Source organism: Pseudonaja textilis, chromosome 2 (assembly GCF_049901715.1).
Source record: "Pseudonaja textilis isolate UNSWEBS1 chromosome 2, rPseTex1.2, whole genome shotgun sequence".
NCBI lineage: Eukaryota > Metazoa > Chordata > Lepidosauria > Squamata > Elapidae > Pseudonaja > Pseudonaja textilis.
In genome coordinates this window covers 161,222,157-161,365,299 of record NC_141991.1, presented here as the reverse complement: position 1 = coordinate 161,365,299, position 143,143 = coordinate 161,222,157, and the positions used below count along the sequence as shown (strand labels likewise).

Here is a 143,143-nt window from a genome sequence, read left to right as displayed (position 1 = left end):
AGCTCGTCCCATGGGACGCTTCTGATGGCGCGGGCGCGACTAATGCTGTGGCCGTGTCGAAGGCGGTGGCTCCGCAGTAACTCAGGAAATAGGACTTCTTCCTATGCTCCATGGCGTCGGCTAGACCGATGGCGTCAAGAAAATGGCTGAATCGATTTTTGTAGGAGTCCCATGTTTCCTCGTTTGGTTTGAATGGAGGAATGCTGTATTCGAGCTCATCGCGGAAAGGAAACTGGTTCGTCTGCTTCAAATCGCTATTTGAATTTGCGCTCTTAAAAGAACGCGGCTGGGTTGTCTCTCTGGGCTGCTTAGCTCTTTTTGAAAATTGCGCTCTTGGTGAGCGTGGGCGGCCTCGGCTGCTGTGCCTGTGGCTCGTTTCAGCGAATCAGCTCAAACAGTATCAGTTTGAATTTCGCGCTCTTTGCGGCGCGGGGCGCTGCGCTACAGCGCCTTTGGTTTCTCTCTCTGTGGCTTACAGCTCTCTGAAATAACGCGTCTGGTTAGCCTTCGACCATCCCATCCTCGTCGCCAGTGTTGTGGAGCGATGGTAAGGAAGAGGCATGAGACCAGAGCGTACAACTAACAGAGCTTAATTGCAATGAATAAAGGGTTGTCGCGTCTGCTAGCTAACTCACAGACCAGCGGGCGACAACGGGCTGGCTCTGCCCGACAGCCGGCTTATATAGCCGGCTGTCAAACGGAGCCAACCAATGGGAGCTGCTGGTGCTCCCGCTCAAATAGCGGACCTGGTTGGGAACTCCAACCAGTTCCACAGACATAACAGTATCAGAGATCCAGGAGAATGAATAGGGGTGTTCTCGTCCCATTAATTTCCCACTTTAACTTATCAATTAAAACAATGAAGACAGTTTATTTAAAAATCCAGCTCACAAGCTGGGTTGGAGTGGTTCTTAAAAAGTAAGCTCACTAGAGTCAACTAATTCCCATTATTCCAGGTTCTTGTTTACATTGGTATATGGTTGACTGGATTCTGATTTTTTTCAAAAACATAGAATTTCTATCTGGGTTTTTCAGAAGTACTTTCAATATGTATGCATATTGGGACAACTCTATCATAACGAGAATTCACCATTTCTGATAATAGTACTCTTAGCTTAATCCAGGAATGTTACACAAAACTTTATGGAGAAAGGATAGGCCTCCAGACAGTCTGCTCATATTCTCAGATTGGAAAACACGGCCATTAACAAGACTAGACATTGCAGTAGTTCAATACATCTCTGGTTTGGATAAAACTGTGGCATCTATAAACAGATACTGATAATTTGTGTTGTAGAATGTAACACAAATTGAAAAAGGGCTTGGTCTCCTCCGGGGTGGACTGTCAGTGAGAAGAGTAGCTGATATGAAAGGAGTGGCAGTAGTTTATCTGAGTATGTTCACCTAGCAGCTGTGAAATTTATACTACATGACAGCACCTGATTTCCAGTGTGCATCTTAATCTTTATATCATTTTCTAGTTAATTTTTTAGTTAAACGCAATAATTGCAGTTTGTGCAGTAAAGTTAAGGATCAATTTAACCACCGGAAATCAGTCAACTTTAAAGGGACTGCTCTAAAGTATTGCAGCAAAATTAACTAGTCATAGGACACATTTATTACAGCATAACCTGTAGAGCAATAGAACCTACCTAATCTAAATGGACAAATAAGCAGCAGCAAGATCAATCCTCAGTGATTTTCACTATATGGGGCAGGGTTCTTTACACTTTCATAGGCCAGCAAAACATATTTTTTATTTATGCTTTTAGGCTTCCTTCCTTCCTTCCTTCCTTCCTTCCTTCCTTCCTTCCTTCCTTCCTTCCTTTTGGGTAGCTCTGAAAGGAAATGTTGCAACTGTCCAACTGCAATTAAATAGTATACAGAGGAATGCAATGATGCCACACAGTGGGAAAGAGCTCTCCCAGGACAGCAAATACAGCAAGTCTAAACCACAGTCAGTGTAAGCAATGAGCTGCAATGTTAAAGTGATTGGGATATTGGGATATTGAGCAAAAGCATGGGCAAACCACCTTTAGATCCTAAGTCAGCAGTGAGTTTCATATATGCACAGGTGCCAAAAAATGGGCTGAAGAAGGCATGAGACCGTCCCCTGTATTTCGGCAGCTGATCAGCACTGAAATCTGAATAGAGTTGGCAATTGTAATCAAAGCCGCTTTTCAGCGTGGAGAGGATTGTCTTACGAGGGTTTCCCGTCATGCAGATGAACTTAACTAAAATGCTGGACATCTGCCTAGAATCAAAACTGGAAGTCAAGTGCACCTCTACAGCAGGGTTTTCAAACCTTGGCAACTTTAAGATGAGTGGACTTCAAACTCCAGAATTCTGGGAGTTGAAGTCCAGGAATCATAAAATCGCCAAGATTGGGAAACCCTGCTGTAAAGAGACATTAGAAATGGAGCTTGGGTGCATGCTCTGACTTGTACATACTGTTAGCACTTATAAATCCAAGCAAGTGGGGCTAATGGAAGCATAGCTATCCCTCATATGTACATTGTAATGTAAGCTTGTGCGTTTTTCTCTTAATTCCTTGAAGGAAGAATAGGTAGAAATTATCACAAGCAAATGGCATCATTACAATTTATACTCCTTTCCTGGGTTTGCCATAGCACTGGGATGCACATTTTGGAGCATTCCCACATGACCTCACCACTTGGTGTCAATTGTTGTGCCCCTGTTGTGTGATCCTTCAGAGAGACCTGAGCCTTCCAGGCCATGAAATTTCCACAATCGTTATGTGTTGGCAGAATCTGCATATGCTTATTCCTTGTTCTTGGGCCACTTTTTTTCTTGGAACTGAATCACTTCTTTGCTCGTTTTGAAGTGGAGACATCAGAGATAGCCAAAATACAGCCACCAGCCAATTGTAGCCCCCACCTCTTTGTGGAGGAACAGGAGGTGAGGAGCATTAAGAGGGAAGTGGACCCTAGAAAGGCTGCTGGTCCTGACGGTATCTCTGGCGGAGTGCTTAAAGACTGTGCTGCTCAGTTGGCTGGAGTCTTTACCAGGATCTTCAATCAGTCTTTATCCCAGTCCACTGTTCCATCTTGTTTGAAGGCTTTTGCCATTGTTCGCTGCCAAAGAAGTTCCCTATCAATAATCTCAATGATTACAGACCAGTGGCACTCACTCCTATCATCATGAAGTGCTTTGAGAAATTGGTCTGCTGGCACATCATTTCTGGTCTTCCACATACATTTGATAAACACCAGTTTGCATGCAGAAGAAATAGATCTACAGAGGATGCTATAGCCATCGCTCTTCACACTGCTCTGACTCATCTAGAACAGCGGGGGGATGCTTTTTGTAGATTTTAGTTCTGCATTTAACACAATTCTTCCACATAAACTAGTGTCTAAACTTCTGGACCTTGGACTTTCTTATTCAATCTGCCTTTGGATTATGGATTTCCTGTCTGGCCTCTCACAGAAGGTCAGATTAGGTAATCATACCTCTTCAGCCCTTATTCTTAACACTGGTACACCACAGGGTTGTGTGTTGAGTCCCTTACTCTATACTCTCTATGTTCATGACTGCATTCCCACTCATGCTAGTAATACTATTACTAAATTTTCAGATGATACAGCAGTGGTGGGACTCATCTCCGGGGTGGGGATGAGTCTGCCTAGAGAGATGAGGTGGATCAGTTGCTTTCATGGTGTGGAGACAATAACTTGGTCCTCAACACTAATAAGACCAAGGAGCTTATAGTGGACTATAGAAGGAACAGATCAGACATCCACCCCTTGCTTATCAATGGAGACCGAGTGGAGCAAGTGGCCAGTTTAAAGTTTCTGGGTGACCCCACCCTGACCTGGGGTGCTCACATTGCAGCACTGGTCAAAAGGGCCCAGCAGAGATTATACTACCTGAGACACTCAGAAAACAACAACTGAATGAAAAACTGTTGGTGACCTTCTACTGCTGCACCATTGAGAGCATTTTAACTTACTGCACCTCCGTATGGTTTGCCAATTGCACAGTGGCAGATAGGAAAGCACGCCAGTGGGTTAACGTCATTGCCCAGAAGATCATTGGTTGCCCTCTCCCCTCCTTGAAAGAGCTTTATAGCTCCCGCTGCCTTAAGAAAGCTCAAAACATTCTCAAAGATGCATCTCATCCTGGGAACCCTTTTTTTTAACTATTACCATCTGGCAGCCGGTACAGAATAATAAAAACAAGGACAAATAGGCTGAAAAACAGCTTCTATCCCAGGACAGCAGCTCTGTTGAATTCTATTGTGTAGTGCAATATTAATGCAATATCAGGGGTTTTCAATTCAATGTGTGGAGTATGAAGGATGTTTTATGTTTATTTTCAGTCATAATGTACACTGAAGATGGTATTTAATTTCCTTGTATGAGGTGCAATGATAAAAAAGTAAACTAAACTTTTGTAGCATATTCTCTCTGATCACCTGCACATTGGCAGGGCTTGTCCAAGAGCTCCAGGTTCGTTTTCTTAACATTTTGAGTGTTTCTGAATACTTGGACAACTGGATACAGAAATGGCTGAATGAATAGATATTTGGGAAAGGGAAGAAAATTCATAAGTTGTTCTCAAAGTCCTGTTTTCCCCCACAAACACTTGGAAGCAGGAGGCCAAATGAAACTGCATCTGCAAGAAAAAATCCTCTCTGTCACCTTTGTGCACAGAGTGAAGCCTCTTTCCGACACATTAGAAGCTGTTGGTCAAAAAAAGTAGGAGCAGCTGATCAGATTCACTGCAGAGAAGGGCCATGGTTCACAATGGGGTGAAACAGTCCATATCACAATGTTGTGACAACACGGACAGTTTAGACTTCCTACCAAATCCAAAGTGCAAAGAAGGTGGGGGGGAACTGATTCCTGAGAATTGCGTGGACACATCCATGTACTTTTCTGGCTACTTTGGACAACAATGGTTTGCCACTGCCTCATTCTGGGGTGGTTATTTAACTTCCCAGTTTTCTCTCCAATCATGCCTGCCTGATCCTATTTAGCTTTCCATCCCAGGCAAAGCCAGCCAGATCCTGTATATCCTGAGTGATCCCCTCAAGGAGGAAGCATACTTTCAAAAAGAGGGACAAAGAAAGATTGAATCTGTACATGATCTGCTGCATATGCTAATATATTGCTGCCCTTAGTCAACATTGAGAAATGCAATATAGATAGAAATATAATCACTTTCACTATAATGAAAAAGCATATGGTTATCTGCAAGATGTGCCTCCTCGTGTAGGTCTCCAACAGCTCACTTTTTATGGGTGACATCAAACAATGAAGCCCTCTCCCCTGTTTCAAGAAGGGACCATCGTCTGCATTCTAACTCTGAAGGGGGGCACAGGCAGAGGTGGTATTCAGCAGGTTCTGACCAGTTCTGGAGTACCGGTAGCGGAATTTTTGAGTAGTTCGGAGAACCGGCAAACACCACCTCTGACAACTATAAAACGTGTATACAAAATGTCTCTGACTGGCCCTGCCCCCATCCATTCTCTGCCTCCCATTGAGTCCAAGCTGATTAGCTAGGTCTCCTTTTGTTGCCCTGCACAGGAGAACGGAGCTGGAAAGCAGGTTAGTGGGATGGGGAGGGAATGGGGATTTGCAGTAACCTTCCCCCAGGAGTGGGTTGGGAATGCATATTTTGTAGTTTCCTTCCCATGGAGTGGGGTGGGAATGGAGATTTTATAGTATCCTTCCCCTGCTATGCCCACCAAGCCACGCCCACAGAACCGATAGTAAAAAAAATTGAATCCCACCACTGGGCACAGGCACTAGGAAGTGGGTAACTCCTAAGCATGGACAGTAGGAAAAAAAAAATCAGGCAATTGCCTGAAGTTTCCCCCTCTCTAAGGATTTGCTTCCAGTGGTCTTCCTCCTTCTCTCTCTCTTCCTTCCCCTCCTTCCCTTTCCTTCTCCCTCTCTCTCCCTTCCTTCGACCTTTCCTACCTTTCTACCTTCCCTCCCTCCCTCCCTTACTCTGCAGCAACAGCGGTTGTTTACCTGCTAGTCCCCCACCCCTGCCCTCACCCCTGCCTCCCTTTCTAGGAACATTGTGTTCTTTACTGCAGCTTGTAGTTATACCCTGGAGCAGAAAGTGTATTTCTTCCCATCCTCCTCTTTACAAGTGGCAGAAAAGGGCCAGGAGATTGTAATCACACCAGGCAAGACTGTTAAGCAAGATATAAGACAAAACGGTCAACAGTTAAGATCACCACCGTTCATTTACTGACCTAGCAGCAAATAAAATAGCCAGGGAAAATCTCACCTGTCATGGAACTGTTAGAGGTACAGAAATTCTACCGCTGCTATCAGTTGTGGTCAGATCTGTTTGTCCTGCCCAGGCTGATTCATGGGAATACATTTGAACATTTCATTGTTCGGTAATTTCGCAAGGACTCAATAGGACTTGGGGGGGCAGTTTATTCTGCCAAGGAGGTCTGAGCTTCTCTTTTCCCCATTCACCTAGGTCATAAGTTTGCATTTAAAACACAAGACCTGGTTTTTAAAGAAAGTCCAGGACCAAAAAAACCAAAAAATTCCTGAGACCTCAAGGCACATTTTATTTATTGTTTCATTCTGCTCCACTGCCTTTTTAAAATGGCAAGGAGTACTTCAATACTGTGAATAAAATAGATGATCAGTAAAATTTATTGCACAAATTCCTCAGTTTTAATGAAAATAAGAAGAAAAACCCAGTAGAACTGGACCTGCAAGGAAAGTGAGAGCAAAGCAATCTGAGTAACCGAGTCCAATAAAAAAGTGAAATAAATAAGAATCTACCACAGTCAATCCACAACTGCGAAGAACAATATGAACTAACAATGGGTTTTTAGTATTTGTTAAAATAATAAAGGAATTTTGTTACATATAATTGGAATATAGTTCTCATGGTCTTTGGGTTTTTTTGTCAGTGCTATGCAAACTGTTCATGACACCAGAGTTAAGAAAAGATCCAGAGAGTGCAATATGGGATTAAGCAGTGTCTCAGTCATCATGAAGTCATCATGATGTCATAATGAAGATGTGACTTCATCTAAATTGCATGGTGATTCAATGCATGTGATGTAATCATAGCTTGTACTGAACAGCTATGGGAAAGCAACTTTTTGACTTTTTACTTTGGTCTCTGCTGAAAGAAAAAAAAAGTCAGCAGCAGTCATGCTGCAACTTGGATTATTGAAATGAGAAGGATCATAAACAGTTACAGAGTCTACTTTGGGGCAAGGCAGACATTTTAAAAACAGTATATCCAAGGCTGATTTTCCCCATCTCACTTTTTGGCTTCTGTTACCATATGAAGGATATATATCCACAAATGAAGATATTACACGGCTTTTTCTTTGTCTAAAATACATATATTAATTTGTGGCTTTTGTTTGGGGTAAATCATCTGAATCACACTATAGCACACAGCACTCAAAGCTGCTGCCCATTATAATTTTACTAGGGAAAAGTCAAGCCCCACCCACTTTCCATATACAGATACTGCCTGGCTGGCCCATATTATTTCAAGGTTCCCAGCTCTTTGATATCCATCACCCGAGGCAGCTGTTTCCTGCCCAGCAGTAGAGCATATTCTCTGCCCAATTCCAGAAACATCCAGTTCACCACATTGAAAGATCTACCTCCTCAGTTTCATTATAGGTGTGAGGTCTGAAAATGGTCTGGGATTGGTTTTATATGGGCAAAGAAGACCAGCTGGTCATGATCTAACAAAGGCAGTATATAATATAGAGGACATAAAAATAGGATTCATTTCCTTTCCAAGAAACTAATTTGAGAAAGCATCTCAGACAAGCCACTCCTCTATACACACAAAGAGTGGCAGGAGCACTTGTAGAATTGCAAGACTCAGTTACTATAGCTGTTTCACTAAAAGTAGTTTTAGATCTATATGGCAATGGTTTCTTAGTCTAGTCTATCTTACAGGACTGACATTTATAGTATAAGGCAGGGTTGTCAAACTTGATTTCATTGAGGGCCGCATCAGAGTTGTGTTTGATCTCAAGGGGGCAGTGTGGGTGTGGCCAGGGTATGCATGGCCAGCTCAACGTCACTGGTGCTCTTCTGATCTCTTCAGTTTATGTTCCTTACCTACCTGCTGACAAGGGCCATTTTTTGGGGGGGGGGGGGGGGGGGGGGGGGGGGGGGGGGGGGGGGGGGGGGGGGGGGGAAGCAGAGGCCACACCAACCTGAGGCCACTTTTCTGGGCCTTGATTTGGCACCCCCATGCATAGAAGTCCTCGATGTATGTGCGGGTATGTTTTTACTCATATGCTTCTTTTCAAGTAGTCCTTGACTTAGGACCATTTAATGACAATTTGAAGTTATTATGACCTCAGAACAAATTGCTTAAGACTTATCCTCAAAGGTCCGACCATATGTACTACCGTATGGTCATGTGATCACAATTTGAGTGCTTGTCAAACAGCCTGAATTTATGATGGTTGCAGTGTCTTGCATTCACATGATTGTGACTTGTGACCTTCCCAGTCAGCTTCCAAGCAAAGCCCATTGGAAAAATTGAATTTGCTTGATGACTGTGGTGTTTTGCTTAATGATAATGGTAAAATAGTAATCAAATCAGGTCCAGTCATGTGATAATTTGCTTAATGATCCATTGTGTATCAATCAAATTTGATCTTATGGTTGTGGCTGCCATCTTGACTTTTTTGACCTTACAATGGATGCCTCTGCCAGTCTGTATATATGAGACAAGTATGTGTCTGCATATGTCAAAATTTAACTGTCAACCAATAAATTTACCTAATCATATCGACAATTATTTAAAATAATTATAAACAATGATTAAATTGATTAAATTTGCCAATTCATGCAGTAGTCATGTGGCCATACCTCTTTTTGCTGTGCAACCTCCAAAATTCCTTGAAAAGCTATTTTGACTAACAAAAATTGTGCACCCATGGCTAGAATCCAATCCATAATTATTCAAATCCAGAGGGAGGGAAGAAGGCAGATTAGGATTAATCCAGTTTAGAAATCCAGAATTTCACTCAATTATATATATATCAAATGGAGGGGGAAAAAACTCGAGTGTGACTAAAAGTTTGGAGTGTTGTGCATGGGAAGAATATATAATGTATGTCCTTGTGTACCTCATTCTGTCTGCTGTTTGATCTTTTTTTGCGCTCTTATTTTTGGTGTGGTTGTAATGAAGAAGGTTGTAATGAAGAAGTATATAACAAGCAACTTCCATGAGATTTTTTCAAAAAAGATAACTCCAAGGCAGGGTCAGGAAGCATCTGTAACTGCCAGAGTAATAAATTACTCTTTTATGAGTCAGTTTGGTGTTGAGTGGCCCTGAAACTGAATAAAATAAATAAATAATGTGGATTAAACCCAAAAGAAAACATGGCATTAGCCACATAAACACAACATAGTAAAATTCTCTTTCCACCCTTTCACGGGTAGAAATGCACCCCATCAATGTTTGGCCATTCTCCTGTATTTTATGCATTGTCCATCTTGCACCTCCCATTCATTTAGTCAGCACCCTCTATTTTCTTGCCTGGTTATGAAAGAAAAATCCTTTCACAGATTTATTTCACAGCCAGTTGCTGCCCCTAAACTCATAGAAGATAAGATACATCAGTGACCATAAGCTGGAGCTAAAGATGAGGCAGGTTTGATGCACATTTAGAAGCCTGTGAATCCAAGTACTGTTTAAAATTAGGGACTGTAGTTTAGTAACTCATAGATCTTCAGATTTAAGCAGAATGTGTTGTAGAGCAATTATCTCCTTGGTACTTTCTCTTGGTTTTACCAATTGTTACTTATCCTCATCTACTAATCAGTGAATTGAGACACTGCTGCTGCTTGCCACAGCAGCACAAAAAACTTTTCTTTCATCCCAGCCCCTTGTATGGGCGGAGAGAGCCTGGGAGGGCGAGAGCAGGACAAGTTGCAAGATTGATCTGGAAAGGAACCAGTTTAATCCCAACTATCAGGAAAAGGCAGCTGCCAGCAAACCAAGACCAGACTTCTCTGATCCGAGTGGAGAAGGAGGAGGAGGAGGAGGAGGAGGAGGAGGAGATCACCTCTCTCTTCTGGAGGAGAGACATCTCCCCTCCCCTAGATGCCCTTCACTGGAGAAGCCACCAAGACATGAGCATCATCACAAGAAAAAGGCACGAGGTTGGTCTCCGTTTACTGTAGTCCTGCAGGTACAGAGAGCACAGGGGGAGAGAGAGAGGAAAAATCTTTGGGAGGAGATCAAGGACAAGTGAGATGCACGCGAGGAGGAGGAGAGAAGGATGCCAATGATTTTCTAGTAGACTATTAAATTGTACCATCGTTTCAAAATCTATGTAGCTGAACAGGATTTCTAGGCAAATAGAGACAGAGAGAGACACAGAGAGAGAGAGAGAGAGCGTCACAACAGGTAGATCGATCAGATAGGGATTTTTGCCTTGGATCCAGACTTTAAAGGCATCCCAGAGTCAACTTTGTAAGCTCATCCTTGATGGAATGAGCCCATTGTTCCATCTTGTGAAGGAAATATTTTCTCTTTAGGGATCCTGTGCCGTGATGCTGAAGTAGCGAACTGCCAGTAGCCACCCTCTACCACCCTCTCTCGTTTCCAGAGCAAACCTTTCCTCGCTTCCATGCAATTATGGTATGTAGCACTTTCAAGAACAGAATGTCTCTTTATTCCCTCCTGCCGCTGCCACCGCCGCCACGATTCTTGTATCGCATTGTTTGTCCAGCCGCTCCTTTTGTAGCTTACCTTGTGCCTTGTATCTCCTGAGATTTAATTACTGGGTTTAAAAAAAAAGATCAGTGCTTTTTCACATGCCACGATGATGAACTGTCAACAGTCAATGCAATGATTTTTTTAAAAAAACATGGAAAAGTCATAGCAGGCTGGTTTTGATTTATTCTTAGAACAAGATAGAGATGAGACTCCAAGTGGGTGCATTAAAACTTCAATGATAGTAATAAGCGTCTTTTGAGAAGCTGATCCACAAAGGAGAGTTGGAGTGGGTAAACTTTCCTTTGCTTGATGCCCCAGTGCTTCCCACTTGTTTTGTCTTCTGCCGGGAATTCTCTCTTTTGGCTTGCATGAAAATCAAAGATGCTGCGTTTGTGTATATATCTGGGGAAGAGGTCCTAAGTGCAGCATCCAGAGAGCTGGGAGTTAAGAGGTGATGTGCCCTCTTAACATTGTCTTCTTTTCTGGACTGGGGGCCAAATGGCAGACAAAGGAGTGTTAAATGCCAGAACCCAGCCAATGGATGGGCGATGGAGAGAGAGGGAGAAAGAGAGGAAGGGAGGGAGAGAGAAGGGGGAGGGAGGGAGAGGGAGAGAAAGTGAGGGAGGGAGAGAGAGAGAGAAACATGAGGCAGGGAGCTAATAATACAGATTCATAATAAAAGTGGTGCATTGCAGAAGAACATTTTTGTCACAGCCCATTGACCAATTCTAGTGGATTAACTTTTTTCTGGAAATAGACAATAGGAGTGTCCCTTCTTTGCTAGCACTGGGCTTAAGTTAACTTTCAGCACAATAGCAAGTTTTTTAAATTACGCTTTTAAATTTTGGCAGGTGTTTTAGGGAAAACCCTCCTGTGGGTTTCTTCCTGTTAAACAAATGGACTCAGAGGAATAAAAAACCCATTTTCATTTCTGGAAATTCTGCTGTAAACTTCCACAGGTGTCAAAAGGTCATCATCAATACTATTCTACTACTGTGCTAGTATTCTACAATACTATCGTGTTAATAGCTACCTAGTAAATGGTTAATACTATCAATCCTATAGTACTGTTCAATGCTATATGAAGCTTTTTGGCTGAGATGGTCTGTAACTTTAAGAGATACATATTTTACCTCAGAACTTGGGAACAGCTATCTTTATCCTAGATATTTGGAGGCTATGTTTAGTTGGGAAGAAGACACAGACAGACAGACAGACAGCACTGATACTATATAGAATTTGCTTGCCTAGAGTGATATGTTTCAATCAGTTTAAAAGCCCTAATTCTGTGTCTATCCTAGCTTCTGGTGGAGTGTCTTTTTGCCATTTCAGTTCACTAGAAAGCTTGTCTATTTTCTCTCTCTACATCAGGAGCTTGCAATTCTGATGAACGCTTTTAAGCTCCAGCTTGAATACCGCACCATTCTTTTCATGGCAATTCACTTGAAGACAATCCAGAACCTTCAAGTCATGATGCAACTATTTGTTCTCCACACTGTTCAAGCTGTGATCCTGCTGGGACAAAGTGCTCACAAGTGTTTAATCAGCATGGACAATGATTGGAATGGAATGCCTGGCCTTTGCCAGAAGACAGTTTATTTCCCTACAGCAATATGTAACTTCCTTAGGCAGAGTTTTGTAACTGGGCAGTGATTGGGAACAGAGTACATAGAATTGCATGCATCCCAGGCTGTCATAGTGACATGCAAAAACTAGTCATTGGCTTGAGGGTGGCTATGTTGATTCCCCATCCCATCCCCTGCCATACCTTGTAAACAAAAATGGCAGGGAAATATCAATTTGCATTTGATGTAAAACTGCACCTTCAACCTGGGTATGAACATTATGTTAAGGGATGAAAAGTGGTGCTTATTTGCTCCTCCTTATTTTTTTCACAGCCTGCCTCAACTTTCATTTCAGCTCTTCTACTTATATGACTTTAAGTAGGACTAGAAATTGAATAATATATTTGACCATTATGTACCTGAAATGCCCACCTAGCAAAAATCTTGTGACAATGCCCTATATTTCAGGTTTATATCTGGCACTCTATTGATTTAGCATGTTATCAATGTCAGAGGAGAGAGAGAGAGACAAAAAAAGAAAGAGATTCAGCCCTAATGTCAGTATATTTTTAGCCAGACGGTACATCCCCAGCTTCAGACTTATTACACGTTTTATAAACTGCTTTTTAGATAAGGAACTTCACAAAGCAGTTTATAGTAATAATAGAACACAAATTGCAATAGCCAATGCAGAGATTAAATCAAAGGTTTAGTCTAAAGAATGATAAATACTTTTAAGTCTATGTAAAGAAATAACAAAGCTGGCAAGTTTTTATTTCTGATCCTCGTTTTCTTTACGAGACAACCATAAACAGATTTTAAGATTAAATGAACCAGCAATGTCTATTTTCTCACTTAATACCTATAATCCCAGATCTACACTGTTAACATATTTAATAAATAACCAAGTGCAATTTTCTGTAAATATATGGTAAGGAAGGACCATCACACCGCAAGGACAACTGGCTTTTCACTTTTCTGAGTGAATGTATTGTTTGTTATGAGCAGATGCTATGTCTTTTCTCTGAGGCCTTTATTTTGGAATTTTTTGATTGATTGACAATGGCATTTGCTGCTTGGCTGTTGCATCAGGTTTTTATTGATTATTCCATCACTTATTGATGTACGTACTACAGGACTTTGCATAAAGAGTGACAAAAGCAAAACCCAAGGCTCAAGGAGCTAAACTTTAATAAGAAAAGAGAGAAAAACAAACAGAGAAGAGGGCATAGGAGAGGACCACTCTTCTACTCACATGATTCATTCATTCATCCATTCATTTATACTGTACAATTTATCATCTCAGCAGAGTCCAGATAGTTGACAAATAATGATGAGCAGGCTCTGGTGCAAAAGACTTCAGGGAAAAAAAGAATTTTTGGCATGTCTTCCCCAGTTTGAGTCCATTTTTGGTGGATATTAATTCATATTCTGTCCTGCTGTTACTTTAAGCACTGAACAGAAGGAACAAAGTCTGCACAAAGATTCATATTTAACAATATGCAACCCATGCAGTTATTTACAGTATGGTTTGTTGGTTTATTGCACAAACTCACAAATTAGACTAATGGAAAAAACCATTAAAGTTAATCAGAGCTCATCTTGTGTTAAGCACCGAACAAAATAAATTTATTTGTACATGATAATACAAATAAAGTACATGAACTTGTTATACGTAATATCCAGCATTAATGTTAAATGACCACAAAAATCCATATTTTAGTTCAAAGATGTATGTTATAATAGACAAGCTAATGTTTAAAGTAATACTTTAATATTTTGCATAATTTTATAGATTCTGAAAAATTACATGTGATGCCTGCCAATATTATAATGATACATGGAAGAGGATTCTGGTTGCAATGTTACCTGGAAACCTAGTTGCATTGAATTTATTTGGATTTATCTTCAAGGAAGCATGCATAGTGTATGGCTGTACTCCATTCAATTACACCAAGACACAACGTCTCATTCAAAATGCCAAGTCTTTTTATCTGATATCAGGACTTTCATATATGAATGGTAAAATCAGAAGCAAAAAATTCATAGTACTGTTGAATATTTCTTTTCAGCTTTCAACTATGAAGGTTGAAAATCAGTCAGAAGGCAAGAAGGTGGAGCAGCCCAGACTGGAGGCAAAGCAACAGAATGTGAAGGTGGAAACTGAGATGGATGAAGAGAAGAAGGAAGAAAGTGAAGGCCTCATTGAATTCTTCAGTTCCTACCAGGATCTTTTCCAATTCTTTTGCAACAATACAACCATCCATGGTGCCATCCGGCTGGTTTGCTCTAAGAAGAATAAGATGAAGACTGCGTTTTGGACAGTTCTTTTTTTCCTGACTTTTGGCCTCTTGTATTGGCAGTTTGGAATCATTTATAAAGATTATTTCAGCTTTCCAGTCAACTTGAATTTGAACCTGAACTCGGATAGGCTTACCTTTCCTGCTGTCACATTATGTACTCTCAATCCTTATAGGTAAGACCGGTGGTCTTTCAGGTCTGTATGTTGTGATCTCCTGGCATGGATATTTGGGGAACTGTGACCCATTAGGGCATTTGATTTATAAAAGAGAAGCTATTGACTGTTAAAGTACACAGTTACCCTTCCCCTCAAAGCTTCAATACAGGGCTCAGAACTCAATAAGGGAGGTTGTAGCAATCAACTGCACCCAAGACAAACTTCTTTCCCTGGCCTCCTTGAACTTGTACCACACTGTGACACCCCCCTCCCCGCAAATCTTGCATATGATCTGCCCTAGGTCTCCCCCACCTCCCTAAGCCCTCCAGGGACTCCATCCTGCTTAACACCTTTATGTCTGGAATTACAACAACTGGACAGCTAGGATTGCCATGACTAAGAGATGCAGTCATGTGATCTCACATGTTATGACTGCATTACTTAACAACATCGTAAGTTGTGCACTACCTGTGTCTGTAGCATTGTAGATTTTAGTGGTGTAGAACTAAAGGATTATTTAGTAGTCTTCCTATAACAGTTTTTACATTGTTTTCACAAGGCACTGTTACTTGCTACAAAATTTCTCTGAGTAATCATTAGTGCCCAAGCAAAGCTTCAGGATTTTCAGGAGAAATTTAAATTTTAAATGAAATTGCCCTGAATATTTCTGCAGATGTTCAGATTATAGAGGTTGAATTCCTGAATTCTTCTTCAAAGGTGCGACTTATCTAGAGACATGGCTGCTACTGCAAAGTATCTTCCCAGTAATGCCAAGTATGGCATAACCATGCCCTAATAATCTTTTTTATATTTATATTCCCTGATATTCCCTTTATTTTATCCCCAGTCCATGAAAGAGACAGGCGGCAGCTTAAACTGCCCTTAGCTGCACTGGTGGCAGTAATTTGCTCCACATCCTTCCTCAAGGTGTGTGAAAACCATTAGGCTTTCTCAAAGTCATGTGATTCAGAATGACTGGGACCTGGACATCACTGAGATGGATAAGGACAACGGATGTCATGCTATCATATTTTCTTCCAACACAAGAATGAATGAATAGTATTATTACAGGGGAGACATGCTCCAAGAGTCAAGAATTCCAGAACTGATTTTAATTATGTGGTGCTTGGGCTAGAAAGCATAACAAAAATGACAAAGACTAGGTAATTATTAGGATTTAATTTAAAATTTAATTTAATTAAAGGAATTGTAAGAAAGAGAAAGATTGATTATTTTAAAAATTATTCATAATGGTAATTGATTTTTAACAAAATACTATAATGGTTGATGAGAATGGATAAAAACAGAATAATCTCAAAAATAGATGCACTTTCCTCTCTGTTCAGTACTGTAAAATAAATTATAACTGTTAGAATAGGGATTAATTTAAGCTTAAAATTATTTATTAATCAATGATTAAAGATACGTTGATGGGAATGCAACCACCAAGCCAAGGATTAGAAGAGTGGGGTGAGGTGATCAAGACTGCATGGGCACACATTGTTATTGTAGTTGTGTTTTGATTACCACAATTGCTTTTCCACCGGCCCTGCCCATTTCTGGGAGTGTAAGCCTTAACGTGTTACAGAAAGCTAAAAGTGATCCTGGACCTGAAATACCATAGTTAGATCTTCCCTGTTCTAGAAATGATACCTTCAGTCCAACAATCTTGGTAAGAATCCCAGCACAGCTGGATCCTAATTCATCTTCTGTTCACCTCTGATATACTGTATTGTTAAAAGAAAGCAAATTTCAGCCTTCCAGAGCTTGTGCCTTTGGATATGTTGAATTTTGGTAATATTTACAGAGATTTCTGGAGCTTATAGTCTCACACATCTGAAGACCAGCAACTTATTACCAATTGGACACTGTATCTCTGAAGCCAATTCTTCCATCTTTTAGGTACAGCGCTTTTCGGAAAGACATGGAAGAATTGGATCAAATGACCCGACAGACTCTTCTGGAAATGTACAAATACAATATGTCTTTGGAGCATAAATCCTCTCAGAAACGCATCTCTAGGAGCCTATACAATCACATCCAGCGCTATCCATTGCATCGACGTAAGCGTGATATACGAGCCATAGAGGACAAAAACCGTCAAATGGGCAAAAGGAATTCAAGCATTGGTTTCACCCTGGTAAGCATGACTTTAGATTCTTCTTGAACAGCTGTGCCAAGACCCCTCAATCTCCTTCATGACCAAATTCCTGAATCTGAAAAGTGTCCATAAATCAAAATCATGAATATGTTATCCTCCCATTATCTATCATGTGTGTGTGTATGTGTGTGTGTGTGTGTGTGTGTAGGAGAGAGAGGGGGGGAAACAAATGAGAACTAAGTATGTTTATCCTAATGTAGAAAAGGCTTAAGGGGGACATGATAGCAGTTTTCCAATACTTGAGGGGCTGTCTTAAATTCACTGGAGCTGTTCAGGTATTGGGGATAGGGAAAATACAACATCAACTCCTCATAATTTTTAAGGCAAAATAGCTAATACAGTCACAAAAATCTTGCTTTGGTGGTAGGGGAGAGAGAGAAGAGAGGGGAAGAGCAGCACATGATTAAGTAAAAAATTCTCACTGGATTGTTCATTTATTTACAAGTATTTTTATGCCACTCACAGAATAACAAAATTCATATTAATAATGTTGCCTCAACTAAATCCAAATTAAAACATCATCTTCATAAAGCCACAATATATACAGTAGCGCCATCCCAGATATCTATTTATCACGTCCTCTGCTCATGAATGAACACTTAAACCAACAGGTTTTCTAAATTCTAATAATGAGGGTGCTTCTTTATTTCTAAGGAGTAGCTGATTGCTCAAGATTTGTGTAGAGAATGTTGTCTCCAAGTTCACTCCTGCCTCATCCTGCAGCGGGGCAGAAACTCTTAGCAAATATGCTCTGTTGGCATGCCTCAGAGAAGCAGATATTTCCTGGAGCAAGCAACCTCATAGATACCCAGTTGGGATTTTGAGGATTCGAATTGTGAAGTGAATCTGAAAGCAAACCGGCAGCCAATGCAGTTCCTGCAGTCTAGCAGCCATGCAGAAGTGGTGTTCCTGGTGCTCTCTGAGCTTCATGGTTTGCTTGCAGATATTTCATGGCCCAATAATGGAAAATCATCATGTATGCAAATGTACCAAGCCATGGCCATCAGGATAGGAGCTGCTGCATCCCTGTACTAGCTGTAGTTCTTAATGGTCTTTGAGGGAGTCCCATATAGAACAAGTTATGGTGTCGGTTCCATTCCCAGAGGGCAGTCATTGAACTAAATAAGGCAGTCTTATCACATGTGATTAAGTTATTTGAGGGCAGTTCTATTGATTATTGAATCCAGTATATACCTGTCAGCCCTGGATCTATCTTGATTCAGATTAGGGCTGCCACAGAGAGGATGAGCAACTGTGGGAATCAGACAATAGCGAGGAGGGAGGATAGCCACAACAACATTCTTTCAAAAGAGCTCAAGGCCGAGTTGCTGGAGTTTGGAGGGGTGTGTGACAGGACTTGGCGGGAGTTCAGAATTGAGGTAGATTGGAGAATGAGACTAAAGAATCATCAATAGGGGCTGGGTGTGAGTTTTAGTGTAGAAGGGGGAAAACATGGGAATCCAGATTCGGGTTTTCCCCGGATGTGCCAATATGACTTCTCTAATAAATTCTTACTTGGACGGACTTTGTCTCTGAGTGCTGGATTTGGGATGGAGAGTTTCTTTGTAATGCTGACAACAGCATCATCACCATCATTCTTATATTACTGACATATAAGTAACAGCAACAATACAGAATATAATTTTTAAAAGACTACATGTTATTATTTTAAAAAATTAAAAGGAAGAAAAATATGTTTTATAAAAGATCCACATCATATTCTTGTATATCACTATGGGATTGATTCAGTTCTTAAGGTTGTCATTAAATCTAGACAAAATAGTAAAAAATTACTTCACCTTCTGATTTTTGAGAACATAAATAGTTTCAGAAATAGAGATTTGCTGAGTTCATTACACTGAGAGTTTTGTTGATTTGTGGATAAAAACATCATACGGACATACTGTACATCTGATTCTATAGATGGAGAAGAGGTTTTCATAGGGCCATATGGACCATCATAGGACCTTGTCCACTGATTCCTCTATAATTGGGAATGTTTTCCTATCTTGCTGAGTTCATTCTTATTCCAGAATGGATTTAATGGGATTGGTTTCTTTTTCAGTGTAACGAAGATAAGTCCGATTGTTTCCAGCAAATGTATTCTTCTGGTGTGGATGCTATACGGGAGTGGTACAGTTTTCATTACATCAACATTTTGGCAAAGTTCCCTGACACTAAGGCCCTAGAAGAATCCAACTTCACAAGTTTCATCTATGCCTGCCGATTCAACCAAGTGACATGTAACAAAGCGTGAGTTCCAACATTGTTGCTCCATAGATCAACTTAAGTCCCTACCATTCCGGTCTTAGTTCTCACCATTTCCTTTTACTTAAACTATCAACAACCCACCTTTTTATTATCAATAATTTGATTATTGGTATTGACTGATTCATACTACCATTTCAATTTATTTCAAAAAAACAAAGTGGTAGGTCTGGGTCATGAGCTTAATGGAAGGAAGTTCTGACATAACCTACGTACTGTATGTTTTTAATCACCATTTCAGTTCAACTACAAAGAGGTAGTTGGATTATAGTCTGCAGTTTAGTCTGCAGTCAAGTAAGAGATCTACCACTTCATCTGTGAAACTAAGTTTCTAAAAGAAAACTCTAAATTTCCCAAAGAAGGGAAAGTTTTCATGATACCCCAAAACTCATCTAATAGCTTTTCTTATGAGCAGGAATGGAAAACTGATCAGTAGATCTGAACACCTTTTTGGCCTCCTTCTCTGGCTGATCCCCAGAGGAATGTGACACGGCTTGGAGGACACACTAAACAAATCATGCCCTGAGCTATTTGTGGTTAGATTACTACTATTATTGATGGGAGTAGCCAGCAGATGTAGTCTATACCAACACTTCACTCATTCATCACAAAGCCTGAATTTCAATTGCTTTAGTGGTGAGTACAATGAATCTTTACACAGTCTTATGGGGCAGGATGTATGTAGAGTTCCGGAATACACAGTTCATTTCAGGCCTTCCACTGAACACATAGATATCTGAGTTTGGGCTTGGAAGTATAATTTTACTTCTTATTAATGTCTCAAATCATCATGCATATAACAGTATCCAATAAAGGTAAAGCTAGATGATCCTCAGAATAACATGTAAGAAAAAGGAATTGAATATCACTCAGTTTCCTTTGGAGCAGCTTATAAGCCTTGCAAAATAAATAAAAACTTTACTTATAATATGCTTCTTATTGGGGTAAGGAGCCATCAAAGATGCTTTAAATGTTTAAATCTGTGCTCATACCTGAGTGGTTTTCAACATGCAGGAAGGTAGTTATGGGACATTTTTCCCATGGTGCCAGATCCTAAGCTAAGAAGAGTTGCACTTGTAGGTTGAAATGTGCCCCCAAATTTTTAGCCCTTTTCACAAGCTAGGTTCTCAATCTCCAGTCTGTTAAGCATCTTATGTATTTTGTTCTAATATCATATCTACTGCCCTGACAACACAGGGAGCTCCAATGGACTTACTTCACTAAACATAAAAATATATAAAAATAGCTTCCAAGACATGCTGACGTGTACCTATTGAAGTTGTGTAGTCAATACATTATTTGAGCATAAATTTATTTATGATCCCATGCAGTTACCCAATAGATCAGATTATGTAATGATATCATATACCCACAGCAGAATAGAAATGTCATATTTGTGACATCCCTTTGAATAAAGTGTCATTTTACTTAGTTTCAAAGATTATTTTAAAGAACTACAAAAAGGGTGGAACAGATTTTAGAAGGGGAGGATAAGACATTTTATCATAATATTTGACCCATTTTCATTGCACTACCCATTTTTCCCCTTAGCATTTCCTATTCCAGGAAGGTTTTTAAAAAGGAGTCCCTGCAAATTTTATTCCACTAGTTGTTGCCAACTACAGGAGGCAGTGCTCATCTCCATTTCAAGGGCCACTGAGCCAGCACTGTTCAAGGACATTTCCACAGTCATGTAGCCAGCATGGCATCAGGAAGCACTGTTATCTTCCCACTGAAGTGGTACCTATTTATCTACTCACATTTGCATGCTTTCAAACTGCTATGTTGGCAGGAGCTGGAACAAGGAGAAAGTTCATCCTGTCACATGATGCTGGGTCTTGAACCTGGGCAGCCAGCTTTCCAGCCAACAAGCTCAGCATCTTAAGTGCTGAGTTACTATACCACCCCCATTCCAGGGAGGGGGATTGTTTTAAAAGTAATAGCTTAGAACATGGAGATTAGCATTAACAATCTGGATAAATGTTTTAGATTTGTTTCTCATCAATAACTGTCCAACAACTAGTTTCACTTTTTTATTTGCCTTTCTTTTGAAAATGCTTCTGCTTGTCTACCACTTTATATCTCTGGCTCTCTCTTTCTGTGGAGATATAGAGAGACAGGGTGGTGTGCATAAGCGTGCACAAGTTTATGTATATCATAATCAAGACCTAGAGCAACTGAGGCATGGAAAAAGATAGGATACAGATGAAATAAGAAAAATAGTTAAGATCATAAGGTTTGTGAAGCTACTAACTCTGATGAGAGTCATCCCTACAAAGGGAAGACTGAAGTAGGCAAGATTTGAAGAAGAATGGCTTCAAAAATACCTTGGAGGAATTTTTTTGGAGAGAATGGTAAAGGAGTCACAACATGTGACTCATCAAAGCCGACACAGTCCACTAGCCATGCTATTCAAGACTGATGCCAAGGGCTTATTAACCACACCCTGTCCTTTTCTCTGACTTTTCAGTGTCAAGAGAACAGCAAAACCAGGAAGTCTATTAAATCCTTAGTGGGTTCCATTTGCCATGGTGATGAAATAATGACTACGTGTTCACACTTAAAACTGGAATTAGCCACATTGGTTGGGTCTTTTGTTGGGAACAATATGGCCTTTTTTTCAGTGCAGTTGAACCTTGGCTCATTTGGAGCCAGCTGGCACCTGGACAAGCCACCATGAGTTGCAGCAGTTGTTTGCGGACTTTGTTAGTCAACCTTTCTCTGGTATTTCTTCACAATTTGTGTAGACTCCACTACCACCACCCCACAGACCTCAGCCAAGCTTACCTGCTGCTGGCACCAAGCTTCTTCCTACGTATTTAAAGCCATTGATAAATGCTAGCTGCACAGTTGATTGTACCTGATGCAGGGATCAGAAGCAATGTGAGATGACGTGAAGAAGTTCATCCATCTCATTTTAGAAGCTGATCTTCTCCAGAGAAGCCAATATATAAATCTATCAGGATTTCCCACCAAAAACCACAAGTAGTTCACACATCTTTCCTATTGTCAACTAAATAAGGTTATAGTTCATTGAATTTTTCTTTAAGAAAAAAAATATGTTGCCTGGCTTGATTTTTTTTAAAAAAGTATCTGCAATAGTCTTAACATGGAACAAAAGAGGCGTGATATGTTATTAAATCTTTCTAGTACAAAAAGAATCTCAAGGTGTAGCATGTATAGTGGTAGAATTATTTGGTTGGGTTCACACAATACATTAAACACAGATTAATAATGCATAATTGCTGTGTTCAATAACAAGTTATGCTCACAGCATGGTTTATGTAATAATCCGATTCTCACAATAAGCTGATAACTGTGTTCTCAGTTTTATTTATTTATTTTTATTTGATTTGATTTGTCAATCGCTTACAAGATACAGTTATAAGAATAAATATAGTTTTGAATACATGAGATAGATACTTATAAGAAAAATAAAAAACAATAGGACAGGACGGTAGGCACGATTGGTGCGCTTATGCATGCCCCCTACAGGCCTCTTAGGAAGGGGGTGAGGTCAATAGTAGACAGTCTAAGGTTAAAGTTTTTGGGGTTTGGGGAAGAAACCACAGAGTCAGGTAGAGTATTCCAAACATTGACCACTCTGTTGCTGAAGTCCTATTTTCTGCAGTCAAGTTTGGTGCAGTGCTCTTGTATTATTATGATTAAAGCTGAAGTATTCATTTGCAGGTAGGACATTGCAATGCATGATTTTATATACTATATTTAGATCGGACCGGAGGCAGCGTAGTTCTAGGTTTTCTAGGTCTAGAGTTTCAAGTCTGGTGGCATAAGGTATTCTGCAATGAGTAAAGGAGCGGAGAACTCTTCTTGTGAAATATTTCTGGACTTTTTCAATTGTGTTAATATCAGATACATGATATGGGTTCCAGACTGATGAGCTGTATTCAAGTATAGGTCTAGCAAAAGTTTTGTATGCTCTAGTTAGTAGTGTGATATTACCAGAGAAGAAGCTACATAGGATTAGATTAACAACTCTTAATGCCTTTTTGGCTATGTAGTTTCAGTGGGCTCTAGCACTTAAATCATTTGAGATGAGTACTCCAAGGTCCTTGACAAAGTTTGGATCCTCAACAAGGTCTTGATTATTTAGCTTGTATTTTATTTCCTGATTTTTTCTGCCAATATGTAAGACAGAGCATTTATTTGTTGAGATTTGAAGTTGCCATTTGATTGACCATTCTGATACATAGTCAAGGTCTTTTTTGAGGGTAGTAGTATTGTTTGTGGTGTTGAGTAGCTTTACATCATCAGCGAAGAGAACACAGTTGCTCTTAATATGATCACAGAGATCAATTATGTAGAGTATGAAGAGAATTGGTCCTAGAACACTGCCTTGGGGGACACCACTGTTGACAGGTACAGAATTTGATAGGACGCTCCCAATTTTGACCATTTGTTGTCTGTTTGACAGGAATGCTTCTATCCAGTTATGCAGGTGTCCAGAGATACCATAAGATTTTAGTTTTAGGAGTAGTTTGTCGTGTACCACTGAATCAAAGGCTTTACAGAAGTCTATGTAGATTGCGTCTATTGCTTTGCCCTGATCAGGTTGTGTAGTCCATATGTTTTTGCAGTGTAAGAGTTGCAGATTACAGGATAGCCTTTTTCTGAAATCAAATTGTTTATTAGAGAGTAGGTTGTTTGTCTCTAAGTGGAGGATAATGGATTGGTTAATAATTGATTCCATGACTTTACAGGTGACGCAGCATAAGGAGATTGGTCTGTGATTTTCAACTAGGCTGGAGTGTCCCTTTTTGAAGATGGGAATGACCGTGGCTTGTGATCATAGTTTTGGTAAGGAGCTGGTCCTGAAAGATTTTTCAAAGATTATGCTTAGAGGTTCGGCTATGGCAGCGGATAGCTTTTTTAAGAAGTAGGCACATATTCCATCCGGTCCAATAGACAGGGATGGTTTTAGATGGCACAGTGCTTTTTCAACAATGTCTTCTGTAAAATCAACATGTATTAGATCATTGTAGTTGTCTGTGGTTCAACTAGGAAGTACTGGGCTTGATCTATTGCTGTTTACAAATACTGAGCCAAAGAATGCGTTAAAGAGGTTTGCTTTGATGGTGTTGTCATTGCAATCTTTGCCATTAGGTCCTTTCAGGGTGGGATGGTCCTTGAGTCTTTTAGTTTGTTGTTTACAAAATTGTAGAAAGCACAGGTGGAATTTGTGCGTAGGTTTTCCTCTTGTTTAATGTGATAATTAGTACATTCAGTTTTTATCTGGTGGCATAGATTTTTGCATCGGCTTTTGAAGTTGGCAACGTGACCAGATTTGTATTTTTGCCAAAGTGATCTCTTTTTGAATCGAAGCTTCCTTATTGTTATGGGTAATCTGTTTTTCCTGGTTTGGGGAGTTGTTATCGGTACATATAGTTTGATGGCTCTTTTGATTTCTAGTAAGAATATGTTGTAATGGTCTTCAATAGTATTGCATCCAGTGAATATAAATTGCCAATCAAGGGAAGAGAGATCATTGATTATAAAATCATAGCTGCCTTTTTTGAAGTTATAATTGGGGATTTTGTCATTGTGGTGATTTTTGTGTGTATGTATGTTGAGACAAAAGTCAATCATATTGCGGTCACTGTTGGAAAAGGGTTCTTTAATTTGTATTCTGTAAATTGAATTCAAGCTATTGCAGAAGATGAGATCGAGGCAGTTGTTAAGCCTAGTATTGTTGGTTACCAGTTGTTCCAGTCTCAGATTTGTTACAGCATTATAGAAGGTTGCATGTATGGGTTCAGTTGACCATTTGTTTAGGGTCCAGTTAATGTGAGGTAGATTGAAGTCACCAAGAAAGATAAAAACCCATTTCAACCTAGCCTGTCACAACAGAGATAACAATCTTAACATTAAAAAAAGCTCTCTTAGCTGAAATTTTACATGTTGATTTTCCAACATGCAAAATTTTAAGAGAACTTTTATGTTAAAGAGAATCCCAATAAAAATACTATTCTTTTTCCTCTAAGGGCTGCAAACTCAACTATTTGAATCAGTTGTGTAGTTAGCCGCAATTTTTATTTTTGTTCTTTCAGGAACTATACACATTTTCATCACCCTATTTATGGGAACTGCTACACATTCAACGACAATAGCAGCACTTTGTGGATGTCCTCCTTGCCTGGGATGAACAATGGTGAGCAAATGCCAAAAAATGGTAATGAATGTCTGGAATGTCTTTTACAACAATAGGCGTTAAGTCCCTTGTTTGTATGCACAAATAATGCTAGAGGCCAAATAGAAAAACAAACACACACACACACACACACAGAGGGGGGGGAGGTTTAATTGCACTAAGGAGATACTGCCATTATTTCTTAAAACTACAAGGCTTTCTCTACCTACTGATCATTATGGCCAAGAGACTGTGAGTGTACATGTGTTCACACTCATGCATGTTTAAAAAAAGGAGTTTTCACTGTTATCTTTCTTTTCTAAGTGACTTATCTTTCTTACATTACATCACAGGCATCATATTGGTTTGGTGATATTTAATTTCCTTCTCAATTCAGCTGTGTTTTTCTTCTAGCTCTTGATTGTTATATTTCAAGTTCTTACGAGACTACTCTCTTCCAAATGAAAGACAGCAGACTACACGCTTCTGGTTGCAGAGCCTTAAATACCTGACACTTTCCTACCACACCACAATATTTTTAATATAAAGTTGATATTTGGGTTATTTAATGCAAAGCACCAGCCTCAAGATTTTTTTTTTTTTTACAAAAATATATACTCTTAACTTTAGTTTCAGTCTGTGTGCATTATTTCAATAGTACACAATGGCTAAACTGCAACTCTAGTGTTAGATGGTTTTATTATCTATGCTGAGAACATTTTGTAAAAAGGTGTATCCAGCAACAGAACTTTCCCTGCCAGTTTGAAGTGATGTTTGCCTATTTATATAACACAGGCCTGGCCTCTATGACTCAATTACAAAGGCACAAATTGTACCTTGACTTTACTCCAGCCAGCATTTTTTCCCCTCTTCAGGTTGTTTTACATCCATTTTAGGATTAGCAAATTCTACTCAAGAAACTTTTTTTTAAGGTCAGAACATTCAGGGATAAGGCCATTGTATTGCTACATTAGAATTTCACCTCAGAAACATATTCAAAGCTTTGGAAGGCTACTATGGCTCATCTCATTTGTTTCCAACATTGTTTGGACTCCTTCCACACAGCATCTATTGTAAATTTTATACCTCCCTCCCTTAATCACTTGATCTCTTGAGATAATCACCCTTGGTTTCTATCTCCGCAGGCCTTTCTCTCGTCGTCCGCACAGAGCAAAATGACTTCATTCCACTATTGTCTACTGCGACAGGAGCCCGAATAATGGTCCACAATCAGAATGAACCCGCCTTCATGGACGAAGGGGGTTTTAATGTGCGTCCTGGCATAGAAACATCCATCAGTATGAGAAAGGTGAGAGACTGGGAGGAAGATAAGCCTTGTGTTGAGCATGTGGGTGGAATCGCTTCTCTTCCAAAGAAATATAAGCACATGGCTAAAAAAAGAATAGGCTGTTCAATTCAGTTTTATTCAGTTCAGTTTATTAGCACTCATAGTTTACCAAAAGAAAACATGAAACATTATGGTGCTGTAAAACTAGAATCTTGTCAACGAACCATCAATTGTCATAAAAACAACCTGCCATTTTCTTATCTAGGGGTGTGTATTTGTGTGTGTGTATATGTGTTAAAAGTTTAACAAGGCACAGAACAGAAAGAACTAGCTCTATTACTGGCATATATAGTGTTCTGTGCTGTTAAACAGAAAATTTAACAGCACAGAACATTCTATGCTGGTAATGTTAAGATGTGGAGAACATTCAATTCCCAGAATTCTCCAGACAGCATTCTGGGAATTGAATTTACATAGGTTAAAGTTACGGGGTTGAGAAAAACTGATCTAGTCTTAAAAGTGTTTACTTGCTTCTATTCCACAATGGAAGAAGCAACTACAAGCCTTTTCTTCACTACTTACAAAACATAGAAATCTGTTCAGTGAAATTACAAGATGTCACAGTTCCCAATGAGTGTCCTCCCATAGTGCTTATTGATTTAAAAAAGGACCAAGGGTTTGTAAATAGTGCAATGCGTAGCTTCACACAGTATATAATTCTCCTTTCCACTTATCGTGCCATTGTTATGTCAAGGAGGCATTTTTATTTGGAATTTCACTATGGAAATTCCACTCCTATTAGCATTAGAAAAAGGAGTGGCACCAACCACAAGGACATGGATGCTGTCAGATTACACAGGGGAAGGCTCCTGGTTTAGCTTTTATGACTTAATGGGTTATAATAACAAGAATATAGGTAGTCCTCGACTTCTGACCACAATTGTGCTCAAAATTTCCACTGCTCCATTTTACCTTTCTTGCCACAGCTGTTAAGTGAATCACTGCAATTGTTAAGTTAGTAGCACAGTTGTTAAGTAAAACTGGCTTCCCCATTGACTTTGCTTGTCAGGAGGTTGCAAAAAGTGATCACATGATCCTTCCAGTGTCTGGGAGTTGAAGTCCACACATCTCAAAATTACCAAGGTTGACAAATAATGACCTGGAGTGTACCGGATGCTTTTAGAAAATCTCCAGATCAACATCATTTCTAGTTTTGAGTTTGTGTCAGGCAATACCTTCAGCCAGCAGGCAAAGAAAAGATGACACCCAGATGCAAAAAAAGAAAAAAAAATTGCATTGATTTGACAAGCTGTAAATTGACTGACAGGAAACCACCCAACGTCTTGGGGGAAGCTACAGTGACTGCACAGAAGATGGAAGTGATGTGCCAGTGAAGAACCTATTCTCATCCCGTTACACTGAGCAGGTATCTTGCCTCAACAGAACCGCTCTCATACCCAGTCTGGGCTCTACCCAGCTCTCTCTCCCTGCATTGGAATTATTCCCATCACCCAAAATTGCCCGGCATGAATGCACAGCTGAATATTCAAAGGGCTCCTTTTGCGCTTTCTAGGTCTGCATACGTTCCTGTTTCCAGGCCAGTATGGTAGAACAATGTGGCTGTGGCCATTACTTCTATCCCTTACCCCGTGGAGCAGAGTATTGTGACTCCACTAAGCATGTAGCCTGGGGTAAGTACAGAGAAAGGGAGGGAAGAATTCACTCATATCACCTCTCTGTAACCCTCCCTCCCTCAGCTCCTTTAATTGATGAGAGATTGTTCAATTAATACATGCTTCTCTATTTCCTTTTAGGCTACTGCTATTATAAACTCCAAGCTGAATTTAAAGCAGACCACCTGGGCTGCTTCACTAAATGCCGGAAACCTTGCAAGTAAGTAGGCTTCGAAACTTGTGGAGTTGCATTCCTGGGTCTGGCCAAATTCCACAATGCTTGCTTAGCAATAGAAGATAAGTCAGGGAAATGGAACAAACAGATTTTATCCTTGATACATCCATGCAGGCCGGCCTGCCAATTCTAGCTGAAAAAAGGAGCACCCAGGCAGGGAAATAAAACGAGATGATGCACCTCTGTTTAAATATTCTGATTATTTGAGCTGCAGAGCAATAAATGATGCTGGCAGGACTTCCCTCACCCATGCAAGTTCACTTTTGAATAAAGATGCCAGCTAAAGAGCTTGTCTCAAGTGTGCTGGGTGACACATCTGAAGTTTTTTTTTTTCTTTAGAGTGACAGGGTACCAGCTGTCAGCTGGATATTCACGATGGCCTTCATCTGTCTCTGAGGTAAGAAGCTGATTTTTGTTGCAGGGCAGTGTTTCTCCTAAAAGCCAGTTTTGTATAAATGCTAAATCATCAGGCTAGAAACCAGAAGACTGAATTCTAGTCCTGCCTTGGTCACAAAGCCAACTGGGTGATTTTGAACTTGTCTTACACCCAGGCAGGAGGCAACAACAAACCACTTCTGAAAAACCTTGCCAAGAAAATTGTAGAGACTCAACCAGCAGTGGTGGATTCAATATTTTTTTACTACTGGTTCTGTGAGCGTGGCTTGATTGGCATGGGGAATTAAGGGAGTTGAGGTCCATACATCTTAAAGTTGCAAGGATGAGAATTATTTTTTTTATACCGATAGTTATATGTGTTTATGCATGAGTGGTTAATAGTCCTTGAACTGTTTAAGCTGATATTGCAAATCTATCATTTCAGTCTTGGGTGTTTCACATGCTGAACCGGCAGAATAAATACAATGTCATTTCTAAGAGGTAAGAGCTCCCCCTATAGATGAAATAATATTAAAGCTGTGGGGAAAAGGTGTTAAAGGTCAAACCAATGGAGTGAAACAGCAGTGCTGAGGTAAAAAAAGATGAGGGAAATGGAGTAAAAGTACAATATATTAACTGCTTCAAGATCAGCTGGAAGTATTGGAATATAAAGTATCTATCAGTATAGTCCTGGTTATATAATTAGTTAATGGTTCAGGATGCTATGTAGTGGTGGAATTCAAAAAAAATTACTACCGGTCCTGTGGGCGTGGCTTGGTGGGCGTGGCAGGATACTGTAAAATCTCTGAACTACTCAAAATTTCTGCTACCGGTTCTCCAGAACTGGTCAGAACCTGTTGAATACCACCTCTGATGCTATGAGCTCAGAAATTAGATTAAGTAAATCTTGAATAGTGCAGCTTTTCCTAGGGACTGAACTTCAAGTGCAAAAAACTATTCAGAAGTTCATTCTTCCACAAAATATTAGTTTCTTTTAGACTACCAACCACAAACTGCTGAGTGGTTCAGAGGAAGTTAACAATCAGCAACAATCCCAGCATATGAACTGATGCTCATATTAATGACAATTGCCTGACTTATATGATTTGTGTATCACAACAGGAGTTTAAAATAAAATTAGACATCCAATAAAGTAGCTATTAAAAACTGCACTAAAACTGGTATAGATCTGAGGATTCTGCCTTGAAGATTTGGGTATTAAGACTCCTATTGCAGATCTATTTGCCTAGCAGAAAGGTTCACTAAACTAAAGGACATTTATTTTAAGCAAATCCATTTTTCAAAGATGACCTACTGAGATAAAATTCTTTCTAAATGAGGCTGGGTGGCATTAAAGTCTTAGACCAACGCGCCTTTCAAAAAAGACTGGACTCATTCCATCTCTCTTTTATTGCCAGGGATGGAATTGCCAAAGTGAATATATTTTTCAACGAGTGGAATTATAAAAGCAACGGAGAATCTCCGGCTTTCACGGTACGTCCACACATTTGATCGCATGTTTCCAGCAGCCTAAAATATCACAGAGCTACCATCTTTAAAATGTCCTTCTACCGTGTTTCACCTACAGCCTCCCACAATAGAAAGTCCCAGCATGCTTTATAGGCATAAAATCAAATTAAGCCCCCCCCCCAATTAAGCCCCTCTCCCCAAATTAAACATGCGAAATGGGGAGGAATGGCGGGGGGGCTGACCATTAGGAAGTACTTTTGTTGCATACCTGGATATGGTGCTGCCTGTATCGGGAAACCTTCCGCCACCATTGCTTTCCCTTCTCCCCATGCTGCCGGCGTTTGGCGCAGCCATGCGCAGCCAGCCAGGGCTCCTCCCTGCAACCGGAGCCCAGCGGAGACACTCGGCTTCAGGCACTCCTGTCGCTGCCTTCCCTTTGCCTTCGAAGGCAAAGCCAATTCTTTTAAAAACGATGCCCTGCTACCGGTATGATAAAGACTCTCCTGCCTGAGAGGGCAGCCCAACCCCATGTGGGGAGGCGAATCTCCCGGGGCCGCAGCGCAGGATCGGCCCACCCCGGGAAAAGCACCCAGCTGCCATCCCTGCCTGGTGCTGGGCAGAGTGCAAAGAGCTTTGCCTGGGGTGCCCAAGCGCAGCTGACCGGCAGGCCCTCCTGCCCAGCAGCGGAGTTCTCGCCAAGGCACCAAGCGCCTCCCCGCCGGATCCTCCACTCATCCCGCCAGAGCCCTGCAGGCTGGGCAGAGCTGGGAAAGTGAGCCGCAGGTGCACATTCGCCTGCCAACCGAAAGAGCCAGGCCGACCTGAGTTTGACTTCCTTCCCAAGTCCCTCAAAGCCCAAACCCGAAGGGGCCACTGGGAAAGTCTGCCCGAGGCAATGATAGCACCCACCTGTCCATAGGGAGGCGAGGCGACAGCAGCGCTGCTTCCCTGGCCAGCGGGTCTGGCAAAGAGAGCTCAAAGCCGCCCGTCCTTTCCACCCCTCGCCCAGCCCGTCCCCATCCCCACGTATCTCCAAACGCGCCAGCAACTCCAAACGCTGCAGCGGCATGGGCATTGGGCAGAGGCACTCACTTGGCTCAGCTCGGAGGACGCGGCGCAGGCCGTCGCCTTACCTCCCTGTCCACAGATGGGTGGGTGCTATAACTGCCTCAGGCAGCCTCTCCCGGTGGCCCCTTTGGGTTTGGGCTGGAGGGACTTGGGAAGAAAGCCAAGAGAGCCGGGTCGGCCTGGCTCTTTTGCTTGGCAGGCGGGTGCGCACCCATGGCTCACTTTCCTGGCTCTGCCCAGCCTGCATGGCTCTGGCAGAATGAGCGGAGGGTCCGGCAGGGAGGCGCTTGCTGCCTTGGCAAGAGCTCCACCACCGAGCAGGAGGGCCCACCTGTCAGCTGCGCTGGGTGCCCCAGGCAAAGCTCTTCACGCTCTGCCCGGCGCCAGGCAGGGATGGTGGCTGGGCGCTTCTCCCGAGGTGGGTCGATCCTGCGCTGCGGCCCCAGGAGATTTGCTTCCCCACATGGGGTTGGGCTGCCCTCTCAGGCAAGGGAGTCTTTGTCGTACCAGTAGTAGGGCATCGTTTTTAAAAGAATTGGCTTTGCCTTCGAAGGCAAAGGAAAGACAGCGACAGGAAAGCCTGAAGCCGAGTGTCTCAGCCGGGCTCCGGTTGCAAGGAGGAGCCCTGGATGGCCGCCCATGGCTGCACCAAATGCCGCGGCATTGCTCTAAACGCCGCGGTAGCACAGGGAGAAGGGAAAGCAACAGTGGCGGAAGGTCTCCCGATACAAAGTGCCCCATCAACACCGAAGTCAACATCCAAGCCGTTGCCGCCCACCTGCCCAAGGATGCAAGGTGGGGGGATTAAGTCACCCCTGAAAAGACGGCCTAGCCGTTTTTGGGGGGGGGGATCAAAAAAAATAAGGCCCAGCCTTATTTTGTGAGAAACACGGTAGTTGGTAAAATTCTAGAACTATCTTTTATAGAACCTTCTCCAGCATCTTCCTTTTAGCTATGTTTCCATTTTCAATAGACTGCATTTTCTCACTTTGGATGCTATTTGGAAGGTGATAGACAGAATGCAGTGTCAGATAATGCTAATTATTAATACTAATTAGAGCAATACTTTTAGGCACATCCTAGCCTGACAGAGCAATCTCTCTTCCACTAATCTTAGAATAATTGATGGAGAAGTTCTTAGTCTTAGTTCTTAGCCTCAATCCCTAGCAGGAAATTTTGAAATTATTTTCAACTACTGTGAAAGGTTACCCATACTAGGTTGATCAAAAAAACTATTTATTTATCCTCAGTCTACCCATTCATTTAAGCAAACATTTATAGTGAAAATTCACAAAATGTACTCTAGATTTGTATGCTCTGCAAACATTTCTCAGTAATTGACATTTGACCTCCAGTAATTTTGCTATAGGTATCAGTAATTGTAGTTGATACATAACAAAAGACAAGAATCAGAATATCATAGCAGGTGTGTACCAGTAAGCAATAAACATTTCATAGATAGTACAATGACACTGAGTAACTTTACCTTACTTTCATTCAACAAATCAAAATAGCCAAAGCTCGATAACCATTTATTTTTGAACTGTATCATTAAGCACTGGGTTAAATTTCAAAATGTAATTTCAACTTTGACAGGATTGATCCTGCTTTTGAGACAATAGCAGCATGTTTATTCTTATTTATAAACAGAGTGATTTTCCAATTCCTAGAACCAACAACAAATCCCTTAAAATCTAAGGCAAGTCCAAAGCAAAATATGCTAGTTCTTCAACCTCTATCAATATATCAGCTGGACACAGAAACAGAGATCTTTTTGAACCACTTTTAATTTTGTTTTGTTTTTTCCTTGTACAGGTGGTGACATTGCTTTCCCAGCTAGGGAACCAGTGGAGTCTTTGGTTTGGTTCATCAGTCCTTTCTGTGGTGGAACTGGCAGAGTTGATTTTAGATTTTTTGATCGTCACCTGCATCCTGGTTTTCCGCCGGCTGTACTCATATCAATCTTCAGACCTTTATACACCCAGCAACTCAAATAACTCTGTTTTCCACAACATCATTTCGGCCCACAAAACTCCACAAGAAATACCTGCTGAGACTGGGATTGCTGCACTGCCATCTTATAACACCTTAGAAACATTAGACTTACACAGAGTTTCCTTCAGAACAGAATAAAATCCAGACCGGGATGCTTTGGATATGACATTATATATTTTAATTAATGCTGACTTATAGACTCAGCACTTGGAACTAACTTGTTAGCTGGATTCTCACACCGAGAAGATAGGTCTGAATTTCTAAAAGAATTCTGAAGATACAGATCCAATGACATGAAAGCACCTTTCTGTCTCACTTTGTCCTTGGTGTCTGCAAGTCTGTATCTGTCCACCACCAAACAAAATTAAAAAGATGGATTCTGTGTATTTTTTCCCTATGTATTTTGAGAAATAAGTTTCTACAAATTGATCTTGGTTGTTGCTTTCAATTTCTTTTCTTTGAGGCCACTTACTGATCAAATTAAAGTCAAGTGGACAAAGATATCTAATCCCTTTCTTGTAGGTTAAAAACAAACACAAGTTTTTTCCCATCCCTTGAGATAGCTAGAACTCTTTGCTGATTGCAGCTAAGTATCAGCATGAAGATGTGTACTGGAAACCGAGAACAGCTAAACAGGATATTAAAGCTTGCTAGGATTAGAACCCTTATACATGGATAAACTTCCATACTATGAACAGTAAAAGATCCCTAATTCTGGGTCCATGAACTACCCAGGTACACTTCAATCAGTGCTTCTTTAAGAAAGCTATAACAAGGATTTTCATCCACTTCTCTTCCTTTTGAGTAGATCCAAACTTTGAAGACTGTATATACTTTATTATGCATTTAATATGGATGTTAAGTCTTACTCCGCTACTCATGAGACTAAATATTCAGCTTCTGTATTGTATCTCTTCAACTTCTTGTGTATCTCCCTGTGAATAACTTCAGTTAAACAAGGACCTAAATTCTTTCTCACTTCCTTTGTTCTCCTGGGACAGTATATTCTTAGTCTTGGGTTCATTCTTGAAGTGAATGGAAGGCCTTCATATTGTCACTATTTCCCATTCAGCAAATAACAAATATCCCTCCAAGAGCAAACCATGGTTATGTGAACATCAGCGTCCTTTTCTCCCTTTGAATAGTATTGTATAAAAAATCCAAGATGGGGTTAGAAGGTCAGACTTTCTAATTTATATTTTTAGAAAGCACTGTTGTTTTAATATAGGTAATTAGTCTGTATGCCAGAGGTTCTGCAGAAACCCACTTACCTAGTATATAGGATGATAACCATATGTGATATAAAGAAAATATTAATTTATGAAGATTCTACTAGCATCCCATCAATCTAGGTCCACCTTCTGTATTTCATTTCATCAACAAAAAAGGAAAGACGTGGATCTTCAGCCCTTCTAAGTTAAGAATTTTACAGAATTAGAACTTTAATCCTTCTCTCCACAAAATATTTGCTTTTGCATATTACAGCCTGTAAAAATGGAAAGTACTTTCAGCTGTGAGGATTTCCATATTGGCAGTGAAGCAAGAATCAACATCAGTGTTTGTCTCAGTGTTTCCCTCTGAATTCTTAATTCTTAAAGATTTCTTTCTGAATTCTTAAAGATTTCAATGTTCCTCGACTGCATGTGGATAGCCTAAGTAGTTCTCCCTTCCCCAAAGTGGACACTCTCTGAATGTTTACTGATATATTAGCTTAACCAGATAAAATGATCATAGCTATCATTTGCGACATATTTTTTGCACACAAAAAAAGGTTTTGTTCTGCATTTTTAGCATTAGGAATATCAAATTAAAAATAAATTTCCAAAAATGAAAGAGGAAAAATATCCTGATTTTGACTGGAAAGTATAACTGTGACCGAAACCCAGTGTACCAGTGCCTACAATCCTATAATCATTCAGGTTTCATTTAAAATGCCTTTGCTGTGTACCCTTCTGATATGTCTTTTAAAAAGTATATTATTGTAATTTGTGTTTGCTTTTCGGAATCCTCTCCATATCCGTAAGTCAAGTCAGTGGTTCTTACCCTGTGGTGCACAAATTCCCGGTGGGGGGGCCGCGATGTTGTCATAGCTTGAAGAAATGTTATGATTTAAATCTTGAGTTAAGTCTTGGTGGCCGTGGTCACAAAGGGTATTTAAAGGGGGTCCAATGTGAAGAAAAGGTTGAGAACCACCAAGTTAAGCATTTCAGCAATGACATGTCTCTCAGCACTTCTTGTACACACTGTATATGTGTACACATACACTGTCAGCAAGTTATAGCTTCCCATTCCATGAGCTACAGTTGGGAATGAAGATGAATTGTTTAATATACAATAGGACGGTTAATTTTTTCCAATACATCATTATCAAATCCAATATTCTCTCTGCATTTAAATCAGCACATGATGGAGTGTAGAGACAATATATCTGGCATGCAGAAGATGAAGTAACATAATGGGGATGGGACTTCAGGCAGTGACTGAAGGTAGATACCCTTTAAGTACATTAGAACAATCCTAATCCCGTGTGCCATATTAACAGTGCAAGACAGACAACTATTGCTCTAATTTCAGTATGCTGTAGTCTATAGACTTGCTTTGATAGCAGCTGGGCAGGATCTTAATGCAACATTTCCATATCATCTATACATAACAAAAGCAGTGCCATCTGAGAACTGTGTTTCTTTTGGTCTTATAACTCTGACTTGAACACAAATAATAAAAAGTAGAATATGAGAGTTGTGCACTCTTGTATGCATAAACTGGACACAAGTTGTTGTCAAACAGCACAAGGCCTATCGTGACAACAGCGTGCTGTCCCTTTCATCACTACTTTCTTGTGCAAGGTTAGCAAGTTCATGAATTCTTTTTACAGATGCGAGACCATCATACAACTCTTTTGCACAGTAGCTTTGTGTTTAAACAGAAGGATCCGAACAAATTCTCATGCACTCTCAACCACTGTATCCAAGAGGTTAGTTGTATACCGTTTATTTCCACACTGGAACTAATTAGGAATATTACACTGTTAGCATTTTGTTCTCTTTGACATTTATTTGTTCTGCTTGTAACAGCTATTTTGCTAAATTTCTTTATGCAAAAGAAATAGAAAATGCATTATGCCAATATAATGGGGATTAAACAGGAGAGGCAGATTAGGCAAAACCCAAAAAAGGTGGGGAAGGGATATTTGTTAAACCCTAGTCAAAGGCTGCCTTCGCTCAGGATTCTTCCAAAGATCTTGCCTTCCACTGCTCTTAACTGCAGCCAATTCTGTTAAAATTCCACAAGGGCATTTCAAGTCCAAATTAAGCACAAACGCTGCTCATCTACTCGATGTTCAGTGCAACATCCCGTTGTGCAATTGTACATATCAACTAGTTAAACCAGCACGCAGCCTGTTTTATGCAGCAATCAACAAGAATCCACATGGGTGAAGATCAAGTTTGCCAGCCCTCCTGCATCTATCTGTCTGTCTGTCTGTCTACCTATCTACCTACCTACCTACCTATATCTAGATGCCATGTTGGACACTTGTGATCCATCTCACATTGGGTTACACATATTTGGACAATATTGTTTTAGTACTCTTATTTCAGTCTACATTCTTCCGCTTTACTACCTGTAAGTAGAATGCTGTTTCCTCCAGTACTCAGACAGATGAACCCCAGTCATTTTAGTGGGTCAAAAAGTATTTGCTAGTGGAGACTGTTAACATGAGCTGGTAGTTACACATGCCAGAAGAACATTATGGCTGCATTCCTCACAAGAACATACCACACATGTGTGAGAAAGCGGCTGAAGTCCTGTGCATAGAGAAAGTAGTCCCTTGGTTTAGGCAAAGAGGGCCTAGGGAAATGGGGTACTGTTTGCCCATGCATAAAGATGGAGAAGTAGGGAGATAGAAAGGGAAGAAGCGTAACATACAACATCTATGAAAACAGACAAGAAAAGCAGAAGAAAGCAGCCTAGTGGCCTTCTCTCAAAACAATACGGCAGCAGATTAAACCAAGATCTTGTCCAGAAGAAATCAAGAAGGGGCTGTACCACCTTACTGTGCTTCCTCTCATACTGACAGCAGCATCACACCTTGTGCCCGGGCTCCTCTTCAGGTGTTGCACTTCCATCAACACAGTCCCACCGAAATAGGAAGAGAATTGTCCAGAGAAGATGGGAACTCCATTCCTGTTCTCCTCCATCATGTCCCCACAAAGGGGAAAACAAGATGGGGATTGGCAAACAGATGGACTCTGCAAATGAAATGCTGGTGCATGGCAGTGGACATGCAAAAAATCAGCACCTCTGCAGCATGCTATGGTGAAAGTAGGGTTACTCCTAGCACAGCCAGAACAAATGTTTAGGAGTGCGATAAAATTGGTCTGAGGTTAAAATAAGCCCAGTGGCCACCAGTTGATCAGTCCTGTCAGAGCATTACAGCATCTGAGCCCCTGCAACAATATTCTCTGGTCAACTACGGACACTACAACAAGGCCTCTTACCAAGTTAACCCTCATCGTTTTATCAGTTTTACCAGACTGGAATCAGGAAAACTACCATTCTTCAGCATGTTTAAACTCATATTCACCACTCTCTGTACTCCTTCCACCCTGGAGTCTGACACCTTATTCAACAGAGGAATAAATGAGCATGAGTTCACCTACACGTGTCACTGTATATTCTGACAACCATCTCCAAGGGATGACCTGAAAGTAAATGTGGTGAGAAACAGCACATCAAGAAAATATTAATGCGTTATTCCAGAATTCTTGGCATTCTGCATTGCTGTTTCCAAGTCATGAAACCGGCAAGGGTCCTCACTTTATAGCACATTGCTTTTAAAAGGAAACACTTCTAAATATACTGCAGAGGTTTCCAGGACATAGTTCCTACGCCTACTATTCACTAAGGGGCAAGCAGTACAGGGACTTTCCAATTCAGTGAAACCCTCCCGTATCTGTTAATTTAGTCAAATAAGCCACCTAGCCTTTGAGACCAAGGGGGATGGGACTTCAGGCAGTACACTAGAATGATCCTAATCCCATGTGCCATATTATTCATCTAACCTCTAATTCTGCCAGTATTGGGAATAAAGGCAGACTTGTTCATGGAGTCAAGGTTAATGAATCAAACCAGTAACTTTTCTACTAAATCCAAGTAATGAAACAGTAAAGGATGGCTGGCAGTCATCATAAGATCAGAGTTTTGGTCACCAGAGCAACAACAGGAGTTTATATTAAAATCTAAGAGAAAACTCCATCAGTTCTGGTTGCATGGCACAATACCAGTATCACTACTATAATGAGAACCAACTTTTCTTCTCTCTATTCTGGTGAAGTTTTTAATAATACTGTTTGTGGCTAAAGGAAATGCTTTCCTATAGACTCACGGGAGAAGACATCTCAGAAGACTCAAGGCTATCTCAGACTGCAAGTGAAACCCTAGGTATAATCAACAGACTCCTTCAATTCTCCACAGTTCCTCCCCTTAGGCCCACTGCCACCCTCCAAAAACGAGCTGGTCCACTCAGAGGCTGCAGCAGCTGTGAAGGAGGTCAACTCAAATCTGGTAACGGTGCGTTACAGTCTCAAATGGAAGCAAACAGAAAAAACTAACAGAAAATCGATGACAAAGCCAGAAAGGAAAGAGAACGAAGAATTGGGTCTGGAAAGGGAAATGGGGTAAGAAGGCTATATAGACTGGGTGGGGAAAGGGGGAAGGGACACATTCTCAGGAAAAAAAGTAAACTAGGAACAGAAGCAACAGAAGGAAGAGAAAGGAGAAAACAGAGGGCATGTTACACCAAGCATCCCACATTTAACAAACACGGTTGAGTATCAGGAGAAGGAAATCCCCCCCCACCCCCCACCCTCTCTGCCTGCCTCTCATGCAGCAAGTGATACATCTCATGATCTCGAAAGGCAGAACTGTTACTGATCTGTTGGTCTTCAACAGTGCTGAGACAAAAGCAGTACCATTTCCCATGCCAGAGGGAAAGCAAACATTGTTGTTTAGCCAATGTTTGTGGCTCACAAACTCAGCTACTCTGATTCCCCTTAGTACTTACGTGCAATTGCAATGACCACAATGGCACAGATCACTCCCAGCATGATCATCATCTAAAGAGAAGAATTACAATGAGCCCATAGAGAACCCTCATACAACATCTCCTTTGGCAAAATCAAGGTCTCCAACAAAGATGGACAATGGACCACTTGAAACTGTTTATTCCAAGTCCATATTCATGTTCATTGATCCAACTATCCCAGTACTCATTATTCTGTTGGGCATCAATTTCCAGGTTCCCAATTATATTTTCCCAGACATGCCAGTGTTTTCCTGGAAATATTCCAAATTGAACCTATAACTTTAAGCATGCAAAACATTGGCTCTATTTCTGATCTATGGGTCTCCATCCCCTGTTCAGGAAATACACTGTTTTATTATAACAAAGTAGGAAAATTACTTATATAAAAGACTGGAAACCCTGAACAGATTTTTGGCTGAAATGGATAAAAATGAATTGGGGATTTAAAAAGTTTGTTTATAGGAAGAAGCGAACCATGATATGTAACTTGGGGGGATGGGCAGAAATGTTTATTACTATGTAAGTGCTGAAAAGATCAGAAGTTGCTTCTTTCTTTTTTCTTTCTTCTGTTATCTTTCACTTTTCTTTTGTTCTTTTATATTTTTTCTATGTGTCCTTCTTTCCTATGGAAAGAATCTTAATGTAACATTTTCTTGCAATAAAAATATTTTTAAAAGTAGGATTGCCTCAGCAGCTATACATTCAATAAGCTGCTCACTTCTTACTCACCTTACAATTCTTCCACCAATACTTCCTCTTGAGCGCTGCTGCACTACTTTCAAATACTTGGGCACCAGCTTGGAGAGCATCTGCTCGTTCGTCTAATTCTGAGAGTTTCTGATCTCGCTCCAAAACTTTATCCACATTCACACGCATAATATCCACCACCTAAAGAAAAAGAATAATTAGCTTCCTAGCAAGAGAAAGCAGATGTCAGGCATAAACAATCAGATCCACACGTGAATAATTCAATTAGCTATTTTGTAATTCATGCCTATGACACAAGAATCTTCTCAGATTCAACTAGATAAGGTTCAATGGCATTCAAGAGAAGTCAGACCTAGCTCTCTTGTGCCTACATAGAAATTCCAGACTAATTCCCACTTGACTCCTCCCTCTGGCATGGGCAGTCTCTCACCGACAGCAGAGGATCACAAAGAACCATTTTATTCACTTACTTCTTCCACCTGTGCTTGAGTCTGTTGCAGGCGCCAATTACTGGTCATATTTGGAGGTGCACCAGGGCCCCCCCCAGCATTTTCACCTCCTTCCTGTCCCGTCCCTGGGGCATCTTGCTGAGCTGGATCAGACCTGTGGAGACAGGTCAAGTACGAGAGATTATGCAGATGCCTATGTCCAATACTCAGCCAGAAACCAGAACATTAATATATACAACTATAATTTAGCTACAGGCTTATTATCAACACACAAGAAACCCAAGCACTACAACATGGAAATGACAAAGAGAAATATATTCAAATTTTCCAAAGAACTGGGCCATTCAAATTCTTGATCTGTTCATCTTTAAAGCAAAAGGACCTTAAGAGGAAGCTGGAAGACTTAGGTCTAACATAAACAAGTATGTACTTGTATAATGATATAATTCACACTATTTTACATTGTTGTACTGTTTATTAATTGTTAATCCAGAGGATTTAGAAGTAGTGGCTTTCTAGATCTAACAAATAAATGTCAAATGCCTGATAGTAATGTAGGAAGTAGTGAAAAATAGCAGAGAATGTAAAAGAGAATGGGTTCAGTACCTATTAAATCAGGGGCTGAAGTAGCTCACATGGTAAGATGCTGGGCCTGTGCACCGCTGAGGTTGGCAGCTTGGCGGTTCGATTCCTGTGCGCGAATAAACCGCATAGGGACAAGAAAGGAGCCTCCCCCGAATGCCTACCAGTATTCAGGCATCCCGGGGATAAAGATAACACCGCCTGAAAAAATCCTTTCACAGAGGCAGGCACCCACCTCGGTGATCCCTGGCTAACATGTGTCATACGCTAAATAAAATAAATAAATAAACTATTAAATCAAAGGACGCAACTATATTTCAGATGTAGTCTTTCTCTCCCCCAAGAACAACTATTTATTTATTTAATTTATATGCCACCCATCTCACTACTAGAGCAGTTCAGGTGTTACAATTCAATTACAAGTCAGGAGATATATTGGAGCGTTGTTCTGACTCATCTGGGCTCTTGAGGATATAAAAAATTGAAGTAGAGTTCACAAGAAGCATTGTAGGCCAAATTTAATGGAAATCCAGTGCATGGCAAGTAAAGGTTCAATAGCACGGTTGTGACAACTCATTTTAGCTGCTAAATTCAAGTCATAGCAGTGTCTCCTCACCGAGAAAATGCAAGTAAGATGACACAGCCATGTTCACTCAACTCTCCCCTTACCTCAGCAACAATTTTTTTTAGAAAGGGGGGGGGATTATTTAACCCTCTCATCATCTTCTATAAGACACTATTATTTGACTCATTATCAGACACTGATTATGAAGTGTGCTGAATTCATACAATGTACTACTTGAGTAATGTTAACAGAAACAATTAGAACTTGAATGGATAAATGAAAAGCAAGTCTGCAAGCATAAAAGAACTGCTGTGTCATGAGGTAGAAACATTTACCAATAAGTAACATTGCTAGATATATTTGGCTTTACTGCAAGAGGAGGAATAGATCAAAGAAACCATCAAATAAATCAGTTTAGATAAACACCGTTGAATTTTCCAATGGGGGGGGCAGTGGGAAAAACTCATGAAGGTTACAGACTAATTAATGACCAGGTTGGCAAAAAATGCCATCAGAAGCTTCAGACAATGTTTCCGTAAGCAATCTTGCCATTATCCCACAGATGAAGACTGGAGAAATGCAATTATGGAAAAGGCAAGAAACAGAACAAAACTTCAAACTTTCTGTTCCACAAGCAAAGAAATATCTGCAGTCATTTGCACGCAAGCGCCCTGCGCATACAACAGTATTTGCTTCTCTTTTCAATGATGAATCCTCCTCCATCATCAAATTGCTCTTTCAGCAGTTATTATAAGGGGGCCAACTTGAATGCTTCTGAAATTAACCAGCTATCTTATTACCCGGGTTCACACATGCACCTCCTAGGAGAAAGCCGTACCAAGCAGAGTTTGGTCACACAAAACTCGTGCTGCGTTTTTATTTCTTCATGTAGGGACAATCGCCTGCGCTAATATACCGGTACATAAACTTTTAAGGCTTGTACGCAAGGCAAAAAAACACACAAAAAAAATGGCCTTTACGAAGATGCCTTCTAAAGTTCTGTGAAAATGCCCCTCTCCTCCATTGCCACCTATATTACCACTCAAGAAACCCGCTGGAGCCTCCGGCCACCTGATATCTCTCGCCTGAAAACTATTCAGGGGCCGGGGGGCAGGAATCGCAGCGAGGGGACGGGGAGATGGCGAAGCACCCGCTTGCCACAAGGAAAACTGCGGAGCCACCAGATGGGATGAGGCATCCGTCCCAGCTCCATCCCGCTTCGGCACCGGACTACCGAAAAAAAAAAAAAGGAGAAAGGGAGAGGAGGGGGGCGGGCGGCGATGCTGCAATGCGCAACTCGGCAAGCGCCGCAACCGTGCGGGAAAACCGGCCGCGCATCACAGGAAGGCAAGCACCGACGAGAGCGTCCGTCCCGTTGCTACTCACATGGCCGGCCTCGGCTCTAGGAGGCCTTTGTCGTCTTTTTCAGGAGAAAATGCACGAAGCAGCAGCAAGGTGGACGGCCGGCCGGTGGGAACGGACCAAGCAAGAGGGTCTCCACCGGCGGCTATCGAAAATTACTGCAGCAGGAACCTCGCCCCCGTTCCCGGGTTTTATGCAAGGGGAGGGGCGGTCCTCTCGGCCCCGCCCTGTCACGCAGCGAGCCAATGAAGGGCGCGTTCCTATCATCACATGCCCCCGATTGTTGCCGGCAAAACTCAGCCAGCAAATCCGCGTTCCCTGCCTTTAGTGCGAAGGCTTCAGCGAGCAGGGGGTTGCAGTTCGATAGGGGATCGATGTTGGCCAAATTTGCATAGTTTTATTTTTATTCATTCATTCATTCATTCATTCATTTATTTATTTTTATCAATTGCTTACAAGATAATAGGTATAAGTAAAAACTTAGTTATGAATACAGGGATACATATAAGAAAAATAAAAGAAACAATATGACAGGGACGGTAGGCACGGCGGTGCGCTTTGTGCACGCTCTCTTTCTTATTTTCTTATTCACGCTTATTGTCTCTCTTCCGAACCTCTCCGAGATCCTGGGACTGCAATTGGGAACACGCGAGCGACAGTCCCAATAACTTCAGTCAGCAGTTTGCTGCTGTTGTCATATATGCTGGTGCGCGGTTCCTAACTTTTGCTTCTTTCAGATTCTTCTCTGCGGGTGACAAAGGGCGGCCAACTGAACTGAAGCTATGACTGCGTCGTCAGCAATATATTCCTTCGGGGGCGGGGGGAAGTCATATAGAGATCCTGACGTTCTCTTCTGCTTAACTGGTGAACCCCCAGTTTTATACTGGGGGGGGGATTTTTAACCAGCAATGTGTTTAAAAGTGAGAGATACGTTTGTGAGAATGAGAGAGATCGAGCGTAATTTGAAGGGATTATATTTGCTGTAGAAATGTGTGGGGAATTTCGGTTGGAAAATCCAAATCGGCTTCTGTTTGTTTATATCGAAAATCGGAATGACAACGCTGCAGCCTTATTCTTCCAAGCGGAGCTCCACCAACTTTATTTTTATTTATTTTATTTATTTTGTCAAAAGCTTACAATACAGTAGAAATAGGAATAAACATAAGTTTAAATATAAGAAATAGGAACTAATAATTGGGGACAATAGGACAGAGACGGTAGGCACAATGGTGCACTTATGCACGTCCCTTACAGACCTCTTAGGAATGGGGTGAGGGCAATAGAGGTTACTTTGAGGGTAAAGGAGTGGGGGTTTGAGCAGGTGACAACAGAGTCAGGTAGTGAGTTCCAGACATTGACTACTCTGTTGCTGAAATCGTACTTCCTGCAATCGAGTTTGGAGTGGTTTACATTAAGTTTGTATCTGTTGTGTGCTCGTGTTGTTGTGGTTAAAGCTGAAATATTCATTAACTGGCAAGACGTTGTAACATATGATTTTATGTACCATGCTTAAGTCCAATCTTAGCTGGCATAGTTCAAGGTTGTCTAACTTCTCTTAATTCTTTCTACATTTTTATATCTTGCCTTTTTCTCAGAGACCATAGAGGTATTGTTGTTTCATGCTCAACTTGTAAACCATCCAGACCTAACCATGACTTACTATACTTTATCAGTAGAGCTGCATTAGCATTGGAGTTGCCACTTCCAGAATTGGCAGGTTGGAATTGGGAGTGGTTCGTCCTTGAAATGTTTTTAAAATAAGGTGTGTGCATACAGGCGCATCTCTGAATCGTTTTTTTGTTCCAACTCCAGGGCAAGTCTACGCAATTTTGCCAAGTTCTTTGGAAATATATTGCTACTAGATGGTGCTGGTGCTTCGCGATGACACTGTGATTGGGCTATGCAGGAGAAATCCGGTTCACAACCCGTTGGCTCAGTGGTGGTCGGTGATTGAAACACATAAAGGAATATCGCTCCTACTGCCTTGAGTCTGGAAGTAGTTCCATAGCTGGAAGGCATAGACATTTTGGTGAGGTACCACCATTTAGTACTGTAAGGAGCCCCAGACCACTCCTGAGTGAAGGAGTGGAACGTCTGCAAGTTTGAACTGAGGTAATGGAATGTGAGACAACTGGCAGTGATTGGGCTATATAGAAATCCGGTTCACAATCTGTTGGCTCAGTGGTGATCAGTGATTGAAACACATAAGGGAATATTGCTCCTGCAGTCTTGAAACCAGAAGCAGTTCCATAGGTGGAAGGCATAGACATTTTGGCAAGGTAGTTTAGTACTGTAAAGAATCCCAGACTACCCTCTGATGTGTTCTGCCATGGAGAAGATGGCTATTATATCAATACGACGTAAAGACCAAGGTTCCTCTCAAGAAGACCATATCTGCTGCTGATTTTTACAGCTACAGGATAATGGAGCATGATGGCAGAGAATGCTACCTACTGCTGTTCTGCAACCTTGTGAGGTTGGAACAGTTCTTTTCAGGTGGGGAAGGAGAGTAGAAAACCTTAGCATCAGAGCGAGTTAATTATTGTATTAAGAAATAGTAATGATCTGATGGTCATTTTGAAAAATCCTTTCTTAGCAAGCACCTAGAAGCCAAGGGGAACGTATGTGCCAAATTTCAAGTTTGTAGGCTTTATGATTCTGGAGATTTTGTGATGAGTGAGCGGTACTTGGCTTTTATATATATAGATTGCCTTTTTCCTAGGATTAAGAGAGAGTGACTGACCTAGGGTCACCTAGCTGGTTTCATGTCCAGGCTCTCAATTGCCTGATGCCTTAACTGCTACACCAAACTGGCTCTCTTAAAATATCAATTTTATTTACAACCAAGGGTCCCAAAGCAAGTAGTATCACCTAAACTTGGCATTAAAGCAGATTAACAAATATGTAGTAAATACCACTTTAAACCCCGACTCATTGATTTGTTACCAAGAACCTTCTTTTTATAGCTATAGTTAAAAGTCTACACCTTTTAGATTTACTTCTTGAGTTAATTCAATCACTACACAGTACTTATCAACTTCTTTTGTTTTTGATTTATTGGCTTAATTAAATAGATTTTCAGTACTTCTGCCCAAATCTTACCTTGTTTTAGCTATGCTACAACCATATTGTTTGAACACAAATGTTCAGTTGCAATATAGTTTCTTGGAAATCATACAAGTATAAATCTAAGTACAGGTAGCCTTTGATTTACGACCACTTGTTTAGCACTGTTCAAAGTTACAATGGCATTGAAAAAAGTGACTTATAAGCTGGTCCTTGCACTTATGACCTTTGCAGCATTCCCCCAGTCACATAATCAAAATTTAGACATTTGGCAACCAGCATCTATTTACAATGGTTGCTGTGCCCTGGGGTCACATGATCACCATTTGCAACCTTTTCACCTGACTTATGACAAGTAAAGTCAGTGGGAGAAGCAGGATTTACTTACTGATAGTGCAATTCACTTAACAACTGCAATGATTCACTTTTTGCTGTTTTAACCATGGTAAAAAAGGCTATAAAATCGGATGCAAGTTCAATAGGAAACTGGACAACATTATAAAGTATGTATTTTTGGAAACAAAGAGGTTTATCTTACTTATATTAGTAATCCTTTTAGCCAGGATACATAATTCCATGGTGCTGAGAGAAACATATAGTAGCAGCAGATTCTGCAAAGTATCAGCTAAACTGCTTTATAAGGCATCTGATCTGTTCTCTTTCAAATTAAGGCTCCAAACTGAAAGAGGAGCAGTAAATTCCCTCACTTTTTAATAATTACACAAACTTAGTCATGATTAAAATTTGTTGAACTAATTTTCTGGGACCACAGGTCACATTATACAAATATGTAACCAGTATGATGTCACCAAAAGTGATCGTGAAGTAAAAACACCCCGAGCCTGATGGAAGCCAACATCCATTTGAATATACAATATTATTCAGACAGAAATCTGAGTTCTCCCTCTTCTACCTTTGCCGTTTGGTTATGATATTTAGCTTCTATTGCTTGGATAAATTTTTTACCAAAGCCCATCTGTTCCAGCTGTAATAACATGAATCACCAATTCACATATCAAATGCCTTCTGTGTTTCTAAAAATATCAAAGCCATTTGTTTTTCAGGGTGTGCCTCATCGTATTCCAAAGTGTCCAAGATTACTCTCATATTGTCTTTGATTTGTCTCTTTGGCAGAAATCCATTTTGATCAGGGTGGATAAAATTATTCAGGTATTTTTTAAGTCTTTCTGCCAATATTGAAGCAAAAATTTTGTAATCTGCATTTAGTAAGGAAATAGGTCTGTAGTTCTCGATTTGTAATGGGTCAGCCTCCTCTTTTGGGACAAGTGTAATATAAGCTTCTGATCATGATTTAGGTATCTTCTTCTTTAACATAACTTCATTCATAACTTCTAGCAATGGAAGGTTCAATGATTCTTGTAGTGTTTTGTAGAATTCTTCCGGAAGTCCATCTGGGCCTGGTGCCTTTCCATTGTTTTGCTTCTTAAGTGCTTCATTTCAACCTCTTTAGGTATCTGGGGTAGGTTAGCATTTTGTAAGTACTGTTTAACACTTTCCTTGTCAATATTCTCATGTGTATAGTTTCCCATAGTAGTCTCGTATAATTTCCTTTTTCTCTTTACTTCCATAACAAACTTGGTCTTGATCATTTATTAATTGCAATATTTTCCTTGATTCTTTCTCCTTTCTCAGTTTATATGCCAACCATCTACCTGGTTTGTTTGCATCTTCAAAATAGTTCTGCACCTCTGATTTTCTGTGCTAGTTCTTCTTTTTCCATTAGTCCCATTTTATGCTTAATTATATCAATTTTTAACTTAATATCCTTTTTCTGTGGCATTTTCTGTAACTCTTTTTCAAGTTCTTTATACTCAACCTCTTATGTCTTAGAGGCTAGTCTTCTCTTGATATTTCTTTTCCTTGTATAATCTATTATCAAGCCTCTGGCATATGCCTTCATTGTATCCCATACATTCTGCATTGATGTGTCATCTTTTTTATTTTCTCTTTTTTAAAAAAGGCAGTTCTTTCTCCATCCTCTTTATGAAGTCTTTTTCTTTTAGTATAGTATTACCTAACATCCATCTAGATCTTCTTCTTTGTCCTTTCCATTTAATCGTCATTGGATTGTGATTTGCCCAAGTACTTGTTTCAATATTTATTTCTTGGATATTAGCTAACAATTCTGTTGACATCCATATCGTGTCAATTCTGGACCATGATAAATGTCTATTTGAATAGAAGGTGTATTGTTTAGCCTTAGCATTTCTTTCTCTCCATGTATCTTTTAAATTTATTTCATCTATCATTTTAAAAAAGGATTTAGGGAGAGTCTTTCTGTTTTGCTTTATTGTTTTCTATGCTGTATAGTCCAATTTATTGTCTACAATTCCATTAAAGTCTCCCATCATAACTATATTAGCATAGTCTAGTTCGATTACTTTCATATGTAATTTTCTATAAAATTCTTCTTGATTGTCATTCGGGGCATAGATTGCAGTCAGGAGTGTTTTCATATTATTGTCCATTATTTCCACCATTGATAATCTTCCATCGTCATCAGTATAAATCAATTTCACTGGGATAATATCTTTAATATATAAAGCCACGCCTCTTTTCTTGCTTTGAGTCAAAGAAGTAAATATTTTCCCTAATTTTGGCTGTATCAACAGTTGTTCATGTTGCTTTTTAATATGTACTTATTGTAGGCAGATTATGTCAAATTTTAATTTCTCTAATTTATGGAAAGTTTTCCTTCTTTTAACAGCTGAGTTAAGTCCGTTTATGTTAATTGTAATCAGTTTTTTCTCTTCCATTATTATATTTTATAGGTAGGTTTAGCAGCTCTCGTAGATCTTTGTTCACGTTGTTCTTTAACTTCCACCTTTCCACCTATTGCACCTTCTTCTTTTTCTGTCACTATTTGGTAGTCTTCTTGGAATTCAATCAGTGACATTTCTTTTTCTGTCTCCTCCTCTTTCCCTCCAAAATATTCTGTATAAAATAATTCAGCTTTCTCAATTGAATCAATTCTATGTCTCTGTTCTTGCCATGTGAACATTAAACCTTCTGGAATCAGCCATCTATAATTCACCTCTTTTTTAAGCAGAATTTTAGTCATAAATCGGTATTCTCTTCTCATCTCTCTCACTCTTCTGGATACTTGTTTCAGGACCACAATCTCCTTATCTTTATATTTCAATGTTTTCTCTCTTGCCACTTGCAATATTTGAGTTTTAATGGCTTTCTTTGTAAATCTGATGTGAATTTCTCTTGGTAAGCTATTTCTCATTGCATATCTTGTGAAGACTCGGTAAACCTCCTCTATTCCATCCATCATCTTCTCTTTGGTTATTTCCAAAGCTTCAGCCAAAATTTCTATCATTATCTCAGCTAGGTTTTGTCTCTTTTCTTCCTCTATGTTTTGGAATCTGAGATAAAATTCTGAACTGTCCATCTCCCATCTCAGCATCCCACTTTTATCTTGTTCAACCACAGTTAATCTGCTATCAATATCTCCAATCTTCTTATCTCTTTATCTTCTTCAATTTTGGGGAATCCTTCGTCATACTTCATCATCATTTGTTGAATGTTCTCCACCTTTTCATCAGTTTTTCCTGTTCTTTGTTCAATGTTCTCTGTTCTCTTTTCAATATTCTCTGTTCTTGTTTGTATATTTTGAATTCCTTGCATAATCATCTGCAGCGACACCTTTTCCTGTTCTTTTTCTTGCTGTAACATTGTCTGTATTGAGAGTTGTCCTCCAGATGGTGAAGAGGAAGAAGTAGAAGTTGAAGGGCCAGCTGCTGTTAGTTTCCTACTCATTTCAGACAATTCAAAATCTTCAGGTTCTTCTAGACCTTATTCCACTGGTGAAATAACCAATTGTAATTCCAAGTAAAAATACTGGGGAAAAAAGAAGCCAAATAATAGTAATGATAAAAAAAAAAAGTTTCTTCAGGTTCTTGTATACTTAAATTCAATCGATTGGTTAGATAGCAGTAAAAACTCAAAAAAGGAAGAAAAGACCATAAACAGAAAAAGGGAAAAAATGTTAAATCCTGAAAGAGGCAGAAAAATAGAAAATAAAAAAACTAAAGAAGAAAAAAAGAAGTTCTTCAGGTTCTTCAACACCTTAATCCAATTAAAAAGTCTCAGGTATAAAAAAATGTACAAAAAAAAGGAAGCCACAAAAAAAAACACCCAATATTGAGAAAAAAGAAGAGACTACTCCCTTAAAAGAAAAAAAAGAAGGAAAACATTAATACTAAAACTTTTCCTTTAAAATAAAATGCAAACGCAAAAAATAGACTTCAAAAACAAAAAGAAAGACAAAAACAAGTTCCAAAAGGCCAAAAATCCCAATAGCTATTACAAAAAGTAAACTAGTAAGGGGCGGGTTTGTTAAAGTAAGAAATAGCCCAGCTTAAAAAATATAGAAAAAGCACACTGCACCTTATTTGGTTATCCAAGGCTTTTGTTAAAATTTATAACTCTCTTCTCTAGAGCAGGGGTGTCCAACCTTTCACCTTCCCTGGGCCACATTAGAAGATGAAAATTTGGTTTGGGCCGCACATAAAATAAAATAACAGTAACGATACCTGATCATCCAAAAAAACCATAGAAAACATAGTTAACATATTAAATTTATTTGGCAGCGGGGGCAGAAGCGGCGGCGGGGGCAGCGGTGGTGGGGGCAGAAGCGGCGGCGGCGGCAACAGCAGGAGGTGGCGCTCTGACAGCGCCCACCTTTTCTGTTGCTGCTCGGCCTGGTGCTCGCCTCACCCCGCCTTGTGCCTGCCTCTCCTCCTCCTTGCTGGCTCTGGCACGAAGGTTGGGGTGGACACTGGGCCGCATTACGAGGTGACCTGGGCCGCATGCGGCCCGTGGGCCGCGGGTTGGACAAGCCTGCTCTAGAGTCTTATCATCTTATTTTTCTGTAATCTTCAACACCAGACTCCAGCTACTGATAGAAACCCAGAAGAGCACCTGCAATAATACTCTCCCATGCTCTTCCCTCTATCTTATCAAACAGGCTCAAAGTCCTTGCAAAAAAGTCTCAGATCTTTCTTAGCTTTGTCTGGTCAAGAGAAAAAAAAAAAAAGAGATAGAATATTTCCAAGCCTCTAGATGGCAGTGTTACAAAGTTTCTTCTGCTTTCACTTTCCCCCTCCTTTTCCAAACAAGATATAATAAAAATTAATTAAAAAGGGAAAAAGATATTTAAAAAAATGACTAGAAGGGAGTCTCTAGCCTAAAATATTATAAAGTCAAAAAGGAGAGAAAAAATAGGTAGAAAAAAACCCAGTCGAGTTTCAAAATATAAAATCATATATAAAAAATCCAGCAAAGAGAAAAAAAAAGTATTACTTTGACTTCCTGTTTAAAGATTGCCGCTCAGTCACTTCTGTCTAAAATTTTAGATTCTTTCTTTTCCTTAGGGTGTACTTTCAATTCTTAAAGTAAAGAAAAAATTCTCACCAAACTGACACACTTTCTCTTTCCGTTCTCTTCCGTTTCAGAGCTGTCCCAACTTCAGCAGCTTTAATGGCTGCCTCTTTGCCATTGGCAAAAAGAGCTTCTCCTGGATCTACCACGGACTTTGCGATATCCCTGGGATCGACAGGATGCGCTCTTTACATTCACCGTCTCTTCGGGATGGTTTACATCCATTTGGACCGTCCAGGAGCAAAGATATTGGCAGAGATCTCAGATCTCCGAGATCGCATGCCGTATCATCGTGACGCCAACTCCGCCCTTTGAGAACTCATATTTTCAATCCATACATCTAACATTTCAACAAAAATTTTCAGATGCCACCTCCTTTAACTGGTGAATACAAGGTGAAAATTTTACTTTTCTACCAAGAGGGTCTTGTAACCCTGTTTTGAGATGAAAAACTGCGTATTTGTTATTTGATCCCAAAGACAGAAATCCTATACATCAATCACCTTTTACAAATTATATTATTGGCATATGTTCACTTTCATAGCCAACACATATAATCAATCTTAAAACTAATACAATATTTATCTAGGCTCTAACTACACTTGAAATTATAAATTAATTACAAGCATCCTGTTTGTTTTAATAGATGAAATGAAAATAAATTACAGAAACTGCACTATTAAATACCATATCATTTTAAATACCTTGATTAAGAATTTAATAACCACAGTAAGGAAGTTAAGTTGTATTAAGCAATTATGCTTGGGCAAATCAAAGATTTGCATTCTTGGTATGTAATTTAATAATGTAATAGTAATAACAGTAATGTACAATAATAATAATAATGTAATACAAACATGTAAATTCTGAATAAAACATCTTTAGGAAAGGCTTGTTTTAGAAAGCAAGTATATAAAAAGTTTTATATTTGAATATATTATAAATACAAAATACTATGTTAAGCAATAAAACCAACCATGTTATATACCAGCGCTGGCTAACCTTTTTGGGCTCCTGTGCCAAAAATTGTATGCACGCTTGCACATGCGCACTTGCATACCAGCAGCCACAAGATAATGTGTGTGCCCCCCACACCCTCTGGGCATGCATGCACAACACCCCCCCTTACCTGCACCACGCCTCACAGCTGATTTTCGGCCGGTTTGAGGCCTTTTTCGGCCTCCCAGAGGCTTGAAAAAAGACTCTGCAGGCCGAATAATAGGCCCATTTTGTCACTTCCGGTATAACAGGAAGTGATGAAACAGGCCTATTATTTGGCCTGCAAAGCCTGCAGAGGCTTTTTTCAAGCCTCTGGGAGACTGAAAAAGGTCTCAAACCAGTCAAAAAAATCAGTTGTGAGATGCATGCATGCACAGTGAAGTAAGTTTGCTTGCAGCTCCCGTGCTGGCACAAATGGCTCTGCATGCCACCTGTGGCATGCGTGCCATAGGTTCACCATCACGGTTATATACTAACTCAGCTAATAAAGGGTGAGCCCATCACTTAATTTCAGATGCATTCCTAGACAGCCAAAAACAGTGTGAATATAACATAAAAATAATGAGAAATAACACTTTGGCACTTGAAATTCTGAGACTTCTATTGTTTTTCATACTGCAGTCAACTGTAGCCTTTTGGGAAGAATTTCAGTTTCAGATATTACCAGTGTGTGGGTATAGTCAATTTGTGGAAATCACTGACATTCTTCCCAGGCAAAATACCCTTCTGAATCTTGACGTCATACAGCAGCCCCAGCATGACTTCTCTAAGGCTGTACAAGGTCTTCAAGCACCAGATTATTTTAATAAACTCTTCTGACTAGATATATATTTATAAATTTTTCCCATTTTCATTTGAAACAGAGTTTATGTCAAGGACAAGATCTTCTCAGCAGTGAAATCACAGACATATGTTCTTTGTGATGAAAGACAAGCCGCTACTCTCTGGTTTTAGAACATTAGCTTACATGTTTCTATTCTGTGTTTAAACTGTACACACACATCAGTTTTTTTATGCTGTCTCCAAAACATATTACTTTTTTCCTACATTGATAGTTCATAATGTGGGAGTTGCCAATCTTTAAGAGTCACAGGCCTCACATTTACTTTTAAAATATTTTTGGGAAGGAACTGAAGACCATTGGAAATTAGTTGATAGTATATTGTCACTATAGTGAGTGAAGGCCAAAGTGGGAATACATTTTGTTGGAACTGGCTAAGTTTTAAAGAAGAATATGAGTGCCTTAAGCATGAGACACCCACTTTGACTCTTTTTATTTCTTCAAATCCTATGAAAAATGGATCTGATCTGATTAATCCTGCTTCTCCTAATCAGTTTCTTGGAAGAGTTCTGTTGTCATCTCTTATTCACTTTGACTCTCTTTCTACTCTCCCCACGCAGAGGTGGGATTCAGCAGGTTCTGACCAGTTCTGGAGAACCGGTAGCGGAAATTTTGAGTAGTTCGGAGAACCAGCAAATACCACCTCTGACTGGAGTTTTTACAGTATCCTTCCCCTGCCACACCCAACAAGCCACGCCCATAGAACTGGTAGTAAAAAAAAAATGAATATCACTACTGCCCCCATCCCAGAAAACTAAGCTTCCAAACAACTTTAAAACCTACCTACTATCTGCCATTCTGGTTTTCAGCACACTAGCATCTCATAACTGAAGTAGTGAAAAAAATTTTAAATAAAAAGCAGAAGAGACTGTGTGAAAAATTCGTACAAGGTACTTGTGTCATGTTGAGGACCATTTGTATTTCAATTTCACTGAAATAGACCCCCAAAATTGGAAGTCAATCTCATAAAAAGAAACAAATACTATACTAAAACTCCTAAAAATATGGGTTGTGGGCATTTTACATAAACCAATATGGAAAAAAATTAATGGTTAGATACAAAGCGGCAATACAATATAAAACGATGAAATTTATTATTTGCAATTATACGTTAACCAGGTTGGCAAATAACCATATAATGTAACTAATTCTAAAGTACATGTGAAATAAAAATTGCTTGAAAGATACTTCTAAGAAATGACATATCGGAGCACTGAAGTATTTCAATTAATTAAGTGAAAGAAAAATAACTTGAAATAGAAAATAATTCAAAAGATGGAACACAACAAGGATGATGCTGGATGGCTTCACAAAACCATCAGTTTCTGGGCATTAGAGCCACTAATAAATATTGTCCAGTAATCCACAATGTTTGGGGATAAATGTTACGGAGAACTTCTCTTAGCGATACAGTCTATAGCGATTATATCGCTTGTACAAGAATTTAATCCTCTTATTCAGATTATGGTAATCGTCAACAAACATTCGGTCACCCACCATCTTCTTTTTGCGAATGCATCTCTGCAGCTCATTTCCCCTCCATCCACGTAGCCATACTGGCCCCACAATCAGGTTTTTGGGGTGGGCCTTGAAATCCCCTAAGAAGAAGAACACAATAGATATATTTTAGAATTCTATTACTTCGATTTTGAAAAAGGAAGTTTCTTCAGTAATTCCCCCCCCTTTTTTAATCATAGAGTACTACCAACTTCAATTCAAAAGACATTCCCTTTCTAAATAAAGTAGCCATCTGAATGTTAAGCAAATAAAAATGTCTTTCTCTTCAATTTTCTTCTCAAAATCAATCACAGAACTTTTCTCAGATTAGGAACTTCCATGACAATTTCCTTCTTCCAAGATTGGGGGAAAGGGGAGAGAAAAACAGAAAGATCTATTAAATACCTGCCAGAATCACTAGAAAAGTTTGCAGGGAACTTGAGGGATGATAGACTGCATGTATCTCTCCTATACATGCTGCTATTGGAAGACAGGTTGCTGTTAGTGATAATCTACTGTAAAGTAATACTTACCCAGAATTCCAATATTATCATAGACACCAAAAAGTGCTCGTTTCTCATTCCATCGGTCAACCACTTTTGGAGGAGGAGGCTCTTTCACCAGAAATGAGCCAGGGACTTCTAATTTAAACAAAGGAGGAGGAAAAATAGTCAATGTCACTTTAACGTTTGCCTTTGAAAATCTTATTATTACAAATCAGTTGGAGCTTTTATACAGCATATTTACAAACCAATGTTTATGTAAAATATAAAGTTAAATCATTTCTTTTAAAACCTTCTAATGGTACAATATCACTGGACAGCTTTAGAAACTAAATTTATTGGTCCTTAAACCACTAGTTACTGTATTTACAAAGAATATCTAGTCAACCATCATAAATGTAGTACAGGTAGTCCTCAGTTTATGATGAGAATTGGGACAGAACTTCTGGCTCTAAGTGAGGCAGTTGTTAAGTGAGTCACACCCATTTTCATGATATTTTGATTCTAGTTATTAAGTGAATAACACTTTTAATTAAATCTGGCTTTCCCCATTGGAACTTGGCTGGAAAAGTTGCAAGTGGTAATCATGTGACTCTGGAAGACAACCACCATCATAAATACACACTGGTGGAGAAGTGTCTGAATTTTCACATGTGACCACGCTGCAACAATCCTAAGTGAAAGAACTAGTTGTAAAACACATTTTTGTCAGTGTAACTGTAAACGTGAATGGTTGAAGACTACCTGTACTTCAAGATTAGTTACAAAGAAGACTGCAACTAAACAACCTCTGGATCAAGTGGCCAAGCACAATACTGTACAAGCTTAACAGTTTATGAACCAAAGGCAGTCAGAACTCCTATATTAACTGAAGCTGGAAATAAGGACTGTTAGCCATATGGGTCACTTGAATTTCAGTGTCAATGATTATTTTAAGTGCAATCTTAACGTTCATTCGTGTGTGTGTGTGTGTGTGTGTGTGTGTGTGTGTGTGTGTGTGTGTGTGTCTGAAGGAATTCAATATTTAGAACAGACTGCAATACCTGTAATGTACGAAATCCCACCCAACCATCCTAAAAGCTCCCCTTCTACCTTGTCCCCTTCTCGTTGCCTCTGAAAAAGAAGGGGAAGGCGTTATAATTAATGCATGCTCGAGATAGTAAACCAGGGGTCCCCAAACTTGGCAACTTTGGACTTCAACTCCCAGCATAGCTGGCTGGAGAATTCTGGGAGTTGAAGTCCACAAGTCTTAAATTTGCCAAGTTTGGAGACCTCTGTAGTAGACAAAAAGAACCGGGGCCCGAGGTTTTTCGCGCCAATCGGAAGCGCCAAGGCAGGGTTCAGGTCGCTACGTCGCCCACACGACAGCCACCGGGTCCTTCCACCCACTTGTACTGAACAGCCGACGAACTGTAGAGACGAGAAGGCTGCTGCTGCCCGTCCATAAGCGCGGCGGGGTCGTCATCAGCCGCCACGCCGCTTCCATTGAACGTCGGCCTGACTCTTAGGCTAAGAGAGGGCAACGCAAAGGCTCCACGCAAGGAAGCCACTTCAGAAACTTCCCAGAACACCCCGCGCCTCGCAGCTTTCGATCCGCAGGCGGAGAGGAAGGAAGAAAGTCACGACCATAGAGATAAAAGCAATGGAAGTTAGACGTGTCGATCAGGACCTCAAGACAAGAATGGCTGCCTTGCATTTTTGTACACTGTTTTATTAAATATATCACTGTAGCAGATTCTTTTTTTATTCATTCCCCTCTTTTCCTTCTCCCCCAACAGCGGTTAGTTTCTCAGGGTTTTGCTCCACGGATAGGTGATTTTTAAACTTGGGAACTTTAAACAGAGAGACTCTGCTCTTCATGGCTGGCTAGGGAATTCTGGGAGTTGAAATGTACGCATCTTGAAGTTCCCAAATTTTAAAAATACTGAACTAAATCTTCCATGTGAAACAAGATTCTTCATTGTTCTAATTAAAGTGATTAGCCGGTTCAAGCTGGAATAATTTATTATTTCATCCAAGGCAGACATTGAGCACTGCCTGCAGAGATCCATGGAGAAAAATAAGGAGCTAAGTGTAATTATGTTCGTTCACTTAGAAGGAAAAGTTTATCTACCATGGAAGTTACCATGGTAAAGTTTACTTTTAAAATGTATATAGATGTTTCACCCATTCAAATGCAACTGACCATTTCATGCACTGAGAATACAACTACTTGCCATTTGGAAATTCCATTCCCAGCAATTGCAGAGTTGTACTGTACTAGTTGAAGTAATTGACAAGCTTATCTCGAACTACTGTGACTTCCAGCGTCATCACTTACCTTAAGAAATAAATAACATTGTATCTATTGAGAGCATTTAAAATAATTTCGGTAGCGGTTTTGTCAGGTTACAAAGCAAATGAAGCACTTAAGCACTTTATTTCAGACAGTATCTTGATATTGTTTTTTAAGATGGGAGCTTTCACTTTGTACCCAAAGAAATAAAAATAAAAATACAATGTACTGTAAAAAAATTCTGTCTTCAGTACAAATGTAACTCTACACTTTTTCATAGCTCTTCGCCTTCTGAAGCGCGCCTGTCCTTGCGGGACTTGATTGCGGACCATGAGAGAACGATTTAAAGCGATTGGCTGCCGAGCTTTCAAAGAACAACCTGGTTGGGCGAGCGGACATTATTCGAATTTCTGGCGCGTCATTTTTCCTGCCCCTATTGGTCTGCAAGTGCGCGCGAGTGGTGCAGGCCAAGTTTGAGTTCCACCTTCCCCCCTCGGTTCTGCCGCCGAACCGACCCCACCAGAGGTTGGGCCCGCCGGTCCTGCGTTCCAAAATCTAAGATGCTCTGAATTCTACCCGGCGCCGAGCTTCGGAGTGCGGGCGTTTGGGGCTCGATCTGCCTCCCATCAGGCTGCGGATCGGGAGGGGGATGATGGCTGATCCGACTTCGCTTTCGCCTCCCTCGTGGGAGTTCCACTTGCCTCTGTCTCCGGCCGACTTGCTTCGCAGCGCGGGGTCTCTGCAGTACGTGGTGCAGGAAGTGCTGCCCCTCAGACAGCTCCCGGGACAGCTGGCAGGTTGGTGGGAGAAGCGGGAAGCGGGAATGGTCCCCTGGAGATTCCTCGTGTAGGTGTGCAAGTCCGGGAAATCGGAAGGACGAAGACGAGTAATTAATGTGAGTCGTGCCTTCCCATCAAAGCAGCGCCCGAGGCAGCCCCGATTAAATAGTGAATTCTAGGCGGTGCTATCGGGTATCCCAAAGTAATCGGGGAGGATGTATAATTATTTCAGACATCCAATACCAGCTATTTAGATGGTGGTGCAGTTAATGGTTATATCAGGGGTCTTCAAATTTGACAGCTTTTAGACTTGTGGACTTCAATTCCCAGAATTCTTCCTCCAGTCATGTTAGCTCAGGAATTCTGGGAGTTGAAGTCCACAAGTCTTAAACTTGCCAAGTTTGAAGACCCTTGGGTTACATAATAAATAGCACACTTTTAGGATGTTTTTTTAACCTTTTTTGAAATTATGTAACAGCATTTTATTGCTCTGGTTATGTAGTGCATTTGTAATCTGCTTCAGAATATATGGGAACTAAGCATAACAAAACAGATCCACAAGATATACTTTCCAGAAAATTGAAAAGACCATAATCTCGTCAAGCTCCTCAAAGATATAAGCTAAGGTTTAATAATTGTCAAAAGCATGCAAATCATATGATGAAGCAGGTTTTTTTGAGTTGTTATGGTTTATTTTTCTTTTAATGTAACTGCATACACTGCAGCAGTGTATAAACTGATTAAGGAGCAGTTCTAGAAAATTTTTCTAAGAGAATTAGGCATACAAGATCTGGATTAATAAAATCATAGTTCACTAATTGCAATTTGATGTCTAAATTCAAGAATTCTGAGTACCAAAAGTTTATCTGAAAATAGTTTCAAAGCTATCTTCTGCTACTTGATCTGGAGTTGGCATTTCTCACACATGGTCTTTCTTTTTGCAGTATTTCAGACAACATTCTGTACACAAGGAGCACTTGCTATCCTGCAGCATTTTGATACCCTTTTCAGTATTCTACAGTGAGTCTGCACGTTATTACTGGTATTGTTAGAGGGAGCTTTAATCTGAGGATTGAGAGTACATCATAAGAAGCCTTGTTCATAACTGTGGTAATAGCACTAAAAGAAGTAAACATGTAAAAAACCAGAAAATGACTGAAGAATTCTTTGTGTCTTAATTAGTCATTTTGCTAAAGAAGCCATTTAATTTCCTGTACCCACATTGTTAAATGACAGAGAGAAGGGGTTGAGACTGAAAATAATTTTGTTTGATGTAAACAATTTGTAGCTGAGCTTTGGACATTGTATAATAGGAAATTTCTTAAATGTTCCCAGAAGTTCTATTTCCAAAATTAATACAAGCTGAATGTACAATGATAACTTTAGATGAAGAGGAATACATGGGATGCTTTGAAAAAAATGTTTGTGTTTTAACTTAATATTCATGCTTTGCAGCTACTTCAGGACTGTAGATAAGGCTGTTAAGGAAGATGCCCTAGAACTGATGATGAAAGGTGAATACGTTCTCTTAATACTATAGAAAATACAAGTTCTTTATTGCAGCTAAATGATGATAACAAGGCAAATGTGACCTCATTGGCAGGTTGTTCCCTCAGCCTGTTCCTTTCATAATGGTCTGTAATCTTGGTGGTCAATGCAGAGTAATGTGTGTTCACTGTAAGGGCAGACCAACAGGACATCCCATTCCTTCTGTCTTCCATCTTTTTGGAATGAGAGATTCATCATTTGCATAGTATTGCAAGAGGTGGTCAGAGGGGTGGATACAGGATAAGCATAGTGTGCCTGGGTAATGGGTTGCTGGGTGCTCCAGAGTTATGCTGATAGGATACTATGAGCACAAGTCTTTGGTAATCTGAAAGCTGTCCTGAAATCACATTTAGAACAAATATCTATTGAGAGCCTGTCTGAAGATGGTACCTTCTCACTTCTCCTTTTAGTTGTGACTAGTCAATCCAATGCCCTGACAACCATCCTGAATGATTCAGACCTCAGATCTTCTCTTCGGGTTCTCCATCTTAATGCTCTAAAGATGAATTGTTATATACTAGTACGGCTAGTGGAGGCATTTGAAACGGAATCTGGCAAGACCAATCTAGTGGGATTGGAATCCAAGGGGAAGGTAGGTGGCTGGTATCTATTTGCTAGATATGTACTTCTGGGCAGCTTTTTCCTCTTTAACCTGTTGCCCTGAAATCTGATTAATTTTAGTCTTTTCTTGAGTTAGTGGATATGCCAGTTAGAGGATATGTTATGTACCATATTGAAATTTATGTGATCTTTTAAAATATAATTTTGTATTCATAGAGTAAAAGATACTCAGAAGCTTCTTTTTTTTCTTTCTGCACTCTCTTAGCTCTTTATTAGTTTGTGTTAGTTTTTATGTTCTTAGTAAATCTAATAAATATTTTGAAAACCTATATTACATTGTGGGAGTGGAGGTGTGATATATTCCATTCTTATTTTGCTATCCCAAATATTGCCAGCTCGTCTCAGACCTTTGAATAGGCTGTGCCTTACAGGAAGAATCTACAGGCAATCAGTTGAGAATATGTAAATATTTAACATAAGCAGATCTGGACACATCCAGAGCTGAAATCAACAGAGGCAACTAATGTAATTTCTGAACATGACCTTCACGTAGATAAGCTTTTGATGCATGTCTTCTCTTGAATTGATGTTCTGGATTTGTTTTGCAGAACAAGAAAAGCCATACTAAAGGCTTTGCTTGGGAGGAAGAAAGGCAGTCAATTATACAACTGCTCACACAATTACTTCAGTTGGATCTTCATCAGCTTTGGAATGGCTTGGTAGTGGAAGAAGAGTTTGTAAGGTATAGAAATGGAACGGAAAGCTGTTTTTAGACAAAGCTTCATTGGGCTGGAGAAAAGTGAAGGGTCAATCAGATAGGAAGAGAGGAAAATGATATGATTCATGTGAGCCGGAAAGAAAACATTATTTTTTTTTAAGTGCTAAGTACATCTTCATAGGATTGTAAAAGATAAAGGAGTCCTTGCTCCGCTAGTCGTAGCCAATTTTAGGGAGCAGTGCTCATCTCCGTTTCTAGGCCATTGAGCCAGCACTGTCCAAAGACATACTTGTTTATCTACTTGCATTTACATGCTTTCAAACTGTTAGGTTGGCGGGAGCTCACTCCATCATGCAATAATAGGACTCAAACCGCTGGAGCATAGACCTTCCCTGGAGTCTTTTGAGCCACTGCGCCACTGTGATAAGATTGTAGTACATAAAATATTGCATTGCGATACCCTTTTGCTCTAACTCCTGTTTTGACTTTCTTTTCAGTTTGCTAACTGGCTGTTGCTACCGTATCCTGGAAAATCCCACCATTAGCCACCAGAAGCATCGGCCCACAAGAGACACAGTGATTCACCTACTAGGTGTTGCTCTATCTCGATATGACCATATGCTCAGTAAGTCTATTCTATTCTTTTAGCTTGGGCAGGCCAAATACTGAAATAGGTCTAATTTCTGAGCCCTAAATGGCTAATCTGAGCCATCCCTAATTTCTCCCGTTACTGAAGAAGGTCTTCTCTTACCACAGTTCTCTTTGACAGGTGCCACTCTGAAAGTCTCCCAGATGCTTCAGCACTTTGAACATGTAGCTTCAGTATTTGTGGAGGCTGTAACCGTGTGGATCAAGGACTATGGTATGAAGAGTATTGTGGGGGAGATACTAAGGTGAGAGAGGTTCCTTCTGTCTTCCTTACAATTCTCAGCAGCATCGATCACTGACTGTTAATTCATTGTTCAGGGAAATTGGACAGAAATGCCCCCAAGAACTGGCTCGAGAGGCTTCTGGGGTGAAGAGCTATGCTGCCTTCTTGACAGAACTCACTGAACGAACACCAGCTATTGTTCTGTCCAACATGAGTGTCCTGTTGCATCACCTGGATGGAGAGGTTGTTTCACAGACTGTATTTTCCATATAGAAAGTATATGAGAATGAAATAAATAACATTCTATTTTTATTGGCTGAAGATCTTGAAAAAAGCTTAATGGCTAGCCCAGGTGTCATTCTGAACCATGTTCTAATTCTGCAGAGTTATGGAATGCGTAATGACTGAGCCGGGTGCTTTCCTTTTAAAAAAAAACCCACTTGTTTCTTAACTCAAGCTTTTACAACTGATTTTGTCTTTGAGTTCTCTTGTATCTTCAGAACCATCACTTGTCCTCTCTTCCAAGTTGAATAAACACTCGGGTTTCTGCTTTTTCCCTTGTAATCCTGCTTGGCTTCTCAGGTGGATACTTCTACCTTATAACTTGTGAGAAAAAGCCTGAAAGTTTCAATGATATATTTGATTGCAAATCTCTTGCTTGCAATGTCGAACTCTATAACCTGTTTTTGAGTAAACATAACTTAAATCAAGATACACGTCTATTGAAGTGATGCTGCATGTAGAACAACAGTGGCATTAAAGTCTGCCAGGCCCAGAAGCAATTATTGCAAGTATATATTTGGCTCGCCAAAAGCTCAGCATCAGTAAATTTTTACTTTTCATTGCCTTTTCTCTGTAGCACTTGGCAATTCATTATCAGTAAGTCCAGTCTAGCAGAGAGCTACTGTTGTGTAAAGAGCTTTTGGCCTGAAATTCTTACATAGATGAATCAATTAAGTCTGTTCCAAATTTAAAGCTTCTTTGGGATTTTGGCTTTCTGAGCATATCGTCTAGTTTGCAAGTTTTGGAAATGGCCAGCCCAGTTGTCATTCTGAACCATGTTCTAATTTTGCAGAGTTATGGAATGCGTAATGCCATTTTGGCTGCTATGGCAGAGATGCTGTTGCAAGTGCTGAATGGAGAACAACTGGAGGAAGCTGCCATAAATACAAGGGATCAGTTCTTGGATACTTTGCAGGCGCACACGTGTGATATCAGTAGCTTTGTGCGCAGTCGTGTGCTTCAGCTCTTTACCCGAATTGTGCAACAGAAAGTGAGTTTTGAAGAAAATATCAGGAGCAAATAACCACAGACCCACACTTGTAGAGTTCAAACTAGCTACTTTATTGTTCTCTTTGTATAGTTGTAAGAATCTCCTCAGACTGGTAGCTTTCCCCTGGGAAAGACCAGATAAAGCTATATGACATTCAAAGGTAGGGGGTGGAGCCGGGGAGTGTCAGACCTTGCCTCTTCTATTTACATAGGGAGGCAAGGCTAATTCCTCACTTAAGGGGAGGGGGGGTATTTTTTCTATACTTTTTTTACTGCTTGTGAACCGCCTAGAGTCACTGAGAGCGACTAGAGGCTATATAAATTTTCTAAATAAATTATCAATAAATAAGCCCTCCTCCCATTTGGGATAATTGTTTGCCAACAAATACTTTGTGAACTTAATTAGGGTAACTAAGATGCTACGAATGACTTACAAATGCAACTGTTTGCCCCCCAAAATACATCATCAGCCTAAAATATAAAGTATACAATGCAGTATCTGAAGAATAAGAATTAACATTTAAGAACTAGTTAAAATAATAAAATTTGTAGTGGTGAAAACAACAAGAACTACATATGTTCCTGCTTTGATTATTGCAATGTGCTCTACATGGGGCTACCATTGAAGAATATTTGGAAGCTACAGTTGGTCCAGCAGTGTTGGCACATGTAACATCACTGTTATACAAGTAAGGTGTACTTTTCAGCCTTCAGCGAGTGTAATCCTGGGATGGAGACCTTTTCATGTTTATGCAAAAGCTCTAGTGGAACAGTTGAGACTTACTTCTGAGTAAGCACACCCATTTTCTGGCATCAAGGGGCCTGTTGCAGAATTATTTTTGGAAGTTCCAGCTCCCAGGGAGGACAGCACTGGTTTTGCTCCTCTTACCTGATGTCAGAAACATTCCAGAATATTATTACCTTTTTGTAAATTATAACAATGTGATAATGAAAAGCTTTTTGTAGCTTTCTTGGGACTGCTTCCCTTCCATTTTCTCATCCAGTATGTTCATACTTTGTGAGCAATTCATATAAGGATAACAGGGTAGTTTCAGGTGGGCACTTACTACTTGCTACCTAACGGTTATTATCTAGCAGTGAAAATATGTTAAAACTGTTCCTTCGATATTTTTCTCTAGCAAAGCCATTCACGCTGCTAGGGAAAATGAAAGTTTGCACTGTATATCTAAGTCTTCCATGTATCTCCAGATGGAAGAAAATATTTAGCACAGCCAATGTCTGAGCAGAGTTGAGAACTTGTTAGGAAGGAATACTGGTACTGCAGAAGAAATATGTCCTTACTATCATGATTGTGTCAGTGTATGAAATAGCTTCTCTTTCTGCTATAGGCTCTGCCCTTAACTAGATTCCAAGCAGTTGTGTGCCTTGCTGTGGATCGGCTACAGGACAAAGCAGTAACCGTGGTTAAGAATGCTATCCAATTGCTCTCTGCCTTCCTTTCCAACAATCCTTTCTCTTGTAAGGTAAGCTTTATAAATCTATTTCTTGGCAAATTTTTAACTGCAGTATTTTTCATTACTCCTCACCTATTCTGCAAATGGGTTTTTGCTCATCTCGTTTGCTTAAAAAAAAAAAGTATAGCCCAAAATATCCTGAATACAGAAAAGCAGAATGTAGCCTAGAACAAAAACAAAGCATCAGTAAAAGGGTCAGTGCCAGGCACAAGCAACCAGAACCACTTGTGAAAAGCCTCAGGCTGAAACTTTATTGTTTGTCATCTAGGTGATAAGAATCTCATCAGACTGCTTGCCTCCCCCTGAGAATAACCAGATAAGGCTTCATAGATTCTGGGGGAAGGTCAGGCTTATGGCGGCGTGTAACAACTCCAAGCCCTTGCTTGACCTCTCCCTCCAGCCTAGCTGGCAATTCCCCCACAGTCATCATGCCATCAATCGAGACATTTTTTTCCACCATAATAGCAATAGCACTTAGACTTATATACCGCCTTATAGTGCTTTACAGCCCTCTCTAAGCGGTTTACAGAGTCAGCATATTGCGCCCAACAATCTGGGTCCTCATTTTACCCGCCTCAGAAGGATGGAAGGGCTGAGTCAACCTTGAGCCTGATGAGATTCGATCTGCCAAATTGCAGTAGTAGCAGCTTGCAGTACTGCACTCTAACCACGGTGCCACCAAGGCTTTAATAATACAGGTAGCCCAACTTTTTCTTTGCTAAGCAAGGTAATTAAGTGGGTCACACCTGAGATTTACGACCTTTTGCGTCACCGTTAAACAAATCACTGTGAACCGTGGTTGTTAAGCAAGTCTGGCTTTTCCCATTGGTTTTGCTTGTCAGAAGCCAATTGGGAAGGTTGCAAATGGTGACCGCACGCATAACTACCTGCCAGTTGCCAAGTGTCTGGGTTTTGGTCACATGACTATGGGGCTGCTACAACAGTTGTAAGTATGAGAACTGGGCATAAGTCGCTTTTTCAGTGCCATTGTAGCTTTGAACTGTCATTAAACAAATGGTTATAAGGATACCTGCACCTCTTTTTCCTCTCTCATGAATAAGGTCTTTCTCATTCTAAGCAGCTGATAAAAAAAAGGAGCTTGGCTCAGATTTGTGCCTTAATTTCCTCTTTGACTGCATTCAGTATAGCGGGCAGGATGAACTGCTCTGGAATGAGCAGCTACCATGTTTTCTTCCAAAATGGGTTTTTAAAAGTTGACTTTTCCTTGAATTTTCTACCAGTCATCCCATAACGTTAATATATTTGGTTATAAAAGAAATGAGCTCTCAAGAGAATATGAAAGTAGAAGTATTAATGAATATACCTCTCACATTTACAGTTGAACTGCACTGACTTAACTGAACTTCTTGAAAAGGAGAAGCAAAAACTCCAAGAAATGAAGACAGCCAGGACCCCAGCTGGTAACGTGCTTTCATCTGTGCCATAGCTTTAGGGAAGGTGGATAAGGATAGGCATTGGTTTAAAAGGGAGAGGAAGAAGAATTGTGAAGTTAAACTTAGATGTAACACGTTCACCTGCTTGGGGGGGGTGGGGTTGGTCTAGACCAGTGGTCGCCAACCAATGGGCCAGGGACCATTGGTGGTTTGTGAGAAAATTTTGGTGGTCTGCAGAGAAATGTCACCCCCAAAGCAATTAATCCAGGAACACAAGGCTGTGCCATCCTCAGGAACACAAGGCTTAGGTTGCATTGCGAACAACACGAAGTAGTAAGGGGAGGGGGGGAAGGGCAGAGGGGGGGAACTTGCCTCACGTGCCTAGCCTGGCTACCGGGCTGCTGCTTTCTGCTTCTTTCTTCTTTTGCATTTGGCTGCACACAAGGAAAGCAGCAAGTCTTTCTCTCCCCAAACTCTGCCAGAAATGAGTCTTTGGTACCCTGCAAGGCATTCTGCTCCAAGAGGCTGCGCCAGCAAAGACTCATTTCTGGTGGAGTTTGGGGGAGAGAAAGAAAGACTTCTGCTTCTCCTGCCTTCCTTGCATGAAGCCAAAAGTCTCTCTCTCCCCCTGAGAACGGAGCTGGAGATGATATCCTGTGATCCCAAATGAAGAATGATCGATTGGTAGGAAAACAGGGTGGGGAATTTTCCTGCAGACTTTTGGGGGGATTTTCCCAGGGTCTCTGGTCTGCGGGATTTAAAATTATGAGTTTGGTGGTCCTTGAGGTCTAAAAGGTTGGCGACCCCGGACTAGAAGACCTACAAGGTCCCTTCGAACTCTATTAATCTGTTAATAGGACTCATGATAGCTCAACCTCCTGTAGTTCTATCTCCAGGAGCTACTATATCTAAAAGGATGCCTCATAGCCATGCTTGGACCACCAGTCCTTATGCCTCACTATCCTATGTTCTTCCTCTTTGCTCTCTCAGGACTACTTAGCACCTGTATTTCATGGTAATCAGTTTGTCTCAGTGAACAGATAGCTTTAGGAACCAGATGTTTTAGCCTGGAAGCAGTTAAATAGGGATAGTTTGAATACCATGCTTCTTGATACTCCAGTATGCATTTGTAAGTACTAACAATCACAGTAGGAATGGGAAACTAGCTGATTCTTCCATTCACCTCACAGAGGCCGTGATTTCCCCTGAGGAAGAATGGGAAGCAATGCAACCAGAGCTCCAGGCAACTCTGAAGAATTGCCTAGATTCAGAGCAGTGGGAAGAAGAGGAACATGACCTTGAGACAAGGGACCCAGCACAGCTAATCAACGATATTGTCCAGCTGTTGAGGAAATCCAACTACAAGTGAGTAAACTCCTGGGAGATGGATGCGCTTCTGCTCTGAATGTAACACGGAGCGTTTGGAGCTTGTTCCAGCTAGCCCTCTTCTTGCCACCCCAACTGAGCCTGGAATTTGAGTTGTAAGTCATTGCGGTCATTATATGGGTCACCAAGTATCCTGAATTGATTTTTTTTAGTGTTTTTATGACAGTCATTAAGTGAGTCGCTGTAGTCATTAAGTGGACTGCATGGCCATTAAGCAAGTCCAGCATATCAAATGGGTTTTTTTTTCCCTATTTTCTGCTGGAAAACAGCAAAAATGAGTTGCAAATCATGATCACATGACCATGGAATACTGCAGTTGGTCATAAACGCAAGCCATAAGTGCCCAAAGGAGGCCTTAGCTGGCCATACCTTTGAGGACAGCTTATTGAGTGCATTGTAACTTTAAATAGTTGTTAAGCGACCAGTCATTAAGTAAGGGCTACCTGTATAGTTATTAACTGAATACTTTTGAGTTACACTACATTCTTTTTCTTTTTTTAATAAACTTTATTGAACTTTTACATTAAAAACATAAAAATATATCACTCAATAACAGCAATTTGTAGTGCTTATCTTATAACAATAATTTGTGCATTATTTACAGGTATTAATTTATGCATAATTACGTTCTTATTTTATCTGTTACTTATATTTAATAACTACCTATCTTTAATCTATCTCTGTTCTATCCAGTTACACCATTGTTCCCACACCTTATAAAATATTGAAGCCTCTTTAATCTTTTACACTACGCTTTTCAAAGGTTAGAAGATGAATGTGTAAGAAATAGCTAAATACAGTTTGACTTTACTGTGTTGTATTTCCTAATATAGGAATGCCATCTGTCTGACACGAGAAGGTGTGCGCCAATTCCAAGAGTTGGAACCCTTTTCCAACAGCCCAGGAACAAAGGATGATGAGAAAAACGTTATCTTGAATGTATTGAGAACATTATATCTTGGTAATCGTCTGATGCTGCTCCAGTTAATTTACTGTTTGGTTGATTCTAGAAGATTCCAGTTATAATGGTAGTGATGATTGTTAGTTTGATGCCTCTTCTCTTTATGTACAAAGTGGATAGGAAAATCTAATTTTTTAAAAAAGATGCATTGAAGTTTGCAGAGCTAAATTGTCCCTCTTTCTCTTTATTGGACCCAGGCATTATTTTTGGAATGCCTCATATCACTTCTCGTTTAAAATATTTACCTTGGAAATTTCCAATACTGAAAGAAAAGAACATTCCTAGACTGATAAATTTTGCACAACCCTTCCGTTCCACACTAGATGCTCCTTTAGAGAAACTATTTTTAATAATAAAAGAGAAGATACACTGCTGAGGGTTGAACTGTGAAGTTCTTGGTGCTCTTAGCTTGATTCTTTGCTTTCGGATATTTCATTACCCAACTAGGTCAGGTTATCAGTGTGTCTTGATGATCTTACCTAGTTGGCTAATGAAATGTCTGCAAGGAAACAAGCATATTCAGAGAACACTAAGAACATCACATTTTATTGCAATAGAGAATGAAAGTTCACTCATAGCAATATAAACCTTTATGTTGTTAGTCATACCTTGAGTTTGGGATTTGATGTATTCAATCCTTGTTTCTGCTGTGCAGATACCAAAATTACAGATGGTGTCCAAGAATCCACAGATGATGGTAACAGTACAGGGAATGAAAAGCAAACTGAGGAAGACCCTCTGCCAGCAGCGTTGGTAAAACAAGAGATGCTGGTGCAATACTTACAGGATGCCTACAACTTTTCTGCAAAAATCACTGAAGCCTTAAGCATGGTCTCTAAGCTCATGTATGAAAGATCAGTATCTGGTAGGTATAATTATGCTTCTCTTCTTTCGTTTATGTTTACCATGTGGTCATGTGCCATAAAGTTTGGGTTAAGTCCTCGTGTCTGGAATAAGATAGGTCCGAAAACTTGGAGCGTTAGTTATTTGGAACATTTCTGAAACGATTTTGGAGAGTTAGAGAGAGCCCTAGATCCACAGCTCATGACACAGGAAAAAATAGTTCCTTGATTCTACTCACCAGAATTTAGTTACCCAATTCACAACCATGTATCTGAGAACCATGGTAGATTAAATAACTGCTAGCCTAACTTTAGATTCATCACTATTTAACATGAGGTTAAGAAGGAAAAACAGCTGAAACCTTGATAGAGTGGCCTGGTGTCTGAATTGAAGCTGCAACAATCAAGTCTTCTCCTTCCTATTCTCTCTTTTCAGTGGCCCAAGAAGCTATTGAGTTCTTTGTTATAGTTTCTCAGTTTGGCGTACCTCAGGCTGTGTTTGGAGTCCGTCGTATGCTCCCCCTGATATGGTCTAAGGAACCTGGAGTCAGAGAAGCCGTGTTGGATGCCTATAGGAGACTCTACCTGAATCAAAATGGTGGCTCTGAAAGGTGTGGCTTTACCCATTCCTCTCAATCGCAGCAGAAAGGCAGGACACAAATTTTATACAGATAGTCCTCGACTTACGATCACAATTGAGCCCAAAATTGCTGTTGCTGACTGAGACATTTGTTAAGTGAGTTTTACCCCGTTTTATGACTTTTCTTGCCACGGTTGTTGAATGAATCACTGCCGTTGTTAAGTTAGTAACATGGTGGTTAAGTAAATTTGACTTCCCCGTTGACTTTGCTTGTCAGGGGGTCGCAAAAGGTGGTCACATGACCGCAGGGCATTGCAACCATCATAAATATGAGTCAGTTAAATTTTGATTGCATGACCATGGGGTTACTGCAATCGTCATCAGTGTAAAAAACGGTCATAAGTCACTTTTTTCTATGCTGTTGTAACTTTGAATAGTCACTAAATAAACTTGTAATTCGAGGACTACCGGCACCAAATCTTAACTACAAAGCTCACTATTCAACATAGTCGAATCTAAGCTTTATCTTGGCTGACTTTCTCATTTGAAATGTGTTGCACAGAAACAGATTATGATCCCACAAAACCAAGGCAGGCAGACCAAATGAAGAATAGCTAATCGGAAGTCTCTTGCATGCCTTACACCTAGGAATGAACCTGGCTACACCCAGCTAATTTTTGGGTAGAATAATGCCATGATGACAGAATTAATAGAATTAACTCTACCTTTTCCTGCTTATTTTCTACACAGGACTCAAGCCCAGAATTTGATCCTCTCTCTCTCTCTTCTAATAGTTGATGCATCATTGGGGACAATTAAGTGCCTTGAAGAAATTGTGAGTGTTCATTCTCTTATATAAAAAGCCATCTAGTTGCATTTGATGGATATTCTTCATTTGAAGAATGAAGATACTCTTCCTTTGAAGAATATTAGAAGCATAATCTCTGCTCCCAAACTACCATCTAAATTTTTATTTTATCACTTTAATCTTTGGATTTTTGCAATGCCTGAGGTACTTAACTCAGACACAGATGTCACTAGGGCCTTTCTAATGTTTTCAGAATTAATTAAATCAGAAAATTGCTATTTTAATTGATGATGGTAAGTTGAATGTTTTAAGGAGACATGAGACTAGAATATAAAATATTATTAGACCGTATTAGTGGTTATTTGGATCAGGATGATAAACTAGAGAAATCTTTATTTGATCTGGGATTTGCATCTGCTGTTCTAGTTTTATTTGTGTTAGAATAAAGATATCATCCCCAATCTCATTTCTACATTCAAATTTTTAAAAAGGAGCAAACATTTGCTTCTCTGGTAAACTCTTGGTATGTTCTTATCGATATAGTCCTGTCCCTTCATCTGCTGAATGGGTGAATTTATCCTACATGAATGAAGCTCTCCATACGCTCTGTGTAAATCTCTACAAAAGTGGGGAAAGTCAAATTTCTGCTCAACCCTACTAATTCTGGTGCAATACCTTTTATGGCCACCTGATTGCTATCTTGAAAAAAAAGAGTAGCAGAGCCTGCAAAGTGCCAGAGATAGCTTTAGGGTTTGAGTTTGGGGGTGGGGGTTGACTCTTATTCTAGCTTTAAAAACTGCCTGGTTTCATTTCCTGACTGACTTTGTCGTTTCTTAGATCTCAGAGTTTGTGCAAAAGGATGAAATAAAACCTATTGTGATTCAACTGCTCTGGGAACAATTTACTGAGAAATTGCAGTGTTCAAAATTGGAACGCCATGCTGCTATTATGCTTCTAGGAATGATGGCACAGTGAGTTGTTAGCTGTTTCTATATGGCTAATATATTTAGAAGATTCAGTATAATAATTGTATTTGTATGCGACGTATTCTAAATAATCTAGCTCCCTGCTTCTTCCTGGGAGGCTTCAAGAAAGTTTTCTTGGTATCTAGTTGATCTCTCCCAGCCCTTCAATTTATGAAGTAGCAGTTTACAATCTGATGATACATATGTGGGTAAGACAAAGTCACAAGGAAATTAGATATTTGTTGAAAAACAAACACATGAGAAAAGGTAAATGTCTCTTAGTAAATAAGATTTTCCCAATTGGGATTATTGTTCTTTTGTAGTGGAATCTTAGCATTCTTCTGTCAAGTACTTATTGAGTTCAGATCCTGGGCAACCTGCCCCTTCCTTCTGAAGCTCAACCTGCCAGTTTTTCTGAAAGCAGGTGGAGGGAGGGCAGGCCCAAAATTAAAGCCCCCTCCCCTCCAAAAATGTGGGAGTGGTGCTTAAGTGCCTATCACAGTTATTTTATTTCAACAGTATGACCTGTTTTAAAAAAGACTCCTTCATCAAGAGCATTCCGTGTTTATTGATCAAACAGTCACGAGTATTTTCCAAAATACATTAGCCCAACAATCAAATGTTGACTGGTACTTGGCTATCCCTTCTTTTTGCTTTTCTTTTTGAAAGAGAAATATTTTCCTCTCCCTTTTGGTTTTTACAATTCCCCAACAAGGATAGTAAATTCTCAATGTTAATTGTTGCATGTGCATTGTATTGTGGCCCTGTGATGAAGTAATTTGTTTTTAGATGTTTTGTTACATTATTATTGCTGCTTTCTCAAGATTTAAAGTTTCAGTGATTTAATCTGTGCTTCATTTGACAACTTTTAGTCCTGGACTGAATGGTTTTGATACCTTCTAATCTTATAACTTGCCTCACCCCCAGCCACAAAGGTCTAGCATCTAGCTTGTTGAACATTTCTTGAGAACTTTATAGAATATTCTTGGCCTAATAAAAATACTGTGCTGGTATAAATGTTACCATTTTTCATGTCAGTTACCTTATCTTGTATTCTTCAGCAACCCAGTGAAATCATTTATTTACATTATCTGTAAATAATTGATGTATAATTCATTATAATTGTGCATAATTCATTATAAGAAACTAGAATTGGTCCATTGTTTCTCTAAGACAACTACTATAGGTTTTTGCTTTGGTCTTTCTTAAGGTCCTTGGAGATTTTTATAATGTTTGGATCTAATCGGGGATTTTTCTGCCCTCAATAGAGGGAAGCCGGAGATTGTGGGAAGTAACCTGGATCTTTTAATCTCTGTGGGATTAGATGAGAGAGTCCAGGAAGATTATCATCTTGCCCAGGAAGTGTGCAATGCTATCTCCAAAATTGCCAAAAGCCAGAAGGTCAGAATGATGAGAATAATATTTTATTTTATTGATTTATTTCATGGACTGATAAAAACTGCCAGTTTTCAACCTGAGAATAACTCCAAGGGCAGAAAACTGTTTAATAGGATTCACTGAAATCTGCCTTGAATACTGCTGTGGCTATAGTTTGTAATCCTATGCTGTAAACACATGGCCAGTTTTATACAAGATTACATTAACTAATTATGTAGTTTTATTGGCTGTTTCAATGTACCATATCAAGGTGAGAATCCAGTTTTCACTATATGCTTATCCTTCTTTGGAGCTATTAAATGTGTTGCAAAACATTAAAATAAATTTCCACATTCAGGGTAAAGAATCCCATAGTACTATAAAGAAAATTTAATGGCCCTAAAAACAGACAAAAGAACAATACTATACTTTCATGTTGGAAGTTTCGAAGCGCTTGGTGAAAGAATCAGAGGAAGCATCACTGTTGCCTGGAGACACCTACTTGGGAATTCCTTTCATGTCCCTTTTAAGTTGCCCACCCAAGTGATACCCATCTATTTGCAGTCGCCTGCTTTTGAACTGCTAGGTCGGCAGGATCTGGAGCATGTGACAGGAGCTCACCTTGTCCTGTGGCAGCAATCGGATCTTGAACACGAGCCTGTTGATGGTCAGCCCAGTGTCCTAGCCTCATGAGCCACTACATTCCTATGACAAAAGAATTAAAGCAAGTTCAGTGTTTGAGTGTGTGAGAGAGAGAGAGAGATGAAGCATCTTTCAATATAAAGGAATTAAAAATGAAGTAAGAAAGTACAAAGTAGTTTTGGTTTCAGTAAAGAAAACCCAAAACATTCTGCTAGATATGACTAATGTTTTGCTCTTTTCTCACAGTCTGACCTTGGGAAAAACACTACTCCCTTCCGACTTCCACAGTCACACTTACTTTTCAAGCGCCTGCATGAGGTCATAACTGTGGGTGAGTTGGTGAAACTGAGAGGAAGGTAGGCATAGCTACAAGTATGCTATTTGGTCTGATTGTAGGCCTTTCCCCCTAGGTTTTACTCATTCAAGTGCACATTGGATTCCCTTTACTGAGAGAGCAGTTGCCCTTATCTACCTGTTGGCAGAAGGACCTGAGGAAATATGTGCTCAGATCTTGCAGTCTTGTAGCCAACAAGCCCTGGAAAAGTTGCAGGAGTTTAGTACAGCAGCTGAGGCAGGTGAGTTAAAGACAGGTGTGTTCTCTGCTTTTGACAAAGTCTGCTTGGAATTACTTGAGGCAGGTGACTTAGAAAGGGCATGGCTAGAGAGGGCAGCAAGAGAAAAGAGGATAAATGTACCATTAAAAAAATGTCTGCTCTCCAGAGTTTGGATCTTCTTCCGATGAAGCAACTGGTGATTCGAACATGATTGATATCATTCTGTTAACACATTTGGTCTCCCTTGCGGGGGATGTGGCCTTGCAGCAGCTTGTACACCTGGAGTTATCTATAAGCAATGAGCTACGCAGGCGCCGTGTCCTTGGGGAAGAACGAGACACAAAGGAACAGGCTGCCAGCACTGTAAAAGTCCAGAATAGCAAGGTGAGGGCTGGAATTCTTCTTGTTTCCATGTCTACTTGACCTTGGTTATTTCAATGGCTCACCATCAGATCATGTTACTCATCTGATTCTTAAATGCTACAGATTTCCATAATTTGGGACAGGGGCCTTTGCTGAGCATATCCCTCTGTAGCAGTTCCCAACTGTGGAGTAGTGGTATAGCAGTAGCACTTAGACTTATATGCCGTTTCAGTGCTTTACAGCCCTCTCCAAGCGGTTTACAGAGTCAGCCTATTGCCCCCAACAATCTGGGTCCATGTTTTACTGACCTCAGAAGGATGGAAGGCTGAATCAACCTTGAGCTTGGTGAGATTCGATCTGCCAAATTGCAGGCAGTCAGCAGAAGTAGCCTGCAGTACTGCATTCTAACCACTGTGCCACCACCTCGGCTTCTTTTTTTCAATGGCATATATTGGGAAAAAAAAAAAAACCCTCACAAGTGCCTTCAGCCTTTTCTTACTCTTAAGACTGCCTTGCTCCATTGAGGGACAGAACAGTGCTAGCTTTCAGTGATTTCTTCCTTCTGCACAGTGTACTGGGAATGACACCACCATGGAGGAGGACTTAGGCTTGGTTGGCGCTTCTGCTGAAGATACAGAAATGGAACTCATCCGTACCATTTGTGAGACAGAGCTCTTGGATGGTAAATATGGAAACTGAGTAGATTCCCCCCCCCTTCTTATTGATGAATTTTGTAATTGTTTTTTGTGGTCTACTGGATAAGAAATCGAACCACCCACATATGCACAAATCCCTAGCTTTCAGTTTGTGCCTTGAACCCAGTGAGGTAACCAGCCTCAGGAGAATATGGAATATTAGATTATACTGAAATAATATTTAAAAATTTCAGAGGCAGAGTGTTATTGAATATTTCTCTCCTGCTGTGCATGTTTGTCAGTGGCTGAAGCATATCCTATCGTGGGCCACTTTAAATGAATTATCTTATTACAATTGTTTCTTTGTGCTTGCCTAAAGTATGTATATATTTTGCATGCCTGAGGATTTTTACTTGTACTCTGTACAAGTTGAATGTTCCCTAGAATGATCGTTTTTTTTTTGCCTTTATAGGAAAACAGCTGCTTTCAGCCTTTGTTCCTCTTGTAGTCAAGATTTGCAACAATCCAGGACTCTATAGTGATCCAGCACTCTCAGCAGCTGCCGCATTGGCCCTGGGAAAATTCTGCATGATCAGGTAGGGTCTATGAGGGATATTTCTTCCAAATCCTTTTTGCTTTATGTACCGCTTTATGTTTCTTCCTGCAGTGGGAAGTCTTCCAACCGATGAACTGAAGTTTACCCACTTTTCATTCCCACGCAGTACAGAATTTTGTGACTCACATTTGCGGCTCTTCTTCACAATGATGGAGAAAGCCACACTCTCCAGTGTACGTGCAAACCTCATCGTTGCAGCTGGAGACCTGGCCATCCGCTTTCCCAACTTGGTGGAACCTTGGACGCCCCACCTCTATGCCAGGTAATTCTTTGGTGGCAAGGTCTCTGGTCTGGAAGGGGTGAAGAAATACGCTAGCCAGCTGGATGTGGTATAAAGACATTTCCAGCAACTGAAGCCTTCAGAAGGTCTGATGATGGCGTACCTCATGATGTCACTTGACTTTGCTTCTTAGGCTGCGGGATCCTTGTCCACATGTCAGACGGACAGCTGCTATGGTGATGACTCACCTGATCCTAAAAGACATGGTGAAGGTGAAGGGGCAAGTGAGTGAGATGGCAGCTCTTCTCATTGACCCCAAAGATGAGATTGTTCATCTGGCTCGGAATTTTTTCACTGAACTCTCTAACAAAGTAAGGAAAGAGGCCTAACGCTAAACTCTCAGAAATACAAAATCTACATTTCTTATTTCTATGCTGCTATATTTCAAATAATGCTTTATAGACTACCTAACTGAAGCACGGTTGCCCTTGAAATGTCCAAGATAGAAGCTTGAGATGCTCTCAATATTATGGAGCAGGCTGTAGCTGTTTGAGACGAGTCAACCAGATAAGCAAAAATACAAAAGGAATTTAATCACAAGAGGATACTATGTCAAATGTGGAAGTTTTATGTTAAATTGAATCACAGTCTTGGTTTAATTTAATTAGTCCTATTTGTTTCAGCAAATAATTTTAGAGAAATATAAGCCCAGTTTTCACTAAGTGGAAAAAATGTGTGGTTTTACAGCCACATTTGTGCACCTGTTACAAATATACATGTCGTGTCTATATTCCCCATTATTCTGTTCTCTTTTAGCATATGAAGACTGGAAATTCTGGGAGACGCCAAAGTTAAGACACAGGTCTAGGGAGAGCTATGGTTTATTTTATTATTTATTTATTTATTTATTAGATTTGTTTTCCACCCATCTCACTTTGAGGCAACTCTGAATTGCTTACAATAAAAAACCAGTAAAATCATGAAGAATAAATATTTCTAATAACAGTAAAAATTACAATTAAAAACAGTAAAAATTACAATTAAAAACAATGACATTCTCCTAGTCCTCAGACACGTATATTAAATTAGTTAGAGAGCCTCAAACTACATATGTATTATAATGTTTCTCCAGTTATGTATCTATACCTGTGATTTTTAACATCCTTAACATTATTCATAGTTTATTTACTTTTCATCATTTTAACATTGTTAACATTAGTAGCATGCACTACAATCCCACCCTTTAATATACAATTATTCTCCTACAGAACTCTAAAATATTCTCATCATTCCCTCACTTCAGTTTTATCCCAACTAATTTCATTGCTTTTATTTTTAATTGTTTATGCTTTGCTGAAAGCCCTTTAAGGAGTAAACTTATTTTTCATGAAAATAATTCCTTTCAAGACACCCTTTATTTTTTCTTTTAAACTTTTCTCATCTTGTTGGTTGTATTTGCAAATTAAAGCTACAGCCTCTTCCTATTTAGTCAAGCATACATTTTCATACAGTCCATTAATTTTAACTCTACAAATGTCTGTGGTATAAAGTTCTTTTCACAAAATGTACAATAAGCACAGCTGAGTTCACTTTTACCTTAGGCAGCCTCATTCTGTTCTGTGCAAGCTAGGATCTCAACTCGGGACACACCTTCCAATCCAACATCCTGTTGCTTGCCTTTCAGCAGCTACAAAATAGCTTGGAACACTAATCTCCATTCTGAAGAGATGTGTTCAGATTGAAAGAGACTGGTCTGCATTCTTCCACTAGCAAAATAGGGCTGGTACTTGAGTAATTTCAAACATTAGAAAGGGTTTTTTTTTCTTTACTCAGCCCTAGCATGTAGGCAACCTGCTTAATATAAGCACCATTCAATGCTTAAATCCTGACCCTCTCCACCTTGCTGATCTAGAAAAGATTGTAAGTCCCTTTGCTCATAACCAAAGCCTTTAGTGCCAGAAAAACATGAATTAGAACCAAACTGCCATCCAATGTATTTTGATGCACATCTACCAGGAAACCACTCTTAACTGAGTAGAAAACTTCAGTGTAATACACATTTTATTTAAGGGGGTAACAGCATCTTCTTATGATCATAATCATAAAAGAACAAAATGTTCCAAATGAAAACTCTGTTGGCTGACATTGATTGATCTCTCTCAAAATAGCCTTTTCCAGTTTTTTTCTGTAGAAAAAGGCCTCTTTCCCTAAGTTAGAATGGAATCCAGGTATAACTTCAGGATAAATGTGTCTGGCTTGTCTTGATTTTAGCATCTGTATTTTATCCAGTATTATGTCATATAGGTCCATCCCTGTCTCCAAGGCTGGATGGGTTCAAGAGTTTAAGAAGTTCCACTCTTTCTTTGCAATGCAGGATAATGCTGTTTATAACCTGCTCCCTGACATCATCAGCCGCCTTTCAGATGCAGACTCTGGCATAGAGGAACAGCCTTTCCATACCATTATGAGGTAGCCTTTTTTTATTTGAGATTATTTTTTCCTCCTCCACACATCTAAGGCACTGAGCTTCCTAAATGCCTAGAATTACTTGGCATCTAAAATGGGAGACAAAACGGTATGTCAGATTATGGAGTACAAATTTGTTTGGTATTGTCAATGGAGATTCTCAATCATCCAGATCATGTTGTTCAAAAGGTTGTTTTCAAAAGGCAATTGCGCTTTCTTATTTCTTTCCTTGAAAATGTTTCGCTTCTTATTCAAGAAGCTGCTTCTTCTGAAGCCAGTGCACTGAACTGATGAACTTTCTTAGATGAGAAGCAAAACATTTTCGGGGGTGGGGAGAGACACGACAACTTACAAAATCCAATTGCCTTTTGAAAAGCATTTTTGTTTTGATTATATTGAATGCCTGGAATTCTTGAGAAGGAAACAATAACAGAAGCATTATTGCTTTTGGATATTGTTTGTGGATGACCTAGCAATGAATTTCTTGAGCTAACTAAACAAGAAATGAGATCAAGAAATTCCTTAGCTTGCCTCCTGTTTTAAGTAATACTGAGAAGAGCAGAAAGCTGACATGTCAGAAAATCTCATAATCTTGTAATTGCAAACCAAGAGTAAAATAATATTAATACTCAAAACCTTTTTTTTTTTTTTTTTTGTATTCCTTCCTTTTTCTTCCACACTCTGCCCCTCAGGCAACTTTTTTCTTTTATCACTAAGGATAAGCAAACAGAGAGCCTGGTAGAGAAACTTTGTCAACGATTTCGAACTGCTCGGTGAGTAAGGAATTGCTAAAGGAAGGAGCATTCTGTATGAGAAGATCTGTCAATCCTTTTGAACTTGAAATGAGAAGGTTTGGCCTCTGGAATGAGAATCCCAGTAGAACAAATTTAAGAGAGAAGGGTTACATTCTCCTCACAAGTGTAAAATAGTATAGAGTCACAAAAACCCAAAATTAGCCTGCGGCCATCTAGCAGGATGCAAATAGTGTGTCAGCGATTGTAGTTGGACAGTGGCCGTGGCTTCATCTAAACCTTTGTAGGTTTAGAATGAGATCTTACCAGGTGACATTTAAGGAAGGGGACCTGGAACACTCCCACACTATGCAGTCTATTAGACTAGCAGATACCCTTAGGGAGAGGTTGTTTCTCAAATAACCTGGCCCTATACCAGGTGTAAAGCTGATAACCAGCACCTTGGATTTGCACCTGGAAGGCAACTAGGTGCTAATGCAGGTCACACAGCACTGGTGTCCATCCTGAATCCCTCTGGTTTTTGCTACCATTGATCATGGTACCTGGCTGGACTGGCTCCAGGGATTGGAAATGGGAAGCACTTTTTTTGCTGTGGTCCTCCTCCTTTCTCTGTGGTCAGGACACAAAAGAGGTTCCTTATGCTGGGGTGGAGTGGGGGGGACTTCCTGGTGAAATTTCACGCCATGCCACAGGGCTGGGATAGCTGGGGCTTCCAGGGGTAGCTGAGGCTTCTCGCTCTGCTACGGCTATGGGGATTTTGCAACCACCAAATAGCCTCTGAACTGTGATGTGACAAGCAGCCCAGTGTGGTTGTGGGGCTACTTGCTATCCCACAAGGCACAGTACGGGGTAGCTCCAAGAGCAGGGATGATAGGTGGTTTGGGAAGTTAAACAGGAGGAAGTACCTTGCCTTTGAAGAATCAATGCCCAGGACTGGGAGGAACCAAGCCTGGCTGGATCAGAATAAGTCCTCAGCTAAAAACCAGTGAGATTTGGTTAACAAGAGCAACAGTGCCAGGATTACCATTGCTAGTGATGGGGGTTATGTGTCATAGAGCTAAATTTACAATTGCATTGCTTAGTAATGGAAACTCCAGTCCGAATTACCATCATGACATGACTTGGGGCATTCTTCCCCCCGCCCCCACCCCCCCAGCCCTAGTGAAGCAACATAGTAAATGGGGAGGGAGGGCAGGGGCTATATGACAATGCTAGGCTATAGGTAACCTTCATAGATATTGGGACCAGCAATTCTGTCATGTAGTTAAGTTATTAAGCACAACTTCACCAGTTCTGGCTGCAACTGTTAATCGCAACGTCATGTGATTATAATTTATTCCGGGCTTCCCCATTGACTGCTTGTCAGAAGCCAGTTGTAAAGGCTGCAAATGCCAATCACTCATTCATGATTGTCACTGCAATCATCTTATATGTGTGCCAAGTGCCCAAATCACTATCACTTGACTGAACAGTCATTGCAATGGCTGCAACTTTGAAGATCTGTGATATGTCTCCTTTTTCAGCACCATCGTAATTCTACACAGTCAATCAGTAAGCATGAGGACTACCGTGCAATCCTGCTTATAAGGAAGCTATTTATACAATTATTAGAATCTCTACTCCTGCCATTTATGAATGCTATTTTTATGATTTAGAATGACTACTTAAAATGTAATATCAATATAAGCAAATTCGGGCATTTGTTTTCTTAATTTTAAAACCAACCATATTTGCGCTCTGTTCCCTAGCATGGTAAAACAGATGCATGTTTCAAAACCTTGTCCCTAAGCGATTTTGTGAAACCGAAAAGGCAACCAACCAGCCAATAGACCAGGATGTTTTGTAACACTTTTCTTTGTCAAAGTGAATCTGTAATCCAGCTTTGTATTCTTGTGATTTCTACACAGTTCAGCATTCTGGAACATTAGCTGAGCTTCGGGCAGAAAGCCTGTTCTAAAATCAGATCACACTGAAGTGCTCAGTTTTGGTTATGTTTTCATTAGCATTTTTTTATTATTTACTTCTCTACATCAGTGCTTCTATATAGCATAAAATTCTAAACAGTATGTTTTAAAAATGCATTACTTACAGCAATGTTTCCCTTCTTTGAAAAACACATTTGCAGTATTTACTCTGTCTTGCAGAAAGCCACAAAGCGCTCACTCAAGTAAGTGAGCTACACGTTGTTGTTTTTAAGGGCCAGCAAATCTACCTACGTACTTAATTCTGGCTTGTCTAAAATTTAGTCCTTTTAAGTGCAGTTACAACCAGCACCTCAGCTCTCATTCCTGTTTTGTTTTTTTAATTTGGCTACTTCCTCTCTGAAATATTTCTCTTAGCAGTATATGAGCTAGAAACAAAATCTAGGATCTGAGATGGTTCTCTTAATGATTCTCTGTGTCTTTGCTTTGGCTTCTGTGCCAGTGATCAGTTGTGTCCCTCAGAAAGATCAGTTCTCTTTTGCCGCTAGGATACTTTGCTCCCAGCCACATTCTGTAACTCAGTCCATGAATCAGAACTCCGTGAACTCTTTTTCTCCATTTAAATGGTTTTCTTCTACATATCCAAGACTGTGCTTTGTCTGTTTGTTTACTATCTTTTTGTATGTTCTACCCAGAATTCTACTCTGTAGAAGAAACTATTTTACCATCAAGACAACTGGCAAATTATTACTTCAAATGAGTGGATTCAGATTGGGGGTGGGTCCTCATTTTAAGAATTGGCATTCTTCCGTCTTTGACTGGCATCCAAACTTTTCTTCTGCTCCCCCTGAAGAGGTAATCAAGCTACTGAATGAAGGGATCTGATTTACTGTTGCTAGGCAATAAACTCAGTCAACGTTCACTATTCTCTTAGTACTTTATAGTACCCAAGAAATATAGCAATCTGTTTCTCATTCTACATCCTTGCAATTTTATCCTATTGCAATATGTCTTTGGTCTAATTTTATCCATTTTGGGTATGCATACATAGTATAATCTTATTCGTTATTGTTATTGCTATCTTTTATTTTACCTGATTGTTTATTGACCAGTCTTAAATGGCCGGGTTAATCTAGAGATAAGTTAAATAAATAGGTTTGCCACACACACATCCAGAAATTCCAAATGGGGTCAACTTCAAGCATCTTTTCTCTTCAAGTAGGAGACTGGTTTGCCACACAGGACTTAAAAGATGCTTATTTTAAATAGAACCATCAAGCATGCATCACATATTATTTTGCTTTGAATCAGATTGACTCATGGCTATACTAATATTGAATGCTAGTCTTCAAACTTGCAACTGCCCAAAGATGATCCATCAAATGTGTAAATTTCTAATCACTCGTTTCTAATCAGGTGTGTGCCCCACATGGGTGACTAGATTTTTGTTAGAAAAAAAAGATATCTCATATGATCTCTGTTTTCTATTTCTGTATAATTATTACAAGTGCTGTCGTATATGGAGATAATTTGAATTCTTTTTTTTTATATAAAGTTTTATTTGGGTTTTCACACACAAAATACAAGTAAAACATCTTTTTTGAAAATAGCATGGTCCCGGGTTGAACTTCTTTATACAGACACAAACTCAATTTCATGCTCCTTTTTGTGTTCTATTCCATATCTTTTACTATTCTACATTTTCTATATAGTTTCTCCCCTCTTTTAATTTTCTCAATTTTATTTTGATTATCTCATCTCAATTCAAATCATTATATTTATACTTTTGTCTGTTCTGTTTCAATTTCATATTATCTTTTCTCATTAAACAGATTTTCTCCTGTAGTTACAAATTGGACTATGACACCTTTATATCTTTTAATTACATCCATTCAACTCTTATTTAAACTTCAATATATACCTTAAGGTTGTGACTTTCAATATAATACATAATACATAACTTCCAATCGAATTCTGCTTGGTACATTCTTATAATACTATATTCTTTTAAAAATTAAAAAAATTAAAAGGATTATAAATATATGTAATTATAAACCCTCATTCCATTCCAATTCAGTTCTATCATTAATAATCATTAAAATATTAACATCTTTAACACTTCTTTTCAATTAAATATCATACTTCCTTAAAGACACATATAATCTCCATAATTAATTTTTCCCTTATTTCTCTTCACATATGTTTTGTAAATCATTAAATATTCATTTTGTTACATTTATTTATTGACAAGCATTCCACTGAATTATGATAGCTATTTTATCAAACATTTTAATCATACATTGTTTCATATTTTCTAAAATTATTTCTGTTTCTAATATAACAATACTATCTTATGTACCTTTGCAGAATCCCTTTTTCCATTAAATTTTCACCTATTATCTCTAAATAGGCCCTGTTTCTCTATATTTTGTTTCTGTCCTTTATAACTTCTTTTCCTTTCTTTCTTCCCTCTCTTCTCCCTCCCCTTTTTACCCGTTTGTCTCTCTACTTCTAATTCTCTCTTCTGCATTTCTCTCTTCTGTTGCTTTCTGATTTTATACTTATTTTTCACTCTATTTTGGGGGGGAGGGGGGGTGTTTTTCCCAATCTTAAACTTTCCATTCTCTTTCCCCACTTTCCTTTTTTTCCCCCACCTAAGATTCATTAAAGATGGCTTCTTCTTTGTCATAATCTTCTTGTTCTGCAGGCATTTCTTGTTGTTTCTCATCATTCCAAATCTCCATTTCTAAAAACTGAAATACGAAGCCAAAAGAACCTCTCCCTTGTGCATCTTCTTTGTACTTTTTAAGTTCCATTTTCAGTTTTTCTAAAAGTGGAGCCATTTAAACAGTTTTTAAACAACCACCCGATTGATTTTAGTCATTCAAATACAATAACCAAAAATCCAGAAATCAGCAAGTAATCCAAATAGTCCCAAGTTATATCTCCTTATTTCTTTTTCCACTTTCTCTTCCTGGGGTTTTTGTTGCGATATTTCAGTTAGAATGTATCTTTTGGGAGTCTTGTTGAGTGTTTGCTGTTAGTTCTTTTTAATTCCAGGCAGTCTCCTCCCTTCCAGATCCTGCCCTTTTATTCTTTTTCTCTCCTTTCCTGTTTTCAAAAACTTTTGATTATCCAGAAATCTTTATTATCCCTTTGACTTTTTATTTTCAGCATTAAATGCCTATTAATGTCAAAGTGGATTTTTTTCCAATTTCTTGCTTAAGTCTCTTAGCTGTCAGTAAAGGAAAAGGAGAAAAAAAAAAACCAAATCTTTCCCCTTTTCTCTCTCCTTCGCAGCTTAAAAATCTTCTTAGGGAACAATGTTTTTTTTTTTAATAGTTCGATTCCAGGGTACCTTATTTGTTGCTTTTGCTGTTTGACCTAGTCAACCAAAACTTTCTCTTCTTATCTTCCTCCTGCACATTCTTTTCCAGTCGAGTTCTTCTTTGTGGTGGCCATATCTGACCATCGTTACAACTGCCTTCGGGAAAGGGAGTAATGGCCAGCTGGGGAGGAGAGATGCGGCTCTCTTCAACCCTGCAGGCAGTTTTCCCCCTCTTCACCACCTCTACGGGGTGGCTTAGCCCCGAAACCAGCCGGCTCGGGGCACTCCAGCAGCAAGCACAGATCTAAGCCTTGCAGAGATGAGGTTTTGGTCTGTCGCCAAAGAAGCTCAAACCAGAAGTCCAATTCTTTAACTCACAACATACAACTATATCGTAAAACAGGGGTCTTCAAATTTGACAGCTTTAAGACTTGTGGACTTCAACTCCCAGAATTCCTCCTCCAGTCATGTTAGCTCAGGAATTCTGGGAGTTGAAGTCCACAAGTCTTAAACTTGCCAAGTTTGAAGACCTTTGTTGTAAAAGGTTAAAGTCTAAGAGGAATGGTCAAAATCATCACTGGGTTCTAGCATAGTATGGTTTTGGCTTCCATTACGTTTGCCTTTGAGTGCAGATGTTAGAAGCCTTTGTTTGCCTTCAACCAAATGTTGCCTCTCATTTTCATCAAATTTTTTACTTCTTTTTTGTGGTGTGTGGGGGAGGGAACAAAAGGGGGGACTTAGAAGGGACTAGATTTTCCAGAATCTAATCATAAATAATTCCAGAAGTTTGAATGTGAGCTCCTTAGAAAATTTGATTATACATGTATGTCTGGTGATTCTTGAATGTCCACATTTTCTTGCACGTGCTCTTGAATGGTTGTAAAGGTGATGCCATACGATAGTAAAAATATATGTGCACATATCCACATGTACACACACAAGCATAAGGGAGGTAAACGCATTTGAAAATCCTTCAATAATCACAATTAATCCTTGCTTTACTGTAGCAGATTAAAAAATTATAGGTCTCAGGGAGATTTATTGGGCTGTTGATGCTACCTTAATGCCTTTAAATATTCTTGCTTAACAAGAATAATAATTATGCCAGTACTATTTCCAGGAGACTAAATATATTATTAGTGGCATTTAGATTCCTGGCCCAGAGGAAATGAAAGTTTGGATGTTCCATTTTTTTACACCAGCCCTATGAACTTGCTCTGCATATCACATGTACATCGAATCCATGATAAATAGGAAGAATGTAACAGGTCATTCATGCTGACAATCACACAATTCAAACAACCTTTCCTTGTGGCAAATTCTTCTTTCTTATACGGCAGCATTTTAGTGGTTTAGGAATTAAAGGAGTCAGACCTGGGCCTTTGAGAGACAAATCAAATCCTAAAAGGCCTGCTAGAGAATGTTCTAGAAGGTTAATTTGCACAGGTGGAACCTCCCGTGTGTGTGTATACATAGAGAAACACGCTTCAATACCCACTATTCAACAGCTTGTTCTCTTGAATAAATTAAGCCTGAATCACCTTGGTTTCAAGATACACTCTGAGGTCTGTTTTAGTTCTGGGCTAGTTGTTGTAAAGCTCAATAAGTCTCTTCATGTCAACTTGCAGGCCAGAGAGAAAAAGTGCATAGGCAGAATAAGTTTCCGTCAATCCAGAATAGAATAGGACACCACCTCCCTTGTTAGTTCGAAGCTTGGAACTGGAAATTTCTTGAGCCTCATAGGGCAATTCAGAAAAGAAGTAGTGATCAGAGATCTCCCTTGTCATCTTGGCAACCATTCTGTTTTCTTTGCCATCTAATCTTTGTCAACACTTTGAATTCCAGTAGTCATGACCAAATATTTTCCAACATCACACCTTCAGTAGTTACCTTCCTCTTTCACTGTCCTTTTTCTTTCCTTCCTCTTAAACAAGCTGTCAGAGTACCATACCTATCTTATTTATGAGGGAAGGAGCAGCTACATTACTTATCTTGTATAAAGGCAGATGATTTATAATTCTGAGGTTCCTTGGTTTTGTTTGGGTGATTTTCAGTGATTTATTTTGAATCTGCAAAGAGGATCATCAATTATAGTGTTAAATATGTAATCCCAGAATCAAGGGCTCAAAACTTGAGTCAAGGATGAAGTGGAAATCAGGATCCAAGCACAACAAACCTGGCTACTTATTCTGTACAGAGAAAATGTATTAATTGTGGACTCTAGAATAACATACATCAAATATGAAACAGTTTTCTAGAGGAATTTTAAAAATCCATGACACCTATGACTGTGGCCATTGTATAGGTATCTTCCAATGAATATCTGATTTGGCTATGCAGGAGATAAAATGCTATGCTATATAGGTTCTAGCATTATTCAGCTGGGTTCTTTTCTTAATTAATTTACTTTTGTTGTATTATCACAGCTCAGGACACTTCTTGGGTATTGTGTGTTTTGTCCTTCCTGATATGGGGTCATAGGCATACTTTCTGTTCCAGCTCATTTTAGGAGCAACACTTCTCCCTATTCTTCAATTTAGTGTGCACTTTGTGTTTGGTTGAGAAATCAGGCCTTGACCACTGAAGCCGCATTATTTTTCTTCCCCTTTTTTAGAACAGAGCGCCAGCACCATGATTTGGCATACTGCCTTACCTTACTTCCTCTCACAGAACGAGGCCTCCGTAAGATGCAAGACAACTTCGACTGCTTTGCTGATAAACTCCAGGACTTGACAGTCTACAACCACTTCCTGGTTGTGTTAGGCCGGGTTCGCAGGGTGTCCACTAAGCCAGAGATGAAGGTGAAGGTCATTTTTTTCCCCAAGCTAGCAAGATAGTATATGTCCTCTTTTGGGGGGTGGGAAGGGGAGATAAATTAAAAATATCTCATTGCTAGATCATGGACGTGTAATAATTAATTCTATGATATACAGTTTATATTTCTGCTCTGTATGTGATATCATTCCTCAGGCTCTTATTGAAGAATTTGAACAGAAGATCCAGAAGTGCCACAACAAGGGTCTGGATTCCTTCACTGAAGCTCCACAGGAGACCACACACCAAGAAGGCAGTAATAGACCTGTGCTGCAACCAATAAAGAAAGTAGTACCACGTATGTCTGCACTTTATCCTAATGCTTCCTAATTCGCATATTTCAAAAATAATATCTGTAGCAAAAATATTATATTTGACCACTAAGTTAAGCAGTAATTTTCACTATTGACTGAAAATATTTTGTAACATTCCAGAACATGCTCTAATCTGTTATGGGATGAGGAAAAATGGTGCCCAAGTTAATGTTGAAGAAAAGATGTAAGGAAGCTCCACCAAAATATACAGAGAATTCATGAAAATGGCTTTTCAGTTGCTGTAAAGCACTGTCTAGTACAGGGGTCTTCAAACTTGACAGCTTTAAGACTTGTGGACTTCAACCAGAATTCCTCCTCCAGCCATGTTAGCTCAGTAATTCTGGGAGTTGAAGTCCACAAGTCTTAAACTTGCCACGTTTGGACCCTTGGTCTAGCACATCTATCTTCCCATCTAATTTTGCAGATATGCAGAAAAATGTGTAGCTTTCCTATGAAGAAATAAGAGCATAACAGTCTTTCTACATGAAGATGGGAGATTTTACTTCACAATGATTTGATAGGATAATGACTACTGCAAATTGTTACATTTGTCTCTCCAGTGTTATACTTACTATATCGGCTATACTTACTTGTTCTTCCCATGCTGAGGGGACAACAGCTGGTTGAAACACTCCTACTTTTACATTTAATTTTATATTAAACACTTCAAATCATCCGGAAACAGTATTATCTTGCTTCCTTGATAAAGAACACAAAATTTAAGCATGACTCCTGCTGACTCAGGTCTTTGGAACAATATGAGATGTGACTTGCAATGATTTGAATGTTCAGTTATTAAAGAAAAATTAAATGTTTCTTTCCTTTCTTAGGATCCTGTCGGCGACCTCTTCGGGCAGGGAACAGAAAAACTGACTCGGCCTTTATCACTCCTAACCCCCACATTACTCGATCCAAGAGGAAGACTTCCAAACACAAAGTTTCCATTGTTTTCTCCAGTGACGAAGAGAACAGCCTAGATGAAGGTGAAAACATTTTCTGTCTGAATTTAAAATACTGGACTAGTCAAAACGTATTTTGAGCTTATTTTATGGGGAGACCAGAATACAAGTATAATTTTTGTGTTAATTTCATCAACCCTCTTTAAGGTCTGGATTATTTTTTTATGACAGAGAAATTAATAAAATTAATAAATTAATATGAGCTGGTTGAATATGCTGCCTATTGCCATAAGTTTTCTGTCTATGCCAGTTCCCTGAAGGCCATCTAAGATTTCTTGCTTCTTTCAGAGCTTGATGCTGAATTGACAGCGGAGGAGACCCCCAGCAAAACAACTCCTATTTCTCGTTCGTCTCATCGCTCTCGATGATTACCTGCCTTTTTGTTGAGTCTGTTGGTTAATGGGAGCAAGTTTCCCAAAATTTCAGAATGAATTGGATCCCTTTTTTATATTTGATAAAGTTACATGGGAGGGTTATTTTAGATTTCAAGGCTTAGCATTGTGACGATTGCATACTCACATGGTTGATAAATTAAAATGTGCCTTTTGGTAAATATATGCTCTGATTTTTATTACTTTTGTATTTCGACTTAAAGGAGCATGACTGAAATTCCTACATGTACATATTAACTAGGAGATGTTTGAGAACTATAAAAATGTATCTTGATATAATGTAAGCCAGTTTCCATGTATACATTAATTAAAGAGATGCATTAGCATACATAAAGGACAGGGAATCGGAATGTTCTTTTAGGGAGTACAGTAACCAAAATGCTTTTTAAAAAAAAATAAAACCAAGTAATCAAATTGGAAAGCAAAATAGAGCAAAATGCAAGTTACTAAATAAGAAACAAAACTGATATCAACCAATGTAAAATGCAGTGCACAAAAGAGCTTTTTTGAAATAAGAGTTCATGGCAGTTAGTCCATCTTGGCTGGATTCAAATGAAATTGAAGCGATCTATGTAGCCATCATACAGGAATCAGTCAACAAAGCAGTAATGAAAAATAAAAAAACAACACAAATTTAGAACTCTTGGTTTGATTTGAGTAAAAAAAAAGGAGAAGTGTTCTGTCACAAACACAGCACAGATGCATTTGAATAGGAGTGGTGTTCAACCTGTGGAAGAGTTCCAGTTTCCAGATTAAAAGCTCTCTAAACAACCTGCACTGCAGAAGCAAGAAACGGCTATTTGAGTTCTGGGTTGCTTTGCTTACCTAAAACAGGGTTTCCCAACCTTGGCAACTTTAAGATGTTAAAATGATTGGGAAAACCAATTCAAATCAAAACATCAGTTTTGTTGCAATTACTTTAAGATGGTTTTAGCCAGTGGGTTACTAAATTTGAAAATACAGCTAAGCATGTATTTTACTCCATCAAAAAGAAGCAATTTTTTGGCCTGAAAGTGCCAACCATCTGAAATTGATATTCATTTATCTCAAATTATTTCCTAACCATGGGAAATCTATCATTTCTTAAAAGTTATACCTCAGAAGAACCAAAGCAACTAAACCAAAGTAAATCAAAATAACTCAAGGTTAACCGCACCGAACTTGATTGCAGGAAATACAACTTCAGCAACAGAGTGGTCAATAACTGGAATACTCTACCTGACTCCGTGGTTTTTTTCTCCAAACCCCAAAAACTTTAACCTTAGACTGTCTGCTACTGACCTCACCCCTTTCCTAAGAGGTCTGTAGGGGGCGTGCATAAGTGCACCAACATGCTTACCGTCCCTGTCCTATTGTTTATTTTTTTGTATATATTTTTTTCCATGTATTCATAACTATGTTTTTACTTATACCTATTATCTTGTAAGTGCTTGCCTTGGAGAAACAGGAAGAAGGTGTTTCAAGCACTATAAAAGCACTTAGCACCATTCAGCTAACCAAAAACAAAGGAAAAGAAAATCTAGGATGGGAAAGGAGCCTGGATTAGACAGATAGCAGACAAGAGAGGAGGGGGAAACTGCCAAGTTAGTTTCCAACTGTTTTTTCTTCCTCATTTATTTGTACCACAAAATTTCAAGACACCTATTTGTTTTGTTTATTAGATATATTCCACTTTTGCTCACGATTTCAAGGCAGCTTCTTTAGGGATTTCCCTGTACTTTATACAATAACCTGTGAAGTAGTAGACTGAAATGAGAACACCTAATCTGTGAAGGGAGTTAAATTTGCATCTCCCTAAGTCTAACCCTTGTCTAAACTTTACCCACTGTGAACTAAACAATTCTGAGAATAACCTTTAAAAGTTTATACCAGCAAAGCGACATAAAAATACTCTCTGGCTTTGCTGGAATAAAGCTTACCTTTAAAAAAAAACTGCTTTCCCAGGACAGCAACTTGTGTACTTTTATTGCATACTTGAGGTAGAAAGAATGCTAAAGAATCTTTTTTGAGTTTTCAGAATTTGGTGGCAGGATTCTTCCCCAGTCCATGTTAGATGTGACTAACTTGATACCAACAATTGGAGTAATTGAATAATGAAATCAGTCTACAATCTCAACTTGGGGACTTTTAGTTTTTTAATAACGCTATACAAACATACAACCAATAGGGAAATAAAGATAAATGTGATTGCATAGTGAAGGTGGAGGGAAACTAGACATTATTGTGGTGATTACTAAATGTGACCCCCCCACACACACACCCCAAAAAAGCTTATTAACAAAAAATCAGGTGGTAAACAATCCGGCCCTTTGAAACATCTTGCCCCCTGAGGAGACACTGGCTTCTGACCTTCCTCAAGGAGCCTGAAGATCCAGCAGTGCCAGCTGGCTTGAGGCTCCGATGTGGGAAGCACCACGCTGGGCTTGGTTGATACCCTAATAGTAACTCTTACCTCCCTCCCTACCTCCCTCCGTACATTCTGCTCCTTTCCTCCCCATCTTTTAGTTTTAGTTATAATTTGTATGTTTGTTGTGATATATGTATGTATGTATAGTTTTATTTTAATGCTGTAAGACACCTAGAGTCACCTTGTAGCATAATGGGCAGCAAACAAATTTAATAAATAAATAATCAAAAGAAATAAAAAGCTCTATAATTTAACCCATAAGCTTATCAGTGGTGAGGCTGACTTTAAATTACATTAAAGAGGCTCAGAATCTCTCTCTCACACACACACACATTTGATTTGATATTGATATAGGTACACAAATGTTAAACTGCAACTTGTTATAAGAACTAAATTGCAACATATTTACATGTGGCTTATTTATTTCTAATTTTCTGGATATTAATTTTATTATTCCATTCTATTTTGTATTTTCCTCACATCAAGCATTCTCAAAGTGTGTGTTTTTTCCTAAGAAAACATGAGCAAATCTGAAGGGGTTCTGCATGTAAATGAAGATCAAAGCCACAACTTGGCTTTTCCTTCTGCTTGTGCAAACTGGTTATCAGCCTCTCCAAGCCATCAAGGAGGAAAGCCCAAAGCAAGGCTTCAGCTTGTAGCTGCAAGTCCTAATGGCTAATGCGCCCAAAGCCAGCATCCCATCAGAACGGGTCCCTGTCTGCCTGGACAAAGCCAAGATTTCCGACAGTTGCCCTTCTAAATAGCAAATATCAATTATTTTTAAAAAGATGGAATGAAAAATTAGAACAGCTATCTCAAAAGTATAACTTGAAGCTGACTGAGGAATTCTGGGAGTTGAAATCCACAAGTCTTAAAGCTGCTAGGGTTGGAGAGCCCTGATCTAGTCTATTTTTAAAAATCTCTAGTTAATGGAGCACCCACAACCTTGAAAGATTGATTAATTTATCTCAGAAAATTTCTGTCAGAAAGCAATGATTTTAAATTGATTGATTTGATATAATTGAAGCAATGATAGAATCTCTCAACCTTTTAAATCAAACATTTTATCTAGAAATAAGCAATAAGGATGGTAAAATTTAATTATTAAAAGTAAGTCTGGTTTATTTTTTGCCCAACTTCAAAATCAACATCATTTTTATTTATGGAAGTCGCACACATTCAGTTATCATTTTAGTCCATCCTACCCACAAACTTTAAATTATTTTAATGGTAAGTGCTATTAGATTTGACATGCTGCAGATGGCAGCAAAATCATATCTTAGTATCTCAAAATTACAAATTCACATTCCTACTGTTGCCAAAGAACTAATGACTGAAGACATTAAGGAATTGATGCTGACACAAATTGTTGTAGCTGCCAGTTATCTTTGGGGTCCCAAAGAAGCATCTGTAGCATTATAAAAGTAGGAATACCATTGTTTTTAGTAGGCTTACAAGCAACAGTTTACAATAAGATATAGCTGGCTTCAATTCTGCTCACTTTAAGAACATAGGATCATAGGTTTGGAAGAAACATTGGAGGTCTTCTAGTCCAGGGGTTCCCAACCCCTGGTCCGTCGACTAGTACTGGGCCATGGCATGCTAGAAACCAGGCAGGGCAAAAAAGCAAAGCCCCGTCCATGGGATGCAGGCAGCACACAAAACCACACCCCTCCAGTCCGTGGAAAATCTCCATAGAACCAGTTCCTGGTGCTCCAAAAGGTTGGGGGCTGTAGTCCTAATCCAATCCCCTTTTACCATCCCAGTCAAACGGTTGTCTAGTCCAGGGTCTCCAACCTTGGCAACTTTAAGACTTGTGGACTTCAACTCCCTGAGGAATTCTGGGAGTTGAAGTCCACAAGTCTTAAAGTTGCTAAGGTTGGAGACCCCTGATCTAGTCTATTTTTAAAAATCTCTAGTAATGGAGCACCCACAACCATGAAAGATTGATTAATTTATCTCATCATTAGAAAATTTCTGTCAGAAAATTTCTCCTTAAAATTTCTCCTCTTTAACAAGCCTCCACCCATTATTTCTTGTCCTGCCCTCTGGTGCTTTGGAGAATAAGTCAAACCCCTCTTCTCTGTGATGGTACTGGAAGACAGTGATCATGTCCTCCCCAATCCTTCTCTCCAATACACTAGTCATACCTAGCTCTCTCAGCCATACATCATTCAATTAAATCACCAGACCCTTTATCATCTTTGTTGCTCTTCTCTGCAAACTTTCCAGGGTCTCAATATTTGCTAAACTGGGATGTCTCCCTCAATTAATAGGGTATTTTTGGACAAGTCGAAGCAACACATTCCTTTAAATGCCTCACATCCATGGTTGTCCCTTAAGAGCAGATAGTCCACGGCAGCCCTATTTTCCAATGTGGCTGCATAAACTTGTCTGAGTTCATGATTCGGGCCAGCCAGCCAGGGCTTGTGAGATGGCATTCAGGCTCTTGGCAGTGGTTCAAACCAGGCTCCTAACATTGTGAGTGTTGCAAGCGGCTAATCTTATGACACTTACCAGGGAGATGGCAAGGGAGACATATTCTGCTTTGTTTAGTAGAATGGTGTGGGAGTCACAGTCGAGAGCTAGAGGTTGGAGGTCCCTTTTCTTCTGGTTTTGGATGTTATTTCGTCTTTCTTGTAGGCAAATTTAGTCTCTCCAGTGGATTCAGGAAACCTTCATGAGATTCTAGGTTCAGTGCACCATCATTCAGATATTCTTCCAATGTTATTTTTTCTTCCACTATGTGGTATACGTGCAACATTCCACATCCATCTATTTTCCTCAGCACGGAAATAGTTTGTCAATGTCAGTGCATGAATGAAGGGCATGAATCATTGTCATTATTTTTCTGAACTTCCCATCCAGGATTTTTAGTACTGCTTGAGTCCAGCCCACATTCCAGCTCTATATCTAATAATTATTATTAACATCTTAATTATTATGGCTGGCCACATAATTAGCCAGATGTTTAGACTGAAATTGGCATTTTTATCCATCTATCAAGATAGTTGGGTGGCCTTATTAAAGTTTACAACTAAACACACTTCAGATCTTATTTAATTATTACTTTTGTTATGTATTAGATTTGTAACAGGAGAATTAATGAAGGAAAGCAAATGATCAGACTTAGTATATGGCACAGGGCCATGTTATATAGGATCATAGAAACCTTGGGCTGGAAGGAACCTTGGAGGTCTTCTAGTCCTTTTCTGTTAAACTTCTTTTCCCTAAGGACATCTGCCCATCCTACCAGGTCAGATAGAGTGGGCACACCCCTAGTCCCTTCCCCTAAATATTGTTGTCTGGCAGCCTATCCTATGGAACATGCCCTGAAGTTGAGCAGGCCTTTACCCTCTTGGTGTTTTGTAAAGCTTTGAAGACCTGGAATTTCCCCCCAAGATTAGATAATTGCACATTAGAAGATTGACTTGGCACCAGATCTTTGTTGCTTTTAAGGTTTCAGTCTGTTCAATGTTATAGTTTTAGTATGATTTTATATGTTGTTTTAACTCTTGATTGGGAGCCACACAGAATTGGTTAGAATATGGACAGCTATATAAACGTTTTAAACAAACAAACAAGCAAACAAAATTGTACTATAAGATAAATCGTTTAGCTTTATCTTTCAGGCCAGAAAAGTGTTTACTCATACAATTTTGCCATGTAAAATTGCAGATTCAAAGCAGCCTTGCCAAGCCTTGGGAAGCATCTGCCAAAAAATCCTAGGAAAAGCCACTGTCTGTCATTCAGATCACCTAGGATCCAGTGAACAGTGAACTGACCAATCACTTGATTCTGTATAAAGCTTCTTTTCATCATATTTTTCATCAATGGGTGAAATTCAACCCAAATGAGATTCCCCCCCTTAGTGTATTCAATTCCTGATAGTTCTATCACAAAAAGGTAGGTTAGTTTTCTAATGCTAGTGACAGCATAAACAATGGAATACTAACATTCAATGTTCCCCTGTTATTTGTCCTCTGCCCCTGCACAGAGTCCTCACTGGCAACTGTTTGCTCATCAAACAAAATGCAATGATTGTGTAAATGATCCAAAAGCTTCTGAGTGCATTCTTCATGACCTTTCTATAGTTGAAGACTTGGTAGGGCACACAGTACATTTTGTTTGTGCAAGTTGGAAAAAGTTTCCAACTCCATCTCCTTTAATACAGGTTCCCCACAGGGCTGTGTCCCGAGTCCATTACTGTTCACCTTGATGACCCACGACTGCTGTGGCAAATCTGCTACAAATCATATTGTGAAGTATGCGGATGACACAGCAGTGGATGACAATCCAGGATGACAACGAAAATGCTTATAGGGTAGTGGTGAAGACTCTGGTGGACTGGTGCAATAAAAGTAACCTGGTTCTAAATGTTAATAAAACAAAGGAGATCCTCATAGATTTTAGAAACAGCTGGCATAGTCATACCCCACTCAGTATCAAGGATGCAGCTGTAGAGATGGTCAACAGTATTTAAGTATCTGGGGGTGCAGATGTCTGAACGGGTCTCTCCACATCCTTAGTGAAGCATGCAAACCATCTCCTGCATTTCCTGCTTTGGATGAGGAGAGCATATTTATTTATTTATTTGTTTGTTTGTTTGTTTGTTTATTATTTTTGTCAATTGCTTACAAGATAATAGGTATAAGTAAAAACATAGTTATGAATACATGGATACATGTAAGAAAAATAAAAAAATAAACAATAGGACAGAGACAGTAGGCACCTTGGTGCGCTTATGCACGCCCCCTACAGACCTCTTAGGAAAGGGAAAATCTTCTCTCCATGGAACCAGCTCCTGGTGCTCCAAAATAGTAGAAAGACTAATAGTAGAAAGTCAATAGTAGAAAGTCTAGTAGGTCAATAGTAGAAAATCTAAGGTTAAAGCTTTTGGGGTTTTGGGAAGAAACCACAGAGTCAGGTAGAGTATTCCAGACATTGACCACTCTGTTTTTGAAGTCATATTTCCTGCAATCAAGTTTGGTGCGATTAACCTTGAGTTTGTATCTATTGTTTGCTCTTGTGTTGTTATGGTTGAAGCTGAAGTATTCATTGACTGGTAGGACATTGCAATGTATGGTTTTATATACTATACTTAGATCGGACTGAAAGGCGGCATAGTTCTAGGTTTTCTAGGTCTAGAATTTCGAGTCTGGTGGCATAAGGTATTCTGCAATGAGTAGAGGAGTGGATAACTCTTCTTGTGAAATATTTCTGGACTTTCTCAACTGTGTTTTTATCAGATACGTAATGTGGGTTCCAGACTGATGAGCTGTATTTGAGTATTGGTCTAGCAAATGTTTTGTATGCTCTGGTTAGTAGTGTAATATTACCGGAGAAATAGCTATGTAAGATTAGGTTAACAACTCTCAATGCCTTTTTGGCTATGTAATTACAGTGGGCTCTAGCACTTAGATCATTAGAGATGAGTACTCCAAGATCCTTGACAGAGTTTGGATCATCAACAAGATCTTGACTATTCAGCCTGTATTTTATTTTCTGATTTTTTTTTTGCCAATATGTAGGACGGAGCATTTATTTGTTGAGATTTGAAACTGCCATTTGTTTGACCATTCTGATACATAGTCAAGGTCTTTTTGAAGGGTAGCAGTATTGTCTGTGGTGTTGAATAGCTTTACATCATCAGCGAGGAGAACGCAGTTGCTCTTGATATGATCACAGAGATCATTTATGTAGAGTATGAAAAGAGTTGGTCCTAGAACACTGCCTTGGGGGACACCACTGTTGACAGGTACAGAATTTGTTAGGATGCTCCCAATTTTGACTATTTGTTTTCTGTTTGACAGGAATGCTTCTATCCAGTTATGCAGGTGTCCAGAGATACTGCAAGATTTTTTTTTTAAACAAGTTTTATTGATTTTACAAACAAACAACAAAACATCATTAAACATTAAAAACATAAAACCTCTTTCCATTGTAAATCTTTACAAGGCAGGTAACATATTGTTTTATATCACATACTTATAATTTATCCCATTTCCATATAAACACGTAAATTCCCTTTACCAAATTCCACATTGTTTCTCTTTAATCATTATTCAATCATATTTCCTTTCTAATTTATCTGCTATTCAATCATCACATTTATATTTTCCTCTGGCTTGTTTATAATTATTCTCATCTAGTCTTCCTCCGAGATTTTATTATTTAATTCTTAATTAAACACACACACATAAGATATAAACATAAAAACATAAAACTTTCTTTTAGAAAGTAAAGCCCCAGGTTACCTCTTTTTGTATGGACTTCAATTGAATTCATGCTCTTCTTATATACCATTACCTATCTTGTTTACCATTCTATATCTATTATATAACTCCTCTCCACTTTTGCCTCGTCTTAATTCTGTTTTATATATTTAATCTTGCTTTAAAGAAAAATATTTTTATATCTTTTGTCCATTTCTCCATTTACATCTGTCTCATTTCCAATTTAAAAAAGAATAGTTTCCCCTGGAATCACTAATCGGAGTATGATGCCTTTCTATCATTCCCCTAAATTAAAATTTAAAATAACACCTAAATCCCAATCAGATTCTGCTTAGTACATTCTACTATTTCAGAAACCAATACTACAATAATAAATCCATAACAGTCAACACATTAATCCATTAAACTATATTTAAACTAATATTTTAAACATTCCCTTTAGTATTTTATTAAAACTTAATACCATTCATTATTAAACATTTTAAAGTTATACCTTAATATTTTAGTCTTTTATTAGGTCTTAAAAAGTTCTGATTATCTACTTATAATACAAATACCACTATTACAATACTTATGTGTACTTTGCAGAATCCCCTTTTTTTTTAAAAAAAACCATACATTACCCATTATCCCTAAAAAAAAATTTCTTTTCTCCATCTTGTTTTATACCTTTGTAACTTTTTTTCCCCTTTTCCCTTTCCTTCTTAGCCCGCCTAAACTTTTTACCCCCTCCTCTCCAAACCTCTGCCTTCTTGGTTTCCCCTTTCTGTTGCATTCCTCTTTCCTTTTGCTTTCTAGCATTCTGTTGTTTTTGCATCTTCTTTTTCTCTTTCATAAATATTTTTTTATTTCTTAAGTCCTTCCTTTTCTCTCCTCTCTTTCTCCTTTCCTTCTTAGTCACACCGTTTAGTTCATTAAAAATGGCTTCTTCTTCCTCGGCTTCTTCCAGCTGTTGTTTAATTTGCTGACACATGACAAGCGCCATATCTAGGAAACAAAGGGCTTCTCCCATAACATCTTTGCCTTCTTTTGTTATTTTTAAATATCGTTTTTTTAGTTCATCAAGAGATAGAGCCATTTTGAACTGTTTTTTCTCCTCTTTCTGTATCCTCTTATTATTATTAAGCCAATCAGTTATTTCCAAACTTAAAACTGTTCCCAAAAGTCCCAAAATCCCGCAGTCATCAAACAGTCCAGGCAGAGTACAAGCTTCTTCTTTTTACAATTTCTCTTCTAGGGGTGAAGTCAAATTAGGGAAAGAAAAAACGTCCAATCTGTGCTTTAAATCTTTTTTAGAATTAATTTCTATTCTCTTTATCTTCAAGGCATCTCCTCCCGCAAAGTCTTAGAGTAAAAAAAAATTTTTCCCACTTATAACAAAGGAGTTTAGGTTTTACCTTCTATCAAAAGGCTGGTTTCCCTTGTCCATTTGTTAATTCCATAAGGGAGGGAGAATAACTTCCCCTTTTCATCACTTTTCTTCGCAGCTGAAAACATCAATTGGGAACATTGTAGCGTCCAAGCCAATACTTTCCCAGGTGTTAAATATGTCCTTAAGGTCCCAGTTTGACCAAGAAAAAACTTTCATTTTAAAACTCCTTCTTCTTCCTCCTGCACATTCTTTATCCAGTTGACGGCTTCTTTATGGCGGCCATAAAGACCGCCGCTCCACCGTCTTGAGAGAAGGGGGTTATTGCCGGCTGGGGGGGGGGTTGCGATACCCCTCAACCCCTGTCCGGATCCCCCCTTTCTTCAGCTGCGCCAACAGGGCAGCCTTAGCCTCCAAATCCGTCAGGATCGGAGGCACCAAGGCAGCTAGCACAGCAGGGATCGCAGAGAAAAGCGAATCCCTGCTGTCACCGAAGCCGACAAACCGGAAGTCCCAGAGATACTGCAAGATTTTAGTTTTAGGAGTAGTTTGTCATGTACCACTGAATCAAAGGCTTCTATGTAGGTTGCGTTTATTGCTTTGCCCTGATTGAGTTATGTAGTCCATATGTTTTTGCAGTGTAAGAGTTGCAGATTACAGGATAGACTGAAACCAAATTGTTTATTAGAGAGTAGGTTGCTTGACTCTAAGTGGAGGATAATGGATTGGTTAATAATGGATTCCATGACTTTACAGCTGATGCAACATAAAGAGATTGGTCTGTAATTTTCAACTAGGCTATTTGTTCTCCTTCTGTCCTGGCCATTTTTTACAGAGGCCTGACTGAGAGTGTTTTAACAAACTGCATTACTGTTTAGTTTGGCAGCTGCAGTGCCTCAGAGAGAAAGTCCCTACAGAGAGTGGTAAGGTCAGCCAAGATAATAGGAAGCTCACTTCCTGTCATTCAGGATACTGCTTATAAGCACTATGTGCTTAGACCTCAAAGCATTGTTAGAGACCCCATGCACCCACTTCACGGTCTGTTTCTGTTGCTCTCCTCTGGGAGAGGTTTCAAAGTATTTCTAGCAGGACTACCAAATTCTATAAAGTTTTGTCCCCTATGCCATCCATCTGGTGAACTTGCAAGATTCGTTTTTCTCGCCATGTATATGTATACATCAGGACGTGTTGTTTCTCTGTGTCATGTAATATATGTGGGCATATGCATAATTTTGTATTTATTTATTTTGTCATGCTCCATGTACATTGGAGGTGGTGACCCTTTGACGGCTGCATGCAACAACATTTCATTTTAATGTATGCTGATTATAGTGTACATGACAATAAAGTTATTCTGATGACATAGACTGATGAGTGACATGCTGCTTGGTTACTTAATCAGCCATTTCCAATGCAGAAATTATTCTATGCAGATTATGGTAACAGGGACCACCAACCCCTTGGCATTTTGTGAGCATCGAATCATAAACTAGCCGTTTGACCTTTTGATAAAGGTTGTAAACTCCACCAGGGCTAAACTTAGTCCCTAGGTTGTTCTGTAACGCAGGGAATACCGGTTGGGTGATAGGAATCAACTTACATCTCGAGCCAGATAAGCTTTCTCCAGAATCCCTTGGAATCTACTACCCTCCACCTGCTTCTCCTCAGCAGCTCCTCAGCTGTTTTCTCTCCATTTTCCATATAGCACAAGAAATAATTGAGTTTCTATTATCATGGCTAAAATATTCAAGTAATCATTTTTTTAAAAAAAAGACCTTTCAGGTTATTCACCCATTACTCAGAATCCTGCTCGAGGGTATAGGCACGTAAGTAAGAAATTGACTAGATATTATGTGACTGGAAATTTTAAAAATGAAGGCCTTAATTTTTGCTAGCATGGTTTCATCTATTTTTAATGATAAATTTGATGATTTAGAATTCTCAAATAACATCACTGAGCAAAATCATTACTACATGTCATTTTCAAGTGAAGTATTTTTTTAAAGAGGGGTTATAAATGCCCATGATTCAGATCTATGAACACAGGCCTCACTGCATCCACATCAAATATATAAACACTGAACAACATTATCCCGGTGTATCTTAAAGTCTAAAATATACCATTTCACATTTTATCAATGCTCATTGGCCTTGGTAAGTATCAAATAGCTTAATCCTTATACAGTTAAGATGACACCTGATCTGCAGTGCAGGCATTTATCTGAGTACCCAGAGGGTAAATAAGTAGTCCAGTTGGAGATGAATCACATTCAATTCCCTCCCTCCCGAGAACTGCTAAGTACCATTTTGAAATCAGTTATAATATGGCCCAAACAGGTCATATATAGCTCACAGAGGTGGAGATTTACTTTCTCCTATCTCTAATCTGCAAACCCATTTATAGTTGTGCACATTTCACAACAGCAGTGTATCACTATTTTTAAATTAAATATTTATATTTAATTTTGAATTATTATTAGTATTTAATTAAACATTATGAATATTAAATTAAATATTTAAATTATGAATATTAAATTAAATATTTTGAAACTAGTGTTGCATATGGCAACTGCTTCCAGGATGCATACAACTTGATCTGAGGAAGAATGGCAAACAAAGTTGTAGAAAGGACAACTCAGTGTCCAAAATGTTTTATTTCAAAAGTAAACCTGATAATTTACAATGCTATATATGACTTTGCACCATATATGAAATATGGGTTTATCTTAACATCTTAACATTCTTGCAGTAAATATTTGTTAAATCCTAGTAGATCTTTAGTAGCTTGAATAGAATTTATTGTAACTTTTTACTCTTAATTTTTGTTTTCAAAAGATATTAAGTTAAAATTAATGAAATATTGAAAATTGTGACCTAACTCTATAGTGCTTCTAAATTCCCTGTTTATTCACTAAATTTATTTTTCCCTTTCCTTTCCTAAAAAATATTTAATGGAAATGTAATAAAAATTAATGTATTACCAGGAGAAACTTTGGCTTCTACTCATTTTGCTTGTTTGCTTTGAGGCATAATTCCCAGTGATTTGCTAGAGGGATACTCCTACCACTTACTCCTGCTTAACATAAAACATGCCTGCATCCCCCCATAGTGTGATTTCTTATCGCAGCAATATACTTTCCTGGGCTATGGACTGCCGGAGGCTGCTAAGGCAATTTGTAGCCAACTCCAATTGTATTGTGCAAAGGGGGCAAGAGTGCAGATTCAATTGATCCGCGCAGCCCAATGCAATGAGAAGGCGGGATTTCCGCTGTCACGTTCCTCCAGTAGAATTCTAGGAGGAACTTCAGTGTTTTTTTCCTTATTAGACATGCTGCTCACGCTGAAGTAGTGAAAAGGCTGGAGAAGGGAGGGACTTTGTTGGATCAATGAGTAGGCTTTGCTGGAGGAATGCAAAAAAAACAGCAAGAAAAGGCCTCCGTTGGGGGGGAGGGAGAGTTGTCCTGAATAAACATGAGTAGAAGTACATTGCAATGACCATAATTAATCTGCAACTCATAAATTTATCTAGGATTTATATGGGCTGAACTATTCTCCCAAAGGTTCTTTCAAATACACATTTGCTTCTAAACACAGTAACTTTCTATTTCATGATTGAGTGTTTCCTAGGCATGTGAGGAAACAAATGAAACAAAATGTAACAGATGGCCTGATACAAGTTGTTACACTAGTTTGCCTAATAATGCAACCCTTATGCAGTTACATGGAACACTTACCCAGGGCTTCTGCATTGGACCACTTTTTAAGAGTGCTTTCTGCAGAAGTAATTTTTAGCACAGTTATAAATATATCTCCTCTTGTGAGATATACCAAAAGGCAGCGTGGGGATGTAAGAGCCTCCTTCGGATAACAGGTTATGCCTTGACTTGTAAAGCCAGGGCAATTCTCTTGTTTTGGGATGGGGGAAAGAGTTGGAAGGAAGGATATTCTTTTCAACTTATAATGGGTCCGTCTTGGAAGACTATGTTTCGCCTCTAACCCTGTTACTATTATTAATTATGGCACACACATTTCCTCTTTGGGCTGGGCGGGGGAAAAAGGAAAAGAAATGAAACTGAAGTAATTTTGTGGTTTCTCCTACTAATCTCAGTGCAAGTAATTTTTACAGAATTGTGCAGGGTTACAAGGCAGGTTGATTCCAATAATGAGCTAAATTATGTTGGTGAAATTACAGAATCAGAACTCTGATATCCTTCATGATTTTTCTGCACATAATACTCAGATCTAGAAAAATCAAAGGGTAACCAGGTTTACACTGTATAAGCAATCATCCAAAATGTACATGATTTAGCTTAGCCTATCACTTTACTAAAAATGGTTTATGGCTTAGATATGGGCTGTGTGAATTCAGCCATTCTGTGTTTTGAGATATTGTCCTTATACTTAAGAAAGAGGTCTTGAACCATCCATTCCCAATGCAACTGCATCTTTCCAGTTGTCTGAACTTTCCTGAGACTCAGTGATTTTGGAATAAGCCCCAACATTTGGCTGCTAAAGATTGCAAGCGAGAATTGATTTACAGTATTTTGATCTGTATGCCTTACTTCATTGCTTGTTTCATGAATCATTTTTTGGGGGGAAATGATACATATCATGTTCCATAAAAGTTGACTCTAGTTATTACTGCAATTATTTAGAGTCAGGCATTCCTAAGAATTTTGTGGGTTGTAGATTGTAGATTGATTTTTGCATTAAACTGCTTCTGAATATGTGGGTTCTGTTTTGCGGTCACAGCTAATACAGGGATTGAACTATTGCACGAGAACAATGTTTCTTCTAATCCCAAAATTCTCTCAATAGCGGTTGACTGAGTTAACAAGCAGAGCATGAAAGAATGTGATTTCTTTTGTGCTAGTTTTCCTAAGCCATACTCACAGAACAAGCTGGGCTGTAACGGCTTTGGTTCCTGACTATATATTGTGTTAACCCAATCAATAGTGGGTTACAATACTTACTAGTTAAATTCAAACCACGACTTAATGGATTGCATGAATCTGCTGGTAACATGACTCGTCTTTTGAGCCTGGCAAACGTACAAGGTTTAGGAAGCGGCTTTTGATTCCAAAGTACTTTATCGAGATTGCAAAATCCCGCAGGTGCCAAACTTGAAGTAACTGATCGATAAATCATCTGCCGCCCTAGCCAAAATGGTCCATTTGCCATAGCGATTCGGGTCAAACAAGCGTTGTTGGGAGTGGGGGAGGCCACCGAGCGAAGAAGGATGAGGAATCGTGGCGAGGGAGAACAAAGAGTCTTTCTCCGAGCCGGATGGAAAGCAGGGCGGGAGGGAGGGAAATGGCGCCGGGCTTGGGGATCTCCACTCCCGACATTAGCCTCCCCTCCGCCGCCCCCTCGCGCTCTGATTCGGTGTTGGCGCCGGAGGTCAGGCCTCGTCATTACCATACTGGGCTGTATAAAGGGTAGAGCCGAGGGGGCCTGCCTTCTCACCTCCTCACTGCATCTGCGGAGCTGAGTAAGGTCAGGACCTCTCGGGTAAGCGCTCCCTTTCAACCGGGGGTGGTGGGGTGGGGATGGAGGCAGCTCTTGGTGTTGCAACTTTGCTGGGCTGCGGGCTCGAAAGACGCAAGCCAAGAACGCTGTGGTGAGGGGAGCCGCCCGAGTACCGTCCCATGCAAAAAGTGCCGGCTTGTGCCTCGTTGCTGTGGGCCGGCTGGGAAGGGGAGCGTTTATAGACCTTAGTCGGTACCGGGCGTGACTGAACTGGAACTTTAATCTTGCATTGCGCGGGGTAGGAGCGGCAGCCGCGGAACAAGAATACACGACTGAGCGGGCAGGGCAGGAACAAAGTTTCGAGAAAGTTTACAGGTTGCGTGGGGCGGGGGAATATTCCGGAAAGACAGTTGCGCCCCCACATGCCTCAAATTCTCGCAGGTGTGGAAGGCGTCGCAGGCCCAGCGCGCGGTTTCCTTTCTCTTCCGTGAGGCTTCTTAATTCGCCTCCCGTCTGCCGGCCGTGAGGCGGCGAAGCTCCCTCACAAAGGGGAAAAGTTTTCGCGGGCGAGGGGAAGGCAGTTGGGCGAAAGGCGAGAAACGGGCGTTTAGGACGGACGTTCATCGGCTCCGACATAATTGAAAGCCTGTGGTGAATATTTGGGGGTGGGTGGGGGAGGAAAGGTTTGAAGTTTCTGGAACCGGCTGACGAAGTTTGCCTCCTCCTTTCTCTAGGAACGGTTTTTCCAGCGGCGAAGATGGTGAAAGTTGGTATCAACGGGTGAGTCCAGAGGGGGCGGACGTGCAGCGAGTCTGCCTGTGCATGGCAGGAGAGGAGGGAGGGAAGGAGGGGCAACCCTCTCATGGGAGCTTGAATAACTTTCCGGCCAATAGGGGGACTCTGGTGTAGGGATGGCCAGCATTGCTGTCCAGCCTGAGCTGCTTTGCAGACCTTGGGAGGCTGCAGGGGGAGCTTCCAGCCCAGCATTCCTTTCCTTTCCAAGGACATCTAGAAGTCATCCCAGCCCTCCCCCTTTCCAGCAGCTGTTTCCATCAGGATCTGCTTGTGTCTTTCTTGGCACTCTTTCTGGCTCAAGTGTCACCCTGCATACATTTTTAAGGCTGCCGTCTTTGGGCCTTTTTATTTCAACGTGCTCTGGGAGAGCCGAAGCACATGGAACAGGCTTGTGGCTGCGATGGGTGCAGGAAACCCGGACTGACTCATTTTCCTAAATGCTGATTGCTGAGTCATTCCTATCAGGAAGCTACAATAGTTCTCTGGTCTTTATATTGCTTTTAATTCTACATACATACATACACCATACACACACACACACACACACATATATAATTATTTTCCTGATACTTTTACATGCTGCAAACATGGAGCATCTCAAAATGTCTGCAGGGAGGATTATATATCCTTCGATTTGAAGGGCCTGTTAAGAATGTGACCTTCTTGCTCTCCTTAGCAGCCAAACACTGTAACCAGATAACTCCAGTTCAGTTTCTGAGAGCGACTGGCTCTAAAGTTAGTGTTTGACCTTTCACTAGCAGGATGGAGGAGTGTAAAGAAGGGAGTTTCAAGTAGCATCCCCTAGGAAAGACAAATGGGCAGATGCAACCCAAGTTCTGCCTCTGTGTATAAAGACATTCTTGTTAGATAACTCTTAAAGACTTTCCATAAGGCAACCTTGTGCAACTGTAAATGAAATAACAAGAACTGCTTTTTAGAGCCTGGCGGGCAAGATAAATTATTTCTTGGCAGAGATTTGGGTGTGTTCCTTGAAAACCCTCTAGTTTTGAATTTTAGAGATAAGAAACCCCGAAGCATTCTTGCTAGGTAACTCTTAAAGACTTTCCATAAGGCAGCCTTGTGCAACTATAAAATTGTACAATCTTCAGTTCCCCTTTATGCTTTTGGTAGTCATAAAAATCTGTAATTTTGAAAGCACACTCAAACATTTTAGAGCAATCTTGCTGATTTAAGAGGGAAATCGTTTCCAAACTGCAATCTGTATGGTAATTTCAATAGGTGTTCCTGCTGCAGAGAAAAAAAAAGGCGGGTGTTGAAGGAGGATGACCACAAGTTTGGGGGAGGGAGGGGAGTTATTCGGTTTCCTGTAAGGATGCTCTTTGTTTCAAATACAAAGCGGTGACATGATCCTCTAAAGCCACATACTGTTTTAAGGCTCTGAAGTATGTTTCTCATGGGGAGAGTCACATCCCTGCCATCCTCCCATCCTCTATTTTCTCATTGGCCCCTTACCTCTGCAAAGAAACTGAGAAGGATTTTCTGAGCCGTATCCTACCAGTCTTCATTCTGATATTGGTAGAGGATGGCTCTATCAGCCTGGTGGTGAGCGTCTCCAGTGGAATTTGCTGAGAGTAGGACAAGTCAAACGTGGAACTTGGGCTGTATATTCCAAAAGCAGTTACGCAGTATGTCTCTGTAGGGATGTTTTGCTGCCATTGAAAATGCCAGAGAGAAAGCTCGAATAGATATTCAGTGTTAAAGCAGAAAGTCTACCTTCAATAAATTCCTTTGCCCAGAACTAGATCAAGTTTAGAGACTAAACCAGAAATAGGTATCGGATATCTTAAGTATTTTGTAGTACAATTGTCATCCTTATTTTGCATAGCCAGTGCTAATAAACTATGTTAATGACTCTGATTTTCTGCAGGACACCATGTTATTTGTCCTAATATTTGCCAGTAAATATTTTCATGCCATCTGATTCTCAGTGATTCTAGTAGTTACTCCAATCTGGTTTTTTTCCTATCCAAAAAGGTGACCCTTGATGCTTTATCAAACTGCTCTTCTGTTCTTTCCTACATGTGGAGCAGAATTAGTTCTCTTAACCCATTCTGGAGATAACAGTTGTTTTTTATATTTTTCCTTTAGTTTTGGCCGTATTGGCCGTCTGGTCACCAGAGCAGCAACCACCAGTGACAAAGTCCAAGTCGTTGCCATCAATGACCCATTCATTGATCTGAATTACATGGTAATAATCCTCTGTTGTTCTTCACGGGGCCTGATTTTATCTGCTTTTTAAGGCAAAGCAAGAAGTTACACTCAATCATAGAAACATTCATATGTCAACACTCCCCTCCAATATTCTAGAAATGTGTTCCAGTAAGCTACATTAATGTTGTGTGTCTTAATTTCAGGTGTACATGTTTAAATATGACTCTACTCATGGCCGCTTCCGTGGAACTGTCCATGCTGAGAATGGAAAACTTGTCATCAATGGAAATGCCATCACTGTTTTCCAAGAGTGAGTAACACCCCCTCCATTCAGGTTTTCTTTACTTGTGTAGTCTATTTCTTGCTTGCGGAGTCTAAGCTTGTCTTTCTCTCTTTTCTTCTTGCCAGGCGTGATCCTGCAAACATTAAGTGGGGTGAGGCTGGTGCCGAATATGTTGTAGAATCAACTGGTGTTTTCACCACCACAGAGAAAGCTAGTGTAAGTATCTCTTACAGAAGGGAGCATTGTATACATTTCTGCTGTAAAGATAGGTGTACAGTCCTGATACTGATGGAAAATTTGGATGACATCTGGATTCATAAGTGTTTTGTATTATATTTTTATGAGGGTTGCTAAGAGTGGGACGTGACTTTGCAACTGAACAACAAAATTCTATATTTTTTTTTAGAATTTAATGTCTTATGTACATATGCTCAAAACACCTATCTTCTGAGGAGGAATAGATCCTTTGATGGAGTGCTATGGTGAAACAATGATTTTGGCATTTAGACATGGCTACTTTAAATTATTTATTTGCTTAGCCGCTTGAATTGTGAGATCGGTGGCAAATAAAATTCGATAAATAAAAAATTATCAAACATTTCCATCATACTATATGAGAAAAGAATTTGCATAGCAATGTGTGACTGGATTGTTCTTAAGAGTGTTGCTTGCAGTTCAGTCTTGGATTATTTGTATTTTTTTTTTTTTTTAATAAGAAGTAAAATGTTACTCTTTTCCCTTACAGGCTCACTTGAAGGGTGGTGCTAAACGTGTTATAATATCTGCCCCATCAGCTGATGCTCCCATGTTTGTGATGGGTGTCAATCATGATAAATACGACAAATCTTTGAAAGTTGTCAGGTGACTATAGGGGAAAGCAAGGGGGAAGCAGGGCTGTATTGCCAGAATAACATAGGTCTTCTAAAATGGTGCATGTGCATCCACTGAGGGCTTCTTCCCTTTTATTTTTCCCCAGCAATGCTTCTTGCACTACCAACTGCCTGGCACCGCTGGCCAAAGTCATCCATGACAACTACGGCATTGTGGAAGGTCTTATGGTATGTGAATTGCACAAGTCCTAGGTGGTTCCTCTGTTTCTCAACACTTAAAAGAATTAAGAATTGTGTTGCATAATGGTGAAATGTTAAATGGGAATGGTGATCATGTGTGCAAATTTTCCCCTGTGGTATAAATGATCTATGCTGCTGCTTCTATTCCAGACCACCGTTCATGCCATCACGGCCACACAGAAGACTGTGGATGGCCCCTCTGGGAAGCTGTGGAGAGATGGCAGAGGAGCAGCTCAGAATATCATCCCAGCATCCACAGGTGCAGCCAAGGCTGTAGGCAAAGTCATTCCTGATCTGAATGGGTAAGCGTGCCTGAGCACAAAGGCAAGTGAGTGTGTCATAGGCCAAAACAAGGACTATGTATATCTTAACTTGAATCTTTTCCGACATTCACAGGAAACTCACAGGAATGGCTTTCCGTGTCCCAACTCCAAATGTTTCTGTTGTGGACTTAACATGCCGCTTAGAGAAACCGGTGAGTACTCCTTCCTATGGTAGCTCTGAACCTGCTTTTTACTGCTAGTACAAAACGGGGGTTCAAAAATCTAGATCAGCAAAGAGGTTCAGAAAACTCATGTGATGGCTAACCAATGCTTGGCAGTCCACATTTGATGGCCCATACTTTTCTAGGTTTTGGGGAGTTTGTTCAAACTCAATTATGGGAGATGCCAGATTGGGAAATGCTGCTCTAAATGTACTGCAATCAAATTCTTTGTAACTTAAATTAGGAGTGCAGAACTTGTGGTCCTTGAGATTTTGAACATGCTTTTTGCCAAGACTATTTAAATGGTAGCAGATATTGGAGAGAATGAATTGACTGTAAGCACATTAGGAAATTGGGGCAGGATTCGATTATTTAATACTTCTGTCTCCCTCACTTGCTTTCTTAGGCGAAGTATGATGATATTAAGAAAGTTGTGAAGGCAGCTTCTGAAGGCCCAATGAAGGGTTTTCTGGGATACACAGAGGACCAGGTAAACTGAAAAAAATTGATGATACAAAAATAACTTATCAGTCCATTGGAGCATTTTGTAACAATTGTGGTAACCTGTTTAGGTATTGTAGACATGACTGTATGTAGTCATAAAATATGCTTTTTCTTCTCTGTCTTCAACATGTAAAATGTGATCATCTCGTACAACCAACCATTCCATTTAGGTTCATTTGATTTCTCTTGTAAATATACATGGAGGCTTAAATTCGAGACTTCGCTTTTCAGTGGATTATAACATCTACTACTTCTCCCCCAGGTGGTCTCTTCTGACTTCAATGGTGATATCCGCTCTTCCATCTTTGATGCAGCTGCTGGCATTGCTCTCAATGATCATTTTGTCAAGCTGGTCTCCTGGTAAGAGATGGAAGGGGGTTGATGATGGCTGTTAGTTGTCTTACTGGGTTTGGGAAGAGGTGGAGGTGCAACATTTAATATTCTGGTCAACAGCAGAGGTGGCAAGCAATGGCTTCATGCTGCTATATTTGCTAATGGCTATTTTTCTCAAGACTAAAAGACCCTCCTTTTCTTTCTTAGGTATGATAATGAATATGGATACAGCAATCGTGTGGTAGACCTGATGGTTCATATGGCATCTAAGGAGTAAAGACTATTTGGTTTTCTTATTCTTATAACTTGGCTCTGTATTTTGCAGTTAGAGGCACTTTGTTCCATCTGCCTCTGAGGAAGTAGAGAGGCTGGAAGAAACAATGTTTCAGTAACATCTCCCCTCTTAATAAAGTCATCACTGTCTCAAACAATTTTCTTTTCTTGTGTGGCAATATTTGGACTGAAGTTATAAATACAAAAATGAGGCTTTCCAAAGGTTATGATCTAGCTTACATTTTTCAATACATCCGCAACATATTTGCAGGCTCCAGGGTGCAGCTGCCATATGAAAATGCCTTACTTTACCTGGTATTCCAATTATGAAGAATCATTTTTTTTAATCCTGGAGTTTGGCTTCATTAGGGAAATACATTTAGCACTGGCCTTTAATTTATCTCTTCTAGAATCCATTTCAAAGTGCATTGCTTTTCAACTTGCCTAAATTTACCTAATATTTTTGTGTTATATTCCTCTAAAATATATTAATAGTTTCGATCACTCACTTTGGGAATAGGCTGCTGATTCTTAACTCAATTTGGAAATAGGCTGCTGATTCTTAAATTTGGCTAAAGTATTAAAATAGCTGAAACTTGTTCAGCCTTGTTCCTTCCACAATCCTGAACAGCCATGTTTACTTTATTGTCATTGCACCTTGTACAATGAAATTAAATACCACCTTCAGTGTACACTATATGACTATGAAAAAACACAAACACACATCCTTCACATTCTATACAATTGAATTGAAAACCCCTAATATTACATTAATATTGCACTATACAATAGAATTCAGTAAGAGTTACTGCTCTGGGATAGAAGCTGTTTTTCAGCCTATTTGTCCTTGTTTTTATTATCCTGTACCATCTGCCAGATGGTAATAATTAAAAAAAAAGTGCCCAGGATGAAATGGATCTTTGAGAATGTTTTGAACTTTCTTAAGGCAGCGGGAGCTATAAAGCTCTTCCAAAGAGGGGAGTGGGCAACCAATGATCTGGGCAATGACGTTAACCCTCTGGAGTGCTGTCCTATATGCCTTGAGTAAGTGGTTTTATTGTACTATTGGTAGCTCAAAAACTGGGCAATTTTTAATTTTTCCCCATTTCCTTCCCATTGTGGACTGAACTAAGGATATATGGGATGATGAATGAATGTTCCGTCAGAACTGAATGGAATTTGGAAATGCAAATGCTACTCGTTACATGAACTTGGGCAAGCTGAAACAGCTATATACTTCCAGTAGCAGTGGATTTAATGATAATATACATTTTCATATGCACGCAAGAGTGACACATTTTTGTGGAGGAAAATCTTTGTGGAGGAAATTTTGTATTCTGAGATACAACCCTTTGATCTTTGAGCAGCCAGAAGACGGCTGCAGGTGGTGAGAAGGTCCAGGCCTGTTTCTTGCCCATATACATGACAAAGCTGCTGGTTATCAATTAGTTAATATTTCTGCTGCTGTCATCTATTCTGATTTCCGTGCTACCTCTCACCTACTCATGTGAAATGGGATCTCCCAGCCTGCGCAACCTGCAAACTTCAGAGTGAGCCTGATGGTGGCAACCAAGATGAACAAAGAAAAATTTGAAGTATCACCTGCCCATCTGGAGTCCCTTCATATACCAGAAAGGGGTAGCAAAAGGAGCATTTGGAGTCTGGAAGTAAAAACATATTTGTAACATATTAATGAATAATAAATGAACATCAATTTGATAACAGTTAAAATTGCTAACATTGTAAAATCATGCATCCTTCCCTCCCCCCAGTTATAAATGGGGGGAGGGACTGAATCATTAACACTAGAATGCATTCTAATGCAGAATTTAGTTGCCTTGGAGGTCATTTCTGCCCCAAAAAAGAGGATAATTTTTTTCTCATCATGTCTGGTATCTTGCTTTTGAGTCAGTGTTATGTCGATTATCCGTGACTGCCTCTACCCTGCAGTTTTCTTGGAACCCTAACTCATCTTGCTGCCTTTAACCATTACACCAAACTCAACTGAAACTTCATACTGTTTTACTATTATAGTATTTTAAATACATGAGGTGAAAGAGGACATACTGTCTTGATTTGATCTCTTGCAAAGGATATTAGTGAATCTTATGTTAAGAATGCTGTTCATCGTTCCGTAAGAGTCGAAGGTAAGTCTAGGATACCCAAGTTAGAAATTATTGTAGCAAAGCTTAATTCCTTTTTAAAGCCTTAGTCAAGTCATCATTTGTTTTATTTCAAACAGTTGTTTGTTAGCCAATGAAGATCAAGATTGTGTGGAAAATTGGCAAAATCTTGGATTTCATTTCAATTAGCCATGGGGGAGGAAAGTTACTTTGCAAAATCCAAGAAATAATGGCTTTTAGAGTTTGACTCAAGACAAGCCTATTCCCATTTCTTTTTAAAACATTATAATTTTTATTAAATAAGTATTTAATAGAATAAAAGCCATTTAAATTTTGAAGAGAAAAATAGAAAACAAAACAAATGAAACGAAAAAAATAGAAAAAAAGGAAAAAATAATAAAGTGACTTCTGGTCTTAACAGCAGTATGTGGTATTACATTTTGCCCTCTCTCTCTCTAAGGTTACAATGTAACTTTTCCTTTCCAAAAACTCCCCTTTGTAATAATCAAATCCATAAATCTCCAATGCATTTTTTCTTTTTTCAGCAAAAAGGTCCATAAGAGGTTCTCAGTTGCTAACAAATGTAGCTGAACTTTAAGAAAACTAATTTTGCCATCTCTGCTAATTCTATCATTTTGACCAACAATTCTCCACTGTATTTCTGAGGTTTTCCTAGTGTATTTCCAAGGTTTTCCTAGCATATTTCTATTTCTAGCAAAGAATTGTGTCATGATTAAGATGACCTTTTAGTTTGAATGAAGAATTATCATTTTTATTTATTCCCACCTTTATTATTTTTTACAAATAACTCAAGGTAGCAAACATATCCAACACACCTTCCTTCACATACATGTGTAAGTAACCTGTTCATAAGTTTCAAGTAATGCCAGGCCTTCAATCCATTGCGGTTTCTGTTTTAAAGCAACATAGGTAACTACCGAACATCACTGCTTTAAGATGTCTGAAGATTTTAGCTATGACTCTGATGTGCCTACTACCATGGGGGTTAATTTTTTAGTTATTTTTGCTCAATCATGGCATCCCTTCTGCTCTTTTGTGATCTTTAGCTGGCATTTTGTCTAGCTTGTGATTTGTTGAAGATTAAACCTCTAATAATTTCTATTAGCAAAAATCTTAAAACGGTAAATTCTATGACTTATCATATCACCCTTCCCTCCTCTCTTAGCCCTTGCTTGTAAGATAAGGCAGTTGTATTGAACTGTAAGAATGCAAGAAATGTTATATAGATAGCAGTAAGAAGCACCTGCCCCTTTAGAAAAGGAACATAAAGCAGTATACAAATACAGATATTAAGTTAACTGGTTAGGAATAACTGTCTTCCCAGTTGGAAGACAGTAAAGTTATCACTGTGCTCCAAACCTTGAAGGCAGTCACAATGCTGGTCTACAAAACTAGCACACTCCATTTACCATTTTTTTTAATGAAATGTAAGCACCAAGCTCCACCGACTTCCTTTATCTCCTTTAGCTTCAGCTGAGAATCCACTAGATGGCTCTCCAGGGCAATAAAATCTGCTTTAATATGCTAGCAGCGATTGCAAGACTGGTGGATTGAGTGTTCCTGTTTTTTATTTTCTGCAAAACAGATATATATCCCCATCTGCACCCTACCCTGTAAATAGGGGAAAGGCACATCGTTTATGCTTTTAAACCAGGTTTGCCTCTAGCAATGGCATTTTCCAACCCAGCAAACGTTACAGCAGCATGTTGACTGTGTGAAGTTCTGTGTGAGTTTTGACTGGGAGAGGAAGAAATGTGGTGCAGAGATGGCTGCAAAGAAAGGACACGCAGGCTTATCTTAGGACATTTTTTAAAAAACATCAGCATTTATACCCTGAAGTGAATCCTTCCATTCCTCACCATCCAATCAGAGCTAAAGAAGCTTCTTGGATGTGAGGCGAAACATCTTCAAACAATAGCAATAGCACTTAGACTTATATGCCGCTTTATAGTGTTTTACAGCCCTCTCTAAGTGGATTTTACAGAGTCAGCTTATGGGTCCTCATTTTACCCACCTCGGAAGGATGAAAGACTGAGTCAGCCTTGAGCCTGGTGGGATTTGAACTGCCAAACTGCAGGAAACCAATAGTCAGCAGAAGTGGCCTACAGTACAGCACTCTAACCAGTGTGCCACCAAGGCTCAAGAAAAAAACAAGAAAGTCCAGTTGTCTCTTGAAAAAGCACCTTTGGGACACCCTGAAGTGGCAGGACACTATTTGTGGCGTTGTGGCATGCTTGCTATTGTAAGGTAAAGTCCTCCACGCTTAAAGTTGCCAAGGTTGGAGACCCACGCTCTATCTAGCCACAACAGGATTACGGTAAATCCACCCCCCCTTTTGAATTCCACTGACCATATCTAGTACCAAAATAGTGCTGATGACCGTCAGTTGAGAATATTCCTATGCACAGACATGGGTAGCAATATATCAGTTTAAATGGACTTTCATGTGTGGATCTAATCTTTCCTGCCTGACAATTCCTAGCCTTTTGCATGTTTCCATGTAATATGTCTTCCATTAGTTAGTCTGAAGTTCTCAGGATTTTCAACCCTTCTCTCCTCTTACAGAGTTCATTCCCCTCCTTTTCTCATGTTTGCTTGTGGAGTTCATGTTTTTACCTGACTCGCTCTCTCTTCATAAAGGAGGAGGGTGCAGTTCTTAGCTGTGGAGAAGCTTAGGTAACTTAGCCTACAAAATATTTTCTTGCAAAAATTTGAAGACTATATTTCTACCGATGCTGCTTAAAATGTCATTTGCCCTTTTAGCCACGGAGGTCCTTATCTTGCTTATTGTTACTGAGCTAGGCATTCCTCATCCTGTGTCTACATTTGATCTATTTTTTTGTTTCTCCTAAGTAAAGAACTGTATTTCTCCCTAATGTGAAGTTATTTTGGGCCCATTTCTCTAACCTATAAACAGATTGAATGTTGTTTCTACCTTTAGATCATTTGCTATTCGACTGAATTCTTACTTCTGCAAATTTTGATCAGCATTGTGTCATCATCTACTCCATTTATTAAAATTATATGGAGTACCAGGCGCAAGGCTGAACTCTGAACTGTACAGGTAGTCCTTGACTTACAACAGTTCATTTAGTGAGTGTTCAAAGTTACAATGGCACTGAAAAAATGTGACTCATGACCATTTTTCACACTTTTGGGGCATCCCCTTGGACATATGATCAAAACTGAGATGCTTGGCAACTGCCTTATATTTATGTCAGTTAACAAATGTACAAGGCTCAATTGTGCTCATAAGCCAAGGACTACCTGTATACCTTACTCGTTTGATGAGGAATCACTAATAAGAATAATACAGTTTTCAAGGGCATTCTAGCTCCACTTAGTTAGATGTGCCATTTAACTATAGTTAACTAACTTGGACTATTTTAAATTCTTAATGAAATCCTGCTTTTTTCTATTTATTAAAGCCATATTTACTTTCCCTCTTTATCAATAATGTCAGCATTACCACTAATTTTATTTCATTTTTATCATGCTTGGGTAATTTTAATGTTATGTTGCCCTAAGTATTGTCTTTTTGGTGAATGATGGGCTATAATTTATTTTTTAAAATGTACTTAAACATGCGGCAAGGAAACAAAAATTAAAATAAATTTATAATACAAACACATTAAAGAAATAATAAAAAATAATGTGGAAGTTAATATTTAAAATTTCATTGGTGCATAGGAATAAATGCATGTGCAATTTTAAGAAAAAAAAACATAGGAGATTGGACATATAATTATCTAATTATTATGTATAAATAATTATGCACAAATGAAACATTTTTGCTATGTACAAAACTGAGTAAGAGGCAAGGGAATTGGAAATGTTTGAAGCAAAAATAGAAAAACAATAACTGTAACAATAACCAAAAAAAATGTGCCATGGCTTTTTTCTTTACTTCCCCCCATCCCAGAAAAGTATGATTTAATTGATGTGAAACCTTGTAGTAAGTACCCCAAATATCTGGAGAAGCATGAAGTCCAATAACTTTTATGTTGTTTTTGTAATTTCCCCATAATTTTGATTAGTTTAGCAGACAGTGAGGTTTGAGGGGAGACGTGACACAGTACTCTCACTGCTTCAGACTTCCTTGGTTGGCCCTGGCAATGTTGATGTTACTTTGTCTCTCAGAGTTGCTTTGTCTCTCAGAGTGCTGATACATGGAGAGACAGGAACACTTTTTACAAGGTTTCATGCCACACTTTGCACAAAGTGAGCATCAAATATGGGAATCCTTGAGGAAAACTGGCCTGAGCAATCCCCGAGCGACCCGGGCGGAACAGACACTTAAGCCAATGGGCCAATCCAGGATTTGGTGGCTACTGGTTTACGCTGAGCATGACACACTTGAATTAATTTTTTCTGAAATGTTTACCTCTTCTGTTGGAGAAATGGGAAGGAGACTTGACGTCTTCCAACTCTCCTTATTTTCTCGTGTTGGAAGAAGCAAGGAAATGCAGGATGGATGAGCCAGCAGTCTTAAATATGTAGGAGCCCCATTCATGAGACTGATGGGCTATTTAATCCAGGCCAGAAGATATCCCCGAGAAGCCAAGTCAGACTTAAAGCCCACCGCCCTTCTTGATCCCAGAAGGTCCAGGTATTGAGACTTACTTCCATTGAAAAACTGAATAGCAGAGGCCAAGGACATCTCGTAGCTATGAACTCCATCAATTAAGGATTGTATATTTTTATGTGTCCTAAATCTCCTATTACCTTTTACTGGCTTGCCTTAAATTCTTATTGCTATGTGAAATATTTTGCTACCATTCACGTTTTCCACCTTTATGATGTCACGGTCTCTGTCTTTCAAGCTTAGAAAGCCCCAAGTAGTATTACTATTAATCCTCCCATCCTTCCTTTCACCCATCTCCTCCCACTTATGACTGTATGACTGTAACCTTGTGGCTTGTATCCTAACGATTTTTATGGACTGTTTCCTAGTATGATTTGATTGCTTATTGTACCCTATGACTATTATTAAGTTATTATTATTATTAAGTTAATAATATTATTAAGTACCTTATGATTCTTGACTCTTGATGAATGTATCTTTTCTTTTATGTACAGTGAGAGCATTTGCACCAAGACAAATTCCTTGTGTGTCCAATCCCACTTGGTCAATAAAGAATTCTATTCTATTCTATTCACTCCCCTCTTAAGAGATATTTCCCAGTTTGTATCATGGATTTAAATTTAGGAGGTTTTGCATCACTGTCTCATTTACAGGTGTCCCATCTGGAATTTTATGGCTCATTCACCATGTCTGGAGTTTTTGCGGTTTGCACATACCCTTGTGAATAATTTGGGATCAACTGAAAACCCACCCATCTCGTTGCTCAGAACAGGGTCATTATGTATCTTTTAAAAACTTGGCTTCGTGAGACACACATTTCAGAAACAAACTCACAAACAACAGCTATTGAAAAAGGAAGATAATCATTTAATGTTCTTATTTCCAGACATAACACATCACATATGACTTCGGCACCAGAAGGGCCCAGCCAAGCAAGGCAAGGACAGAGCTGAGGTGGAGGGATAGGGTTCATTCTGTGTCTCCACAACAGACTGTCCCTGTTGTGTACATTGTGGCCTGGAGGGAGGGCTCTATTAGCCCAGCCCTCGGTCCACTTGGCACCAAGAGAAAGTTCAGTTTTGCTGAGATAGGCAGATCCTGCTTACATATAGCAGAGGGAGGAGAGTCACATACGTTTGGAGGCTGCAAGGAAGACGGGGCTTCGTAAGGCAAATCTTCAGGGCGCCAGATACAGTTAGATGGGAGCCTCCCAACACAAGCAATGGCTAGTAGGAAGGAGTAGAAAGGGGTGGGAAAGAGCTGGGACATCTCCTTGCCCTGGGCATCTTGGTTGGCTCGGCTCCACCTTCAAGTAGGGAGGGCATGAGTGGCAGAATTCTCGGAGCGGCTTCTTGCCCCTTCCTGCCCCTCAGAGCTTTAGCTAGGACAAATCTCCCCCTCAATACGCTCACACTCCTGGGACAGGAGGGGGACACGCGGAGAGGACAAAGCCTCCCTCATTATCTTATCGAGGCATCACTTGGGAGATCATGATCGGACTCCTCTGTTTCCTCGTTTGGGGCCGATTCACAGTTCGGTACCGGAGTAAAAGCAGGAGATTTTCTGAAAGAAAAAAAGGGCGGGGGGGTCACATGGGCACTAGGGCTAGGAGAAGAGGGAAGAGGCCTCAAAGGAGCATCAGGCCATCAGGACAGGGCACAAGTTTCAAGGAGAGACTTGGCTGAAGGCGGCTTCATAACTAGAGCGGGCCCTACTGAAGAGCACAAAGAGGAAACTGAGGCGTGCAAGGAGGGAGCTGCATTGGGTTCTTTGCTAAGCCTAGGATTACAGTTGGTTGGGAAAGTCAAAAGTCTTCCCTAGCCCCAGTGCTGCATTGAATTCATTGTCCCATAAGCTAGTGCAAAGGCCCGGCCGATCAGTGGTGCTTCTTTTTCCGATGAAAGTTGTTGTTCGACAGCGATTGCATCTGACAAAACTGCATCACCTTCTAGAGACACATGGCACGAAACACAACTCCTGCAAGTCTGCAAGGGGGTTACAGCCAATCACTCAGAATCCAGCTCAGGTTTGCCATTATCCCCCACCCCCCCACTTTGATGTGCTCCCATAACAGAGAACTCCAGATGTCCACGTTGCCTGGTCTCACCCATAGACCCTTCTGCACTTCTTAGTGCTACCTGGAGGACTCCTATGATCGAACCCCCAACCCGCTCCCCATGCCCTCTAGGATTACAACAGGACTATATTGTGGTACTAGGACTGTTGTACTAGGACTATATATCCCATGGGCACTTACCTGTCTCCAGACTGGGTGATGAGGCGACGGCATGTCTCCATCTGCACATCCAGCCCACGCTTCATGCTGCACATTTCCATGTATTCATGCAGATGCCGGTTCATGTCGTTCTTTGCTGTTGCTAATTCCAGCTAAATAAAATGGTAGCAACACAGGGGATCATTCTGCCAACAATATTGGGACAATATGCTACCTCCTGCTGCTTTCCAAAAGGCTGGTTGTACCTATGTAGCTAGTCAGGCAAATATTCCCTTATGCCACTCCGTATCCCAACTTTGTCATATACATACGTACGTATGTACGTACGTACATACATACATACATACATACATACATAATTTCCTCTGTGGTTGTCCTTCACTACAGTGCTTCTTCCATTTGTACATAAAAACTGATTTTCATCATAGCCATGCTCTAGTTTAGTGTGATCAAGAAATAGGCTACCCTATGTTCTAGAGCATTGCCATTTGACCGTTTACTGCACCTCAACTCTGTGGATGCAATAATTGGACACCCAGCATAAAAGGATATTCCTCTTTGCAATTCCATTTTGACGTCTCTTCCGCAACAGACAGAAATCCGCGATCGTGAGCGGTTTCGGTCTGGGCTCGCTGCTGGAGCGCCCTGAGCCGGCTGGTTTTGGGGCTAAGCCACCCTGTAGAGGTGGTGAAGAGGGGGGAGACTGCCAGCAGGGTTGAGGAGAGCTGCATCTCTCCTCCTCGGCTGGCCATTACTCTCTTTCCCGAAGGCGGTTGCAGCGGTGGTCAGAAATGGCCACCACAAAGAAGAACTCAGCCGGAAAAGAACGTGTAGGAGAAAGGTAAGAAGTGAAAGTTTTGGCTGACTGGGTTAAATTGTAAAAGCAACAACTAAGGTACCCTGGAATTTAAACTTACAAAAAAATAACATCGCTCCCAAAGAAGAGTCGGAAGCAGCGAAGGAAAGTGAAAAGGGAAAGGTTTGGCTTTTTTTTCCTTCTCTCTCCTTCCCTATACTGACAACTAAGAGACTTAAATAAGAAATTGGAAAAATCCGCTTTGACATCAATAGGCAATTAAGCTGAAAATAAAATAAAATGCCAAAGGGATAATAAAGATTTCTGGACACTAAAAAATTATTTTTTCATAAGCAGGAAGGGAGAGAAAAAGAATAAGGGCAGGATCTGGAAGAGGGAGGAGACTGCCTGGAATTAAAAAGAATCTACAGTAAAACTTCAACAAGACTTCTAAAAGGTACATTTTAACTGAAACTTTGCAACTAAACAGTAACCCCAAGAAGAGAAAGTGAAAAAAAGAGCAAAAAGAAACAGCTTGCATGTATTTGGATTATTTGGTGATCTTTGGATTCTTGGTTATTACATTTGAATGACTAAAATTAATCGGGTGGTTGTTTAAAAATTTATACAATGGCACTACTTCTGGATGAATTGAAAATGGAACTTAAAAAGTACAAAGAAGATGCACAAGAAGAGAAGGGTTCTTTTGGCTTCGTTTTTCAATTCTTAGAAATGGAGATTTGGAACTATGAGAAACAACAAAAACCATCTGCAAAACAAGAAGACTGGGACAAAGAAGAAGCCATCTTTAATGAACAAGTAATTTTATGTGGGGAAGAAAAAGGAAAGGGGGGAAAAGAATGGAGAATTTAAGATTTAAAAAAACAACCAAAGAAAATAAAAATAATTCAAAAAAAAGTATAATACTGGAAAGCAACAGAAAAGGGGAATACAGAAGAGAGAAATAGAGGTAGAAAGACAAGGGGGTAAAAGGGGGAGAGAGAAGAAGAGAGGGAAGAAGGAGAGGAAAAGAAGTTACAAAGGACCGGAGCAAGATATAGAGAAACAGGACCTATTTAGAGATAATGGGTGAAAATCTAACTGAAAAAGGGATTCTGTAAAGGTCCATAAGATTGTATTGTTATATTAGTAATAGAAATAACTTTAGAAAATTGGAAACACGTTTGATTAAAATGAGGGATAAAATAGTTAGTGTAATTTAGTGAAATGTTTGTTAATAAAATAAGTGAAATAAAATAAATGAGAAAGCTGAATTAGGAAGGAATGGGAACATTTTAATTAGTTAATGTTTTATAAAATATAAGTGAAGAGGGGGGGAATTAATTATGGAAAGCTTATAATTGTTCCCATAGAAGTAGGATATTTAATTGAAAAGTAATGTTAAAGAAGTTAAGACTTTAATGAATATTAATATTAATGATAGAATTGAAGTGGAATGGAATGTGTTGTTTTAATTACATACATTTATAATTTTTTCTTTTTTTAAGAATATAGTGTGTATTTTAAGAATGTACCAAGCAGAATCTGAATGGAAGTTATGTATTATATTGAATGTTATAACTTTAGGGTATATATTGAAACCTAAATAAGAATTAAATGGATAAACTTAAAAGATATAAAGGCGTCATACTCCAATGAGTAACTACAGGAGAAATTTTGTTTAATGAGAAAAGATAATAGATAATTGAAACAGGACAGACAAAAAATACAAATACAATGATTTGAATTAAGATGAGATAATTAAAATAAAATTGAGAAAATTAAAAGAGGGGAGAAGCTATGCAGAAAATGTAAAATAGTAATAAGATAGAGAATAGAATGTAAAAATAGGCATGAACTTGAATTTGTGTCTGTACGAAGAAATGTAACCCGGGATTACGCTACTTTCAATAAAGATGTTTTATTTGTATTTTTTTTTCTTTTTGTGAAAACTCAAATAAAATTTACAAAAAAAAGGGGGGGGGGATATTCCTCTTTAGATAAACGCTTTTGGAATTCTTAAAACCCAGACATTATACCAGTGCAGATTTTGTTTTAACCACGATATGCCAAAGAAATCAGAAGTTGCTTTATACATAATTCTAGGTCAAAATCAAATCACATCATGCATTGTGTAAACTTGGCAACTTCCCATGAGTAATTTATCTATGTAGGAGACATACCGGTTTTCATTTTTTCCCTTTTTTTTCTTTTTCTAGAGAGATTTCACTGCTTTCCTTCATTATTATTTTTCTTTTTGCCATTGCCATCTAGCTTTCCTAAGCCATGACATTTGCATTGGGCTATGCCAGTTTGCAAGATTTATATTTGATAAGGTGAAGGCAACCTGTGTTTTCCTTGCTTCCAAACCTGACAGATATTGTTTTTTCCCCACCTCGATTTGGCCAATGGTTTCCTGATATTCCTTCTCTCTGCTTTTGAAGAGTGACTCTGTGTCCTTGATCACTTTCTCCAAACTGTCATCTGATTGCTGAAGAAAGAGAGAGAACAGATACCATTCATTGAAACCAAGGTTAGAGGGGGAGTCATTCCTATCACATGGCAGAAGAGATCATATAACCATTGTTTCTCTTTTAGAAATCATTTATTATATCGTTTCCAGAAAGGCAATTTCACCTGAGAGTTAGTGTAATGTAAGTTTGGGTAAGCTAAATTCAAGCTGTAAATCAGGAATGTTCCTTTTCGCTTTGCCTCAACCATGATGTTGGCTGGTTGGTATCAGGAAAATCACTTTCTCTCTCTCTCTCTCTGCCTTTTCGTAACAGACAGCCCACATTTAGAGGTGGCTCAGAAAACATACATGCAACTGTTCAAAACTTCATATGTGTTATACAATAATGGATTGTATTTCAAGACGCTAAAAGCAGCACCAAAAAATGTGGGAGATGGTAAACAATCTTGGAAAATTGAGTTCTCATTTCTAGTACATTTTCTAATAACTATGTTATTTATAGTGTTTTTAAGGCTTACTGTTTCAACATGCTTTGCTTCGGGCTGTTCTTATAGATAATCTAGATGCCTCAGCTACATCAAAATGCTCTCCACTTCAGGCAATCTGGAGCAATCAGAACCTATCATCATTTTCTTTAAAATCTTCAAATGCTTCTGTATCTATCTCTTCCAAAATATCCTTCCTTACAAAGCATTGAAAGAGATTTCCTTCACTACCTTATTTTACCCCCTCATAGGGGAGAGAAGGAAACAATATATGAACTAAAAGCATCCAATGAATTCCCTGGTCGAGGAAAAGATTTAAACCTTGCCCCAATTTCGCACCTTTGCATCATTACTCTACTTAGGCTTCCTTTCTCATTCCACTATTTTTCTAAACTGGTTTTAAAAAAACAAAACATGGTGACTTTATTCAAACATCTGCACAGATTACTACCTATGTATCTAATCTGCCTAGATGCTAAAGAATAACAACAGAAGCATGTTCTATGAGTTAGGTGACAATGGAGTGGAGTGGAATGGAACGGAACGGAACAGAACAGAACAGAATATCTTTAATAGCCAAGTGTGATTAGACACATGAGGAATTTATCTTCGGTGCATAAGCTCATAAGTATGTGGAAAGCAACAATAATAATCATAATAATGAAGGATAATAACCATAATAATGATACCAGTAGAGAAAGTAGTGGGGCAGATGAGAAGGATCAAAGTAACATAGCCATACTACATAGGCAATATACTTAAGACATAAAACAGAACTGTGGAAATTAAATGCTTTGCAGGAAAAAAAACTGTCTTTGTGTCTAGTTGTTTTGGGATACAATACTCTGCAGTGGCATCCCGAGGGGAGGGGTTGAAGAGGTCAACTCCTCCTGTCATCACATTGATCTATTTATTTTTTATTTATCACATTTATCTATTTTTTATTGTTTATGTATCTATCATATTTATGTAAGTGTGATAGATAAACGAGCAACAGAGAAGCAGTGTGGTACAATGGTTAAGCAGTTGGACTAACCCTGGGGAGACCTCAAGCATGGAAGCTTTAGAATGACTTTCAACCAGTCACTTATTCGGCTCCACCTACTTTCCAGCATTGTGGGTTGTGGTGAAAAAATAGAAGTGAAATATCTATCTATGCTACCTTCAGCCCCTCCTGGAGGAAAGGAGGGATATAAATTGATAAATATATCAGCAATAAACCACAATAATAACAACAACAACAACAGGAAAGGCTCTCTTATAAAGAGATTTTCATTCTCTGAGGTCCATTTGTCAGATATACAGGAAAAGGGTTTTTTTTTTTACTTCTTTTATCTCTTTAGTTCTTGGGAAATACATTTCTTCTTCAGCCAGTTTTTTTTTCCAGTTGGAGCTAATTTATACTATTTTACTTGTTTTTATATTATATCAGGAATTCATGATTAATTTATTGCTGTTAGTTGCATAATGTGTACATCAATTGATTATCTATTTCAGGGGTCTCCAACCTTGGCAATTTTAAGACTTGTGGACTTCAAGTTGAAGTCCACAAATCTTAAAAGTTGCTAAGGTTGGAGAGGAGACCCCTGATCTATTTTTCTTACTTTCTTATGCTTGGCCCAGTGATATGGCACTGCCTCCAAAGACAAATCAATTCCACAGACACACTACAAAGGCTGAGTTTCATGTCACAGAAAAGAAGCCATAATCTGGCATATGCTGACAACTCTAACATTATACTCTTCATGTACACAGAATCCTTGTCTGAGAACTTATTTCTACATCAACTGGCAAGTGCATCACTCAGTAGTATAAGTAACCCTGGGACTATTCATAACAGAATTCCAACCTAAACATTGTATAAGATGGGCAACAAATTACTTGGTTAGCCACCCTTTCAAGAAACCAGAGAAATAAATGTAGGGACTTCAAAGTATGTATAATTGTCTTCTTTCTCTACTAGAGGGTAGATGGATCACTTATGTGAGGACCCAGATTGTTGGGGGCGATATGCTGATTCTGTAAATCTCTAAGAGAGGGCTAAGAGAGAAATGTACAGTAAAGCACTTAGCACTTACACTGGTATAAAGCTCCATAATGCTTTACAGCACTCTCTGGGTGGTTTACAATGTCAACATATTTCCCCAACAAAATCTGGGGATTTTGGGGATCATTTTACTAACATCGGAAGGAGGGAAGGCTAAGTCAACCTTGAGCTGGTCAAGATCGAACTCCTGGCAGTGAGCACACTTAGCCTGCAATATTGCATTCTAACCACTGCGCCACCACAGTTCCACCACCAGGATATAGAAATGAGTCAAAGAACCCAGTAAACAGTAGGAGAGATCTCATGTAGAAGTGAACGGGGCAGAATCTGGAGATGACAAAAAAAGACTGCTTGGAAGGCAGAAGCTGTATGTTACCTCTCCTTGTGCCTCAGCAGCAGCAATAGCATAGCCAGAAAAATCTTCCCACAACAGCAGCGTTTCTTCAGTCTCCTCCCAGGTGAGGCTGTCACAGTCATCTTCAAAATCATATTCCCTCCTGAGGATAAATTGTAAATCAGTGGAGAGAATAAGTAAAAAAATGCTACAACAAAAGAAGTGACTTTGCTACATTTTCTTCTACATTTCCTATTAGACACGACAGGTTTGGAGAAAACCTTCCAGTCAGAGTGGTATTCAGCGGGTTCTGACCAGTTCTGGAGAACCAGTAGTGGAAATTTTGAGTAGTTTGGAATGCCACCTCTGACTGGCTCTGTCCCCATCTATTCTCTGCCTCCGGAGTCCCAGCTGATCGGCTAGGTCTCCTTTTGTTGCCCTGAACAGGAGAAAGCAGGTGAGTGGGGTGGGGAGGGAATTGGGGATTTTACAATATCCTTCCCCTGCCACCCTCACCAAGCCATGCCCACCAAGCTACGCCCACAAAACTGGTAGTAAAAATTTTTTGAATTCCACCACTGCTTCCAGCCCTCTCTAATTCTGGAGTGGATGTTTCTTGCATATGGTGGCCATATGTAACCCAGGAGTTACAGCAGTTGGGTAACGGACCGGTCCCTCTTTCCCAGCACCCACAGCCAGAAAGCTTCCAGCATAAAGTTGGTTTCTGCAAGCAGCTCCTCCAGAAGGAAACATCCATGTGATTCTTGAATGGTCCCACAATACACAAGATTGTACAGAGGCTATTCCCCTTCCCAGAACCCAGGAGAATCATTCCATTTTACAAAGTTAAAGATAAGGGAAAGGGCCTCTTATATTTACTTTTTTCTTAAACGACCCTTGTTTTTCCAATAACAAGATTCAAATTCAGTGGTGCTGTTTAAAAAGCTTGTTTTCAGATACGGGATAGGCAATTCCTGAACTTGAGATCGGTGCCTCTCTTTTCCCCCGTCCCACTGCAGGCCTCACTCACAACTGGTTCAGCATCCTCTGCATCTCTTCATTGATGCTCGCAGTGGTCTCATCCTCTTCTTCCTCTTCTACTTTTTTGGGGGCTTCACTCTCACAGAGGGAGGTGTCCTCCTCACTGACCAGCTTTCGCTCCCGTTTCCGCCCCACTGTAGTTGGGACCTTAATGGGAGACAAGTGCAGAGACTACAGAACGAAGTTGGGTTGGAGATTGTAGGTGGATGGGTGAGAAGAGATGCACAGGATGATGGGGTGGGGTGGGGTGGGATAGGATGGGAGAGAGAGAAAAGGGTAGATAGGTAGGTAGAGAGAGAGAGAGAGACAGAGAAAGAGAGAGGGAAGCTTATTATGACCAAGTTAAAGAGGATGTGATGACTAAAATGCAATATTAGAAACCTTTATTTTTTAAAATTAAAAGCTAAGCAGCTGAAGATGGAATCGGATGGGGGTTCATATAAAGGAACTCAAATCACACATCAGAGATGGAGGCAAGAAGACAAAACACAAGACATAAGGAGAATGAGAAAAACGCCAGGATTTGCAGTTAAGTTTTATTTTAAAGAAAAGCTTCTAACTTGGATATTTTTCCAGCTTAATGAAAACAAAAACTAACCAACTGCTTCTGTAAAGGAAGAAGAGAAAGAAGAATGTGTGCAAAATAGTGCAAGAAAGTGAGCAAGTGAATAAGACAAAGAAAGAGAGAGAAAGGGGGTGGGGAGGAGAGGAGAGAGACGGTGTTAGAGGGACACACATGCTTTGCACCATGTCTCCTTCTCCGGCAACTTTTCCCCAGAGACGGCCCACCAAAACTGGATGGAGAGACGTTCTGGGGCTCCCTTTGTGGGAGTTGCCCTCCAATTCAACATGCCTGCCTGACTCGGCCATAGTCAGAGGTGAACACATGGAATGAAGATAGAGTGATGGGGGACTTTGCGCCCTTAGATGTTTCGGCTCCAGGTGGGAAGGGAATTGGGTGCCTCTCACCTGAAACATTTTGATCATGTCCTCGCAGTTGCGCTGTTGAGCTACATCACACAATTTAGCTGTGATATCGATACGCCGACAAATGTCCATGTCTACCTTCATGGCCTTCTCCTGGATCTTGGTGTCCAGCTCACTAAGATTCTTAACACACGCAGAAGAAACAAAAGAGAGAAGAATTAGGCCAATCTCTCTCTGTAGCCTCTAGCACAAATTATTCTGGTTTGGAGGTCTCATTTAGGAGCAAGGTAGAGAAGGGAACAATTTGTGTATGTATGGCGTCATGTTTTATAGCTAGACATTTGGTTGTTCTCCAAGTATTATGGCCATCTGTAGTTATTTATTTGCTGTCTCTTTCCAGTCCTGAAATAAATGTAATATTTAATTTCAGTATTTGGGTTTAGGACACTGCATAAGTCCAATTGACTCTGGGTGGCTCAGGACATTAAAACGACATAACAAAAATGCAATCAAAATAGAAACATCGAACATTAAAAAAGATGGTGAATCCAGACATCAATAAACAAACATCTCATGGTACCCAATAAGGGTTCCCACCACCCTAACCCAAAGCCTGAGAAAAGAACCAGAAACACCATCAGGAAGTTGCGGAGGGAGGGGTAGGTGGGGAGGGTGTCTGCCTATAGAGGTAGACCTTGGGAATAGCATGCTTACATTACTCATCAGTCCTTTGAAAACAACCAGCTCTGCTTTTAGCTTCTCCACCTTCATGGCCAGCTCCTCCTGGCAGGCCTCTGCTTCTTGGGCTTCCTGGTTGAGAGACAGAGACGCATAAAGACAAAGACAGAGGCAGGTTGCAGAGAGTAGGAAGAAAACAAGTAACCTTACCTCGTGGAGCTCAGTCACTTGGTCCTGCAGCTGAACACGCAACGTGTACTCCTCTTCCCACCTGAGAAGTCAAACAGGCCAAGGCTAGGACACTGGATTTGACCCCAGAGGGGTGCCATGATGCAAAACCCCAACCCTCCTTGACTCCCCGCTCCCCAGTGCAACCTGGTCCCATCGGAGGAACTTTAAATGGATGTCATCTAGAGCAGGGGTCTCCAACCTTGGCAACTTTAAGACTTGTGGACTTCAACTCCCAGAATTCCTCAGCCAGCAAAGCAAAGCTGGCTGAGGAATTCTGGGAGTTGAAGTCCACAAGTCTTAAAGTTGCCAAGGTTGGAGACCCCTGATCTAGAGCTTTGCCGGCTGAGGAATTCTGGGAAGTCCCCAAGTCTTAAAGTTGCCAAGGTTGGAGACCCCTGATCTAGAGAAGAGAAGGGCTGCAAATAAGCAGTTACCCCACTGGAATGTGTTCCTATGACAGGTGGGAGTCTCACCCCACATGCTTATCTCATCTTGATCTGGATTCACTGGCTACTCTCCCCCTCTCAGTTGAGAAGAGTAACCACAAACTATGTTTAGTAACTGCAGCACACTCAGAATGTACTGTCATGACAGATGGTCCCCGCCTTTCATCCCTGCAATGCTGGATCAGGCCGATGGGCATGTCTAAATGCAAGAGTTTTCCTCTCCTTTCTTCCGCATCTATACCTGGCACTCAGCTGTCTCCGGCCTACAGAGTATCAATTTTCTAATGCCAACTAACTAGAGCAAATGCTTCAGAGCCATTCTAATCTCTATAGGGTATTAAGTCAGCCATAAGAGCCTTTGTCTACAACATTGAAACAATTCCTTTTCGTTGTAACAATAGTAGAAAGCTCTGGATTTGGGAGAAAACGGCAATCAAATGCAATTCTACAAGGGAAAGAGAGCGAAGCAGAGATTTGGAAAACCCAAGTGTGAAGTACCAGAACCTGAAAAATCTAGAAAGGCATACTTGTATCCCAGCCCATGATAAATGAGGGCAGAGACGGACACCAGTTTTCATTTGAAAAAAGGAAGCAAGTTTCTGTAGTAACAGACTTGAAAAAGTACAGCTCAAAGGCAAAGTACACACTCAGGAATGGGGTGTCAGGTGAATTTCCAGAAGCTAACACCGAGAATCGGTTTGGTGAAGTGGTGAAGGCAGATATGTAAGAGTAGGGAGATTTGAATCCAAGTCCTGTCTTGTGCAAAAAGCCACCCTTAGGCCAGTCACCTCTCTCAGTCTTAAGAAGAAGAAAAAAAGGCAAACCATTTCTAAATATTTTGCCAAGAAAACTGCAGAGATGAACTGTAATCCAGACAGACACTACAAGCCAAGAATGATTAAAAAGCACATGCGTGCGTGCACACACACACACACACACACACAATGCAGAACTGGCAGAAAATATGCAACCTAATGTACACGAACGTGCATGTGTTACACAAAGGCTACAGAATATAGCTACTCTATAGATGTAGCTTTCAAATTGCTTTAAATTAGTCTACTGGGTTCTTGTCAAACTAATTTTCTTTTAACAATAAAATGTGGGAAGGGACATGGAATATACCATAAATTATTTTTCAACAGCAAGGTTTTGATTTAAATAAAAAATAAGTACTAGAAGAAAGTGTGGAATGTTTCTAACTTTTTAAAAAGTTTAAAATTCCGCCACAAAATCCCAACACTTATCATTAGAAATTGTAAGCCAAGAGTTACCTTGAGGCAAGATGAGCTGCCTATAAATTTTATAATTAAATAAGTAATATATAACTAAATTACAAGGGAGGCAGATTTTGCAATATGCGAAGATGTTAATATAGTTTTCCAGAATAGTCCCATCTAACACAATAATGGCCCTAAGGTTTGATGTAAATTGAAGAGTGGAAGCTAAATTAAATAAATACACTACTTGGACTAAAGTCACTTGAGCCAGCATATGTAAATAAGGTAGTTTAGAGCTTGCATATTTGCTTAGCTGCTGAAAATCACTGAATGTAGTATATTTGGAAGGACCGTATCATTGAGCTACAAATAACATCTTCCATTTACAATACAAAAATGGCACCATGAAGTTTCAGAGTAGGAATGAAACCAACTCCTCATCTACTCTTCACTTTTATTCTACACTGGAAAGCCCCAAAGCTCTAGTTGCATCCAATGGGAGAACTTTTCCTTATAAAAAGCAGACTCCAAGCGTTTCTGAAATTTCTTTCCAATCTGAGAATCCTTTGCCTTGTAATTTTGAAGGGAGCATTTTATGGGGATGGTAGCTTCTCAGAACCTCTTGATTGACCCCATGTCTTGTCTGTTCTGGGGGGGTCAACCCAGGGGTGGGATTCAATTTTTTTAACAATCGGTTCTGTGGGCATGGCTTAGTTGGTGGGCGTGGCTTGGTGGTCATGTGACTGGCTGGGTGTGGCCAACTCAACATCCCTCACATCGAGGCATGCATCTCCTTGCCTGGCCTCTCATAACTGTGGGGATGCTGCAACAGTCGTAAGTGTGAAAAATGGTCATAAGTCACTTTTTTCAGTGCCATTGTAACTTTGAATGGTCACTCCACACAAGCAAAGTACCAGCAAAGGAGGGAAAAAAACTCCAGAAAAGTTCCTGAGACAGGAAGTCTAGTCCTGCCAAGAATGTAATAATGGTTAATGGAGAGGCAGTTTCTATAAGCAACACCAGAATGTTTCTTTCCTGCCTTCCTTACAGGATTAGGCCAGTAATTTCTTCTAACATCCGGTTCTCTGAACTGCTTAGAATGTTAACAACCAGTTCTAGCAAATAGGTGCGAACCTGTAGAATCCCACCCCTGGGTCAACCTACACTCCAAAGCACCTGAAGGCTGAACAAGAAGCAACAGATGGGAGATAATCAGGGAGAGAACCAGCTTGCCCCCAGAAGTTGTGGGTGTTCTTTTACTCAAAGTTTTTATCAGATGGTCATTTGTCTGATAATAGGGTAGGGCCTCCTGCTTGAGCAGGGAGGTTGGATGAGAAGACCTTCAAGGTTCCTTCCAACTCTGTAATTCTGTGATTCGGTTACATAAAAGATGTTACTGTACCAACCAAACTACTTTATGATTCATATGCTGGATCTCCATGGAGAAGCAGAATGCTATAAACACAACAAGTCTGATGGAAAATATGTGCTTGCTGGAATTGGTTGACCTACGTTGCAAGGCCAAGAGATGAATGCCCCAGTAACTGACTAAGGATAAACAAAGCCATCTCACCATTCCCAGAAAGTCAACAGAGGGAAAGGTATTAGATCAGGAGATACAGCATGAAACTAGTATGCCAGTGTTTCTTTTCCCTCCCACTCTGAGCACTCTTTAAACCAGGGGACTCCAACCTCGGCCACTTTAAGCCTGGAGGACTTCAACTCCCAGAATTCCCCAGCCAGCTTGCCAGAGTTGAAGTCCTCCAGGCTTAAAGTGGCCGAGGTTGGAGACCTCTGCTTTAAACACTGCATAAAATTAACCCCATTTTAACTGCTCTTTTTCTTTTAAAATCAAAGACCACTTTGCCTTGCTCAGTGGACTTTTTTTCTCCCTTTGGCAAAGTCCAAGGCAAATATCCTGTAGGCTGTAGGCCAGAAAAATCTGCCACTCGCCCCACCCTAAAGAATCAAAACAAATGGATGATTACTCACAGAGAAAGAACACAGAAAACTGAGCAGAATATAGAAAAGAATGGATGACTCAAGTTGAGGGCATGAAGGAAGAAGTAAACACACACACATACACACAAGCAAAAGTCTTTAGGAAATATTAAGGGAGCAACAAATAGCTAGGATTATCATATACCCACTTAAAAATGTGGGTGCACAGGCATACCAATCCAGTCCCAACCCTCCCCCTACAAATTATCTGCTGTGAATTCCAACAAACTCTCTCCGCAACTCTTGAACATTGCAATTTGTTGCTCTTTCGAAATATAAAAGGATTCCCACATGAATTAAACATGGGCATTCCCATGTTATGAAAAACTGTACAAGATACTGCACAACTCTTGTTTCTGAAAAGTGTGCTTAATTATTCTGCAAGATCTTCATGAGGCATTTCCTCATGAAGGTATTTCCTCATGAGGTAAAAATGTGATAGAATATTTGGAAATCTCTCCCCCCACACACACACATACAAATATGATGAGGGGGAGAGAGTACAACAGGGCAAGAGTACCTTAGAAATACTCTCTACTTTAGAGTACCTTAGAAGCCCGAGTTCTCTCCCTACAAAGAGATGGATACAAGAGAAACTGAGGCTGCTTATACTATAGAGAATGACACTCTTATGTTTAAAATCACAAGTGACAAAATGTCAGCTGCTGGCTTTTCATACATACAAAAAGACAGTAAGTGTGGTTTAAATTGTTTGCAGCTTCTACCTTTAGTAAACCATTCTACTTCACTAGCCTTCTGGAATGAGAACACACACTTTAGGTCCCTCCCAAAATCGTTATGGCCAGCATTCAACTTTTTCATTTCTGTCTTATTAATGGGTGGAATTGGACTGAGTACTGGTCAAAGAGCAAAACCAGCCAGACGATGTGCCATTAAAACCCGGGAGAAAAAGCCAAGCCTGCTTTCCCTTTTTTTTTTTTTCTACATTCAGCCTCAACTTCTCTTTGCCCTCCCCACCAGATTTTCATTCACATCTGCAATGCACCAGTGCCTAATAATAGTCTTACTGCAAGAGTCTCTCCATCCCACTTTGCACAACCTAAGCAAGCAGAGGGCATCCAGCACGCCGTTTCCAGGACTGACCTCATCACTCACATCTCCCCTCCTTCCCCCCTAAAAGGGGGGGGGGGCGAGCAAACCAATTCCCAACTGAACCAAAGCAACTGAAAGAACAACAACCAATCAGCATAGGTCTCTTCTCCGTGCAACGAAGTGCGATTTCCTGAAGACATCATCTTTTCAGCAGAAAGGGAAACTCTACTAGGTCTCTAGAATCAAGTGCATCCAGTCCAGGGAAACCACTCTGGACAGCACTTTTTGTTCCCTGTGTCATGGCTCTAACATGCTCCCAGATTTATAGTGCAATAACTTAGTACATAATTATAAATGCCCATGTAGTCTGTGCTGTATAACTGATCTGACATTTTCTACTAAATGAATGGTTTCATAGAAATAAAAAAGGTGGAAGGTGTGGGGAAATAATTAGGCAGAGGGGGGCAGTAGATGATCTCCAAACTAATGTCCAACCCTTACATTCTATGACTATCTGATTTACATTAAATTCTGCAAATAAGGACAAAGCGATCATGTTTAGTCCCAGATTCAATCTATTGGGAATGGTGGTTCTATGAGTACCAGATTTCTGAAGATTAGTTTTGGTCCACAAGAGCCACCTTAAATGGCCCCTTACAGCCCATAACTAGAGTGAGACTATTCATATCTCTTGTACATTCCCTCTTTGTATAAATTGTAGAGGAATCTAATTGCTGTATTGGTCTAATTAAAGAGACAGAAAACCTCACCAATGCAGCATGAGAACAATGCCCTGACTTCAGCACTTGATATTTGCCCTATATACACCCAGTTCTCCCACAATGGAGCCAGAAAGGAGGATCGTCATTTCAGAGCATATTTACAATGCAGTCTTACATTTGTTGACTGATTTCTGAAAATTTTTCAGTGTTATTATATTCTATGTGAGGCAAAAAGATACCAAGGATTGCAAATAGATTCTCATTGCCTTAATAAAACTGTAATTGCCAAGGTTTTGGAGAAACAGGCACATGAGTTAGGCAGGTCAAGCAAATCAAAGCAAATTTATAACATAAATGGTCAAATTAGGTCAAAATTTAATAGAACTCAGAATTCTGTCTTGCTAGGGAATCAAATACATTGGTTGTGCATGGTACCTGATTTTGGTTCTTTCTTATCTAAACAAACCAGGGAACATCAACTATGACTTGTTTGAGCATCACCAAATCACAATCTCTGGCTTGTTGCTTTATAGCACGCTAGAATCAAAACATGTTTTGAATACTGATTTTGGCTTGTTAGGAGATCTGGAAGCAAATGTTCTCTCAATTTAAAATCACATCAATTAATTAGCTTTCATCAAGTCGAATTGCATCTTCACATCTCACTGCAGAGATCCCAGTTCAGATGTAATACTGTTCTAAACAAGGTTTTGTGGCTTGTTTAATGCTTCCAAATGGCAGGAAGAGTCATTGGGAATCAGGCTCTTGTTCACTATGACGTTGCTATAACTAAAGTAAACCTCAAAAAGGCACTTTATTCTAAACTTTATTCTAAGATTAAATAAATTAACAGTATTAAATAGAAAAAGGAGGCCAAACTCTTAGATCATAAAATAAACGTGCCCTAGATGATTATCTGCTTAAGGTTAGCGAGATTTTGCAATCCTTTTTAAAATCCCTTCCAACTTTAGGACTGTTTTCTGCAGACATCAACTTTGCACAGTCATCTCATGTCTACACTTGGCACTTCTAATTGTCAAAACTGAAAGATTAATCAATATACATTTGGAATCTCAAACTCCAACTCATTCCCCGATTTCTGCAAATGGACTCAATTTTTCTCTTGTCTCTTCTCCAGATAACAAGGAAAACAACTTGATCCAGAGTTTCCCCCCCTCCTTAAGTGAGAGGAGAAAACTCTATATCAAGTTGTTTTCTTCGTTGTCTGGAATGGATGGCACATGTGCATATGCACATACCTGCCAAATCTGAATGCTGAAGGAAAGGGCTGAATACAGCTAGATACAGAAAGATCTCTTGTCCATCATAGTCTTAGCTATCCTAAAAGCAGCCTTTTCTGTCTAGCAGTCTCCAGGCAGGTGGGGTCAAAGAGAATCATGGGAGCTGTAGGAAAAGGCATTCAATATGCTACCATAAGCTTTAGTTTAGGAAAAGGCATACAAAATCCTCTCTAGGTGTTGTTGCAGCATCTTTCACTCCTTGCCGTGTCATCTGAGAATTGTGATTCAGCTGCCTCTACAGAGCTACAGCGTTCCTGTTTCTAATTTAGAGGATTGCGGTACCGCAGAAGTGATTTATAAGGACAGCTTTAGAAATATGATGCAGAAACACAGAGTGAAACAATTGTTTATTTTCTCCTCCAGCTTGTGGTTAACATGCAACGATCTATCTAAGCCTCAAAAACAGAGCTACAGACTCAATTTTCTGGGTAAAATACATTGTCTAATAAAGTGACCTTGACTTCACTTCATGTAGGAATATAGTCATATAAATGAAGTCAATAAAACAGTATCATATACCGGTATATGCAAACTCACAATGAATCTGAATTCCCACTCACCCAACTGAGTTGGGGGATTCTATTCTTCTTATTGAACCTTTTCAACCACTATTTTCAAGAAGATTCAAAGGAGGAGGATTTGGTGCGATAAAATATTCCCTAATCCAATAATCCCTCTTCAGACTAGGGAAAGATAGTGTCAGTCTACAGTTTAGATTAGACATATCAATTAGTGGATGAATTGACAATATTTGTCCCTACAAATATTGAACTGAAGAAACTTCTTGAATGAGAAGGAAAATGTTTTCAAAGAAAAACAAAGCCCAGTTGCCTTTTGAAAAAAAGCATCTTTGGGATATAGTATAATCTCACTTATTATTGGAAATATTTATGTAATACTAATATTACTATTTAATATAAATATAATACCATAAACTCCAGAAACATTTATTGCATTTTTTAAAGTTTAAAGCATCAACTACTGTCCTGATTTTGCTGCTTCAGATCCCAATATATCATTGGTCAGCCCTGTTTCCACACACCACCAAGAAGGGTAGGTTTTGTGTGTTAGTTTTTGTGGTTAATTACCCACAAAATAAAAATGCGCGGAACTGAAGTCTTAGGAGAGAAATTACAAAGTAGAAGGTAAAGTCAGTGCCTGGTCCCCGTCTGCTCCCTCATTGGAAAAGACCTTTATGTTGGAAAAGGTTGAAGGCAAAAGAAGAAGGAGACAGCAGAGAATGAGATGGTTATTCAGTGTAATTGATGAAATGAACATGAATTTGGACAAATTCCAGGAGACAGTGGAGGACAAGGGGGGCCTGGCATGCTGTGGTCCATGGTGTGACAAAGAGTTGGACATGACTGAATAACAACACCCACCTCAACAACAACCACCTCAACTATTCCCTATCTCTCATTTACCAGCCCTACTGAGAAGGATTCCAAGTAACAGGTTTAAGAGCAGAAATACGATCGTGGTTCTTGCGTACACGTTTGAACTCTAAAGTTTTCACTTGAATCGATTTGTATAGTTCTAGGTTATGGAACCCAGAAATGTGATATTAATGTAGCGTCCTAGACTTTTTAATACAGCTTCTGGAAGGTGATTCAGCAGAAGGGACTTGTTTCGGTCTGAGCAAAACACTTATTCTGTATCCGAACGCTGCCAAGAATGATCATCTGTTTCCCTCACGCTTAACTTGTTGAGAAAGGCAATATATGGATGAGAGAAGTGAGGTTTCATTACTGTCTCGAAAGAGCAATGAATCATGAAACACAAGATAATGATAGCAATCGCATTGGAATTAGTTGCAGGTATTTTGCTAATTTGGGTAAAAGCATACATATAGTGACAGATCATAATCTTGGTCTTTTAATCCAGGACTGGCCATCTGAATACCCTAGGACAGCCAGCAAAGAGGATGCTGGTGCAGAAAGCTGACTTATATTTATTTATTGACATAAACATGGTTAAAGTACAAGCATCATGTTTATAACAGAAACTAAGCATAATAGGCTTTTATTCCAATCCGGTCAATTTTAACAATGATTACACAGGATTTAGCTACTTTTCTGGGAACTTTGGAATATTATTTAGTAATAAATGCCCAATTCCCTGTTTAGGATCAAACTAAGGGATCAAGCTTGTTTAGTGCCAACCTTTAGGTGAGGGATAATTCCGAAGCGCTTGTGTGACTGATCCAATTTCAGTATCTTAGCATGTGCATAAGCAGTTTTGATAGGCAATAATACTAGATCTCCCAGTCAATGCCGTTGAAGTAGGGTGTCTAGGCAGTAAGAACACTCTGCTGTAGAAGAGCATGGTAAAATATTTGGGAATGGTAAGGGATTAACACAAAACCTCAATAAAGTAGAGGTCTGCCATATCAGTTCTCTGCAAATAAAAATCTCAGGTTCTTTGCTTGATCCCACTCTAATCTGTTCTAAACCCAGCATTGATACAGATAAAGTGGTAAACCAGATCTGACATAATCTGATTCTTCCATAGAAAGTGTGTTTATCAGTTCAAAATGAGCCAAGGACTCTGCTCCAGTACTTTTAACAGAATGGGCTTCCAATGAAACATCCAAACCCTAACCAAAGGATGATTGGTGTGGTTTTTGGGGGTGGGTGGGGTGGGGTGGGGTGAGACTGAGCAAAGAGCAATGAAGATAGATCTCAGAAGTGTACAGTAGATTGAAATGCTTATCCACAGCAATATCTTTATGCTATACAGACAGCACTGTGTGCCATACTGCAGAGGGCATAATATTTTAGCTTTGAGCAATTTGATTGGTGAAGAAAGAAAAGCCCACAAACAGCAAATGAGATCATTTTATATTTCCCTGAAAGTGGAAGATATATCAGCTTACATCAGCATTGGGATTCTTTTTTTCTACAGCTTTACCGATTCTGCTATGTAGACAAATATCTAAGACTTTGAAATCTGGCTAGCTTTCAACATTTAGGAATCCAGTCTGTCTCCATTTCTGCATATTTAATGCTTCTGAAAAAAAAATATTGCCAGAATCTCATATCTAATACCTAATTTTATATTTGGATAAAGCTGCAGAATGCAAAGCAATTTTTATTCCCTGATGGGCAATGTCTCCTTCTGATGTGCATAACTAGCTTCACACACTGCTTTTGTTGAATAAATCATCATGTCCTAGTTTACACATTATGCAATGCCAAAAATGATGACTTAAAAACGACAATGGTTGGGATCATATTTATACCTCAACTATAAACAAATAAACCCATATGACTTAGTGCTCTGTATTTACTGTGTTAAATTCCTTTTGCCAACAGACCTTACTTGACCAGTTTTGTAAGGGATAGCCAGCGAGATTCAAGGCTGACCAAAGATTTGAACTTGACACTTCTTATCTGTGTCTAATAAGTGAAGACTGACTGGAGAATATTTAAACACCCATGAACATTGCAAGCCCTGTATATCTCCTTATTTCTTCTGTTTCAGATTGATATTCAGTTTATGAAATACAGTATATAATACTTGGTTTTACTAGATTGTGGGATGCTCAGTTCCCAAGAGGTTGGGTTTTTTTGGGGGGGGTATTAATCAAAAGAAAAAGAAAAACATTGACAAATCTAGATTTGAAAAAGAGCTAAGTTAAAAAGCCTGGATGAAAAAAAGTATTTTAGAAAAAAAAAATGACTTAGCAGAGGAAAGTTGAAATGGGCACGGCACCATGGGGTTGACCCCAAAAGGAAGGTCCTTTTGCGTGTATCATCCACTGCTTCTAAATGGCACATACTTCTGATAGAAAATCTGCAGAGGGTCTCTAGAGAACTGTAATAACTGAACACATTTCTGAGGAAGAATTTTTCCAAAAGTGTTCTCTGCCTTCACCCCTTTGTCCAAAGTGTACCTGACATATATTCAACTGTACTTTCTTAAGTTCTTTTGAAGTCACTAGCCTAGCATTTCAGAAGTGACTGGTATAGAATGCTATTTAATGTTTGCCTTTCAGGGACTTCTTTATTGAAAATCTGCTCTTGGCTGTTCTCCTCTTTTGTGGTAAATACATATTTGTAGCCCCTAAAGAATGTTAGGCTTCAGCAAGCCTTACCTGCAGAAGCGGCTTTCAACTGAAGGAAAGAAAAACTCAGAGGACCCACTCACATTTGGCTGATTATTCAAATGTATCTCTTGTCATTCCCTGTCTAAATCTAGGTGACAAGAATTCAGCCATCGCTAATATAAATAAATCGAAGCTGTGCACGTCTCCTGCGTGCTACATGTGCCGACAGTAGGATATAAATAATACAGTACTCCTGTAACAGTAATATTGCATACCGAGATCTTGCTGAGAGTTGAATTTCTGCACCTTCCTCTCCCTCCTCCCCTCCACAGTGGCAAAAGATGTGACTGAGAGGGGAGAATAGTTAGGTAGGAACTGATAACAGGGGAGCACCACGCAGTCTTAGTTCTGTGGTGTTTCGTCAAGAAAATGGAGAAGAAACAGAGAAGGCACAAGTGGAGAAGACTGAAAAGCAAAGCAAGAGAGGCTGACTCTGCTTCAAGCCTGATCTTTTTTTTCTTATGGTGTTTTTTTTTATGTTGTTCCAAGAAAGAATGAGCCCAGGGGAGGCTGCGCAACTGTTTCCTCCTCTCTGAAAGAGACCAATGCGCTCAAGAGGAGAAATGATGTTTCATTCTCCTCTTCCAATGAAAAGTCTCCAAAAGCTTAGATTTTTGCCCTAAAATAGCATCATACCAAACAAGTTTATATAAGGGCCATACCGGAACAAGCTGTTCTCTCCCCTGTTTTTTGTTTTTTTACTTTTAAAGCTAGGAAAAACATTTCGAGGAGGGCTCACAGAGAAGGAAGTGCCCCCAATGCCGCTTTTTTTTTTTTTTTTTGAGATTCCCATGATGGCAGTGACTCTATGGCAAGGGCTCTCCAAACTTGGCAACTTTAAGACTTGTGGACATATATCTGGCTGGAGAATTCTGGGAGTTGAAGTCCACAAGTCTTCAAGTTGCCACGTTTGGAGACCTCTGCTCTATGGGGAGAGAAGGCTCCCTGAAGAAGCCTTTAAAACTTTCCCAGGTTCCCTGACCACAGCCAGCCCCTCTCTTGCCTTCACCTCACCTGCGCTTGTATTCATCCCGTTCCCTCTTCACCTTGGCCAGGACATTGTAGAGAGCCCGGATTTCAGGGGTGATGGTGTCTATCTGCACCCCAACTCCATCCGGGTGCATCCAGGAGACTCCAGGCCCCTGAACTACGGTAGTCTCTAGGCCTGGCCCCAGACGGCGAGCCTGGGAGAACGACCAGATGGTCCCGGGCAGGAAACGGGAGGAGGCAGAGAAAGCGCTGCTGGGGAAAGAGGGAGACTGGCAAGAAGTCGGGGTGAGCGGTGCTCCTGGGTGGTGGCAACTGGGGGAAAGCGGCACCCTCGACGTGCTGCTGCCCAGTCCCACCGGCCGGCTGCCGCCGCTAGCCCCGCTGGTCAGGGAGAGTCCCAGCGGGCGGATGGGGCTGATGAAACCGGTCTGGACGGCTTGGTCCCGGCGCTGCAGGCTGCCCCGACGGGCCCCCCCTTCCTCCAGGGCCTGCTGGAGCTGCTTCTCCAGCTGCCGATTGCGGCGCTCCAACTCGTGCACCTTGGCCAGGAAGCATCGGAAGCGGAGGTTGAGGGTCTTCAGCACGTTGATGTTGGAGCCCAGGTCGTTGCGGAGGGCCATGGCGGCCGGCGGCGCCGGGAAGGAAGACCCGGCGGCGAGGGAAGCCGGCGGGGCCAGTTCCCCGTCGAGCGAGTCCCCCTGGGGCTCGTGGGGAAGAAAAAGGAGGCCCGGCAGCTGCTGCCGTTGGCGCTGCTCGGGGCCCGCCGCTGCCCCCAAGCCCTGCTGCTCCTGCTGCAGGAGGAAGAGGTTTGGGCCGAATAACGGGTTCATGGCTCCGCCAGCCGTCCCGCAGCAGCGACAGGGAAGGGGGAAGCGGCCGCTGGGCGGAGAGGCGCAGCCCCGGCAGCCAATCCCCGCCGCCCGCCGCGGAAGAGGGGCGGGGAGGAGCCCCGCGCTGCGGAGGGAGGGATGCGGCGCTGGACAAGAGAGGACGGTGCGGCGTCCTGCGGGAGGCGGGATGCGCGCCCCCACGGACGGCGGGTTGAGGCGACCGCTCCCTGGCCCGCCTGGGCTGGCTCTGAGGCCGCGGCTGCGGTTGCCACCGAGGATCCGGGTTGCAGCTTCTCTCCCCGCAGCTAAAGCGTCGGAAAATGAATTGCTCGACCCGTCAGACAAAGCAGGAGGGTCCGCCTGGGGTTCCCCCCCCTCCCGCTTTTCTTCTTCTTTTACCGCCTACCGTTGTTTTGCATCATCCCCTTTAGCTCGCCTTGGAGATGAGAAGGCTGGGCGAGTCTAGACCCCTAAATAGCGACAAAAGGTGCTGAACGGACGTGCTGCTGACCCTATCCAAAACCAACCGAGCAAGCCTTTGCCAGCGACCGAGATCGTTTACACGCTGAAAAGCAGAAAACACCAAATGGAACAGATGACTCCCCTGTTAACCTTAGTTTCTGAACCTTTTGAAGCCAGTAACCTAGCATTTCAGAGGTGAATGAATGAAAAGAAAGCTATGTAATGGTTGCCTTTCAGGGACTTCTTTATTTATTGAAAATCTGCTCCTGGCGGTTTTCCATTAAGTGTGGTAGAGACATATTTGTTGCCTGTAAAGAAAGTTAGGTTTCATCAAGTCCCACCTGCAAAAACTGTTTCCAACTGAACAAAAGAAAAAGTCAGAGTCAAAAACACACTAACATTTGGCTGATTTCTTCAAATGTATCTCTTGTCATTCCCTGCACCTGAATCTTGCTCTCCAAATAGAGCATGAGATTTGGCATAAAAATCACAGCAGCATCAGCAGGCATTAAGAGCTGCAATTGCAATGGCTCACTTTAGGCAGACTTAGCGGTAAGTAGCTTGATGATGATTTATTTTAACATATAAAAATCATAAGGACACCTGCGAATCTCCACAGAGCAGCTTTCTGTCCAAACTGTTTAACTTGTTCACCCATTATCTGAATCTGGGGGCGAACTGTGGAATATACATTTGGAAGGAATACTAATTTGTTCAGTATAGTATAATCCTGTGAAAAAGACCCCAAAAGATACCTACTAATGAAAAAAATATATCTTTGCACGTTATTGACAAGCATATTGACCACATTCCTAATGTCCAAACAAATTGCTTTCCTTAAAAGGAATTGAAAGACCAGCACGATCTGAAACAAAATGGGGCCCTGTATATTTACCTCCAGTCAGATGGTTTCCACTTTTCAGCCTTCTTTCCAGCTGCTCAGTTCACACTCATTTTGTATTCTGGAATTCACACAACATTCTGTGGTTTCAGCAGTTAAGTTCCCGTACTTTGCAGGGGGACAAGCCTTCTTGGGCTTCTGCTCAAATTCACTCCAGCTTACCAAATACCTGGTTCCATTTTAGCTCCCATCTTGTCCACATTCCCTGCTATTAGGGCAGGCATTAAAATCCAGACTATTCTAAAGTAGAGAGTACTTCTAAGGTACTCTTGCCCTGTTGCACTCTCTCCCCCTCATCATATTTGTGTGTGTGAGAGAGAGGTGGGGGGAGGGAGAGATTTCCAAATATTCCATCACATTTTTACCTCATGAGGAAATACCTTCATGAGGAAATGCCTCATGAAGATCTTGCAGAATAAATAAGCACACTTTTCAGAAACAAGAGTTGTGCAGTATCTTGTA

The 143,143-nt window shown here is 39.9% G+C and overlaps 6 protein-coding genes and 1 non-coding gene across 13 annotated transcripts in view; 4 read left to right on the top strand and 3 right to left on the bottom strand.

Moving 5' to 3' along the window:
- The window catches only part of VAMP1 (vesicle associated membrane protein 1), a 62,751-nt gene extending 19,394 nt beyond the window's left edge, over positions 1-43,357 (bottom strand). Inside the window, exons 1-5 of one of the 2 annotated variants that reach the window (XM_087923038.1) lie at positions 43,196-43,351; positions 40,684-40,816; positions 40,235-40,393; positions 39,485-39,536; positions 36,387-39,164 (exon numbers count right to left, since the gene is read on the bottom strand). In XM_087923038.1, coding sequence (XP_087779164.1) covers positions 39,148-39,164; positions 39,485-39,536; positions 40,235-40,393; positions 40,684-40,816; positions 43,196-43,197 — 363 coding nt within the window. In that variant the 5' untranslated portion in view covers positions 43,198-43,351 and the 3' untranslated portion in view covers positions 36,387-39,147. Of the gene's footprint in view, positions 1-36,386; positions 39,165-39,484; positions 39,537-40,234; positions 40,394-40,683; positions 40,817-43,195 lie in introns of those variants that run through there. The other variant, XM_087923037.1, reaches the window with a different exon arrangement.
- On the top strand, positions 5,486-34,669 carry SCNN1A (sodium channel epithelial 1 subunit alpha). 3 transcript variants are annotated; one of them, XM_087923035.1, is made up of 14 exons: positions 9,834-10,157; positions 10,536-10,638; positions 14,354-14,757; positions 16,642-16,879; positions 18,966-19,153; positions 25,237-25,337; positions 26,462-26,625; positions 27,932-28,030; positions 28,178-28,295; positions 28,419-28,497; positions 28,852-28,909; positions 29,333-29,388; positions 30,306-30,381; positions 33,241-34,669. In XM_087923035.1, the coding sequence occupies exons 2-14, from the start codon at positions 10,636-10,638 to the stop codon at positions 33,556-33,558; spliced, it is 1,902 nt and encodes a 633-aa protein (XP_087779161.1). In that variant the 5' UTR covers positions 9,834-10,157; positions 10,536-10,635; the 3' UTR covers positions 33,559-34,669. The 3 variants fall into 3 exon arrangements, with proteins under 3 accessions (XP_087779162.1, XP_087779161.1, XP_026569126.1); XM_087923036.1 differs by lacking the exons at positions 9,834-10,157; positions 10,536-10,638 and adding an exon at positions 5,486-5,573; XM_026713341.2 differs by lacking the exon at positions 10,536-10,638.
- Positions 43,358-54,563: 11,206 nt separating the features above from the next.
- On the bottom strand, positions 54,564-57,940 carry MRPL51 (mitochondrial ribosomal protein L51). 2 transcript variants are annotated; one of them, XM_087923034.1, is made up of 4 exons: positions 57,807-57,940; positions 56,876-57,071; positions 55,517-55,624; positions 54,564-55,084 (listed from the first exon to the last, which is right to left on the bottom strand). In XM_087923034.1, exons 2-4 carry the CDS (start codon positions 56,970-56,972, stop codon positions 54,888-54,890), a joined length of 402 nt encoding a protein of 133 aa, XP_087779160.1. In that variant the 5' UTR covers positions 56,973-57,071; positions 57,807-57,940; the 3' UTR covers positions 54,564-54,887. The 2 variants fall into 2 exon arrangements, with proteins under 2 accessions (XP_087779160.1, XP_026569111.1); XM_026713326.2 differs by lacking the exon at positions 57,807-57,940 and having other exon boundaries at positions 56,876-57,076.
- Positions 57,941-58,190: 250 nt separating this feature from the next.
- On the top strand, positions 58,191-89,559 carry NCAPD2 (non-SMC condensin I complex subunit D2). The gene is made up of 31 exons (XM_026713382.2): positions 58,191-58,558; positions 59,485-59,560; positions 59,996-60,054; positions 60,499-60,680; positions 61,258-61,391; positions 61,865-61,992; positions 62,137-62,260; positions 62,334-62,481; positions 63,314-63,511; positions 64,860-64,994; positions 66,325-66,406; positions 67,570-67,744; positions 68,599-68,726; positions 69,382-69,591; positions 70,005-70,179; positions 70,899-70,983; positions 71,794-71,927; positions 73,190-73,322; positions 74,187-74,271; positions 74,351-74,515; positions 74,661-74,878; positions 75,428-75,539; positions 75,965-76,088; positions 76,215-76,370; positions 76,522-76,699; positions 78,703-78,797; positions 79,487-79,567; positions 87,411-87,597; positions 87,767-87,908; positions 88,755-88,907; positions 89,172-89,559. Exons 1-31 carry the CDS (start codon positions 58,411-58,413, stop codon positions 89,249-89,251), a joined length of 4,230 nt encoding a protein of 1,409 aa, XP_026569167.1. The 5' UTR covers positions 58,191-58,410; the 3' UTR covers positions 89,252-89,559.
- LOC113444566 (small nucleolar RNA U85) lies at positions 60,103-60,422 on the top strand. Its single transcript, XR_003375256.1, has one exon. It is a non-coding gene; the product is annotated as a small nucleolar RNA U85 (small nucleolar RNA).
- Positions 89,560-104,745: 15,186 nt separating the features above from the next.
- On the top strand, positions 104,746-110,828 carry GAPDH (glyceraldehyde-3-phosphate dehydrogenase). The gene is made up of 12 exons (XM_026713383.2): positions 104,746-104,798; positions 105,491-105,536; positions 107,661-107,760; positions 107,927-108,033; positions 108,132-108,222; positions 108,752-108,867; positions 108,983-109,064; positions 109,227-109,378; positions 109,473-109,551; positions 109,967-110,050; positions 110,327-110,424; positions 110,605-110,828. Exons 2-12 carry the CDS (start codon positions 105,514-105,516, stop codon positions 110,672-110,674), a joined length of 1,002 nt encoding a protein of 333 aa, XP_026569168.1. The 5' UTR covers positions 104,746-104,798; positions 105,491-105,513; the 3' UTR covers positions 110,675-110,828.
- Positions 110,829-118,245: 7,417 nt separating this feature from the next.
- On the bottom strand, positions 118,246-141,419 carry IFFO1 (intermediate filament family orphan 1). Of its 3 annotated transcripts, none has more exons than XM_026713282.2 (9): positions 140,513-141,419; positions 128,627-128,687; positions 128,453-128,548; positions 127,781-127,921; positions 126,801-126,982; positions 125,813-125,933; positions 122,827-122,922; positions 119,657-119,787; positions 118,246-118,962 (listed from the first exon to the last, which is right to left on the bottom strand). In XM_026713282.2, the coding sequence occupies exons 1-9, from the start codon at positions 141,316-141,318 to the stop codon at positions 118,860-118,862; spliced, it is 1,737 nt and encodes a 578-aa protein (XP_026569067.1). In that variant the 5' UTR covers positions 141,319-141,419; the 3' UTR covers positions 118,246-118,859. The 3 variants fall into 3 exon arrangements, with proteins under 3 accessions (XP_026569067.1, XP_087779159.1, XP_026569068.1); XM_087923033.1 differs by having other exon boundaries at positions 118,246-119,384; positions 140,513-141,373; XM_026713283.2 differs by having other exon boundaries at positions 126,801-126,958; positions 140,513-141,372.
- Between the last annotated feature and the right edge of the window lie 1,724 nt (positions 141,420-143,143).

Excerpts from the sequence above, each read along its gene's own strand:
- SCNN1A (XM_026713341.2), top strand. The coding sequence starts at position 10,128 with ATGAGCATCATCACAAGAAAAAGGCACGAG. Across the intron at positions 25,338-26,461 it reads CTTGCCTGGGATGAACAATG|GCCTTTCTCTCGTCGTCCGC; the intron begins GTGAGCAAATGC and ends CTATCTCCGCAG. Across the intron at positions 28,296-28,418 it reads CACTAAGCATGTAGCCTGGG|GCTACTGCTATTATAAACTC; the intron begins GTAAGTACAGAG and ends ATTTCCTTTTAG.
- MRPL51 (XM_087923034.1), bottom strand. The coding sequence starts at position 56,972 with ATGGAAGCGGCGTGGCGGCTGATGACGACCCCGCCGCGCTTATGGACG. Across the intron at positions 55,625-56,875 it reads TCGTCGGCTGTTCAGTACAA|AAGTCCCTGGCTCATTTCTG; the intron begins GTGGGTGGAAGG and ends TGTTTAAATTAG. Across the intron at positions 55,085-55,516 it reads TGATAATATTGGAATTCTGG|GGGATTTCAAGGCCCACCCC; the intron begins GTAAGTATTACT and ends TCTTCTTCTTAG.
- NCAPD2 (XM_026713382.2), top strand. The coding sequence starts at position 58,411 with ATGATGGCTGATCCGACTTCGCTTTCGCCTCCCTCGTGGGAGTTCCAC. Across the intron at positions 59,561-59,995 it reads ACCCTTTTCAGTATTCTACA|CTACTTCAGGACTGTAGATA; the intron begins GTGAGTCTGCAC and ends CATGCTTTGCAG. Across the intron at positions 61,993-62,136 it reads TCGATATGACCATATGCTCA|GTGCCACTCTGAAAGTCTCC; the intron begins GTAAGTCTATTC and ends TCTCTTTGACAG.
- GAPDH (XM_026713383.2), top strand. The coding sequence starts at position 105,514 with ATGGTGAAAGTTGGTATCAACGG. Across the intron at positions 108,223-108,751 it reads CCACCACAGAGAAAGCTAGT|GCTCACTTGAAGGGTGGTGC; the intron begins GTAAGTATCTCT and ends TTTCCCTTACAG. Across the intron at positions 109,552-109,966 it reads CATGCCGCTTAGAGAAACCG|GCGAAGTATGATGATATTAA; the intron begins GTGAGTACTCCT and ends TTGCTTTCTTAG.
- IFFO1 (XM_026713282.2), bottom strand. The coding sequence starts at position 141,318 with ATGAACCCGTTATTCGGCCCAAACCTCTTCCTCCTGCAGCAGGAGCAG. Across the intron at positions 126,983-127,780 it reads ACATGATCAAAATGTTTCAG|TCTCTGCACTTGTCTCCCAT; the intron begins GTGAGAGGCACC and ends TTCGTTCTGTAG. Across the intron at positions 118,963-119,656 it reads ATCACCCAGTCTGGAGACAG|AAAATCTCCTGCTTTTACTC; the intron begins GTAAGTGCCCAT and ends TTTTTCTTTCAG.